Source organism: Bos grunniens, chromosome 27 (assembly GCF_055505025.1).
Source record: "Bos grunniens cultivar Pamir isolate PY7600 chromosome 27, Bosgru_T2T1.0, whole genome shotgun sequence".
NCBI lineage: Eukaryota > Metazoa > Chordata > Mammalia > Artiodactyla > Bovidae > Bos > Bos grunniens.
In genome coordinates, this window is record NC_141191.1 from 3111998 (window position 1) to 3256176 (window position 144179).

Sequence of the window (144179 nt, forward strand, 5' to 3'; positions counted from 1 at the left end):
TATATACAGAGGAATTTAGGAAATAAGGTTGATGTAATAGGGGAACTAACAAAATTCAGAAATGTAGAATAAGGTTCAAGTATCTTAAAGTGATGCCTCTATTGTCCAAATATTGCCATTGGTATGAAATAACTTGAAGAAGTAGTATGACTGTGAAATTGGAAATGAAATAAAGTCTTTCCTTTTTATAAGGTAAATATATTCAGAAAGGAAGGTATATTTAACAACATGAGGAGTGAGTTCCCGGGAAAAGTTAGATGTTCAGATTAAACACAAGATGGTGTCATAAAAATCATTCTAAGTTTAAAATGCGATTACTCAGCCAGTATGGGACCTACATTTACTCATGGCTTCCTTAGAGCAGGTTAAACTAACACTTGGGAAGTATGCAGTCTTGAGACATTTCAGTGTCCAACACAAGTAGTAGATAGATACGCTTCAACTAAGTCCCAGAAACTTAACCTGGATAACTATGCCGCTAAAGTATGGACAGTTTCAGAAATAAGAGTGAGTTTCATGAAGGAAGATGTCTAATTATTATTTATTATCAGGAGGAAAATCTCTTTTCTCATTCCTTATTTGAACTTGTGTTCAAGTTTATGTACCCACATGAAATGAGACACTATTTTATGTCTGAAACTGTTGGTTTCAAGAGCTAACTGGTGAACACAGATTTACAAATTTTACTTGTTAAATTATGTCATCCAGAATTATAGAGTAAGGACCTATAAAATTTTTCTTTCTTATAGAAGATGCTGGAAAATTTTGACAAAATCAACATTTTCAGGTTATCTGGAAAGTAACTAACCAAAGGCTTATATTCTGGGGAACAGTTTTTTTTTTCAAGGCTGACTGAATCTAAGTTTAAAAAAAGTGATTTTTTCACCATTTTAATGTTCTTTATTTCTATACCCTCCTCCAGCAACATGGTATACTTAAAAACAAGTTTCCTCTTAATAATGGTTAAAGCTAGAAATTTAGTTGATTTCTCTCTGGAACCTGTGGAGACTGAAAAGTAGTGGGATGACATAATCAAAGAACTGAAAGAAAATGCTAGTCAACAGAGAATTTTATGTCCAGCAGAAAAGCCTTTTAACACATGTATACCTGTGGCGGATTCATTTTGATATTTGGCAAAACTAATACAATTTGTAAAGTTTAAAAATAAAATAAAATTTTAAAAAAATGAAGGAAATATAAGAACATTCTTTATACAGGATCCAGGAAGATGCAGACATTACCTGTTAGAACCAAGAGAACTTGTCACTACAGGAAACACTGCAAACAGCCCTTCAGACAGAAATAGAGGGCACCAGACAGTGACTCAAATCCACACCAAGTGACAAAGAGCAGTTGTAAAAAGCTTGCATGGGTCAAAATGTTTTTCCTCTTTTCTGATTTAAAATACAACTGAACAAAACAGTAATTGTGAAACTGTCATGGTACGAATATGATATATAAGGATATAATTTGTGAGGCAATAGCCTCACAAAGGAAGGTAGAGGAAACATAAACCATTCTCCATGTAGGAGAATTTTTGTAAATCACTGAAACATATTTGGTATCCACCCAAAATGGACTGTTGGAAATTAAAATGCTAGGTGTAAACCCAGAGTGACCAGTTAAAAATTAACTAAAAATTATAAATTATAAAGGGAAACCAAGAATATTAAATTGGTATACTAGAAAAAAAAAACATTTAGCACACAAGTAGGCAGTAATAGAGAAAGAGGAGCCACAGGAATAGAGAAAAATGGAAAACAAACAGCAAAATGGCAACTGTAAACAATACCTTATCAGTGAATATATTAAATGCAAATGGGCTAAACACTGTATCAGAAGAGGTAAGCAGATGGATTGAAAAAAAATGACTCAGAAAACAAAAGAAGCTAAAGGCAAAGGAGAAAAGGAAAGATATACCCATCTGGATACAGAGTTCCAAAGAATAGCAAGGAGAGATAAGAAATCCTAAGTGATCAGTGCAAAGAAATAGAGGAAAATAATAGAATGAGAAAGACTAGAGATCTCTTTAAGAAAGAGATACCAAGGGAACATTTCATGCAAAGATGGGCACAGTTAAGGACAGAAATGGTATGGACCCAACAGAAGCAGAAGGTACTAAAAAGAGGTGGCAAGAATACACAGAAGAACTATACAGAAAAGATCTTAATGACCCAGATAACCATGATGGTGTGGTCACTCACCTAGAGCCAGACATCCTGGAATGTGAAGTCAAGTAGGCCTTAGGAAGCATCACAACAAACAAAGCTAGTGGAGGGGATGGAATTCCAGTTGAGCTATTTCAAATCCTAAAAGATGATGCTGTTAAAATGCCGCACTCAATATGCCAGCAAATTTGGAAAATTTGGCAGTGGCCACAGGACTGGAAAAGGTCTGTTTTCATTCTAATCCCAAAGAAAGGCAATGCCAAAGAATGTTCAAACTACTGCACAATTGCACTCATTTCACATGCTAGCAAAGTAATGCACAAAATTCTCCAAGTGAGGCTTCAACAGTATATGAACTGAGAACTTCCAGAGGTACAAGCAAGATTAAGAAAAGACAGAGGAACCAGAGATCAAGTTGCCAACATCTGCTGAATCATAGAAAAAAAGAGTTCCAGAAAAACATCTGCTTCTGCTTCATTGACTAAAGCCTTTGTGTGGGTCACATGTGGGAAATTCTTAAAAGAGTTGGGAATACCAGACCACCTTACCTGCCTTCTGAGAAACATGTATGCAGATCAAGAAGCAATAGCTAGAACCTGACATGGAACAGCAGAGTGTTTCCAAATTGGGAAAGGAGTACTTCAAGTCTGTACATCATCACCCTGCTTGTTTAACTTATTTGCAGAGTACATCATGCAAAATGCTGGGCTCAATGAAGCATAAGCTGGAATCAAGATTACCAGGAGAAATATCAACAATCTCAGATATGCAGATGATACCACCCTTATGGGAGAAAGCAAAGAAGAACTAAAGAGCCTCTTGATGAAGGTAAAAGAAGAGAATGAAAAAGCTTGCTTAAAGCTCAACATTCAAAAAACTAAGATCATGGCATTTGGTCTCATCACTTCATGGCAAATAGAGGGGAAAACAAATGAAACAGTGAGAGACTTTATTTTCTTAAGCTCCATAGTCACTGCAGATGGTGATTGCAGACACGAATTTCAAAGATGCTTGCTCCTTGGAAGAACAGCTATGACAAACCTAGACAGCATATTAAAAAGCAGACACATTACTTTGCTGACAAAGGTTCGTCTAGTCAAAGCTATGGTTTTTCTAGTAGTCATGTGTGGATGTGAGAGTTGGACCATAAAGAAGGCTGAGTGCTGAAGAATTGATGCTTTTGAACTATGGTGCTGGAGAAGGCTCTTGAGAGTTCCTTGGACTGCAAGGAGATCAAACCAGTCCATCCTAAAGGAAATCAGTCCTGAATATCCATTGGAAGGACTGATGCTGAAGCTGAACCTCCAATACCTTGGCCACCTGATGCAAAGAGGTGACTCATTAGAAAAGACCCCGATGCTGGAAAAGATTTAAGGCAGGAGGAGAAGGGGACGACAGAGGATGAGATGGTTGGATGGCATCACTGACTGGATGGACATGAATTTGAGCAAGCTCTGGGAGTTGGTGATTGACCAGGAAGCCTGGCATGCTGCATTCCATGGGGTCACGAAGACGTGAATGAGTGACTAAACAACAGCAACTATAATCTGTTTAAAAGATGCATATTTTAGATTCAAAAACACAGCTAGAAAGAGAGAATAAAGGTGTAAAATAAACTCCACAGATGGAAACTCCAGAAGAACTGGAAGTGGCCATGTTGGTACCAGCCACAGTAGACTGCAGTCCAAGACAAAACCTGACCCTGTAGAAAAGGATGGACATTTTATAAGGATAAAAGACTCAGTCTCTCAAGTGGAGATAACAATTATAAACACAAGCACTGCTGAGGGAAATTTATAGCTCCAAATAGCTCTATTAAAAAGACTTCCCTTGTGGCTTAGATGGTAAAGCATCTGCCTACAATGTGGGAGACCCAGGTTCGATCCCTGGGTTGGGAAGATCCTCTGGAGAAGGAAATGGCAACCCACTCTAGTATTCCTGTCTGGAAAATCCCATGGGTAGAGGAGCCTGGTGGGCTATAGTCCATGGGGTCACAAAGAGTCGGACATGACTGAGTGACTAAACTCAACTCAGAACTCGTCATTAACCTACTCTAGCACCTTAAGAACCTAGGAAAACAAAAACTGAAACCAAAATAAGAATAAGGAAGAGTTAGAAATGCAAATCCTCAGGCCCCAGCCCCAACCCAGAGGGTCAGAACCTCTCAGATGGGGCCCAGCAAAGCCTTCAGGTGCTTCTGCTCCGCAGTCCCACGTGAGAAGCCCTGCTTTAAAGGCCCAGTTTCGTTAGCTTCAGCAGTCATGGCATTATTTCACCTTATCACATGCTGTGCATTGGGAAGTGGTGGCTCAGAGTTTCTGCTTTATAACTGAGGAAGCCAAGGCTCTGGTTTTGTGATGTGCCTAGATGGATGAGCTGGGTTTTGGCTGACACTGGGTCTGCCGGTCCACTGTTCTGGGTGCTGTAAGTCAGGGTCTCAGAGATAGATGTAGAGCGATACTCGCTGAGTCTGGCAGACCCCAGCATTCACCAGAAGCCCCACGTTTTCTGTTAATTCTGTGTATGTTATTAGTTTTCGTCCAGTAAGTTTGTTTCCTAAGAAAAGGATTAGATAAGTGATATATCCATAGACACATAACCACTGAGTATTAAATCACTACATATGAGATATTGAATTTTGATTAGAAGCTGCAAATTATTCTAAATAATTCCCTACTTTTATTATTCCTTGTGATTGTCTGTATTAGCATAGCAGCTTAGTTGGTATAAAAGAATTCAGCACTCAGTTGCTTAAAAAATAGAAATTTCTTTTTCTCTCAGGACACATTGCCGATGAATGCTCTTCAGGCTGTAGGTTTCCTTCTCTGGTTCAAGGCAACTGCTCTGAAAAATCCTCAGCCACTCCCAGCTAGTAGAAAGAAAGAAGGGGCAAGACCTATATATGTATTCCTTTATCAGTGATCTAACCCAGGAGCGGTCGTCATATCCATCCTGCTCAAATTTCATTGACAGGAATTTTCATAGGGCCACAACCAGTTGCCAAATAGACCATGAGATGTGGTTTCCAGCAGGGGGTGTGTCCTGAGCTGAAACTCAGAAGTGGGTGGATGGTAGTGGAGATGTAGCCGTCTCTAACATGGTTTGCATGTCTTAGGTTCTAATTTTACTCTCAGAATTCTGAACATGTTCAAATGTTGTTTACTAAGTACATACACCTCTGAGAAATTTTCAGATAATTATAATAAATCTAGAGGACAGTATCAGAAGTATGAAAATCATTATTTCCAAACATTTTATGAAAGTGTGGATGAGGTTTAAAAGAGTATGTGTTTGACAGGATTAATTCTGGTTGAGAAAAAGAAGAAGAGGAAGGAAAGAAAGGATCAGAAAACAGATACATCTACACAGAAGCCACATAGAAGAGAGAAAAGATATTCCAACAAGGGAATTTGCACTAATATAATTTTAGTTTTAGACAAATAGCATTACATACATCATTATTTAACTTTGTGTGTGTTAGTTGTTCACTTGTGTCTGACTCTTTGTAACCCCATGGACTGTAGCCCGCCAGGCTTCCCTCTGTCCTTTGGACAGCAAGGAGATCAAACCAGTCAATCCTAAAGGAAATCAACCCTGAATATTCACTGGAAGGACTGGTGCTGAAGTTCTAATACTTTGGCCACCTGGTGTGAAGAGCCAACTCATTGGAAAAGACCCTGATGCTGGGAAAGATTGAAGGTAGGAGGAGAAGCAGGCAGCAGAGGATGAGATGATTGGATGGCATCACTGACTCAATGAACATGAGTTTGAACAAACTTCATGTAATAGGGAAGCCTGGCATGCTGAGGTTCATGGGGTTGCAAAGAGTTGGATTGACTTAGCGACTGAACAACAAGGCTCCTCTGTCTGTGGGATTCTCCAGGCAGGGATACTGGAGTGGGTTGCCATTTCCTTTGCCAGGGTATCTTCTCAACTCAGGGATCGAACAGTTCTCCGGCTTTGCAGGTGGATTCTTCACCGTCTGAACCACCAGGGAAGCCCCTGTGTAAGTTTATAACATTTCAAATACATGTCTGCAACAGCATTATTTTTTTTAATAACGTATTGAGAACACTAAAGCCAATTGAAGTGAACTGTTAAACCAGTCAAAATTTGTATATATAATCTGCCTCATTGTAAAGATATAGCAATAACTACCAAAATGAGATTATATAGGTAACACTGCATTGAATAAACATTTATTAAGCATTTACCACTTATAGAGTTCAGATTACTGAGACACTCCATTAAGATGTAGTTTGTTTAAAATCTCAATACTTAAGGTAGATAAAGAATGTACAAAATGCAAATCATGAATCCAGATAAGCAGTAAAAAATATGAGAAAAAAGGTTTAAAGCTCGAGCATTAAGCAAAGCTCCAGAAATGCTTCGTAAAAAAAATCAAGAACATAATTTAAATGAAGCATGGGCCCTGGTAGGGAAGCAGTGGACCTTCAGTTTGGAAAAGTATGTTGTATTTAGAAGAGTCTTGGCAATTTTTGTGTGAATAATACATATGCTATTTATTAAGCATTAGGGCATATGCGAGTTTTCAAGAAGCAGAGTAACATGAATAAGGTTGTGTTACAGGTTATCTTCAATGGAGAAATACTTATGGGAACTGTGCATGCCAAAATCATGTGCAGAGCAGTTGCAATTTTCCAAAGAAATACTAAGAAGCGCCTGACTGACATGAGAGCAGTAGACATGGGACGGTGGAGGTGGTTCTTAACGTGAGTCTTGGGGTGTGGATGGGGTGCTGATGGAACCACCGAGTTTCTCTTCCAAGGGATAGATGTGGTGGAGGGAAAGAAGACAGAGATTCAGGGCCAACAGCCTTTCATTGGAATGAGTCCATTAAACCATATGTGGCCGTCAAGAGAAACAATATGATTTTTGGAAGTGTTTGGAATATGAGTTTTGAAATATGACTTGGGGATGTGGTAAAATTTCACACCTTAATATCAGAAATGTGAAACTGGAGATGAGCAGACAGGTTGGAGATGGAGGTGGAAGCTAGCAAAGAAGTAACTGGTGAGTCCATGAGTGAGGAGGAAGCTGGATGGGGCGTGGGGTTCCCAGTAAAGGAGAGCTGACACAGAAAAGTTAGCAGCATCTTAGAGTGCGGAGGGGGCAGGTGGTAGTTTAGAAGAAGAATTACAGCAAAAGAGACAAAACGGGGATCCAAGACACAGAGGAGAGCCAGCACCCTGCAGTGTTAGAGAAGAAGCGAAAATCCTCTGAGAAAAAAAGGTGATCACAGTGGATGCCTCCAGTATTAAGGAGGCTGAAGACAGAGAAGAGGCTGTGATAATTACCACCTGCTGTTTGAAGAGAAGGGTCTCCCTGGAGATGTGTGGGTGGGACCCTGTTCATCATTCTCCCTTGCAAATGCTGGTGAAGCGGATTAGCCAAATGCAGATGGAACGTTTGAGAGTAAATCAATTCAAGAAAAAAAAATGTTATTTGAGGGAAAATCAGGATTGATGGCGGAGAAGGCAATGGCACCCCACTCCAGTACTCTTGCCCGGAAAATCCCATGGACGGAGGAGCCTGGTGGGCTGCAGTCCATGGGGTCGCTGGGAGTCGGACATGACTGAGCGACTTCACTTTCACTTTTCACTTTCATGCATTGGAGAAAGAAATGGCAACCCGCTCCAGTGTTCTTGCCTGGAGAATCCCAGGGATGGTGGAGCCTGATGGGCTGCTGTCTATGGGGTCGCACAGAGTCGGACACGACTGAAGCGACTTAGCAGCAGCAGTAGCAGCAGCAGGACTGATGGATGTAGCCTTCATTTTTTTTCCCTTTGAAATAGAGTATCTTAAATTAAAAAAAAATCTTAACAGAGAATGCTATATTCTCTTAAAAATATATTTTTTTAATATACTGGAAAGGCTGTTAGGTGGAAGATGCTAGACAGTGAGGACATCGGTCTGCAGATCCATGTCAGAAAAAGAGATAGCTGAGGCTCTGCATTACAAAAATGAAGAACAATTTGAGGATGAAAATTTAGAAGAAGGAGAGGAAGAAGAGAGGTCAGGTACGTGGAAGCAGCCAAGTGGAAATTCTTCAGCGTGCAGAGGCTGCAGACAATTAGTTAGCATCACTGCTTGTGTTGCTTCGACGGCTCTTTCTCACGCCCTGTCCTCCAGTCCGTGACATCACGCACCACTGCCCTGCCTGAAGTCAAGGGCTCACCTGCTTTCAGATTAGTGAAACACAGCACTCCATGGGATTGAGAGGTACATGATGTGAGCTATTTAAGAAGATGCTTGGGTCTTTAGGAGATCTTATGAATGTAAATTTTAAATGAACCTCTTGGATGTCAGATGCCTGGAAATGGGATTCTTTCCAGATGAGTTCACGTTCACTCAGATGGAGTTCAAGAACAAAGAGACTCAGTTAATGCTGTGGATTTCCACTGCTTGTTCTTGATAGACACTAGTGAATGCAACTGCAAGTTAGACTATGGGAAGTTAAGAATATCAGAATTCTGGGGAGGATGAAAAGATTGATAGCAAATGATCTAAAGGGCAGTGGGACCTGCTGTGGTGGTGAGAGACAGTTTTCTGCTCAAGGGAAACTTTCTTTTTTTTTGGTCTCTTTAAGGCTGTGAATTAAAAGACAACCTATTGGTTTAAAATTCATAAGCTATTGGCTACTTTCTACATGTTACCAAGGTGTTTTCCCGGTGTGAGTCCCAAATAATGAGCTCTATATAGAGAATATTATCAAAAGCCTCATTTTACTGATAAACAGCAATGATCCCGCAGGTTAAGCCACTCATCCCGTGTCACACCACCTCATAGTGACAAGGGCAGGACTCACTCTCTTCTTGTGAGAGCCTTACTTTGGGCTATAACATAAATGCGCTCCATTCTAAACCATGGAATCCAGTCTGTAAGTTCAAAAACTACATTAAAAGGTTAATTCACGTCTCACAATTGATACCTACTCCTCTTTACCGTAAATTGAATCAGTGGTTAATATCTTTACAAGTCTGTGTGTCGTAAAGAATTGCTATTTTGTTCTTCATGCTGTTCAATAAGATACTTCAGGAGATTAAAAGAATGAGGGTGGATGATACACAGTGACTTTTCATGGTTGTATTTTATGCATTTCCTTTAACACATTCCAAATAAAATTTTAAGCTTTGTTTGTGTGTAGTCTGCCTCGAAAACCAGCATGGAGGTTTGTGATAATAAAACATTTTCTTTGAAGTAGTTTGTCTTTACTTCCTTGTGAACTTCAGAGTATTTAGATTGTTTAGATTAAAAAAAAATCATTAAAATACAAAGAATGAACCATATTTTCTACTGAAAGCCTATAAAAACCCCCTGAGGAGATCTTTAAAAATTTGACAGATTAAATTTATTTGAATTCTGTTTAGTATTCATCATATTCACTCTTACACGGCAGCATAGCATAGATTAGGTTTCAAATCCCAGCCCTGCATATTAACTGTGTGATCTTGGGCAAGTTCCTTAACTTTCTACACTTCAGCTTCTTCATCTTAAATGGGGATGATAATTATACTTATTTCTAAGGGTTCCTATGAGAATTAAATGAGTTAATCAAAGCAAAACATTTGGAATAATGTCTGGTAATGAAAAGATAAATCGGTTGATCTAAACCTAACCAAAACTGACACAGACATCAAAATTACCAGTAAAATATAGTCAGTAAATATATTTGTACTCTATATGTCAAAAAATAGGTAGAGTCATGAAAAATATTCTTTAAACTCAGATAAAAAACAGATTGGTTGAGACTAATGGTAAATTAGGCATTTCAGTATGTGAATTTGGCAGATTCACCAATCTGCCACAGAAGATATGGCAGTGAAAACTATCTAAAATGGAACAGATGGTGAAAATGTAAGTGAGTGAAAATTCAAAATAGCCTCAGTAAAAAGTGAAACGATTTGAGTTGCTTAATACATGTGTTGTTGAAGTCTACAACAAAGAGAAGAGAGGAGAGGGCAGAAAGAGTATTTGCAAATATAAAGATCAGTTATTTTATAAATTAGATTAATGCAAAAGAAGCACAAAAAAAGTGTCAGAATCAAATTGATTAAAATATGAAATAAGAAAACACATAAGCTAAACTTGTCAAAATTAAAGACTGCCTTCAAAAAAACACTCTTAAGAGAATGATAAAGTGAGAAACAGACTTGCAAAAACCATATCTTCTATAGAAACTGTACCCAGGATATGTAACAGACTCTTATTTCAAAAGAGAAGAAAAGAAGGAAAGAGATAAGAGAAAGAAGATTGCACAGAACCCAATAGAATGTGCACAAAGTATGTAATCTGCAGACACTTCACTGAAGATGCTCAACATTTGTCAGAATTAGGGAAACAAGAATGAAGACCATCATGAGAATCCACTGCATTCCCACTATCTTGAGTATGTTTTATTTTTTTTAAGAAAAAAAAAGAAAGAAATGTGACCTCATTACGTGCTGGAAGGGTGTGGAGCCATAGAAACTCTCATACATTGCAAGTTTGAATGTAAAATGGTTCAGCCACTTTGGAAACTATTAGCTTCCTATAGGTACGAACATGGCTCACTCTGAGACCCAACAATCCCACAACTAGAAATTTATCTGAAAGAAATGAAAATGTGTCCACACAGAGACCTGTCATTTAATATGTAGAGCAGTTTCATTTATTGTACCTTGCTGCTGCTGCTGCGTCACTTCAGTCGTGTCCGACTCTGTGTGACCCCATAGATGGCAGCCCACCAGGCTCCCCCGTCCCTGGGATTCTCCAGGCAAGAACACTGGAGTGGGTTGCAATTTCCTTCTCCATTATTGTACCTTAGGAACAGCCAAATAATCTTAATTTGAATTAAATTTAAAATTTCATTTTGGAAGGTGACGTTTCAGAGAGTTGACAAATCCAAGAATTCTTTAAACATCCTCTATAATTTAGGTGTATTACAGGTTAATGTGAAGTAGTGACACCCAGTGGCCACTTAGTTAAAATGCAGAAATGCAGGGAAACAGCATGTAGATTTGAATGATTTTTATTTGGAACTGTGGTATAATTTCAAAGACAAATCAGACTCTTTCTATTGTTTATTTCATAGAATACTTTATTTATTATTCGTCTGTTACAGTTTTCTATTAACTGAACAAATTGCATACGCTTATTTTGTCTTTTATGTTTCATATTGACATTTCAGAATAGCTTCCTACAAAATCTAGCATACTCAGCCATTCAAAATTCTATTTTGTTTGATTCTGTTCTGTACAACTTCTCCCAAATAACTCTTTCTATCCCCACTGATCAAAATGAACTTCCTAGAACACTTTCTATTTGCCAGATTGTCAGGGCTGTTCACCTATGAAACACATGAGTTCTTAATCCAGCAGAGTTGATGAGCTGCCGCAGTCACATGACTTCATCTGCTTTCCCTGATTCTAGCTCCAGGGCACTAAAAGCAAGTAGAAACTCTGAACTGAATACATCCCCTTTGAACATTTGTTTTCAACTCTAGCTTTGAATAGATCCAGTTAGTACCTACAGAAACATTTTGTTTCACCTGTGCAATGAACATAGATGAAATTATTATCCACCATTCAGTTTCTCTCCAAAAAGAGAGAAACACTTTTCTATCTTTAACATTTGCATGACAGTATACTTTTGGAGATTTTTTTTTTTCTTCTCAGGTAGATAACAAGTTAGGAGAAGAAAGAGTTATTGTTACAGAATCCCGTTGATTCTTCTATAAGAAAATGTCACAGACTTACTCCCTAATGTCATGGGTCTGCTACAAAATATTCTGGCCATTATATAACTAAAACCTTGGAAATATGAAAGTAACCTACCAAAGGAGGTTAATCATTAGTCAGTATGAGTTGTAAACTATTGAACCCTTTGTAAATACACTAGCTAAAATGCTAACATGTTTTAACACTCAATAGAGACACTCATTTTTAAATAACTGGGTTTAATTAGATTAACTCTTTTGAAGTTGGGTTTTAACTGTGTAGGGTGAAATATATCTTTATCATCTTTAAGTAGACCTGGCAAGAATTATAAATAAATTCTAGGTATAAAATTTATGCTTTTAATGTTCTGGTAAAGTCGTTCCTTGTGTTATTCATATGTTACTGTGCAATGTGCATTTTGCATATAAGAAATTAAATAATAGAGGAAAGAAGAATTTAATAATCTGTTTTTACTAAGATGTTATTCCTTTTGATCATTTGAATTATGTTGCTTTAATATGCCTTTTTGGCTTTCTAGATCCATTTTAAAGATGACCAAATGCACATTGAACACAGTAGATCGTTTTTACAGAGGGCCTTAGTGGGACACTAACAGGCAGCGTGCCCCTTTCTCTGACCTCAACCGGGACTGTGGGGCGGGGCGGGGCTACTCCAGTTTTCAGACTGGTGTGCACATGTGCAAATGAACCCAAAGGCCTACTAAGTTCTCAAAGTTTGGTTTGGAGGTTACACATAAATGTTAGTGAGTAGATGAACTGGTATTATCCACAGATAATAAACAATAGCTAGAGTTGCTTTATGGAACACTTTAGGCTTAGTTACAAACACAGATGTGGGCTTAAGGGGGAATTTGTTGAAGCAAGTCTTGAACCGTTGCTTTATGTTTACTGTAAGTTTAGTGTTCATTTATAAGGATTTTCAGAAAATTGCTAACATAAAGTCATTATGTCAGCTTTAAGATCATGTAATATATACATTAAACATCCTAAAATCATCACATGGGCACGGGCCCTGCATCCAGTTCATCAGGACCTGACTCTGCTCTGACCAGCTCAGTGGGTGCCCCAGATTCAACAGACTCAACAAAGCACAAACTGGTAGGGCGCCTGTCCGGTCCCACTGAAGTCCTGACAGTCCTTTTAAGAATCAAGAAAGTCACTTGATGACCATGAACACTTTTCCCTGCATAAATCAGCCGACTTCTTGGTTTTAGTGAGCCTTTTTCTGTCTTCTCTGGCAAAACGCCTAACCTTAGTTTGGAAAGAATCGAAGAAATACTCTTCAGACAGTTCCAGCGTGGGGAGCTGGGTCTTACATGACTCTGACTAATTACACAGAGCCCGCCAGGCAAGTGGCTGACCTCCGCCCAGTACACAGGCACACAGACAAGCTTTCTGACCCAAGGCTGGAGGCACAGCAGGCTAGCAATGCCATCCATGGCAGAGGAAATGAATTTGCCTGCCCGATTTGCTGTTCCACTGCAATATCCCGCTAGGTCTGCTCAGCCAGTTCTTTCGTAAGCTGTGGTTTGAGGAATGCACACAGATGAGTATGTCTAAAAAGGGGGAAAAAATGAGGACACGTTTCCACTTTTCCCCTCATTTGGTCAAAGTGGAGTTTCTTTGACTTTTCAAAGGGGCGGATGTGTGTGCAGTTCTCCAGTTCTCAACACCACAACCACTGCACTCTCTAGTATGAGTTTAGCAGAGCTGTGTCACCCTTGTATTTGCACACTTACTGTGTCCAGTAAAGCATGACAGGAGTTTAATTTGCAGAGCTGTTGCGTTTCCAGGTAATGGGAGCTCTTCTTTCTGGTGCTATTTAAAAGATATCCATTTCATAAGAGCTGGTGGCCTGCCAGTGATCTTGGGAAAATTTTCTCCTGCTCTTGTTTGTGGGCCAGTTCCTTAGTTGCACACTGCTGTTATTTTTTACCGTGGAAATCTTCGACCTTTGCTCAAGGGTAAAAGGCAGCCTTGGGAAGGGAACTGGAGGAAATGAGCGCGCCCGTGCATTCCCCTCCTGCGACAGCCATGGCCTCCACTGTGGGGGCCCCCACTCTCCGCCCCCCACCCACGGAGGCCCTTTCCGCACACAGAGCGTGGGGCCAGCGGCTGGATCTCCTGACTTGGAAAACAGGCTGGATCTCCTGGGTTGGAAAACAGGCCCAACCCAGGCAGACAGGAAAGCTGCTGAACGAGAAGCAGTTCCTGACAACCCCAGTGTGCTTCCAGGGCACACTTTCCTTTCAGACACGGGGGGGCTCTAGGAAGAAGGGCGGTGCTGCTGGTGGGGAGGGAACAGGCCCCTCTCTTGCGGACGGAGTGGGCGCATTGTGGGACGAGGCTGAGGAGGGTGTTATGGTTAATCTGCCACTGTGCTTGGCTTGTTTGGACTAAAATCCCTTGTTGTCTTCTTTTTTTTTTTGTTAATAATCTTTTTTATTTTTATTTTTTAGCAACAAGGGAGCCTATGTTAGGATCAGAACCTTCACAAGAAACAGAAACAATTTAGTTTAATTCAATATTGTTATCTAAATGTTTTGTGGGAAGTTTCAAGCAGAATTCAAAACAAAGGGAATAATATTATTAACCTTCTAAGTACTCAGCATCCAGCTCTAATCATTATCAAGAGTTCATCAAACTTGTTTACATACCCAGCTCCATCACACACTTTTTCTTGTGAGTATTTCAAAACAAATCTTGTATTTACATTATACCATCACAACCACAAATATTTCAGTATGTAAAGCTAATAGATAAGAACTTTCTTTTTGGTGGAGCCACAATTCCATCATCTCAGCTAACACAATTCAAAGTAATTCCTTAGTATATACAGGAATAAAACTACCATATGACCCAGCAATCCCACTACTGGGCATACACCATGAGAAAACCATAATTGAAAAAGACACGTGCACCCCAATGTTCATCGCAGCACTGTTTACAATAGCCAGGACATGGAAGGAACCCAGATGTACATCAACAGGTGAATGGATAAAGAAGCTGTAGGTACATACAATGGAATTTGTGATACATTGGAATATCACTCAGCCATCAAAAGGAACAAATCTTAGTCAGTTCTAATCAGAAGGATGAATCTAGAGCCCGCCATACAGAGTGAAGCAAGTCAGAAAGAGGAAAAACAAATATATTAATGCATATATATGGAATCTAGAAAAACGGTACTGAGGAATCTGTTTGCAGGGCAGGAATAGAGACTCGGACACAGAGAACAGACCCACGGACACAGCAGGGGCAGGAGAGAGTGCTTCTGGGGTAAATTTGGCTCTGGGATGAACCGAGAGAGTAACAATGAAATACGTATACTACCATATGCAAAACAGATAGCCAGTTGGGAATGTGCTCTATAAAGCTCAAAGAGCTCAAAGCAGTGCTCTGTGACAACCCAGAGGGGTGGGATGGATGGGAGGTGAGAGGGGGGCTCAAGAGGGAGGGGACACACGCATACCTATGACTGACCCACACCGATGCATGGGAGAGACCAAAACAATAAATGTAAAGCAGTCCAAGTGAAAATAAATTTTTTAAAAAAGTAATTTCTTATTATCATTCAATACCCAGTCTGTGCTCAAATTTTCCAGATTATCTTAAAAATCTTTATTTCTATTTGGTTGTTTTGAATCAAGATACAAAGAAACCCACACCCTACACTCTTCTTAGTCCCCATTAATCTATTGTAGTTCCTACCCCCACCCACCTTTTTTTACACCATTTATTGAAGAAACCGTCTCTTCTTGTGTGATTGTACTTTGCTTAATGCCTGCGAGGTGGTGGTGGTTGGTTTCCCCCAGGCAGAGTCAACAAAGGCTGGGAGAGTTTCGCTGGAGGTGTGAATTACTCAAGAATTATGGGATTTGTTCCCTAACAAGACAGATATTTAGACTGTGACTAAAGAAAATTCCTCTGGGAATTAAAGATACCCCCTCCCCCCACCCAGTCCCACCATTAAAGATGTATGCCTTTAGGTGAAGCAATTAACCTCAGTATTCTCAGATGTAGAACAACAGGCTTAGAAAAGTGACTTCATCAATCCAACCCAGAGAGAAAAGGACAGCTGTTCTCACTAAATAAAAAAATACGCATTTTCACCTTTAAACTTATAATCCACTGTCCCAAATAAGTGACCTCCCCTTCCCCCAGACACAGTGGTATCCTCTATGAGGTAGAAGTATCACCCTGCCCTCCTTCTCCAGAGTCAGAGGCCTCAGAGAAATGCCCTGCTGCTGGACTCCAGGGCTTGGCCTGGCTGCAGAGCAGCTCTGGGCGGGCCCTGTGGGGCATCAGCTGCTGCGGCTCTGAGAGTCCTGAAAGGCGTGACGCTCCTGTTCCCCTGGGGCTGCACGGCTCTGCTGGAAAGCCCCATGCTCCTGGCTGTTCTGGCCGCCAAGACCTAATTAGGAGTTAAAAGTTCAGTGTAGCTAATAACTTGATCTGTGACCACCTCTCAGCCCCCATGGCAAGGCTTGCTCCCTAACACCTCCTCCTGCTCTCTGTTTTCCCCCGTGTTTTATTCCCATCAGAACAGGAAGTAAAAATACAGGATAAAATTTAATAAACTGGTGTTTGCACTCTGGCATCTTCATTTATATCTCCAGTCGTATTTCCTCTTTCACATGAGCAGCTAATCTCATTTGTCCCCGCCCTCCATGTCCCATTAAGTTTATCACACCAAGTTGATCGTATAATTTTCTGAGCATTATTCTTCTTTCCTTCTTACTTGCATGACACTGTGTTCAGATCTGTTTGGAATCATGGCCTTGTACCTTGGGTTCCGAGTCTGCGTCAGGACTGTTGGTTTATTAAGGTCATGTTATTTATCTTTGCTCTTGATACTTCTCTTGACACATCAGAGAGTAATGTGAGCAAAATTAGGTATATATCTCAGTTTTTGTGTGTTTTTATGTTTATCTCTAGCATTGTTGTTGTTCAGTTGCTCAGTTGTGTCCCACCCTTTGAGATTCCATCGACTGTAGCCCATAAGGTTTCCCTGTTCTTCACCATCTCCTGGAGCTTGCTCAAACTCGTGTCTGTTGAGTCCATGATGCCATCCACTCATTTAATGGCTGGATGTCTGTCGTCCCCTTCTCCTGCCCTCAATCTTTCCCAGCAACAGGGTCTTTTCTAATGAGTCAGCTCTTCGCATCAGGTGGCCAAAGTATTGGAGCTTCAGCTTCAGCATCAGTCCTTCCAGTGAATATTCAGGGTTGATTTCCTTTAGGATTGATTGGTTTGATTTCCTTGCAGTCCAAGAGACTCTCAAGAGTCTTCTCCAACACCACAGTTCAAAAGCATCAATTCTTTGGCGCTCAGCTTTCTTTATGGTCCAACTCTCATATCCATACATGAGTACTGGAAAATCCATAGCTTTGACTATATGGACCTTTATCGCCAAAGTAATGTCTCTGCTTTTTAATATGTTTTCTAGGTTGGTCATAGCTTTTCTTCCAAGGAGCAAACCTTTTGTAATTTCATGTCTTCAGTCACCATTTGCAGTGATTTTGGAGCCCCAGAAAATAAAGTCTGTCACTGTTTCTATTGTTTCCCCATCTATTTGCCATGAAGTGATGGGTCTGGATGCCATGATCTTCATTTTTTGAATGTTGAGTTTTAAGCCACTTTTTCATTCTCCTCTTTCACTTTCATCAAGAGGCTCGTTAATTCCTCTCTGCTTTCTGCCATAAGGGTGGTGTCATCTGCATATCTGAGGTTATTGATATATCTCCAGGCAATCTTGATTCCCGCTTGTGCTTCATTCAGCTCAGCATTTTGCATGAATGAGTTCCAAAATTTCGATCCAGTAAAAACACAGAAATAAGAATATGGTTGAGTACAGAAGTAACCAATATGAACTGAGCACAAAAAATCAAGTAGGCAACTAGAAAAATTATATTTGAGTCTATCCATCAGGCTTTAAATGTCAAAATAAAGTCTCTCTGGAAGCCCAGTAGTCAGTGTACTAATCTCTAGATTTCACCTAATAATAGAGCAACCCAACAAAGTACAAATTATTTCTTGCTGCAGTGAATAAAAAAAAAAAATAATGCCATGATCTTCCGAAGAATTTAGAAATTAGACCCCATTTATTTTGGGTATAGAGGAAATAATTATGGAAGATTAGCAAGGCAAGGCATGGTTTTTAATTTTTTCATCTGTTTCCTTACATTTTTTAATAAGCTGGGTTCTTATTGGTATTATTTACATACTTCTTTTATTTGTACTTAGAGGGGTCTTGACATATGTATACAGAGGTATAACTGATACTTTAATCAAGATGCAGAATATTTCTGTCCCTCCAGGGAGTCTTCTTAATGCTCTTTTGTAATTAACCTTTCTCTGCCCCCTGGGCCTTCATAACTACTAATCTGGTCACTGGTTTTGCAGTTCCTAGATGTTGTAAATGGGCTCAGACAGACTGTGTCTGACCCCCTCCATCAGTCCTTGTTGTAATCTTTCATATAATTCTGTTCATTTTCACTGTTGACTGTAGGCCACAATCTGATAATTTGCTCAGTAATTTGGACATTACATTTCCTCCCTCAGTATTTGACCCTTATGAGTAAAAAGCTATATGAACATTTGCAAACCATCTGTAGACAGTGTTTTTATTTTCCTTGGGTAGATATCTAGGAGTAGGGCTGCTAATTTAATACGAAGCCGCCAAGCTGATTTTGAGGGTGGTAAAGCATTTGTATGACTTAATGGGAAAGGACAGAGTTCTGGTTGCTCCACATCTGTACCAGCATTTGTGCTCTTAGTGTCCGCGTTGTTTTGTTCACTTTTTCTTGTTGTCGTTCTTAGCTCTTCTAGCAGGTGTGAAGTAGTATTTCATTTGTGGTTTTAGTTGGAATTTCCCTGTTGGATAAAGGTGTGGAGCATCTTTTTGTGTGCTTCTTTAGCTATTTCGGTTTTTGTTTGGTGACACATCTCTTCAAATGATATGCCCACCCCCCTTATTTATTTGATTTTGTGGTTCTCTTTTTTATTGGATTCTGATCATTCAGTTAGTATTTTTGAATTGATATTTAATTTGATATTGGTTTTAAAATAATTTCTCCCAGAGCATATTTGTCTATTTTCTTAACAGGATCTTTCAAAGACAGACAATGTAATTTTAAGTCTCATTTTTTCTTTTATGATATTTTATAATTTTTTTGTGTGTACTCTTTAAAAAATGTGTGTGTAACTCAAGATTGCAAAGAAATTCTCCTATGTTTTGACACAGATTTTTAAACTTTTAGGTATGTATGATCCATAAGATGATCTAGTTCAAGTTAGTCTTGTATAAGCTGTGAGGAAAGGGTTGTTGTTGTTTGTTGTTCAGTCACAAGTCATGTGTGACTCTTTGTGACACTATAGACCCCATAGACCAGGACAGGGAAGCCTCCACTGTCTCCCAGAGTTTGCTCAAATTCATGTCCATTGGATTGGTGATGCCATCCAACCATCTCATACTCTGCCGCCCCCTTCTCCTGTCCTCAATCTTGCCCACCATGAAGATCTTTTCCAGTGAGTCAGCTCTTTGTATCAGGTGGCCAAACTGCTGGAGCTTCAGAGAAAAGGGTGTTTTCAAATTTGATTATTTCATTTTTTATACCCACATCACTTATTGCAAAGACTGTCCTTTCTCTAATGAATTGCATTGGTAACATTGACCAAAAATGAACTGAATAAGAGTTTGCATATTTCTGTAATTTTGATTCTATTCCATTCATGTCTATCCAACACCAATACTCCATCTTGGTTAGTGTAGTGTTGTTATAGTACAGTCTTAAAATAGGCTATGTTGGCTCTTTCAGGATGTTTATTTTTCCATGTAAATTATATCATTTGTTTTTCATTTGCTCAAAATTTCAGCTGAATGTTTGACTAGGAGATGGGAAGTATAGACTAACTTGAGGATAACGGTCATATTAAAATAGTCTTCAGATCCATAAACAAAATGTATCTCTGAATTTATTTGTCTTATCTAATTTATCTCATTAATAATTTTCATCATATGAAACTCATATATTTACTTAGATTTATCCCTATGCATTTCATGTTTTTTGATTATATTGTGTCATTATTTCTTATATTCAATATCAAAGTATTTATTGCTAGTGAAGATAGAACAGTGGGGCTTTTTTCTCTTTGACTCTGCAACCTTGCTAAATTCAGTTATTGTTACAGTTTTAGGAGATATTTTGCATATTCCTTGGGATTTTCTATATTAACAAAAATAAGTTATTTCTGAAAAAGTCTATTTTATAATTTAAACAGTCTCAGTTTATTTTCTCCTTATCTACTGGCTGGAAAATCTGGTACAATTTGAATAGAAGTGATGAGAGTGGAAAACATTAAGATTCCCAGTTTGGGGGGAAAGCTTTCAGTTGTTCACTATTAATTATGATATTTACTATTGATTTTGTGTGCATACATTTATGAAATTGGATGACTTTCCTAAGATTTTTATATGAATGGATGTTGATTTTATTAAGAGACTTTTCAGCATTTGTTGAGGTGATTTTATTTTCTTAGATACAAGAATTAATTTGTATTAAATTTGCTAATAGAATGAAAAATAGCAATGTTGAAAAAAGCTCACCTTTATGGAATAAACCCCTAATTGGTCATGTATAATTTTAGTATATATATGGCTGGATTTGATTTGATAATATTTTGTTAAGGACATTTACATATATGATTATGAGTGAAATTATCTGAAGTTTTCTTTTTTTGTAGAATCTTTGTCTGGTTTTGATATAAGGGTAATTCTGGTCTCATAAATTAGTTGAGAGATACTCTATTCTCTTCTATTTTCTGGAAGAATTTAAATAAAATTGGTAGTATTTGCCTGTAAAGTAGTAGGTAGAATCAGCAGCTAAGCTACCTGGGACTGGAGTTTGCTTTGAAAGAAGGTTTTTCACTAAAACTTCATTTATTCACTGTATTTTGGGTTCTTTATTGTGTCTTTAGAGTAGTTTGAAGACTGTGAAGATTGTGTCTGTAGAGTAATTTGTTCATTTTTCCACGGTACTATCACTCTATGTACGTAGGGAATGTACTCGTGGCTTATCTTTAGGCTGATGCTGGTAGTTTGTAGTTCCCATCTTTTTTCTCTACTAGACTCACTCACTGTTAGTTTTGTTTTCTCTGTTGCTTTTCTGTCTCACTGAATTTTGCCCTTTTTGGCTTTCCTATCTAGTGTTACAATGTGGAAGCTTAGACTATTGTTTCAAGGCTTTTTTTTCTTTATAATCGTGATGGTTAATTTTATACGTCAATTTGACTGGATCCCAGGGTGACCAGATATTTGGATAAACATTGTTTCTGGATGTGTCTGTGAGAGTGTTTCCAGATGAAATTAGTGTTTTGTCTGTGGATCATAAAGTACCTCACCTCCCTGGTGTGGATTCAGTTCAGTTCAGTTGCTCAGTCATATCTGACTCTTTGCGACCCCATGAACTGCAGCACGCCAGGCTTCCCTGTCCATCACCAACTCCCAGAGCTTACTCAAACTCATGTCTGTCGAGTCAGTGATGCCATCCAGCCATCTCATCTTCTGTTGTCCCCTTCCCCTCCTGCCTTCAATCTTTCCCAGCAACAGGATCTTTTCTAATGAGTCAGCTCATCGCATCAGGTGGCCAAGGTTTTGGAGTTTCAGCTTCAGCATCAGTCCTTCTGATGAATATTTAAGACTGATTTCCTTTAGGATTGACTGGTTTGATTTCCTTGCAGTCCAAGGGATTCTCAAGAGTCTTCTCCAACACCACAGTTCAAAAGCATCAATTCTTCAGTGCTCAGCTTTCTTTACAGTACAACTCTCACAATCATACATGACTACTGGAAAAACTGTAACTTTGACTATATGGACCTTTGTTGGCAAAGCAGTATCTCTGCTTTTTAATATGCTGTCTAGGTTTGTCATAGCTTTTCTTCCAAGGAGCAAGTGTCTTTTAATTTCATGGCTGCACTCAGCATCCGCAGCGATTTTGGAGCCCCTAGTGTGGGGAGCATCTTCTAATCCAGGAAATGTCTAAATACAACAGAAAGACAGGAAAAGGAAGAGAACTCAGCCTTTTCTGCCCGATTTCTTGAGCGAGGACATTGAATTCCTCTTATACAACTTGCTTCTGGTTCTCAGGCCTCCCCTCTGGACTGAATCCCACCTCTGGCTTCATGGGGCTCCAGCTTGCAGAGAGCAGATTGTGGGAGTTCTCAGTCTCCACAATAGTGGGACTCAACTCGTTTTTATTAAATCTCTTCATATATATCCCTACTGGTTCTATTTAACCAGAGAACCTTGACTAATACAAACACTGAATGCTGTGAATTTCCCTCTAAGCACTGCTTTGGCTATGTCTTAAAAATTTTGATTCTTTGTGTTTTCCTTTTTATTCAATTTTATTCACTTAGAAGTATTTCCTAATATACCATGTACTGTTTAATTTACAGTGATATCCCAGATATTTTTCTGTAACTGGCTCCTAAATTCATTCCTTTTGGACAAAGACTATATATTATATGATTGCCTTTTTTTCCCCTATCCTGGTAAAAGTTCAATGTGCATGTGAGAAAAATGTGTACTATGCTCCTCTTCAGTGAGTTGTTATAAAAATGTCAATCAGTTGAAGTTGGTTAATAGGATCATTCAGACTGATTTTCTGCCTGCTTGTTTTATTAATTACTGAAAGATGTCTGTTGAATTATCCAACTTTAATTATAGATTTGTCTTTTTCTTTTTTTTTTTTTTTACTGGGTATTTTATTTTTATTTTTATTATTTTTTTTGACAGCTTTAATTTTTCAGCACTTTATTTTTTTTTATTTGATAAATTTAATGCCTTTTATTGCTATACCTCATTTTACTGTGCTTTGCTTTAGTGAGCTTTATAGATACATTTTTTTTTTTTCCTTGTTAATTTTCTGTTTAGTTGATCTATCCATAAGTGTGAGTGGGGTATTAAAGTCTCCCACTATTATTGTGTTATTGTTAATTTCTCCTTTCATACTTGTTAGGATTTGTCTTACATACTGCGGTGCTCCCATGTTGGGTGCATATATATTTATAATTGTTATATCTTCTTCTTGGATTGATCCTTTGATCATTATGTAGTGACCTTCTTTGTCTCTTTTCACAGCCTTTGTTTTAAAGTCTACTTTATCTGATACGAGTATTGTGACTCCTGCTTTCTTTTGGTCCCAATTTGCATGGAAAATCTTTTTCCAACCCTTCACTTTCAGTCTGTATGTGTCCCCTGTTTTGAGGTGGGTCTCATGTAGACAACATATTATAGGGGTCTTGTTTTTGTATCCATTCAGCCAGTCTTTGTCTTTTGGTTGGGGCATTCAACCCATTTACGTTTAAGGTAATTACTAATAAGTATGATCCCGTTGCCATTTACTTTATTGTTTTGGGTTCGAGTTTATACACCATTTTTGTGTTTCCTGTCTAGAGAATATCCTTTAGTATTTGTTGGAGAGCTGGTTTGGTGGTGCAGAATTCTCTCAGCTTTTGCTTGTCTGAAAAGCTTTTGATTTCTCCTTCATACTTGAATGAGATCCTTGCTGGGTACAATAATCTGGGCTGTAGGTTATTTTCTTTCATCATTTTAAGTATGTCTTGCCATTCCCTCCTGGCTTGAAGAGTTTCTATTGAAAGATCAGCTGTTATCCTTATGGGAATTCCCTTGTGTGTTATTTGTTGTTTTTCCCTTGCTGCTTTTAATATTTGTTCTTTGTGTTTGATCTTTGTTAATTTGATTAATATGTGTCTTGGGGTGTTTCTCCTTGGGTTTATCCTGTTTGGGACTCTCTGGGTTTCTTGGACTTGGGTGATTATTTCCTTCCCCAGTTTAGGGAAGTTTTCAACTATTATCTCCTCAAGTATTTTCTCATGGTCTTTCTTTTTGTCTTCTTCTTCTGGAACCCCTATGATTCGAATGTTGTAGCGTTTAATATTGTCCTGGAGGTCTCTGAGATTGTCCTCATTTCTTTTAATTCGTTTTTCTTTTATCCTCTCTGATTCATTTATTTCTACCATTCTATCTTCTAATTCACTAATCCTATCTTCTGCCTCTGTTATTCTACTATTTGTTGGCTCCAGAGTGTTTTTAATTTCATTTATTGCATTATTCATTATATATTGACTCTTTTTTATTTCTTCTAGGTCCTTGTTAAACCTTTCTTGCATCTTCTCAATCCTTGTCTCCAGGCTATTTATCTGTGATTCCATTTTAATTTCAAGATTTTGGATCAATTTCACTATCATTATTTGGAATTCTTTATCAGGTAGATTCCCTATCTCTTCCTCTTTTGTTTGGTTTGGTGGGCATTTATCCTGTTCCTTTATCTGCTGGGTATTTCTCTGTCTCTTCATCTTGTTTAAATTGCTGAGTTTGGGAGTCCTTTCTGTATTCTGGCAGTTTGTGGAGTTCTCTTTATTGTGGCGTTTCCTGGCTGTGTGTGGGTATGTAGAGGTGGCTTGTCAAGGTTTCCTGGTTAGGGAAGCTTGTGTCGGTGTTCTGGTGGGTGGAGCTGTATTTCTTCTCTTTGTTCAGTCGCGCTATGGGGAGGGAGGGAGGGATGCTGCAAACAAATGACACTGGCGTGCGCTCGCAGTGCCTCAGCCACACTGGGTCTGCCCCTGCTCACGGTGCGTGTAGCCTCCCTGCCCACACTGCTCAGGCTCTAGGTTGTTCCACCGGGAACAATCCGAGGCTGGCCCTGGGTTGCATACACCTCCCAGGTCCAAGCCGCTCAGGTTCAGGCACTCAGGTAGTCCTCAGAGGCGCAGACTCAGTTGGGGCTGCGTTTTGTGCTCTTCCCAGGTCCGAGCAGCTCAGGTGATGAGGTGTTTGGCGAGCGCCAATGCTGCGACTTATCGCCTCCCCGCCACTTGGTTATCTGGGTGTAAAACCGGCGCACCTTCTCAGGCAGATGTTGACCGTCCAGACCCCCAATAAGTTTTAGTTAGCAAAGAAGCCAGTTTTATAGATAATGTCTCTCTGGGGCTGCGATTGCCCCCTTGCGGCTCTGGCTGCCTGTCACCAGAGGGGGAAGGTTTGCAGCCGGCTACCTCTGTTTAGTCCTTTGTTCCGTGCGCGGGCTGGCGGTGTCTTAGGTTAGGGCTGGCTTTTCGCATGGTAGATATCCCACAGTCTGGTTTGCTAGCCCAAATTATTTCGCTCAGATAGTGCTCAGGGTATTCAGGCCAGATTCTTACTCTGAGCGATGCAGCCCGCGCCGCGCCTCCCTGCCCAGCCCCCGCTTGCAAATGGCGGATGCAGGCGTCTGCGCTGCTTCTCCGCCGGAGGAGTTACCATAGGGCTCGCAATCTGCGAGTTTTAATTGTTTATTTATTTTTTCTCCCTGTTATGTTGTCCTCTGTGCTTCCAAAGCTCAGCACGGATTCGGCAGTGAGAAGGTTTCCTGGTGTTTGGAAACTTCTCTCTTTTTAAGACTCCCTTCCCGGGACGGAACTCCGTCCCTCCCTCTTTTGTCTCTTTTATTGTCTTTAATATTTTTTCCTACCTCCTTTCGAGGAGTTGGGTTGCTTTTCTGGGTGCCTGATGTCCTCTGCCGGCATTCAGAAGTTGTTTTGTGGAATTTACTCAACGTTTAAATGCTCTTTTGATGAATTTGTGGGGGAGAAAGTGTTTTCCCCGTCCTACTCCTCCGCCATCTTGGCGCCTTCCCCCTGTCTTTTTCTACTTTCAGTTCTATTAGTTTTTGCTTTGATTATTAAATGCTGTGTTGTTTCATGCTTGCACCTTTAGGATTGCTGTGTCTCCTTATTTAGTTTTCTCTGTACCTCTGATAATTCCTTATTTGGAACTCTATTTTGTCTCGTATGAATGTAGCCACTCTAGCTGTCCTTTGATTAGTATTTACATGCAATGTTTTCCATACATTTATTTATAGCATGTCTACATGTTTAATGCAGTGTGAATGTCACAGATAGCACATAATTGGATATTAAATTGTCACTCAAACAAAAACCTAAAAAAAAAACCAACAACAACAACAAAAAACTTTGCTTTTTAATTAATTATAAATTGTCAAAGTGTATCAATGTAATTATTGATATGTTTGGATATAAATCTACCACTGCTTGTTGCTTTCAGTTCTTCTCATCTCTCTCCTTGTTTTGACTCTTTTTTCTTCTTTTCCACTGCCTCCTGTAGATATATACTTTCTCATGATTTTATTTCATCTTCACTTTGGAATTAAAGGCCAAGGAGTGATGATGGGCAGAAGACACGAGTCCTCAGAAGACAGAGGCTGGTGTTAGTAGTTGCCATTAGTCCCATCCTGCAGAAATCCTGATGGAGACAGTGGGTTTTCCCTAAGTTAGATAAGCTCTGATGCCAGTCACACCCCATCTGTGGGCATGGAGACCCCACCTGATATCTGCTCACAAGTGAAATTCAACAAATTCTCTTTATATTATTGGGGGGGAAAAGTCCTAAGTAAGATGTTAGAACTAGCTCAAGTAGCAACCACGGTATGAAGCTTCCTCAGATTACATTGTGAACACTGAGTTCTCGCTGTTCTCATGTTCACATCCAGCCTGCCCATCAGGCACTGGCACTGCCTGTGCTGTGTCAGGGAGCTGTCACAGAGGCAGTCTGACACCGTTAGCTACTGGTATTGCAGGCACACAGTATGTCCATGGTCAAGTACCGTTTCAGTTTAGTGATCATGAACAGAAGCAAGATCCATGAACAGATGTGAGATATATTAGCAAAAAAATTATAGTTGATCTTTTCTTCAGACTTTAAACCATCACGCAATAGGATCTGAAGTATTTATTTAAAACAAAATAGTTGTATGAACTTTACTAGGCACAGACTCTGTGCTACCCATAGAAAAGAATTAAATTGAGTACATAACTTTGAGAAATAATTAATCTTTTTGTCTTTCTCCTCTGCCTATAGACAGACAGGCAGACAAGTACATGATAGATGGATAGATAACTATCCATTAAAATGACTAGATGACTTCAGACTTATTGTGGAGGTTTAGTAGTTTAACTACTAATTCTGTAAGTATATTCAGTTCAGTTCAGTTCAGTCGCTCAGTCATGTTCGACTCTTTGTGACCCCATGAATTGCAGCACGCCAGGCCTCCCTGTCCGTCACCAACTCCCGGAGTTCACTCAGACTCACGTCCATCAAGTCAGTGATGCCATCCAGCCATCTCATCCTCTGTCGTCCCCTTCTCCTCCTGCCCCCAATCCCTCCCAGCATCAGAGTCTTTTCCAATGAGTCAACTCTTTGTGTGAGGTGGCCAAAGTACTGGAGTTTCAGCTTTAGCATCATTCCCTCCAAAGAAATCCTAGGGCTGATCTCCTTCAGAATGGACTGGTTGGATCTCCTTGCAGTCTAAGGGACTCTCAAGAGTCTTCTCCAACACCACAGTTCAAAAGGATCAATTCTTTGGCACTCAGCTTTCTTCACAGTCCAACTCTCACATCCATACATGACCACTGGAAAAACCATAGCCTTGAACTAGATGGACCTTTGTTGGCAAAGTAATGCCTCTGCTTTTGAATATGCTATCTAGGTTGGTCATAACTTTCCTTCCAAGGAGTAAGCGTCTTTTAATTTCATGGCTGCAGTCACCATCTGTAGTGATTTTGGAGCCCAGAAAAATAAAGTCTGACACTGTTTCCACTGTTTCCCCATCTATTTCCCATGAAGTGATGGGACCGGATGCCATGATCTTCATTTTCTGAATGTTGAGCTTTAAGCCAAGTTTTTCACTCTCCACTTTCACTTTCATCAAGAGGCTTTTGAGTTCCTCTTCACTTTCTGCCATAAGGGTGGTGTCATCTGCATATCTGAGGTGATTGATATTTCTCCCGGCAATCTTGATTCCAGCTTGTGTTTCTTCCAGTCCAGCGTTTCTCATGATGTACTCTGCATATAAATTAAATAAGCAGGGTGACAATATATAGCCTTGACGTACTCCTTTTCCTATTTGGAACCAGTCTGTTGTTTCATGTCCAGTTCTAACTGTTGCTTCCTGACCTGCATACAAATTTCTCAAGAAGCAGGTCAGGTGGTCTGGTATTCCCATCTCTTTCAGAATTTCCCACAGTTTATTGTGATCCACACAGTCAAAGGCTTTGGCATAGTCAATAAAGCAGAAATTTTTTCTGAAACTCTCTTGCTTTTTCCATGATCCAGCAGATGTTGGCAATTTGATCTCTGGTTCCTCTGCCTTTTCTAAAACCAGCTTGAACATCAGGAATTAGTGCTCCTTTAATGTAATCTGTTCATGAAACCTGATACAATATGTGCATATCTGTTAATTTTTTTTACTTTTATTTATTTGGCTGTGCAGATCTTCATTGCTGCGTGCAGAATCTAGCTCCCTAACCAGAGACTGAACCTGGGTCTGAACATTGGGAGTGCAGAGTCCTAACCACTGGACCCACAGGGACACCCTCGTAAGTGCAGATCTTGATTAGAAGAGTTAACGAGTACATACATTTATGAGAGTATCCAGAGAATGTGTGCAGAGTATGTAGATGAGCCATTATGCTTTCCTGTACACAGACCAGTACTAAACAATTGAATAGATAGAAAGTTCTCCATTTAATGAATTAGATGCTTTTTGATTACTGACGTTATACTGAAAATCAATCAAATATTATACTAATTTATGTGTAGAAAAACCTAATTTATATTGTTACATTTTACCATCAAGAAAGAGTGAAAAAGTAAGCATTAGGTAGAAAAAAGAGGAAACTATTGAAAAAGTGGCCCCTAACACATTATTTTCCTAGCATTAACACATGGGAAAAAATGGAAACTGGAAATAAAGTCCTCTATTTCTGGCAGAAGGCTGAAGACCATATCAGAAATACTCAAAAATGTCATGGATGATATACAAGTGAAGAAACCTAATCTAACTGAATTCCACATGGTTTTTCTTATTAATATATCATGGCGATGAAGTATGTGATTATATGACTATAATACTTCAGCCAAGATGAGAGTTTTAATAAGGTTTTAATACTTGCTTCAATTATTCATAAATGTCAGTGGTAAATGTCTCTTTTCTCTATGGAGCTCAATGTTTTTAATATCAAAACCACAATATTTTAAAGGTATTTCTCAAATGGATTAAAATGAAAAGAACATATAAATATAATTTGAGAACTAGAATAAAGACTTAATTTTGTAACATTAAATTGAAATTTAGAAATCTGTTTGGAACAAAGATACTAAACCTTTCACTGCCAGGGCTAAAGAAACACAGCATTCATGAAGCAGTGCAGAGCATTCTCTTATTGTGTGAAGAAGTATTTATTCATGGTGATAAAACTGATGGTTATCAGTGGACTCATTCTTTTTAATCTAGCGTCTATAGGATTTTGACACATACATACTTCTCTCATCAAGCGATAGACCAAGGAGACTATACTCAGATCCAATATGGAAGAATTGTTTAAAATATGATCATCACACTTTAAGGAAACTATTAGAGGCTCTCTACCAATAACCATAGACCAGATATTTTCAAACACATAGAGCAGAGGCTGTTCCCAGGTCCTAGGGATCAGTTCTGTTTCTCTTGCCGAGTTTCCCACAGGACACATACAGAGTAATTTCTCATCCTTGACCTGATGAGAAACTGGCAACCTTTATTGATTAACTAGCTGCCTTTCAAATGTGGTGTATATTGTTAGCAGAAGTTCTCATGTTGTTCAGTTGCTCAGTCATGTCAGACTCTTTGTGACCCATGGACTGCAGCATGCCAAGCTTCCCAGTCCTTTACTATCTCCCAGAGTTTGCTTAAACTCATGTCCATTGAGTCCATGGTGCCATCCAATCATCTCGTTAACATGAAGTCCAACAAAATGTCATTCACATTGGAGGCATATTCCAGCATGCTTAGCTTAAAGTTAGGTTTCCCTTTAACTTTACCAATTGGCAAGTCCGTAAATGTTTTCAACTTTGTCTCCCAAGAGATAACTCTTGTTGACAAGAATTTGTAAACAAACCTTTCTAAGCCCTCTTTAAAAAAACATGCTAATTATTGTTTGTCAGGTCAGTTTGACGGTCCTCAACTGTAGTGTAAATGGGATTATCCTGTAGGGTGTTCAGATAACACACTGCTCAGGTTTGCATATGGAGTCAGTCTGGCTGCTGTGTCCGTGAAGACAGTTTCACTCAGACATGGCTTCGCCCTCCACCGTGCAGCCATGCATTTAGGGAATGTGGCCCTAAAATACTCAGAATCTGACCCCTAAGAGCAGGTTTTCTGGTCCTGAGTCTGGCCTGTGATGGAGAGCGGAAGAGTCTGCAGTTCTGAGGCAGAACATGAAGGAGCCCGTGGCCTCTGCTGAGTGGAGGGAAAGTGTCTGACAGTCCTCGGGGAGTTGGGTAATGCCAGCCAGTGCCAGGAGTGGTGTTGACTGGCTTCAGCAGAGTCATCACACGTGGGGCCGACTCTGCAGCGGAAACTATGCCCTGCCTGAGCTGTGACAGCCCTCGCATCGGCCTTGCTGCCCACACCCGTGCCACCTCTGGAGGGTGCAGTGTCTCCTGGGCCTGCTGTCCCCTTCGCTTCACCTTCCCTTCCCTCCAGCTGTCATCACTCTGGGGCCCCGGGGCCAGTGGGCGGACGCTGCTACCTGCCGGGTACACTTGTTCTAACTACCAGCCCAAATTTGTGACCCTTCCACACAGAAGGTCTTCATCGCTGCTTGGACTTGGACCAGACTCTCAGGTGTCTTATGATCACTCTTTTCCTGTGTTTGACTTTGGAAACCTAGAGCAATGTCATGAACACTTTCTCCAAGTTTTCCTGGAACAAACGTATATCCAGTTACTAGGGAATTGTACACCTGGGAAAAAGTGCCTGGGCCTTTTAGGGATGTTAAATATTTGAAACAGGTTGATTGATTCCTGGCCATGCAAAGTCAAATTTGGGGATAACAGGGGCAGAGACAAATGAAGGTTGGTTCCCGGTTTGTGGACCTCGGCAGTCCCAGCAGGCATAAAGGCACGTTTTGTCCTAGTCCGACATGGGCGTGCATCCTTGTGATACTGTGACAAGCTGGGGATGACCTGTGCCATGTCCCAGCAAGAAGGGGCTCTGAGACGCATGAGGCCAAGAACATAACCAGAGGGACCCCACCATCCCCTCTTCTAGTCTGTGTCCTTTCCTTGGACAACTCCTGTTGCCCACGCTGCCTCAGTCAGGGTTCAGTTAGGAAAACAGAGAACACTAGGAATTTCAAGCAGAAGGACTGAACACAAGGGTTGGTTTTCAGAGGTGTTTGAAGGCTTGAAAACCTGAAAAAGAATGTCACTAAGGTAACCCATAACTTTTATGCACAGTACATAATGAGAAACGCTGGACTGGATGAAGCACAAGCTGGAATCAAGATTGCCAGGAGAAATATCAATAACCTCAGATATGCAGATGACACCACCCTTATGGCAGAAAGTGAAGAAGAACTAAAGAGCCTCTTGATGAAAGTGAAAGAGGAGAGTGAAAAAGTTGCCTTAAAACTCAACATTCAAAAAACTAAGATCATGGCATCTGGTCCCATCAATTCATGGGAAAGAGATGGGGAAACAGTGGAAACAGTGTCAGACTTTATTTTTGGGGTCTCCAAAATCACTGCAGATGGTGATTGCAGCCATGAAATTAAAAGACGCTTACTCCTTGGAAGGAAAGTTATGACCAACCTAGATAGCATATTCAAAAGCAAAGACATTACTTTGCCAACAAAGGTCTGTCTAGTCAAGGCTATGGTTTTTCCTGTAGTCATGTATGGATGTGAGAGTTGGACTGTCAAGAAAGCTGAGCACCGAAGAATTGATGCTTTTGAACTGTGGTGTTGGAAAAAACTCTTGAGAGTCCCTTGGACTGCAAGGAGATCCAACCAGTCCACCCTAAAGGAGATCAGTCCTGTGTTCATTGGAAGGGCTGATGTTGAAGCTAATACTCCAATACTTTGGCCACCTGATGCAAAGAGCTGACTTATTGGAAAAGACCCTGATGCTGGGAAGGATTGGGGGCAGGAGGAGAAGGGGACAACAGAGGATGATATGGCTGGATGGCATCACCGACTGGATGGGCATGAGTTTGAGTAGACTCAGGGAGTTGGTGATGGACAGGGAGGCCTGGCATGCTGTGATTCATGGGGTCACAAAGAGTCGAACACGACAGAGCAACTGAGCTGAACTGAACTTAAGGTAACCCAAAGTAGTTAAATGCAGGAAGACGCTTCTCTGTGGTTTGGGGAAGAGTTGGGACCAAGGAGGCCTCAGACAGGAAAGTCTTCTTCAGATGAGGCACCGCCTCCCGCGAGGGATGGAACCGGGTCTTCCCGCAGCTTCAGGAGCTCCGAGGAGCGAGGGGGGAGTCCGCGCCGCTGCACTCAGGTGCCCAGGTGCTGCAGGTCCAGGGCTCCGTGTGCCCCGGCCAAGTCCTGAGCCTCTGTACTGAGTTCAGTTCACTGTAGCTACTCTTGGAGCCATCGGCTTCTGCCGGGGTGATTCTGGAGAAACCCGGATGTGGGGAAGAGCGGCCCTTCCCCCACTCTCTGCCAGAGGACGCCTCCTGGAGCGTGGTGTGCAGAGTTCACGCTTCAGCAGCTCAGAGTAGGGCGGCCCTGCAGCTCAGGGGGGCAGGTGTATATCCATCAGTAGGCAACCAGAATTGTGCTTTGGATGGCACTCTGTGTATTGTGTGGAGGATGGTGGAAAGATCAGTCGTAGAGTTATTACAGTGATGAATCCAACTACCAGAGGAAAGTTAGTGGGGGAAATGTGCAAACTTGGGAATGTTTTTGATAAAATCATATGAGAAGTAATATTTTGGCAGGCAAGCTCTTAAACAGGCTAAGTGCAGGATAACAGATTGCATACATATTGCCTCTTGCAACCTATTAATGAAAGATGGTGATACTGAAGAATTGTCTTTGTCATTTTTACAATGAAGGAAATTTGAATCATCTCCCCACGGTGAAGCCAGCACATTACTGTTTGCTAACTAGGCTGGTTGATGGATTTCTCTGCATTAGGAATTCCTCAGCGGGCAGTGAGGAAAAGCACTGCTCATGGAGGATGAGCATGCAGTCCTGAGCTCACTCAGAGCTGAGCTGTGTCCAGCCTTGCATTCAGGCCTGTACACACATGCCGCCTCAGAGGAGTGGGCACCACTGACATGTTTTCACAAGGAATGGAAAGAATTTATCACAGAACATTCAGAACCTAAGAATGTGACTCAATAAGAGTAACTGAAATGCTTTGAGCCCTTATTATGTAGAATGCTTCATGCTAAGTACTTTAGGTACACTGTTTTATTTAATTCTCCCTCTTACACTCTAGCCGCTATGATTAGGCATAATTCAGACATCAGAGCGAAGCTCAGAAAGTTTCAGTAACTTGTCCATAATCACACATACTTTAAGCTTCAGAACCAGAACTTGAACCTGGATTGATGCCAATGTCATAGATCTAAGCACCACAAGACCTTCTGCAGACTGTTGCAAAAATCTACTCATACCTCCCTATACTCACACCATTGCGTACCCCATCTGACACTGACTCTGTGACTTGCATTGGCCTTTAGGATGATAATGCATGTCACAAAAGTAAAGACAAACAGTCCTGCCCAGTGGGGCCTGCCTCTTTACTTTGGAAGTACACAAAAAAGCCTTAAATAAAAGGTGCATCATTTGCATGTCTAAGAATTTATGCTAAGGAAAGAAACTAGGATTTCCAAGGTTATAATCATAAGGGGTTCATCCTTGTGTTTTTCCATTAGGGAAGTATCAGAAAACAAAACAAAGGCCAAACACAAAGGAACTGGTTGAACAAAACTTGCCAAATCTATACAACAAAATACTGTTTAATCATTAAACTTTTTGTGGTAGAAAGTATTTAATAAAATATAGTTATTTGCAATATTGCAATTCAATATTTGCATATTGAATAAAACATAGGTTTAAAAATAAAACAGTTTGTGCCCAAATATCAGATGTGTATTATATCCTGAAATTACCTTTCGAAGAGTTGTTTACCAGTTCCACTTAAAAACTTCTCACGTGTATGTTGCTCTGTGAATCACGTCATATTTTGAAGCACCCATGGGTAAGATGTTATAATGAACATTGAAAATTTAAATGCTTCTGGAAGTTAGGGGAGAGAAACACATGTGCACAAAATGCAAACACACACACACACACGCACACACACACACACAGAGTAACATAGATTTGGTAGATATTTCTGGTTGTATGTTGTTTTTCAGTCGCTCAGTCAGGTCCAACTCTTTGTGACCTCATGGACTGCAGCATGCCAGGCTTCCCTGTTCTTCACCATCTCTCGGAGTTTGCTCAAATTCACATCCATTGAGTCGGTGATGCAATCCAACCATCTCATCCTCTGTTGGCCCCTTCTCCTCCTGCCTTCAGTCTTTCCCAGTATCAGGGTCTTTTCCAATGAAGTCAGCTCTTTGCATCAGGTGGCCAAAGTATTGGAGCTTCAGCTTCAGCATCAATCCTTCCAATGAATATTTAGGGTTGATTTCCTTTAGGATTGACTGGTTTGATCTTGCAGTCCAAGGGACTCTCAAGAGTCTTCTCCAACACCACAGTTCTAAAGCATCAATTTTTTAGCCTTCTGAAGCCTTCTTTATGGTCTGACTCTCATATCCCTACATGACTACTGGAAAAACCATAGCTTTGACTATATGGTTGTAAGACCGTGGGTTAAATAGAACTTATTGCCATTGTAAACTGGACTTCTAAAGATCCCCTGAAGGAAGATGGATGACTGCAGTGTGGAGGTCTGGAGACCATGCACATCTGCAGTGGTGTGAGAGGAAGCAGGTGCTAATGTTGTATGAATAGAACCTTCTGAGTTGAGATACATTTTCCAGTGACAATATCTTATGCATTCAAAAAGTGATAGAGTTTTAAGATTTTAGATGGATGCAAAGGTGATGTATGCTAGAAGACAGTGTTAGGTGATTCAGAAAGTAGTTGTCAAAGTGATGAATGCATGAATATCAAAAATACATGTGGAGATTTTGAATAAAATAGTTCCATGAAACCTAAGAGTGGAAATATTTAATATTTATAAATTATTTGTTCTATATAATGTGACAAATTGTGTATGGGTAACTAAATTAAATATTGAATAATATCATGACAATTTCTGTTACATATACATGTAAATATTTATCTATATATTTATATAGGGGCTTTAGGATTGCCCTAGTGGCTCAGTGGGTAAAAATATCTGTCTGCAATGTAGGAGACCTAGGTTAGATCCCTGGTTTGGAAAGAGCCCCTGGAGAAGGTAATGGCTACCCACCCAGTATTATTGCCTGGAGAATCCCGTGGGCAGAGGAGCCTGGAGGGCTACAGTCTATGTGGTCACAAAGAGTCAGATGCGACTAAGCAACCAACACTTTCAGTTTCCTGTATATTTAAGTTCCCCATCATATTTTTAGGTAGATTTCCTTCTGAAGTGCACCTTGCCAGTAGTATTCAAGGTGGTCTTATTACTGGTATTCACAGTATGACATACTAAGTTATAATATACATGCATTATTATAAATATACACAAGCTCACAGGAAAAAATAGAAATTGAAATTTTTAGATTGGATATATTGAGTTAAAGTGGTTATCATACTAGAAATGGGATCATGGGAGTGTTTTATTCTCCTAGGCATTATTTGTGTGTGTGTGTGTGTGTGTGTGTGTGTGTGTGTGAGTTTTAGGATTTAATGGGAGGAGGAAGTGGAGGTGCTTATACTTTATCAACTTTTCTGTAATACTGTGTGTGCTAATCCAATTCAGTCTTGTCCAACTCTTTGTAACCCTATGGACTGTAGTGCACCAGGCTCCTCTGTCTGTAGGATTCTCCAGGCAGGAATATTGGAGGGTAGCCATGCCCTCCTCCAGGGTATTTTTCTGACCCAGGAATCGAACCTGTATCTCCTGAGGCTCCTGCATTGCTGGTGGATTCTTTACCCCTGAGCCACTGGGGAAGCGCCAATAAATACTGTATTAGTAAGTAAAAAATTTCCTTAGATATAATGAACATACGTAGTTGTGTCATAAAACTTGTATAGTGCTGTTATCTTCCACCTTTGAAGTGACTGGACAGATCATCAATGGGCCAGAGATTGCCTGGGCTGAGAGGAGATGGGAGGGCATCTCAATGGAGACGTGGCAGGAGCCCCAGCCCAAACATCGGGGGGACAAACTGTCCTCTCCCTGCTGTTTTAACTAGCCAGGGTTCTCCAGAGACACAGAGCTGATGGGAGGAGAAGTAGCAGGAGCTGTGTGTTCATCTAGAGAGATTTGTTTTAAGGAACTGCTCTTGCGATTGTGAGGTCAATGTCCAGAGTCATTCTGGAGACCCAGAGAAGAGTTATAGTTCAACTCCAAAGGCAGTCTGCTGGCAGAATTTCTTCTGGCTAAAGCTCAGCCTTTCTTCACTGAAGTCCTCAACCAGTTTTGAGTCCCACCCACATCATGGAAGGTATTCTACTGTACTCAAAATCTACTCATTTAAATGTTAATCACACTCAAAATACCCTACAGAAATATCCTGATTTCCCAGGTGGTACTAGTGGTAAAGAACACTCCTGCGAGTATAGGAGACACAAGAGATGTGGGTTCAATCCCTGGGTTGGAAAGATCCCCTGGAGTAGGAAGTACTCACCCACTCCAGTGTTCTTGCCTGGAAAATCCCATGGACAGAGGAGCCTGGCAGGTTACAGTCCATGGGGATGCAAGGAATTGGACACCTGCAGCCATGAAATTAAAAGACACTTACTCCTTGGAAGGAAAGTATGACCAACCTAGATAGCACATTCAAAAGCAGAGACATTACTTTGCCAACAAAGGTCCATCTAATCAGGGCTATGGTTTTTCCTGTGGTCATGTATGGATGTGAGAGTTGGACTGTGAAGAAGGCTGAGTGCCGAAGAATTGATGCTTTTGAACTGTGGTGTTGGAGAAGACTCTTGAGAGTCCCTTGGTCTGCAAGGAGATCCAACCAGTCCATTCTGAAGGAGATCAGCCCTGGGATTTCTTTGGAGGGAATGATGCTAAAGCTGAAACTCCAGTACTTTGGCCACCTCACACAAAGAGTTGACTCATTGGAAAAGACTCTGATGCTAGGAGGGATTGGGGGCAGGAGGAGAAGGGGATGACAGAGGATGAGCTGGCTGGATGGCATCACTGACTCGATGGACGTGAGTCTGAATGAACTCCGGGAGTTTGTGATGGACAGGGAGTCCTGGCATGCTGCGATTCATGGGGTCGCAAAGAGTCAGACATGACTGAGCGACTGAACTGAACTGAGCAACTAACAGTTTCGCTTTTTGCTTCAGACAACAGCAGCACACCTCCACCCTGTGTTTCCTCCACACTTTAGTGTGTTTTTTGTCTTTTCATGTTTGATGCTCAGATTTTCTGCTGACCAACCTCTAATTCAGTATTTCTCTTTTAGCTTTATCTAATCTGTTATTAAATATCTCACTGAGACCTTATTTTAAGTTATTGTTTTTCTGTCTTAGATTTCTATTTGGTTCTCCTTTTTTGGTTTGTTTTCAGTTCATTTCTGAAAGTTTCAATATTTTATTTCTTTAAATATGTTAAGCATGGGTGTAATGAAGTCTGATCACTTCAAGATATGGGTCTATTGTTTATTGCTATTGTCCACCATTTTATTTTTTAACTTTCAATGTTGTATAATTCCTTATATGCCTGGTTATTTTTTGGTTGCATGCTGTTCATTGTATGTGGAAGTTTTAGGGCTAACTTAAGGCATGGGAAAACATTATCCTTCTCAAAAAAGTATTTAAGTTTGCTTCTACGTGAAACAAAAGGACACGGGGTGGAGGCTCCTTAAGATTAGGGACTGCCATGGGGAGGACACTCAGGAGCTTGTTTACCATTGAATTAACGCGTCTCTTCACCTCCCTTTCTTATTTTAATCAGTTCTTGCCTGTCATTACAAGAATGCTTAGATTGCTCAGATAATTATCACCAATTATCTTAATAAATAATAGCAACATGAAATTTTGTATTGCGTATTTGTGGGTTAGAAGCTAATTTCTAAATGTAACCATATGGGACATGCATGCAAATAATTAATGCATTTTGATTACTTGTAATTTTGTATTAAAATGACTCACACATTTGAAGCATCCTTAAAAGGATATTTTCAATTAAATTTGGAGATAATGAAAACTTCTTCACATGGGTCAGCATTATTAATGTGTAATTTGCTGTAGCATCTCTCATAATATAGTATACCCTAACAGCTATTATTCAATGATAAACCGTGGCAACATAATTTTAGAATGCTGTTAAAGTGGTAAGTCGTTTTTTGCCTCTTAAGTGTTGATTGACAGTACTATTTTCTTATGCTCCAAGGTCAGTTACAATTTATCTTTTTTCTTTGCCAATAGTTGTAGAATTTAGTGACAGTAAGATGTCCTCTATAGATAGCAGAGGGTCTTTAAACTTATATAGTAGTAAGTTGAGGGTTACTTTGTAACATGAAAGTGATTAGATAGTATTAGAGCAACTTGGAAAGTAGTCTAAGAATCTACAGCTTCAAATATGCTTCGATGTTTCCATCTACTTCCAAGACTCCACCCAGATACTGTATGTACTTTTTACTAATCTTTGAAAAAACTAAGCCTCTATAATTCAGCCTTGGAGGTATAGCCATTATTTTGGTGACATTTCTACTTTTTCAACATACATCAGTGCTTGGTTTTGGCCATTAGTGCTACACTGCTGATAGGTCTTTCGGGACTTGGGGGTCAGTGTGATCAGGGTATCTAATGACCTCAGAGTCTTACACAATGACCACAAGCCCTTATATTCTTAATTGATCTGCCCTTGTTTATATACTCAAGCCAGTTTCCTTCCCGAGGTGATTGCCGCCAAGGGATCTTTGCTAATACTTTCTTCCAGCTCTGTGTGTGATATGACCTGAGGCTTGACTCTGCGTCTTTGTATTCAGCCATCTGCCAGAGATGGCAAAACAAAATGAGAACCTGATTGATTTGTCCCTGGTCAGTCAATTAAGAACTTTTTATATTGAATGCATTGCACAATATCAGTAAAACGAAAATGTAGGAGTGCTGATTAAATTTGTTCAGTTGCAGAATTTAGAGACCGGCCAGTCTGTTAATCCTTCACCAAACATTTATTTGCTAAATAGAATCTAGCAAGCATAGTGAATGGCTTCCTGCTGCCTGAGAAAAGAAACAAAATGTTTCATTCACTTATTATTAGACTGATGGGGAGCCTTTACTATTGGTAAACAGTGAGTAGGAGTTGGCAGATGGGAGTATTAGCAGAATGAGGTTTGTTTGAATTGATTTATAGTGGCGTAGGCATAAACAGATGTAAGCAGTTTAGCCGACAACAGTAAATCCCATGGAGGTCACAATAAAGCATCGATGTACTTAGCTGTAATTATGGCTGCCTGAAATAAATGTAGATACAGAAGCGCAACTTGGAAAGCTAGAATAACTTCCTGTGTCACCTGAAACACAGCATAATCCAGGATAAGAAAGCATCCCCGTGAAGAAACTGGTTTAAATATTGTTTAGAAAAATATAATCATTTATAATATCTTTGGTAATGATTGATGGGCTTCCCAGGTGGCCCTAGTGGTTGAAGAAGCTGCCTGCCAATGCAGGAGACAGTAAGACTCCATCCATGGGTTTGAAAGATCCCTTGGAGGAAGGCATAGCAACCCACTACAGTATTTGTGTCTGGAGAATCCCACGGACAGAGGAACCTGGCAGGCAATAGTCCAAAGGGTTGCAAAGAGTCGGACACAACTGAAGTGACCTAGCACAAATGCACAGTGATTGATAATAAAAGGTAAATAGCCCTCTTGCCAAAGAAAACTACTGGGCCCATGAAAGATTAGCCAGAAAAAAGACTATCATTTGATTGCCCAAATGCAGCAGATTCTGAGGTCTGTGAGGCAGTCTTCCATGTCTTATTTTTGACACAGAGTTAAGTATCCATCTCAAGTTTCAGGCCTCTGTGTGTGTCACAGATAAAGGCTGACTTTTCTGGGCTCCTGACATTTGACCTGCGTTAATGCTCGGTGCTGTGCAGATCAGCCTTAGGATCTCAGTGACTCAAAACACTGGGAGTTAAATTGGAATACATATGCAAACATATGTGGTTCTAAAGAAGGCTACAGATGAACTGGAAGTAAAATAGTTGTTTCAGAGGTGTGTACATGCATTCAAATGCCAGGGAAAATCTCTTCGTTGTTATCAAAATTATCCTGAGGCTGCATTTTGAACAAAAAGAAACTTGGTGTACTTTCTCTTGGGTTGGGTCTTCTTCCCAAACGTTCGACAAAAGACAACAAAAAGTCTGCAAAATATAGATGATTCTCCTAAAAGCACTGGGAGAGGGTGAGGGTGCTCTGTCTGCCTTTAGGTAACCGATGTCAGAGACAAAGGGATAGAACATGAGCAAGTAGAGATCTACTGATATTGCTTCACTGGAATGCTCTCAGGTAATCTAATGTGTGCATGCTCAGTCGTTCAGTCATGTCTGACTCTCTGTGACTTCATGGACTGCAGCCCACCAGCCTCCTCTCTCCATGGAATTTTCCCAGGCAAGGATACTGGGGTTGGTTACTATTTCCTCCTCCAAAAAATCTTCCCAACCCAGGGATCCAACCCACGTCTCCTGCATCTCCTGGATTGACAGGCAGATTCTTTACCACTGAGCCACCTGAGAAGCCCAGGTAACCTGATATCAGTCTGTATTTTCATCCAGTACAGATCTGTCTTCCCAGTGTCAGTGTGGTTGAACAGCCTTGGACTTCTGCATTGTTTCCTGCAAGATGACAACCATGCTTTGCCCTCTGGTTCATGAATCCTACATGGGCAGAATCGAGTATCATACATCTTTCTGAATGTTAAACAAAAATGTGTCTAGAGGAAAGAAATGTATTTTGGCAGAATAATCTCTGCCTACATTGCTTCTAATTTGCAAAATAATTGCTTAAATATATGGAAAGAACCACCAGCTCTGAAAATATGTCATTTCCATGTCTTTGAAAATGTTGGACTTTTTGGCTTGAAGGTCGTGAAAAGCTTAACTGGCAGGAGCTTCAGGGAAAGAGGAGGCTCTAGTGAGCCTCCAGAGTTGTCCTGGGGACGCCAGCGGCTGCTGTGACGCTGTGCCCAAAGTGGGCTGGCGGGTCTGATGCGCCGTCTTGTCTCCATGCAGTTCCGTTTGTCTTCACTGGTCTCTCCTGACCAGCGCTTTCCTGGCTTCCAGCACTCATGGTGGAAATAATTGATCTTGCGAATACCTGACAATCTAATCACCCAAGGAAAGAAAAGAATAACCTCTCTCAGATGCAGCCTCCCACCTCTAGGCTGAACAACAAAGCAAAAATGGGTTACGTTATAGGAATGTTAAGATCCTGTGAATGGGGCAAAATTTACATTAAAAAAAAAAAAAAAAGTGTTTTTCATGTTGGTGCGGCCTGGGGAGTTTTTTGTGGCACCAGCATCTGCACCTTGGAATCAGATATTAAGTGTGTGGTTAACAGCTATATCTGTACGCTCAGTTTGTAGCTGTCGGTGACCTGGAATGATTCAGTATGAATGTGTTTTCTTGCTTCTGCGTCTTCCTCAGCTCCAGATTTGGACTTTGTCAATTACAGCAGAGGATCACTGGGTTCTGGTCATCTTCCACCTGCCCTTCATGACTACTTCTGAGAAAAATTACAAATCTCATTTCTGGAGGGTTAATTGTTTATGTAACCATCCCTATTTTTGCTCCTCTCTATTTATTTTTGCAAAATATTTTACGTAGTATTTTCCCACAGTAATTCAGTCCAATTCAATGAACTTGCCACACTGTGTAGAACACTGGTGATGTTCTATCAAGTATTGTAGCTTTGGAGGAGGATAATTTCTGTCACCAGTGAATTTAAAGGCATTTATCAAGACAGACTTTTATGAGGTAGATGGTGATATTAAAACCTTGTATTGGTAGATTTAAAGTTATGAATTTTGATTAGAACAAAGTAATTCTTAATAAAAAGCTCTATCGAGGAGAGAGTCTGCTGGAATAGATGGATTTTTATGGAATGTGCTGTAAGGAAGTATACCTTGGACTTGGCCATGTAAAGATACTGTAGGTGGTAATCGCTCATGGACTAAACTATGGAGCAGTCTTGGTAAAAAGCCTAGGTTAATGGAAGGAATTGAAAAAGATGAAAATGAGTAGACGGCTAGGGTAGAATTATAGAGAACACTGAACATAACTCTTATGATCTTCATCCTTCAGGCTAGAGGAAGCCCACTGAATTTTATGAGCATAGAAATCTGTACTATAAAGTGTTTGCTGCTTCCAGAATATCTCTAAAGTATCAATGACTTACAGCAACAAGTGTTTATTAGTTGGACCTTCAGGTCACACATAACTCCTCTACTCACCTTGATTTGCAAATCCTGGCTCCAGAAGTCAGATCAGATCAGATCAGTCACTCACTCGTGTCCGACTCTTTGCGACCCCATGACTCGCAGCACACCAGGCCTCCCTGTCCATCACAAACTCCCGGAGTTCACTGAGACTGACGTCCATCGAGTCAGTGATGCCATCCAGCCAGCTCATCCTCTGTCGTCCCCTTCTCCTCCTGCCCCCAATCCCTCCCAGCATCAGAGTCTTTTCCAATGATTCAACTCTTTGCATGAGGTGGCCAAAGTACTGAAGTTTCAGCTTCAGCAGCATTCCTTCCAAAGAAATCCCAGGGCTGATCTCCTTCAGAATGGACTGGTTGGATCTCCTTGCAGTCCAAGGGACTCGAAAGAGTCTTCTCCAACACCACAGTTCAAAAGCATCAATTCTTCGGCGCTCAGCCTTCTTCACAGTCCAACTCTCACATCCATACATGACCACAGGAAAAACCATAGCCTTGACTAGATGAACCTTTGTTGGCAAAGTAATGTCTCTGCTTTTGAATATGCTATCTAGGTTGGTCATAACTTTCCTTCCAAGCAGTAAGCGTCTTTTAATTTCATGGCTGCAGTCACCATCTGTAGTGATTTTGGAGCCAGAAGTCAAGGCAGATTCATTTAGGTGATCAACAGCTACCTGCCTTTTTAACAGAGGGATCTAAAGAACAGGAGAGGTAAGAAAAACACACAGTACCTCTTAAGGCCTTAGTGGGAAACTCGAGTAAGCAGCTTCTGTCCACTTCCACTGACCAAAGCAAGTCATGTGGCAGAGTCCGATGCCAATGGGGTGGAAAACATTCTTTACTCTAGTCGGCATGATGCAGAGTCACATGTCAGAGGACATGCATGAGAGCCAGGGCGAGCATGAAGAACTGGGAACAGTAGCCCAGTCCCCGCATGCACTGTGTGTGGGGCAGCCTCAGGAACGTGTCTGACCCATTGGGTGGAGCAGAGCAGCACTGGGGAGCCAGTGACCATATTGCAGCTGAGAGTTATACTTTTTGAACAACTTCTTCAATTTATTTCAGTTCTTGAACTCAGGTTTTGTAATACCTTGTTATTCATTGTCAGTCATATCCTTGTCAAAATATATGAGGGACCTGAGACCTTCCCCTGCTGAGCACTCACTGTAGCGGAGTTTTGGGGGTGCTGGCAGAGGCGGGAGGCTGGCGGTGCAGAGGCAGGAACCTGATGCTAGGGCTCAGCCCGTGCCATCAGGCCCAGTGTGTATGTAGATGAACATGTATGCAAAATATCCATTAGGTCAAAAACTTAATAGTTTTCAGATTGTCTGTATTAAAAATTTGCTTGTTTTATTGGTTGTTAACAGAGTTGTGTAGATTGCCTTTTTTTCCCTTCTCTTTTAGTCTTTCAACTTTGCTTCACATATATTGAAGTTATGGTACAATATGTAGATACATTTTAAATTGTGATGTCTTCCTGGTGGGCTGATCTTCTTGTCCTGAAATGCACTCTTAATCTTCAGAAGCATTCCTTGCCTTCCAGTCTGATATTACTAACATACCCTTGCTTTGCTTTGTTTTGTTTAGGGTTCTTTTTAGGTCTATCTTTTTCATACTTTTATTTTCAGCATGCTGTGTCCTCATATTTAAGGCATGTTGCTTGTTAGTAGCATGTATTGACTTCTATATTGTATTCAACTTGATAATCTTTGTCTTTTAACTGGATAGTTGAACCATTGGCATTTAATATAGTTACTGGAATATTTGATTTCTAGTTATGATTTTAATTTTGCCTATTTATCTCACATATTTAAATTTTTCTTTTTCTGTCCTTTTGCATTAGTTTATTTCTTAATTTCCACTTTTCCTTTTATTAGCTCATTAGTGATGTGCAATATATTATGGATATTTATTTAAATCCTTAAAGTATAAGGCTGACGTTACTTTGGCCTCAATAGTCAGTCATAGTGTCCTGCTCTGTCTTCATCCTGACGTGGATACACCCTGGGATTCTCCTTCAGAGCCGCAGCGTTAGGAGCCCTCACGCACCCACCCGGCCACACCTGCTCGCAGACTTAGAGCTCCCAGCCTTCTGACGGTATCAGCTTCCCTGGACCCACTCAGCTCAGCTTGAGGATTGAGCACTTGCCTGAGACTGCCCCGCGGGGCACAGAGCTATAACGACGGGGCCTCGGAGCCCTTGCTGCCCGGGGACTCCCAACTCCAGTCCTACCTCTCCAGTCCAGGAGATTTCCAAGGCTCTGCAGACGTGTTTATTCTTAGAAGCCTCTCTCTGCAGAGCCTCAACTCGGCGAGAGGCTGGTGAGAACGGCGGGTCTCACAGTAAGCACGCGTCTGTATAGTTCTCATCTATGACTTGGGCACTTGAGAACTGGTTGCCCTAAGAGATATCACTGCTTTCCAAGAAGGTTTTTGTTTTTGTAGACTCTCTGGATTATCTGTTTGTTCTCAGCAGGCCTGTTATTTACCGTAAGCCAGAGCTCTGTGTCTGTGTTGTGTGCGTGCCTGTGTGCAGTTGTGTTACATCAGAATCCGTTCCAAATTTTTAATTCATAATGTGGCTTTCTCCTTGTTTTTCTTTCACTGAACAGACACATACATCATATACACATATAATACAAAAAAAAAAACACCTCACATATACATTATAATTATAAACTCAAAAGTGAAGAAGTTCAGTCACGTGTGACGCTGCAATCCCATGGACTGTAGCCTACCAGGCTCCTCAATCCATGGAATTTTCCAGGCAAGAGTACTGGAGTGGGTTGCCATTTCCTTCTCCAGCAGATCTTCCCGACTTGGGGATCGAACTTAGGTCTCCTGCATTAGGGCAGACGCTTTACCCTCTTAGCTATGAGGGAAGCCCATAAACTCAAAGCAACCGTGAATCATTGAGTACATAAATAAGACGTTGTGCATGAGAATACAGAATGAGTGGATGTGTTTTGTGGCTGTCAATTTTTCCTTCAACTTTAATGTTTGACTCCAATAATAACATATCAGGTGCTTGGTAGGTGTCCTAACGTCACCACTTTCCATGAGAGAAGGGATCAAAATTAAATGTTAATCACCAAAGTGATAAAAGTGACAATCTCTGAATTCTTTCCATAAGATCTGTGAGTTACTGTTATTGGAAAATCGATACTATGACCAAATATCCCGGTCACTGCATAGGGCTGAACTAAGAAGTGTGAGCTCTAAACATATCGTGGCCCTTCTCAGCTCCAATCCACTCCCTCTTCCTGTTTTTGCCATTCCACCTAAAGCTGTGCTCACTGTGCTCAGCCTGAGTCTGACTTTGTCCATGTTGACAACTGGGTGCTTTTCTGAAATGTACATTGGGAATGATAGATGGTTTTCATGCTTTGTTGGTACCCTAAGATCAAGCATTTGGTCCTTTTGGCCTGAATATTCTGAAGGTTATGACTCTTTGGCAGAAATTCTGGTAAAGAACCTGCATGCCAGTGCAGGAGATGTAGGAGAGGCAGGTTCAGTCCCTGGGTTGGGAAGATCCTGTGGAGGAGGGTAGGGCAACCCACTCTAGTGTTCTTGCCTGGGAAATCCCATGGACAGAGGAGCCCGGCGGGCTACAGTCCATGGGGTTGCAAAGAGTTGGATGTGACTGAAGTGACTGCAGCACACACGCACACGGGGGAATAGTGATGACGCCAGGAAAACATGACTCTGACAGCCTGGTCTTCACACGTGTCCGCGCGTCAGCCCACGGGGTGCCTGCCTCACCCGTTATAGTGCGTGTGCGACCCCGCGCTGCAGGGCTGCCAGGCACGCCTGCCCCTGCGAGACTGGCTTCCCCCTGGGGCATCCCTGGACTGCAGGATGCCTGTGGTACAGGATGGGTTTTGCTGTGGGAGCCACTGGGGAAAAGATGACCCTATTTACATGGGGATGGCGATGAAGAGATTTTTCATCTGCGAAAATATGCAATTTAAATACATATTTATCAAAAGAGATTGGGCACTAATGTGAAGGTCCTTAATAGTTAGATGAATATGTGTTCCACTCTTTAAATGTTGGCTTAAAGCAGAAAAGAATTGCTGAAGGAAATGATAGAGTAAGCCTGTTACACTTCTTTCTGGTCATATTTGGAAATGAAAATAAACCCAAATATGTATTCCTCAGTTGCCACATTTCAAACCAATTCAAATGTGTAAAGGAAAAAAAATATCCGAAACTATTTCATCATAATTTTAACAAACAAAAAAATTAAGAAAAGAGAGAGGATAAAGATATTAGGAAAGTTTTATGGTTGTTGGCTCATAAAAACATGTATAAAGTATTATGTTGATAGCAAATCTCAGAAACCCACTTCAAGGAATGTTGTTCTTGCTATTTTATTGTGATATAATAGGTCATATCATTACTTGCAGATTTCCTCTTTGTGATCACTAAAATAATAAAACAAGTTTTTGCTGAAAATTATAGTGTTTTGTAATGTCTTCTTTCTTTGTCTTTTGTGGTGTATGTTTTCCCTGAAAGAAGTATTGGAAGGGGTTTTAATGTTTACCAAAAGATACTGTTTCTTTTTCAATATCGTCTTTATTAGAGTGAAATGTATTTTATGGCATATCTTATTATTTCGTACAAATTACATTACAACTCTTCTTTCTTCTTGGAATGAATTTCCAGATCTGATTTGTAATAAATACAAGGAACAAGTTACGAGTGAAAACTGGACATCTGCTTCCTGCATGTTTCCTCCCGATGCAGATTTTAGAACAGAGAATCAGGAGACAGATTTCCTTGTTCAAACCCAGGGTCCACCACAACCTTCCTGTGCGACCAGAGGTGTGTTGTTTAGCCCACGTGCACGGCCTGCTCCCCGTGAGGGTTCAGATCATCACAGTGTAAGTCACAGAATTTTGTGGAGCGAGAGAAGTGAACGTATGCGGGGGCCCCTGGCACAGTGCCTGTGACGCTTTGCTCAGTGTCTGCTTTCGCTTTCGCCACTGCCCACAGGCTGATGTTGGGTTTCACAGGGAGAGCGTGCTGAGCCCACGGGCTGCGCTGGCAGCCGCAGGAAGGCCGGTTCAGACAGGCTTCAGTCGCTTTCTTCAAGGGAACCCGGTGGGTCTAGTGCACAGCCGCGTCCTCCTCTGTCATAACGGCGGGAACAGAAGACGCCTTTGGGACAGAGTGACCCTTCCCTCTGTCACGTCGCCACTGCGCATTGCCTGTGTCTGTGCTTTGCAAGGCTGCTATTTTCATAAAGATGGATTATTTATGTTTACAATTGATTTATCATAGTTATTTTTAAAGGAGTATTCTAAAAGCTCTCCTTTTTAACTCCTAATATGGTAAAGCTCAGTGTGTTTAACACACATAATACAAAGCTCTTTGGATCTTCAGTGACGTTTACTTCTGTGAGAGGCCCTGGGAGCAGGATGCGTGGGCCCTGTGGCTCTGTGACAGTCTGCCCGTGGGCAGCCCTTCTGTTACTGTAAAGTGTTCTGAGGTGTCCTCCAGGGTGTGCAGCCTGCTGGAGCATGTGTTTGGGGGTTTGGCAGAGGGCCTGTCTGTGCTTGATCTGTGGTCCCCAAAGGAGATGTGGATTCACCTCCACTTAGGTTCAGTTGTGGACACTTTTTTGTTGCTTCTGATACCAAATTAGGTATCAATGCAGAATGCCACACACAGAGCAGGCAGGCAAATGCAGGTATACCTTATTTCAATGATCTTTGCAGATATTTGTGTTTTTTTACAAATTTAAGTTTTGTGGCAACTCTGTGTTGTAAGAAGATGGTTAACCTTTTTATTAATAAAGTACTTTTAATTAGGGCATATGCATCGGTTAGACATAATGTTATTGTACACTTACTAGACTATAGTATAAACATAACTTTTTATGCACTGGGAAACCAAAAATTCACTTGACTTGCTTTATTGTGAGGATCTCAAATAAGTCTCCATGGTATGGTATGCCTGTGTGAAATTCCCTACCCCCTTATAATGCACTCTGCATTTATGGAATGCTGGCTGCAGAACACCACGTGGGTGGCAGGCTGTATGGGATGCTGGGGAGGCGGACGGGCTTGTGAGTTTCAGAAAGACTGAGAGATCAGTTCAGGTTCCACCCATAGATGCATCATCTGTCTCACCGCACACCATCTTGGTTTTACTGATAAGTGTCCATACCCTGTTTTTATGTTTGTACAAAGAGGAGTCTTGATAGAAAATAATGTCTGTTCCAACTGAAACAACTGAGTTACAATTCTGAGGGCAGAATTAAGTGGAAAAAAAAGAGCACATTTGAAGTTGTGAGAAAAATTGAATTAAGTATGTATGTGTGTGTGTGACTCTATTCTTCCCCCGCACGTAGCTTCATCTATACCATTCTTCTGGATTCCACATACATGTGTTAATGTGGGGTATCTGTTTTTCTCTTTCTGACTTACTTCATTCTGTATGACAGACTCTTGGTCCATCCACATATCTACAAATGACAGTTTCCTTCCTTTTTATGGCTATGTAACATGGCTTTGGGATTTGTACTACATCTTATTTATTCATCTGTCTCTTGTTGGGCATTTAGGGTGATTCCATGTCCTTGCTGTTGTAAATGGTGCTGCTGTGAACACTGGGGTACATGTGTTATGGGTGTATGTGCAGGAGTGGGATTATGGGTCATGTGGCAGCTTTATTTTTAGTTTTTTAGAGAATCTCCATACCGTTCTTCACAGTGGCTGTTTCAATTTATATTCCCACCAACATGTAAGAGGGCTCCCTTCTCTCCACGCCCTCTCCAGCATTTATTGTTTGTATATTTTTTTGATGATGGCTATTCTGATCAGTGTAAGGTGATACCTCATTGTAGTTTTGATTAGCATTTCTCTAATAATTAGTGATGTTGAGCATCTTTTCATGTGTCTCTTGGCCATCTGTATTTCTTCTTTGGATAAATGTCTGTTTAGGTCTTCTGCCCATTTTTTTTATTGGATTGGTTGATTTTTTTGATAGGGATTTTAGGATTGACATATATACAGTATCATGTGTAAAACAGATAGCTAGTGGGAACGTATTATACAGTGCAGGGAGGTCAGGTTGGTGCTCTGTGATGACCTAAAGTGGAATCCAGGGGAAGGTGAGAGGTTCAAGAGGGAGGGGTGTATGTACACATACAGCTGGCTCGTTTCATGGTACTGCAGAAACACACCATGGTAAAGCAATTAGACTCCAATTAAAAAGTATGTGTTAGAAATGTTCACTATGTTGGCACCTCATTGAGACCATTTTCTGAAGAGATGTGAATATCAAATATTCCCATGTGATTTTCTGACTGTTTCCAAAATTCCACCTTGAGTAAGTGTTGATGGCATATCTATTGTGCTTTGAGAGGTTCCTTGAAGAGCAGTCTCATGTCATTGAACAATTTTTTTCTCTAGACAGGATTTTTTCAAAATCTCCCAACAGATTTGTCTGCCGGCCACTTTAGAACTCTGGCTGTCATGGTGCTCAGTCAGGACAGGATTCAGCCTGTTTTTGACAACCTGCCTGTCCTACTCTGTCCCCTTCCATTTCCAGTCAGATTGCAATCGCTTCTCGTAAAGATGTGATGGATCACTCACATATTTAATTTTAAATTCATGCCATAAGAGTTGAAACTAAGTGTTAAAATCACAAGAAAAGCAAACATTTCATTATCAGTTCTCTTCTAGTCACAAATTCAATGATCAAATTATTTACTTATCTGTTACAGGCATTCCTAAAAGTATCTCCATCAGGTCTTTGAAGCACAACTCCTTTGCAGAAAAATTTTCATTTTAGTGTTCTCTTGTTTAGAAGGAGAAGGTATTTTGCATCCATATTGCTAAGTTAGTGCTCGCGTAAGACAGTGGAAATTACTGACTGATTGATCAAGAGAGTTTCATATGGATCCTGAGAGAGTTGTTCTCTTCAGTGCTAATCAACCAGAGGATGTTTACGAAACACTTCCTGTGAGAGAAGACATCACTGCTAGGGGAGCCATAAAGGAAATTGGGAGGCACATGACATAGCGTTTGACCTCCAAAGGCTTACCAAACTGTCACAGCCATAAGCCCCCAAACCATAAACTCATAAATATAACTAAAAATGAAAACACATAAATCAAGGAACAAAGAAAGGATAGCTAATATGTGCCAAAAATATCGACAGAAGTCATCCGTGAAGAAAAATATTAATAGTAAAAGTCAGGATGTTAGTAAATGTGGTTGTGTTGAGGGGTGAGGGGGGCAGCCAGTGGGCGCTGTCCATGGTATGCAAAGACTGTCCCACCAGCTGGTCCTTCCTTGTTATATCCCCATGTCATTCGGCTTCATCTTGATGGTAACTGTACATGTAACAGAAAGATGTGGTGAACTCAATTCCTGTGGCTTCTGAAGACAGCACAGATAGCAAATAAATGGCATTTTGGGGACTAATGGCCTTAAAGAGAGTTGACCTCAGCCTTAACATTCCTAATAGACACTTGTCTGAATAGCTTCCTTTTGCAAGCCTTATTTAAGTGATTTCAAACCCTTTTAAGCGAACAATGCAAAGAAATAGAGGAAAACAATAGAATGGGAAAGACTAGAAATTTCTTCAAGAAAATTAGAGATACCAAGGGAACATATCATGCATGCAAAGATAGGCATAATAAAGGACAGAAACAATATGGACCTAACAGAAGAAGAAATTAAGAAGAGGTGGCAAGAATACACAGAAGAACTATACAAAAAAGATCTTAATGATCCAGATAACCATGATGGTGTGATCACTTACCTAGGGTCAGACATCCTGGAATGTGAAGTCAAGTTGCCCTTAGGAAGCCTCACTACAAATAAAGCTAGTGGAGGTACTGGAATTCCAACGGAGTTATTTCAAATCCTAAAAGATGATTCTATGAAAGTGCTGCACTGAATATGCCAGCAAATTTGGAAAACTCAGCCACAGAACTGGAAAAGGTCAGTTTTCATTCCAATCCCAAAGAAGGGCAATGCCAAAGAGTGTTCAAACTACCACACAATTGCACTCCATTTGCATGCTAGCAAAGTAAAGCTAAAAATCCTTCAAGCTAGACTTCAACCCCATGACAGTGGGCCCAGTGGCCAGGACTGGATCATACTGACTGCTGGCCTGAATCTGTGCCCCTTCCCCTGAGGACCAGCCAGACCCCAGTCCTGAAGAAGTCCTCCTATCCGCCCACTGCAGCTGCCTGCTACCAGCTTCCACTGAGGCCCTCAGATACCAGTAGCCTTACCTTCCTCTGCCTCCACTGGGGCCCCGCGGACACCGGGAGCCCTGCTCTGCTGCACTGGGAACATGTTCCCACCCCTCTCTGCTGTGGCGTTGCCACAGCCCCCCAGCCTCTGGGTAAAGGGCCTTTGCCTGCTGTCTTTGACAGGTCTTGTTTTAATCCCTTAACATAGATGGGTCACATCACGTCTTCTGGCTTTATATCAACACCTCCACAAGGGTGTCTCCAGTGGCACCAATTCCTGATCTGTTTCCATGGAAACATGAGTGCTATGGAACTCCGTGCTGTCAATGTGCACCTCACGGGGGCAAGACCCAGCAGCGGGTGTGTCCTGTCAGGAAAGCAGCTGGCGGACCACCTCCTGGGTGTGAAGGGGGAGCCTCACCTTGGGGGGCTGCCGCTGACTTCTGGTTTAACGCTGGTGGGGTCGGGGGAGCCTTCCCCGAGCACGCACATCCCTGGTGCACGTCCTGTGGCAGCACAGCCTGACCCTGACCTTAGTCAACAGAGTCTCATTGTGATGGTTATTAGAAGAGCTGCCCTCCCTTGGGTGTCACTGACTGTCCCAATGGGGACAGTCAGTCTTGGGCTGTCATATGAACTAGAGTAACCATCAGATGAAAGAAAGGATAAGGCTGGACCAGGTCCCCTCCGAGCTGGCTTGTGAAATTAAAGAGCTCATCCTAGAGGATCTTTACATTTTGGATCGTAGATGGGATGGTTGCTTGGCAAAGCTTACCATTACAGGAGTGGGATCACCTGTCTTGAAGATTCAGTTCATAGCCACAGTAAAGAATCTGGACTCAAAAAATCCGGCAAAACCCTGGACAAGGTTGCCCATTTAGGCAGTGCCACCCGGTGGCTAAATGAGGAACCGCACCCGCGGGTTGATGAGATACGTTCTTGACAGGATGCTGATGGGGAGGCCTGATTTGGGGCCTGGGGACCACCCAAAGAGGAGAGGGGTCCTGGAGACTCCAGTAATTAGGTAAAAAAGTTACAAGATACATCCACGTTCCATAATGAGTTTGGGGAACAGTTTAATCCCATTTGTACGCAAATTCTCCTTTGAGGAGTGTTTTTCCAACTAATTATTAGCACTTGAGAGTTTCTTCCTATAAAGGCTGTTCTGACTATGCATACGACTTGACAATATGAGTTTAAAAAGCACAGTAAAAGGCATGCAACTTAATGACCAGATCCTGTCGTGTGAATTTTGTTGATAATTTTCAGTGCTGTACAAACTTTGTTTCTTGGTCAAAACTCACCTGCGGGTGATGTGTTACCCTTTTACACAGAACTACATTCAATGTGCTCGTATTTTCATATGAATTATTGCTCATGTATTTGTGAATGGTTTCTTGTAATATCCATGTCAGTTTTGCTATCAGGATTATCCTAGTCTCATACAACTAGTTGGGGAGTGCTGTTTTTTTCTGACGCATTTGACAACATTTGGTATTATTTTTAATATATATATTTTTGAAAGAACCTACCAAGGAAGCCATTTGAGTTTAGACTATTGTGAACAGGTTTCGTGACTATGATTTCAGTTTCTTTAATAGGTAGAGATATTCATATTTTTCTATTCCTTCTTGAATCACTTTTGATAAATTATTGTTTTTGAGGACATTACCCATTTCATCTAAATTTTCCTAATTTTTTGTCATAATTTTTATGGTGTCATCCTGCTGTTGTTTAAAGCTATGTGATTTCTGGAAGTCTGCTTTTTTATTTTCTGATGTTCATAATTTGTATTTTCTACTTGTCTTGATCAGGCTTCCTGGGACTTAATCAAGTTTACATATTTTCAGTACTTAATGAATTCTAAACTATTTTTTAAAATTTCTTTTTCCCATTGTATTGATCTCTGATTTTATGTTACTTTTTTCCTCCTGTGTTTTTGGACTTCAGTTCAGTCACAACCAAACTGAACTGTGTCCGACTGTTTGCGACCCCATGGACTGCAGCTCGTCAGGCTTCCCTGTCCAGCATCAACTCCTGATACTTGCTCAAACTCATGTCTGTCAATTTGGTGATGCCATCCCACCATATCATCCTGTCATCCCCTTCTCCTCCTGTCTTTTGGACTTAATTTGCTTATTTTTTAGGTTCTTCAGTTAGAAGCTTAGTTTGTTCATTTTACATCCCTCTTCTTAAGGAGGCATTTAAAGCTCTGTTTTGTTTCTTTTTTTTCTTCTAAACCTGCTTTACCTGCATCCCAGCATTTTCATAGGTTGTGTTTATTGTTGGGATCAAAATATTTTATATATCCTTATGAATTATTCTTTGGTTGGTGGGTTATTCTAAAGTTTATTGCTTCATTTCTTAATAAAACATTGTAATTTATTTCTAAAGTAATTCCCCATGATAAGAGATTATTCTTTGCGAATTCTGCATTTCAAAATTCATTGAGTTGTTAAATGACTCACTATAAAGTTAATATTCCATGAACCCTTGAAATAAAAATTCATTGTACAGTTGTTTGTAGTGTTCTGTAAAGTTCAAGAAGACCAAGTTGGTTGAAAGTATTGTATTTTTTATTTATCCCTTTTACCAGTTACTGGAACAGAAGTTTTTTTAACTCTCCAACTATTTTTGTGAATTTATCCATTTTTCTTTTTAGTTTTATAAATTTGTATTTATTTGAAGCACCATTTTAGGTGCATATGTATTTAGGACTTTTAACCCTATGATAACCTGATAATCACCTGTGAGATGATAGACTATTTGATTCTGAAAATGTCCGACTCTCTGCAACCCCAGGGACTGTAGCCCACCAGGCTCCTCCATTCATGGGATTCTCCAGGCAAGAGTACTGGAGTGGGTTGCCATTTCCTTCTCCAGGAGATCTTCCCAACCCAGGAATTGAACCCCAGTCTCCCGCATTGTAGGCAGCCGCTTTACCATCTGAGCCACCAGGGAGGTCTCTTAAAATGTAGTCTTCATGAAAAGTGAATTTCTAACCAGATTTAGTGCCAATAGTCCATGTTAGCAAGACACACCAATATAATTGACATTCTGATAAATATAAATGTAACTTTTATTAATAGTTATTATATGAACTGCCAGTATTGTTAAGTCTAATGCCACACCATACATCTGTATCTCTTCAAAGTGTGTTTCTCATAAACAGCTTATACATGTGTTTGGCTCTTTCATCCAGTCTGACAACACTGCCTTTCAACAGGACCTTTCTTTCTTCTCTGCTGATTGCATCTATGATAAGGTTGAAAGTTCGTCTTGACATGTTTTCTATTTATCCCATCCCTTCTCCATTTCTCTGCTTTTCTACTCCTGCCTTCTGTTGGTACCTTTTATCTCTCGGTTGACTTGTTTGCTCCCTGAGGTCTCCTGACTGTTACCCTCCAGTCGAAGCTGTGCCCTTGGAGCAGGGTGGCGGTGGGAGCAGGCGGGCGGGGAGCAGAGTCCTTCTGCAGTGAGCAGCCTCCCGTGTTTAGTACAGCAGGTGGCCCAGTCTCAGGGGGTTAAATTTGCCTTGTTTCTCCTCGTATGTCTGAGGTAGAGACACGAGTCTTCTGAACAACTCTGCCAAGAACAAAGGCAATTGTCAGCCGTGTTCCTCCCAATCTGAGCCAGACAGAAGATAGATTGAAAATAGAAAATAAATTGAACAGAGGCTCAAGGACGTGTGGGCAATCACAGAGGATGTGTACCATTTGTGTCTTTGGCGTCCCAGGAGAGGCAGGAGCGTGGGGAAGAAGAAAGATCTGAAGAAACAGTGGATTAAAATGTTTGAAATTTTGTAAAAGAAACAAATCCACAGATTCAAGAAGCTGAGTGAACTCAAACCAATAAAACTTAGTACATCCTTAGCAATACGCATCATGGTCAAACTTATGGAAAATAAAGACCGAGGAGAGATCTTGAAACCAGTAAGAGAGAAATGGCTTCTTACCCACCAGAGAAAACTGTGGGTGTGACTGTAGATTTTCTGTCAGGACCACGAGGCCATAGGAAGCAGCATAACATTTTTCATATACTTAAAAAAAGATTGTGATTCAGAAGTCTGTCCTGTGAAAATACTCTTCAGAAATGAAGAGAAACGAAGACATTCCCAGATGGAGGACGACTCAGCATTTTTTGACAGCAGACTTATCCTAAAAGAAGAGAGAACAACTGAAAGAATGAACAGAAAGTAAATATAAGAGTCTTCCATTCACATCTCAGTTCAGTTCAGTTCAGTCTTTCAGTCGTGTCCGACTCTTTGCGACCCCGAGAATCACAGCACGCCAGGCCTCCCTGTCCATCACCAACTCCCGGAGTTCACTCAGACTCATGTCCATCGAGTCAGTGATGCCATCCAGCCATCTCATCCTCTGTTGTCCCCTTTTCCTCCTGCCCCCAACCCCTCCCAGCATCAGAGTCTTTGCCAATGAGTCAACTCTTCGCATGAGGTGGCCAAAGCACTGGAGTTTCAGCTTTAGCATCATTCCTTCCAAAGAAATCCCAGGGCTGATCTCCTTCAGAATGGACTGGTTGGATCTCCTTGCAGTCCAAGGGACTCTCAAGAGTCTTCTCCAACACCACAGTTCAAAAGCATCAATTCTTCGGCGCTCAGCCTTCTTCACAGTCCAACTCTCACATCCATACATAACCACAGGAAAAACCATAGCCTTGACTAGATGGACCTTTGTTGGCAAAGTAATGTCTCTGCTTTTGAATATGCTATCTAGGTTGGTCATAATTTTCCTTCCAAGGAGTAAGCGTCTTTTAATTTCATGGCTGCAGTCACCATCTGCAGTGATTTTGGAGCCCAGAAAAATAAAGTCTGACACTGTTTCCACTGTTTCCCCATCTATTTCCCATGAAGTGATGGGACCGGATGCCATGATCTTTGTTTTCTGAATGTTGAATTATTTTTACTATTTGAAGCAAAAACAATAGTACTGACTATGTGATTCCTAATGTATATAGAGAAAATACTTAAGATAATTTTATTAAAATGAGGAAAGGAAAAGGGGAATAAAGAGAAATAATGTCTCTGTATTTTATTCACACTGGTGGAAAGTGACCTGATAGACAGTGATAAGTTTTGCGTGTATAATGTAACACTTGGAGCGACTACTGAAAAGCTATACAGGGACATAGATTCAAATACATCTCAGACAAATGAAAATGGAAATCTAGAAATGTGTTCAAGAAACCCAGAGGCAGGCAAGAATAGGAAAACAAAAAATAAGACAGAGAAAACAAACCCATGAGATAATGAAATCAAAATTTAAAGAAAATGCAAAAACGTTCTGCAGAAGACACTTTGAATAGGATGGGAATAAAGACAAGGCAGAGACTGAGAGGAAATATTTGCAAACCACATACAAGACAAAGGACTCCCATCTTGAATGTATAAACACTCCTCGAAAGCTCAGTGGGAAACAGCAAAATCCAAGCAGAAAAGCGGCAGCAAGCATGTTGTACTGAAGAGGATGGATGCACGGCAGACGCGCAGCTGAGGCGACACTCACTGTGAGCAGCTGGTAGGAAGCACGCAGACCAGGGCAAGGATGCCGCCACTGCGCGCCTGCTGCGACGTGCAGGGTAACGCCAGCGCAAGAGCACGTGTGGTGAGGAGGCGCGGAAAGGAGACCTGCCGCGCTTCGCAGGCACCGACGTGAAACGGTAGGGCAACCATGGAAGATCCACGTCCAGTTTCTTAAAAATAATAAATATGCACTTCCCTTAGGGCCGGGCTTCCCTGATAGCTCAGTTGGTCAAGAATCTGCCTGCAGGACTGGAGACCTGGGTTCAATCCCTGGGTTGGGAAGATGCCCTGGAGAAGGGAAAGGCTACCCACTCCAGTATTCTGGCCTGGAGAATTCCATGGCCTGTATAGTCCATGGGGTTGCAAAGAGTCTGGCATGACTGAGTGGCTTTCACTTTCACATGGGACCAGGCCATTGCCCTCTCCGGTGTGTGTCCCAGAGAAATGAAAACCACTGTCCACAGGAAAATCTCAAAGCGGTTTGAACAGCCAAAATGTCAAAAATAGGTGAACGGTTAATAAGACGGTCTTAGGTTCGCACCATGGAATGCCACTTGGCGATAAACAAACTGCTGCTAAGTCGCTTCAGTCGTGTCCGACTCTGTGCGACCCCACAGACGGCAGCCCACCAGGCTCCGCCGTCCCTGGGGTTCTCCAGGCAAGAACACTGGAGTGGGTTGCCTTCTCCGAAACAAACTGCTACAAGGTACTGTCTGGTGGATCTCAGGGCATTAAGCTTAGTGTAAGGTGAAAGGTCACGCACTCAGTGATGTCATTCAGAGCACATTCTTGAAGTAACAGAATTATGGAGATGGAGAAAACTGAGTGGTTTCTAGGATTTGGAGGTGCTGAGGAAGAAGGCCTGAAGGGACAGCAGGAGAGGAATCTTGCGGACATGTAATAGTTCTGTACATTGAGTGCATTGGTGGCTCACGCATGTGATGAAATCACGAAACTCTGCACACGTGTTGTGCCCAGTCACCTCCCTAGTGTGGATAACGTATGTACTGCTGGAGGGACATCATCTGGAGTGTGCAGAGCACACACTCCACTGTCTGTAAACTCCCTGTGAATCTATTATTGTTTCTAAGTTAAAAAGTTAAAGGATTGTTTTTAAAATACATTAAAAAAAAAACACTTTCAGCTATCCAACTGACTTTTTTACACAACCCCCAAATTGTGGCACCTTTGATAAAACAAATCATGTGTTATTAAATATCCATTTAATTTGACCATTGTATGACTAATTCAACCAATCCTAAAGGAAATCATCCCTGAATTTTCACTGAAAGGATTGTTGCTGGAGCGCCAGTACTTTGGCCACCTGTTGCGAAGAGCTGACTCATTGGAAAAGACTCGGATGCTAGGAAAGATGGAAGGGAGGAGGAGAAGGGGGCAACAGAGGATGAGATGGTTGGATGGTATCACTGACTCAATGGACATGTATTTGATCATATTCTGGGAGATAGTGAAGGACAGGGAAGCTTAGCATGCTGCAGTCCATGGGGTTGCAAAGAGTCAGAAATGACTTAGTGACTGAGTAACAGCAATATGGTTAATTCATTTGGATATTTTCTGGCTTTTCATTTATATCAACTTCATGGAAAATGTCTGGTAATAGATTACTTACACCAATTTACAAAAGTGAAACTAAAGCACGGAGAATTGAAGGAAATAGGGAAACAGTGTGAAGAGACCCCGTCAGGAGGCAATGGGATGGATAGGAGGCCGGTGATTTGCTGGAGCATAATTTATTCAGAGCATCCCTGTGTATTGTTGGCATTTAGGAGAAACGGTGGAAACAGGAAAGAGTCATGTGCATATACAAAGTTTGAAAACTGGAGAAATGATTTGGGATTAGATATTAGAAAACCTAACATACCAATCTAAAACCCTGGGGTGCGTCCTGATGAGAATGCACTGGCTGGGAGCTCTCTACCAAGCAAAGCTGGGCTGGCGTGCACCTGTGATGGTAGTTCTGTGTTGGGGCAGGAGGTGCCCCTGTGGGAAGACACCCCTCTGCTCCAGAGTCAGGGGTGGGCGTGACAGAGCTTCAGCAGGTGCAGCAAGGAGCACTGAGATCTGAAATCATCCACATAGAATAAGAATTAATGTTTTCTCTCCATGCAGAGGAGTTCTCTAAATGCTGGGTAATCCGTCTTGACACTGAAGAGCCAAGAAGAACTGGAGGGAATGAAATGGACCACAGCCAGTCAGCCCCATGGGAGCCCACAAAACTGCTCTCTCTGCCATGATTCCTTTGTTCTCAGAGTCCTGAAACATAGGATGCAGAAATAAGGGAAATGGAAAACGAATGCGCCCTGGATTCAGCTGACGCCATCATCAGTGGATGGCAGCCCGCATTCTCAGGGTAGAACACCACCCGACCAGCAACACCTGCACGCCTGCCTGTGGGCGGTGTGACCGTCAGCCCGCCGGGGAGGCCGGTGAACAGTTAGCATGTTCCCATGTGCCCGCTTCCTATAGAAAAGGAAGTGCAGGCGCCTTCATATAAGTTAAATTGCTAGAATCTGTCATTGTCCTTGGGGACAACCTGCTGTTAGTTCTGCTAAACACTGGATGTCACTGTTGCCGTTTTATAGTGAAAGGTAATTTTTTGAAAAAGAGCTTCCTAATCAATATTCTCAGAGTAGCTATAGAAACTATAATTTATATTTTATATTTTTCAACAAAAAGAGAGATGTGTCCCCTTTAGAAAGGCTGGTTTCTTTCTAGGACTTACCGCTCTTGAAAACCAGACCAAGACATGCCACGTTCTCTGAACCTGCTACAGCTGACATGCATGCCCTTGCCGGCCATCAAGTCCCCTACCGGGCCACAAGGCGCCTGCATGACGAGAGCCCGTGCGACGAGGCCAGCTGCCGTCTGTGGAACCTGATGCCACGCGATGCTCTGTTCTTTGTTATTCAGTCACTCAGTTGCGTCAGACTCTTTGCAACCTCATGAACCTCAGCATGCCAGGCTTCCTTATCCTTCACCATCTCCTGGAGTTCTTGCCTTGAGAACCTCCTGAACAGAATGAAAAGGCTCTGTTCCTGGTTGAGCACAAATTAACCCTACAGTCATCGTCCACTGCTTCTAGAATCACAGCGTGCCATCCCCAGAATAAATGATGGGAGCTAATTGCCTGTCCCTTCACATCAACTGAGAAAATAAGCTTGTGTCACGTTACCGTAGAGACAGAAATCCAGCTGACTGGTGGAGGCAGCAGCTTACTCTGTTTTCTCAGATTTGGAGTGGACACTGGTGCAGACTTCTCACACAGAATCAAGCTATCTGGACAGGTCAGCATTTCAGCATTACTCACTGTGTTTGTTCATCAGCTTTCACACAGCAGAGTGCATTTGTGAGGTAAACTCTGGTTACCCAAGAGTCGCCTGCCACACAGATTACTTGATTTTTAAAATACAGTTTTCATGAAAAGCAATGCTGTAACCACATTTAGTGAAAATTTTCTGTGTTAACGAGACATATCAATATAATTGGCATTTAATAAATTTAACTTTTAGTAATAGTTCTATAAACTAATGGGTTTTTAAGCATAATGCCACAACATTCATTTTGTTAAAACTATGAAGAATCACATGAATCATTATTTAATAATTTGGAAAACATCTCAGTGTCTCTTAGTATGTGAGGATCATACTGTTGGCTCCACTTATAATGGAGAAGCATGTTTCTTCGCTATTTTCTCTTTTTTTAAAAGCAGCTATGTACTTGACATCAAATGCATATGTAAGACTGTCTCTTGTTAGTCATTTATTATCAAGAAGGTAAGAAACTCATGCCTAAGTGGTTCCAACACCAAGCTATACGTTGGTGAGCAGGATGTTTCAGACCAAATTCCTCTAAAGATTTTGAGACAAAACACACCCATTTTTAAAGGTAGAGTGGGTGAGTCTTCAAAATAGTGGCATAGATACCAGCTTTGATGGATAAGAGACAGACCTTCACAAAACATTAACTGGAAAACACAGAAAACCCAAAGCAGTGAGAACAAAAATACAGGAATAAGAATTTGTAACTTTTCTAAGACTACAGGAACTGATTTTATCTCTGGAATTTAGAAAAAGTAGTTAAAGACTGAAGATAAGGGAAAGAGGGAAGCTTGTTCGTTTTTGTATATCTTATCATAGGAATACAGGTGAATAATAAATATAGCATTAATGTATGAATGCCTAGATGGTTAAATACATACCTTTCCTTTTCTTGAAGTGAACTATACATTTTTTAATGCCAAAATATGAAATCAGTTATTTTTTTATATCTGATAAAAGTGGGGTAATGATTGATGCGACAGTTAACCAAGATGGCTTAGTTCTTTATCATCAGCAATCACTAATTATTTAGTAGCTGTTGACTACAATAAACCTGCAGAATTTAAATAGAAGACTTAGGTTCATACTAAAGAAGCAAGAATTTCATTTGGGTTCACAAATAAATAAGAACTTTGAACAAAATACATTGATTTTTTAAAAATCTGCCTGTGATAAATAATTCCCACAAAGTCTTTATTATGCAAAATGGAATCCAACCATAGAACTATGTTACTTTCCTACATACCACACAGGAAAAATCTTTAAAAAAATTTTTAAATAATAGATTTGGACTTAAGATAATGCAAAAGCTATTAAAATTTGATGTGAATTTTCTTTCATAATAAATGAATCTCCTTCACAATAAGGCAAGTACCAATTGTTAGGAGAATAAAACACTTCTAATTAAACGGGAGTATTTTACATCTATAAGTATGAAAATGAGTCATGCATATTGAATTGAGTAAAGCTTAAGTGCACATTATACTAGGTTAAGCTGTAAAATTATCATCTAAAAATGTTAATTTATTTTAATAAATTCTTAAAATTTTCACATTCAAATGTAAAGTCCTTCTGTTTTCTTTTTTTAACCAGTTTTATATTTTAAGGTAATGAAGAGCTCTGTACCTATGAAACAAAGGGAAATTTCATTGTTATTTCTTACAAAATGTTGTTATAACTGATTTTCATGAATAAACATTTATGTGATGCAGAATTTGAGTGAAGGAAAAAATCCCCATTTAGTCACAAGCATTTTTTATAGCAAATTGCTTTTTAGTCTTCAAAATCTTTTACTAGAGTCAGTATAAAATCCCACAAAAAACTTTTTCCTGAGTTTGTTTTTATTTACATCTTGTACCTGGTTTGCTACTGAGAACTTTAATGAGAAAGGAAATTAAAATAAAAAGCAAAATAAAATAAAATAAAATAAAAAGCTAAATTAGAGGAAAATTTAACAGAATCTCTAGATGATAATGGAAAATAATTCTTTCATTTTATTAACAATTAATGGGCTTCCCCAGTGGCTCAGCAATAAAGAATCTGCCTGCAAGGTAGGAGACCCAGGTTCAATCCCTGGGTCAGGAAGATGCCCTGGAGGAGGGCATGGCAGTCCTCTCCAGTATTCTTACCTGGAGAATCCCCTGGACAGAAGAATCTGGTGGGCTACAGTCCTTGATGTCACAAAGAGTCAGACACGACTGAGTGAGTGAGCACGCACGCATGCATCCTCATGTTTCTGTCTCTGTCAAAGACAGTTTAAAATTATTGGTTGGTTTAAATCAGGCTCCCAACAAGGATCACGTATTTTGCTTGGGGCTGTGTCTGCCATACACAGGCACTGGTGCTTAATGTCTAAACTTGATGAAGACATCGAGTCAGCCATTTTTTTTAGAATATCCCTCATTCTGTTACATTGGCTGACATCCTGCTGGTATATTTTAAACTTGTTTTTTATATCATATTTCCTAGTTAAGACATCCGCTTTTTAAATACTTAATTCAGATTTTTAGGTGGCGATTAGCAGGAGGCTCCAACTGGCCCACCTTTAGATATGCTCCATGTGACTCACTGGTCCAGGTGTTGAGAACACTGTCACTCAGTGTGGAGACAGGGGGTCCCAAAGACTATACTGCGCTTTCATCTTATAACCATTCCTACTGTTTGCCTTTTAACCACCACATGTTTATCTTAATTTTGAAATGAAAAATATAAAATATTTACAGTTAAATATTTTTCTGCCTACTGGATTTCTTGTCCAAGTTCTTACCAAGCAGCTTGTGAGCAAAACAGGATCCAAACGACTGCTTTAATATTCAAACCTGATTATATTTTTAAGTGCAGGTTATATTTTCATTAATAAGGCACATTTATTTTATTTATATTGCTATTTCTCAACAAAAATCTGAAATTGAGTGCATGGCACAGTGCAGAGGGCTTGCTGGAGGGGTGTGGAAACTGTTGGGATTTCAACTGTTGGAAAAGGCTGGGACTTTCTCTAGCCTAGTTGTTTGTATAATGCGGATACCCTGATCCATGCTGAGTATGAGATTTTTAAGTGCCTTATGCTCAACAAACATAAGTTCCTCTCTCTCTTTGTGCTGAACAACTGTGTCTGGCCAAGCTTGGTAAGGGAACCTGGAGATCTGTCAAGGTACGATTTCTTCTGCCAGGACTCACATGATTCAGTGATTCTCCAAATAAAATTAGTCAAAACTGCTTGTTTTTCCTGACACCATTTCATGTGGCTTTATCCAGCCCACCCCAACCCATTGCAAAACTAGAGGTCTCATTTCTAGACGCATACAACACTCCCACATCATTCATTCCTCCCACATCTAGGGATATTCCACTCCCAGCCACATTTTATAATGAGCAAAAGAGAGAGAGAAAGGAGTTTCTATGGGAGCTGGTTCTAGCTATAATATTGAGGAACATAAATACAGAATAAAACTTTTCTCAAAAACCCCATGGAAAAGGGCTGAAAACCGGGTCTACCTTAGTTCCATGCACCGGTCTCTTTCAAATGGACATCAGGGCCCTGCAAGTAAAATTACTCTATTAGCTTCTCTCTCAGCCCAGAGGCTGTTGTCTGTACACCTAGAAAATAGTCAGAAAATGGAATGAAATCAAAGTGGAAACAGAAGTGGGCTGCCATTCTGGGTGATGGTGATCCCATTTTCCTTGAAAATGGTGCACATCCCGGATGGGACAGAATTTCCTTGAGCAGGACAGACAAGACGTAAGGAAGCATCTAGAACATGGGATTTCCTCGTCTCACTTTAACCTCAGTACCTGATCTGCTGGTGTTCAAATAATCACAAATGGAATAAAACTTCATGGTGGTGAACAGAGAAGGGAGCTGTGACCTCCCAGCCAGTGTCAAAGACGCAGTTTCATGGTTCACAGCTCCGGGGGGAGAGGAGCAAAGCCTTCTGACTCAGGAAATGTGGAGCGTGGCATCCCGAGGGCAGATGTCCCAGTGAAATATTGGGGTATGTGGCTTCTAATGTGAATATTACTAGGATTTTGACTGTTCGGCTCCAAATGGCATTGGTTTCAATGTGTTTTGATATCCATTTATGCAAGCTTTTTGTCATGATTACATTAGAAGATTCTATCTGTTACAAAAGAAACTTAGGGAAATAGCAGTAGAAATGAAAAAAACAAAACTTTTTAAGGACTCTGAGGCAGTAAAATGGGCCACATCAGTTGGAATGTATTTCATGTAGAAAAATAATTTAAAATTCTGAATGATCCTTTCAGGTTGCACAGCAATCAAAGTGGGATAGAATTCCAAGTGGCCGTGTTTTCAGAAGAACACCTTGTCATCTAGGTGCCTGTAAATCCCCTTCCTCTTAATGCTGAAAGCCTGCATTGATATCTCCTTTACATCTGAGGGTTTAGCACTTTGAGTGCTTCTGCACTGGGAGGAAACCTCCTAATAGTGAATATGGCAACCTTTTTGTAAGAAATTTTTTTTTTTTTTGCATTTCACACAAGCCACTTGGGATCAAGGAAAACTCCTCTCTGATTATAACTGGTGATAATTATGTAGACAGGCTGCGGTGGTCACTTGACGCAGCGTGTCTTGCTTAATCAGGATGGAGGAGACACGTGCTCTCCTGTCGGGTTCAGCAGCAGGCGTTTCAATATCATCATGTACTTGTGCTGCCAGAGCCCGGTCTGGTGAGGCAGTCCTGCGGCCTCTAGCAGTGAGAGAGAACCTGAGCACTCCTGCCCTGTGCACACGCCACGGTCCCTCCTGTCTCCCGTGGTGCCTTCACACTTTGAACAGGAGCTGCCCTGGGAGGAGTGGGCTAAGATGTGCACACATCTTCCCCACAGAACTCTGAGTGAGGCACCCACATGCCTAAAAATTTGAACCAGTTTTTAAAAAGTGAGTAAAAACTAAAAATAAAAATTAAAACAATGTTCTAAAATAATAGTTGCCTCTACTGAGAATACCACTTGGGACTTTTCACATAAAACCTTCAGTCTAACCATTTAGTTTGTCCCAGTGGAATTCTGTTGATGTGAAGCCCTATCAACCCATCTGGGAGCTGTGCCTGCTTAGAGCTTCTTCAAGGTCTACAGCTACCATCTCAGCAAAAGCTGGAATTTATTTTCTCTGAGCTGATTTATTTTATACTTCCTAATTTGAATGGAAATTGTGAAAAAAAAAAAAGAGAGAGAGAGAGAGAGAGAGATTTAGAAGTCCTGGAAAAAGCTGAATGGATGTTAATGGAAAATATAAAGAAAATTCCCAAGTACCACGTGACTGTGAGGGAGATGGGTTTGGTTTTCCTGTTTGATGCTGGGACCTATGTGATGAGCCAGCATTTGCCATGGAGACAGGTGTGAAGCACTGAAGGTGCAGAGGGCAGTATGGCAGGTGGAGGTCGGGGGAAAGGCAGGAGGGGAGATAACAGGAGAACAGCCACCCCCTCCCTCCCCACCCCTCCCGCCTCCACCAGGGACCCTGCCTTCAGAACTGCAGCTGCAGGGTCAGGCCCACCCTAGAGGCCGGTTGCATGCCTTCTGGCCCGAGTCTGGACTGCAAGCCCCGCTGTTGGCACTGAGAGACTAGCTCCACATTTCTCAAACATGCGCTGGGGCCATGGCTCTCTGCCGCAGGGCTTCATGAAGAAGACAGTGTTGTCCAGGATCAGTCCTTGAAGAAGGAGACAGAAAGAAGGCAGAGCACAGAGGAGGTGAGCGGGGAGCGAGAAGGTCTCAGGGCACAGGACTGCTTGGACGGGCTGTGCGTGTGCTGAGACGGACGGTGTGTGGTGCCACGTGGCCAGATGAGCTGGATGGCTGGGATCAGAAAGAGAACCTGGAGTTTGTTCAAGTGAAGCCAAGGCTGGGAAGGAGTTAACCACAATGCATCGAGAATCTAGAGACATCAGGAAGACGGAACCTGACCTCAGTGTCTGTGCCCAGAGAAGAGCGACACAGAATTGACAACTGCCCAGGATGGGCCTGGAAAAGAGGTCACAAGAGGCTCGTGGGTGCTGGTGATGGAGTGGGGTAGCGAGTTTTAAGTGAGCGCTCTTCCCGTGTGAAGGGAGAACACACCTGGCAAATCTCAGCATGTCCCTGTTTCGGCAGTGGGAGCAGCCCCCACCAAGCAGGGGGATCCGGAGGGCAGACGCTGAGCTAGAGGAGGCAGGCTCTCGCAGCATTGGGCTCAATGCCAGGGTGGACGCTGGTCCATGCATCATCTCTGAAATACACTTAGTTCCTCTTCCTGCTCAGATAACTTTAGTGGCCCTGAGTTGTCGATGCAGAGCAATATTTTCAGAAGGAGAGATAGTGCTCATCAATTCCCAGGTACATTTTCCCTGAATCCGCTGCCTCAGGTCCCTATTTCAGATGATCTGTGGCTTGTGGGAGATCCCACATGGACAGGGGATTCTCTTCTAGAGAAAAGTGTAAGTTGCCCGAGTTGTATTTCTTCAGGTTCCTGGAAAGACTTGTCTTAACTCACTTGTGTATGGAAGTGAACAACAATAAAAAAGTTCTGAAGGGAATACACTTCTAAACAGAAGTTGGAAGGACACCCCGTTTTATTAACAAATGAAATAGCATTTACCTTTTCCATTTGTTATGTGAAATGTCTCTCCCCTATGGGATGGTGGACAGGTAGTGGGAGAGGACGAGTCAGATGCTCATATTAGGTGCCAATTTGCAAGTAAGAGACAGAAGTCATGTTAGAAGAGTTTAAACAGTAAAGTGTATTTGAAATGAATAGGGTGGTGAAGTGACATTCTTTTATCAAACTAAAACTTGAGGACCTTATTCAGTGACCTTAAGCAAATGGGCCTGGACTGCATCATCTTTGATTTTTAATGTAATTTTAGTTGTTAAGGTCACTTAACCACTTCGAGCCTGATAATCCCTATCACCTCATCAGTAAAAGGAGTTAATAATACAAAACTGGAACATCATATTGGTGATGAATGTGACAATGTGCAAAAATATTTTGTAGGTTCTCAAATATCAGGCTTCCCTGGCAGCTCAGATGGTAAAGAACCTGCCTGCAATGCAGGAGACCTGGATTCAATCTCTGGGTCAAGATCTCTTGGAGAAGGGAATAGCAATCCATGCCAGTATTCTTGCTTGGGGAATTCCATGGACAGAGGAGCCTGGTGGCTATAGTCCGTCGGGCCACAAAAAGTCGGACATGATTGAATTACCAACACTTTCACTTTTCACTACTTCTGAAATATCAGTTGCTTTTCTTGATAACCTTTCTGGTTGTAGGACACTATAGAGAAGTTTTAAGAAACATAAAATGAAAAGAATAGAAAACCCTAGTCTTTGATATGTTGAGATAACAGGGAAGAAAAACCCCAGCAAATGTTGTAATGTTTCTAAATAAAGACAAGAGAAGAAACTCAGCATGGCCCTAGAAAACCTTTCCAAAGGGTGTCACGAGACCCGGCCCACGCTCTCAGGCACATGAAGTCATCTGTGTACTGACGGTTATTTGTAGCAGTGTTGCATTACCCGTGAGATAATGTAGGTGGCAGGACGTGCTGTCCGTTTCCACAGGGTGCACATGTTGCTGTGTTTCATCGCTTCCAGTTCCACTGGTATTAATCTCCTTAGTTTACAGTGTGTATTTCAAAAGCAATGGGGATACCGTTGTCCCTTTCTCTACATCACAGTGAAATTCCATGCTTTACTTAAATATGGTTTAAGTCTATGTTCCTTTCCAACTGGTTTCTTTCATGTTCTCTTCGTATTTGTAACTTCAGTCCCATCTGCTGAAAAATCGTATTTTCACAAAACACTGTACCAAAGGTCAGCTATTTTACATCCACTTTTTTTATTAAGAATGCTATTTTGACTAAAAAATATCACCCATATCATTATCATTTTTTAAATTTTTTGCCGCATAAAGGAGTAGATGACATAAAAGTTTAATCATAGAAACACACAAAAGAATTGTCAAATGAGAAGGAAATGAGAGCTGAAAGTGGTTTACTGGCATTTTAGCTAGTTGAAAACAGACATTTTCTACAATAGATTTGAATATAGGTTGTCTGTGACTGTGTCACTTCAATGTAATCTGCCAAGTTTAAGTGTAATCTTACATTTTCTTTCTAAGAAAATGGCTCATGACCATGTGAAATTGAAAAGTGTGCACTAGAAATACACTTTTGGATGTGGTCAGTGGATCATGTGCAAAACCGTGGGCCCGAGGGCATTACCAAGAGAGCATGTGTGGATGGAGGGGATAGGAGGTGTGACACACGTCCAGCTGCTTCGTTAGTTACACATAGTTAAAGTCCCTTCAGCTCACTGCTGTGGGACAGTGTCACAGGTAATGTATCCATTCTTCTGTTGACAGGCATTTTGATTCCTTCCAGCATGTTCAGAGACGATTCGGGTAAAGGCATCCTTGCACACGTAACCTGGTGCCCACAAATGCATACCGTAAACGCACATGTATAGTCACACATACACTAGTTTCTCCAGGAGGGAAACGCAGGGTCACAGGATATGATTGCAGTAACCTCACGATAACAGGCAGAGATTCTGTTCGTGAGTCGGTTTCGGTTTCTGTTATGAAACCTAAAAGGAAAGTATGAAAACCTGGGTATTGTAACTAAAGTGGGGGTGAATTTGGCAGCATCATCAACTCAGGGTCCTTTGTGGTCTACCTGAACCCCAGTCTGGATGGACATTTGCGTGTTTCACAGAAAACACAGGAAGTGGTCGAAGGTGCCCTCCCGGATTTCGTGTGTCTGATACACGGCCTGCCTGCTGTAGCACTGTATCCTAAACATACATGACACATGTTGTTGTGTTATGCCTGGGAGTCCTACTGTGCCACCACGGGAAGTCCTCTTAGTTTCCGCTCCTTCGATGTTCCACACCCAGACTCGCGTGACCCGACGGCGGTGGTCTTCTCCCTCTCTCAGCAGTACATCTCTGCACGGGCCAGAAACTGCAGCTTGGTTTTGAGGACAGCTGGTGACAGTAGGCCTTCTCGCTGTCACCACTTTCAGGGGAGCTGGTTCTGATGGTCACCACTGGTATTTGCTGTCGGAAGTCTCAGAAGGTCCTCCTTAGCCTAGGAAGATGTTAGATTCCATTTGTCATCTTTCAGCTGAAAATATTTTCTGTAGTCAGCTATGTATGTTTGATAACTGGAATATTTAGAAGCATATTTTTATAATTTCAAAACATATGAAACTTTTCCAGGATTTTTTTTAAGAAACTAGTTTAATTGCTGCTGCAGCAGCAGCAGTAGCAGCAGTTTAATTGCTGATAATTAAGTAAGTGGATTGCTCCCTTTGTCTAAGTCGAAACAGTTGTTCAGTTGCTCAGCCATGTTCAATTTTTGTGACCCCATGGGCTGCATCATGTCAGTTTTCGCTATCCTTCACCATCTCCTGGAGTCTGCTCAAATCATGTCTGTTGAAGCGTGATGCCATCCAACCATCTTATCCTCTGTTGTCCCCTTCTCCTCCTGCCTTCAATCTTTCCCAGCATCATGGTCTTTTCCAGTGAGTCGGCTCTTTGCATCAGGTGGCCAATATATTGGAGCTTCAGTATCAGTCCTGCCAGTGAATGTTCAAGGTTGATTTCCTTTAGATTGACTGGCTTGATCTCCTTGCAGTCCAAGGGACTCTCAAGAGTCTTCTCCAACACCACAGTTCAAAAGCGTCGATTCTTCAGTGCACAGCCTTCTTTATGGTCCAACTCTCACATCTGTACATGACCACTGGGAAAACCATAGCTTTGACTAGATGGACCTTTGTGGGCAAAGTAATGTCTCTGCTTTTGAATATGCCGTCTAAGTTTGTCATAGCTTTTCCTTCAGGGAGCAAGCATCTTTTAACTTCATGTCTGCAGTCACTGTCTGCAGTGATTTTGGAGCCCAGGAAAATAAAGTCTGTCACTGTTTCAGTTGTTTCCCCATCTGTGAAAGTTGAGTTTTAAGCCAGCTGTTTAACTCTCCTCTTTCACTTTCATCAAGAGGCTCTTTAGTTGCTCTTCACTTTCTGTCTTAAGGGTGGTGTTATCTGCATATCTGAGGTTATTGATATTTCTCCTTGCAATCTTGATGCCAGCTTATGCTTCATCCAGCCCAGCATTTCGTATGATGTATTCTGCATATAATTTAAATGCACAGGGTGACAATATACAGCCTTGACACATTCCTTTCCCAATTTGAATCAGTCCATTGTTCCATGTCCAGTTCTAACTGTTGCTTCTTGACCTACATACAGGTTTCTCAGGAGGGAGGTAAGGTGATCTGGTATTCCCACCTCTCTAAGAATATTCCACAGTTTGTTGTGATCCACATAGCTAAGGCTTTAGAGTAGTCAATGAAGCAGAAGTATATGTAGTCTAAATAGGGATCTGGTTAAAAGAAAAATAGAATTATGGAAAAAGGAATTGATTACATAAGCTCATAAAATATTATCCCAGAACTAGAAAGTAAGAGACTATTTCAGTAGCATTCTGATTTGAGGCTTGTTTGTCTTTATCTTTCCTAGATGTGGGGCCATGTTTATAGGTCAAATCTGTATCACCTGCATCCACAGTTAGTGCTTAGGAAAGTCAGTAACACTCCTGAAGTTAAGAGGAACCAGAAACATTATTTTATAATGATTGGAGATTACTTTTATTTAAGTCAAATATTTACTGTGTTAAATGCTAGCAACATGATACGCCGTTTAACCCCCAACAATAATTTCTTTCAAAAGGCCAGTGTTTCATAGAAGTAAATGAATAGAGAAAAGAGATTTGAGACCTACTATGAATATATTCTCTTAATTATTTTTGGAGCCATTTTAGGACAAGATTAAACTGATGATTATCACTGTATAACTACTATAACTATAAATCTGGAGAAGCATGCTTCCAAAAATAATTAATACTTTTATTGTTTAGCTATTTCCTCCTTCCTATGTTTCTGGAGAAACATTAAGTGTGTAACTGACTCTTTTAAGGAAAGAGAAAGTGTTCTTCTCACTGCAAGTTCTATAAGCAAAAACTAATCCCACAGGTAAACTTAGTAATGATATGTAGCTAAGGTCAGGAAATTATTAAACCCAGGGCTAATATCAAGGAAGACACACAATAATATGAGAAATACCGCTTCTAATATCATTTCAGAGGGGCTAACTTGAATGCATTCTGTTTCCAAAGAATAATGTTTTCCTTGAGTTCCCAGTAAACTATGATTCCCAGGATGAGATACTGTTCCTTGTTTTAGAAAAATACACATTATTTTTAGGTTGAAAGTAATAAAAAAATTAATATTTCCTCTGTTACTCTCCATGTGCTCTTCAAGCTGCTGTGAAAAGAGGGGAAAAGGAGAAATCAATATGAGAATTTTAACTGATGGATTTTGTAAAACTTAAAGCTCATGTTTCTGAAAAGTCAATTTGGTCCATAATTTTTCAGTTATATAACATCTGGTGGTGGTCTTCTTTCAAACACAGGAAGGTAACTAAGTCCCGAGGAAAGACGGCCCTTCTTCATTTTCTCCCTCATCACCACCGCACCGATCCTTCCCTTAGGAGACGGTGCGGTTGTGGAGTTGTGTACTCAGGAAATGCTGGAAAGAAGCAGCAGCCCTGGCATCTGGGTGGGGAGGTAGCATGGTATGCTGGTTTAAATATTAGTGAATTGATTTAAATTACCTTGAGGACTGCACTTGCCTGCTCTAAAATTGAGACCTGGAAGTAGTAGGCATCATGTGCAGCCATAATTAAGAGGCAGCTTGTAGCACCAGTAGCCTGATTTGCACCTGGGTACCACCTCTCCAGCTCCTTCCTTCATAGGATAAGTAGAGATGTACCTGTGTTGTAGACCTGACAAGCAGTCTGGATTCTCTCTCACCATGTTCTGGAACACCACCATCACATAAATATATCTTTATAAGCACAGCTTTGGTCTGATTTGTCATGTGGTTAGAAGATACCAAATTTCACCGCTTTGTGGTCTGGCATCAACACGTTCAGAAACAGGTGCCTGTGCTGAGGGCTTCTATTCCCACAGTTCTCTTATTAAATTTCCTCCTGTGAATACTGTGATCGTCTTTGGCAGGAATCAATAAAAGGTCTCAAGAAGAAACTGGCTAGAAAAATGAAAATAGAGATCACAGCCCAAGTGCCCTTCTGGATTCAAGCCAGGGGTGGGATCTGTTTGGGCAGTGTTCTGCTTCTGACGGTGGCATCCTGCCCCGCCTGAGGGGAACCGCCCTGCTGACTCGTCCCATTATGATGCTTGACCAGGCCCTCCAGGTGCCGGAGCGACCCACTTTTTATGTGTCAGCTCAGATGTCAGTTTCTGTACGAAACCACATTCAGGCCACAGTTCAGTTCAGTGGCTCAGTCGTGTCTGACTCTTCGCGACCCCATGAATCGCAGCACGCCAGGCATTCCTGTCCATCACCAACTCCCGGAGTTCACTCAGACTCACGTCCATCGAGTCAGTGATGCCATCCAGCCATCTCATCCTCTGTCATCCCCTTCTCCTCTTGCCCCCAATCCCTCCCAGCATCAGAGTCTTTTCCAATGAGTCAACTCTTCACATGAGGTGGCCAAAGTACTGAAGTTTCAGCTTCAGCATCATTCCCTCCAAAGAAATCCTAGGGCTGATCTCCTTCAGAATGGACTGGTTGGATCTCCTTGCAGTCCAAGGGACTCTCAAGAGTCTTCTCCAACACCACACTTCAAAAGCATCAATTCTTCGGTGCTCAGCCTTCTTCACAGTCCAACTCTCACAACCATACATGACCACTGGAAAAACCATAGCCTTGACTAGACAGACCTTTGTTGGCAAAGTAATGTCTCTGCTTTTGAATATGCTATCTAGGTTGGTCATAACTTTCCTTCCAAGGAGTAAGCATCTTTTAATTTCATGGCTGCAGTCACCATCTGTAGTGATTTTGGAGCCCCAAAAAATAAAGTCTGTCATTGTTTCCACTGTTTCCCCATCTATTTCCCATGAAGTGATGGGACCGGATACCATAATCTTTGTTTTCTGAATGTTGAGCTTTAAGCCAAGTTTTTCACTCTCCACTTTCACTTTCATCAAGAGGCTTTTGAGTTCCTCTTCACTTTCTGCCATAAGGGTGGTGTCATCTGCATATCTGAGGTGATTGATATTTCTCCCGGCAATCTTGATTCCAGCTTGTGTTTCTTCCAGTCCAGCGTTTCTCATGATGTACTCTGCATATAAATTAAATAAGCAGGGTGACAATATACAGCCTTGACGAACTCCTTTTCCTATTTGCAACCAGTCTGTTGTTCCATGTCCAGTTCTAACTATTGCTTCCTGACCTGCATACAGGTTTCTCAAGAGGCAGGTCAGGTGGTCTGGTATTCTCATCTCTTTCAGAATTTTACACAGTTTATTGTGATCCACACAGTCAAAGGCTTTGGCATGGTCAGTAAAGCATAAATAGATGTTTTTCTGGAACTCTCTTGCTTTTTCCATGATCCAGCGGATGTTGGCAATTTGATCTCTGGTTCCTCTGCCTTTTCTAAAACCAGCTTGAACACCAGGAAGTTCACAGTTCATGTATTGCTGAAGCCTGGCTTGGAGAATTTTGAGCATATTTTACTAGCGTGTGAGATGAGTGCAATTGTGCGGTAGTTTGAGCATTCTTTGGCATTGCCTTTCTTTGGGATTGGAATGAAAACTGACCTCTTCCAGTCCTGTGGCCACTGCTGAGTTTTCCAAATTTGCTGGCATATTGAGTGCAGCACTTTCACGGCATCATCTTTCAGGATTTGAAATAGCTGAACTGGAATTCCATCACCTCCACTAGCTTTGTTCGTAGTGATGCTTTCTAAGGCCCACTTGACTTCACATTCCAGGATGTCTGGCTCTAGGTCAGTGATCACACCATCATGATTATCTGGGTCATGAAGATCTTTCTTGTACAGTTCTTCTGTGTATTCTTGCCACCTCTTCTTAATATCTTCTGCTTCTGTTAGTCCATACCATTTCTGTCCTTTATCGAGCCCATCTTTGCATGAAATGTTCCCTTGGTATCTCTAATTTTCTTGAAGAGATCTCTAGTCTTTCCCATTCTGTTGTTTTCCTCTATTTATTTGCACTGATCGCTGAGAAAGACTTTCTTATCTCTTCTTGCTATTCTTTGGAACTCTGCATTCAGATGCTTCTATCTTTCCTTTTCTCCTTTCCTTTTCACTTCTCTTCTTTTCACAGCTATTTGTAAGGCCTCCCCAGATCGCCATTTTGCTTTTTTGCATTTCTTTCCCATGGGGATGGTCTTGATCCCTGTCTCCTGTACAATGTCACGAACCTCAGTCCATAGTTCATCAGGCACTCTATCTATCAGATCTAGGCCCTTAAATCTATTTCTCACTTCCACTGTATAATAATAAGGGATTTGAGGTCATACCTGAATGGTCTAGTGATTTTCCCTGCTTTCTTCAATTTGAGTCTGAATTTGGCAATAAGGAGTTCATGATTTGAGCCACAGTCAGCTCCTGGTCTTGTTTTTGTTGACTGTATAGAGCTTCTCCATCTTTGGCTGCAAAGAATATAATCAATATGATTTCGGTGTTGACCATCTGGTGATGTCCATGTATAGAGTCTTCTCTTGTGTTGTTGGAAGAGGGTGTTTGTTATGACCAGTGCGTTTTCTTGGCAAAACTCTATTATTCTTTGCTCTGCTTCATTCTGTATTCCAAGGCCAAATTTTCCTGTTACTCCAGGTGTTTCTTGACTTCCTACTTTTGCATTCCAGTCCCCTATAATGAAAAAGACATCTTTTTTGGTTGTTAGTTCTAAAAGGTCTTTTAGGTCTTCATAGAACCATTCAACTTCAACTTCTTCAGCATTACTGGTTGGGGCATAGACTTGGATTACTGTGATATTGAATGGTGTGCCTTGGAAATAAACAGAGATCATTCTGTCGTTTTTGAGATTGCATCCAAGTACTGCATTTCAGACTCTTTTGTTTACCATGATGGCTACTCCATTTCTTCTGAGGGATTCCTGCCCACAGTAGTAGATATAATGGTCATCTGAGTTAAATTCACCCATTCCAGTCCATTTTAGTTCACTGATTCCTAGAATGTCTACATTCACTCTTGCCATCTCTTGTTTGACCACTTCCAGTTTGCCTTGATTCATGGACCTGACATTTCAGGTTCCTATGCAATATTGCTCTTTACATCATCGGACCTTGCTTCTATCAGGCCATAGTACTACTGATTAAATAAAAGTCTGCAAAGCACTTTAGAGTTCTATCCAAGTGATAAAGTTATTGTGATATTTAAATAATGAGTCAAACCACTTTTACAATGTGACATACTATATGGAAATAAACAGCAGTGGGATTACAGCTCTTCATTAGGATTCCTGCTGAGCTGTCACTCAGAATCTTGTGGTTTCTGAAGAGAATACTGTTTTTAACATACAATCAATTTTCTTGTGTTTTGACAGACAAAATCAATAGCTACCAACTGTTTTGCAGAGCAAAAACTGACAAGCCACTGACTCTCTGTATAGACTCTCTTGGTTCAAAATATTATATTTAATCCCATGTTTTATAAATTCCCACTTTATATATTTTCCCCATAGTAACCAATATGAATTACAGAGAACAAAATCTAACTCTGCATTTGTCAGACACACACAAAAGAAAGCCCCATGCTGTCTAGCCAGCCAAGAACACTGGGGTGGGTAGCCATTTCCTCCGCCAGAGGATCTTCCCTACCCAGGGTTGGAACCTGTGTCTCCTGCATTGCTGGCAGATGCTTTACCGTCTGAGCCACCAGGGAAGGCCTAGCTATGATGGCCTATGATAAATCTACAATTCCGCAGCATGGTTTGGGTCCTTACAAACTTTGATTACATTTTCATATTTTAAGAATTCAGCTTAGGATTCTTATCCTGTTTGTATGGCTGAAAAATTATATTTGTAAGCAATTAAAATACTTCATTTTCTTAGTGCACCTAAAAGACATCTAAGATTATTTAGGAAAATAATTATATATATAATGAATCAGAAGTTATCAATAGTCACAGCTATGAGTGGTGTGTACACTTATACCCTGTGATTTGAACAGAATGAAAATTATAGGTGCACACTAGGCCACTAGTTGACTAGGTCACCCTAGTCTGCTTTCTAGTTTTTCAGATGGTTAAAAGATTTTGTCTAAAACTACAAGATTACCTTGCTAATTTTTTATGCTTTATTTCTGGGTGGTGTTGGAGAAGACTCTTAAGAGTTCCTTGGACTGCAAGGAGATCCAACCAGTCCATTCTGAAGGAGATCAGCCCTGGGATTTCTTTGGAAGGAATGATGCTGAAGCTGAAACTCCAGTACTTTGGCCACCTCATGTGAAGAGTTGACTCATTGGAAAAGACTCTGATGCTGGGAGGGATTGGGGGCAGGAGGAGAAGGGGACGACAGAGGATGAGATGGCTGGATGGCATCACTGACTCAATGGACGTGAGTCTCAGTGCACTCCAGGAGTTGGTGATGGACAGGGAGGCCTGGTGTGCTGCAATTCATGGGGTCGCAAAGAGTCGGACACGACTGAGTTACTGATCTGATCTGATCTGATGGTTATCAAAGATAAACTGGCTAAAAACATTTATTTTTAAGAAAATTTTGAAAAACTTTAAAAATGAAATAGCATTTATTGCAAATTGTACTAGCAAAAATGACCATTATTAAAAATTAATGATATACAAAGGCCATTTCCATTTTCTTATCATCATAAATTTAGCTTCTTTTCAAAGTACCTAAATGTTAAACATGCCTGAGAAGGCAAGTTGATTTTGGTTCAGTATTAAAATTAATTCATTCTGCTTTGCATTGACATTTTAAATACACATCCTCTGTTTGTAACGAGATGGTTCCATAAATACTATAATTCATTATAACAGCAGACTTACTTAATTTTCTGTTTCCCCACATATGTCAATAGTTAGTGTTTGAAAAAATTAGCCTTAGCAAACATCACAAAGTCTTGATTCAGTTCTGGAATTTCTGTGTGAAACAACAAAGCCATCAGAATGTTGCCAAGGTCATTAATGGCATGATGAGCTTAAAACTGTACCAGGATAGAGCATTAGAACTAAACCAACTCATTCCCTGAAACCCATCAATTCATTCCCATCTCCCAGTGATTTATATTGTGTCAGGAAGGTGGTTCAGTATGTATTCCACAGAATGTTTGGAGTCACACACTGTATGCCTGAGTCTGACACTGGTCCTGATCCACATGAATAGTTAACTCTGCTAGTGATGACCAGCTCTGTATCCAAGACCACATTTGTATTCTTCATGTGTTCTTGAAGCAGAAAGAAGGCTTTTCTGAGAATTCTTCCTTGCAAGAAACAAGTTTGTTTTTTTTTAATTTTTTCTGTTAATATTTTACTCTGCATTTTATCCATATGACTTTATAAAACATAATGTATAATAAACCATATGAATCAATTCAAATTATAAAGACTGCATATATCAAATTTAAATTTGAAATACCCTATACTAAATAAACTATTATAGTATTTATTACTTACAGTAAATACTCTTTTAAAAGTGCTTTTGGGCATAATCAACCTGTTGTTTTGACAATCTTTAGTAAAACTAAAAATGTACTAAATGTATGAAATGAGCCTACAAAATTTTCATTATTTCCAGGTGGTCCATTATGAAATGACATTTTTTTCCTGAATAATAAGGACCTTTTGAGGAAGAAAAAAATATGAATTCCTGCATCCACAGTATAATTGTATTGTTCATTGAAAATGCTTTTCTGACAAATTGTGGTTATGTAATGTAAACACATAACTAACACTTTACTCTAAATAACTTTCTAATCATCAAGTACCACATGACACAGGCATTTTCCTTCTCTATGAAACTTCAATAAAATGGTGCTTTCAGTCTAAGATTTCAAATTTGCAATTCCAAATGAAAAATAATGGCTTCTTTAAAAATATTATTTTTATTTTTCCATGTGATCTCTACCCAAACTTTGTGCCTGCACTCTTCACAATACAAAGCTTATGTTTTAAGTTACATGATGGGGGATAATCTGTAAATAAGAAAAGATACTAGTATTAATAGTTAGCACAAAAGCATGTCTGTGTTCTCAGATGAGTTTTTAAAATTTTATCCATCCTTAATTAATACTCCACAACAGTAAAAATCTGTTAGAAATACTATTGAATAAACGCTTTGTCTATTCAAAGCATCAACCTTAAAATGGTTTTCCTTACAAAGGTTCAGGATTTTGACCCAGCTTCTGGGTCTGACCCAGCTTCTGTCATTTCTCCAGAATTCTTCAGGCCATGCTTACAAGTAGAAAGTAGACTTTAGGAAGACCTTAGAAGGGCCAGGGCCTTATGAAGTGATAATGATAATGATGTCACTAAGAGGGACAGGAAGTAAAACAGCTGCCACAGGCTGGTTTCTCAGCTCCCCAAGATCAGGAAGTCTGCATACTTGTATCTTTGTTTTCTTTTCTTTTGCTTTTATTATGCGTCAGCCTATCCCTAAGGGCTGAAACGTCAGGTTTCTAAGAGTGTTTCTATGGACTCTTTCTCTAATGAGAACTGAATGTGGACTTCTCTGCCAGCGAGCATTAGAACAGTTTTTACTAGAAGCCATTCTTTCCTCATCTCTAAGATGGAGATCACTCTGCCAACCTTTTAGGAATGATAGCAACAGCCAGACTAACATTGTAAAGTCAGTCCCCTCATATCTAGAGTCTGGAACTCCCTAGGCAACCCCGTGAGAACTGCATGAACAACAATCCTGCAAAACCAGCAGAACTGTTCTGTAGGAAATGGCCCAGAACATGCATTTCCTCTGGTCTTAAAAGGAAAAGGTGGCTGTTCTCATCAGCTTCTAGGAGTTTCCGCAAAGATTGGATGGGAAGGACCCTTGTTGACCTCTGCAGGAGGAAGACTGAAGATTTCTAGGTTTACAACCCAAATTGTCATCCTTTCTAAACACCTGGAAGGCATGCCCAATCCCTGTGGAGATCTCTGGGTTTTTTCAGTCTCGCTCAGAGTTATATCAGGTGTCCACCCTGGATGTAGTCGTGGGGTTCTTATGGAAATAAAAAGTGTTTTGTCATGTTGGGTAGAAACAAGCAGCAATGGCTCTGTAGTTACAGAAGTAGATAGCTGCAGGTGGATCTTTGTGGTATGTGAAGCATGTTCCTGGAGATACTGAATTCAGACTCTCCCTGTCTCTGCAGCATGAAACCCTCCACTGCTTAGGAGACTGAGACTCTATAGGAACACTGAGAAATCCAGAGGAGATCCCCCAACAGATCCTTGAATCATCATCATCATCATCATCATCGTCTTCATCAACCATCATGATGATTATCATCCGCATAATCATTATCCTCCTCATCCTCCAGCCCTGGGATCCCTGCAGCAATTGTGACCAACTTTGCTCCCATAACTCTTCAACTTTCCTTTCCCTTCTTCTTCCCTTGGAATAATTTCCATTTGCCCTGCCCCAGCCTTTGTTGTTGTTCAGTCGCTCAGTCATGTCATATACTCTTTGCAAGTCTGACCCATGAATTGCAGCATTCCAAGCTTCCCTGTCCTTCACTGTCTTCTGGACTTTGCTCAAACTCATGTTTGAGTCAGTGATGCCATCCAACCATCTCATCCTTCATTGCCCCCTTCTCTTTCTCTCCTCTATCTTTCCCAGCATTAGGGTCTGTTTTCCAATGAATTTTTCATCAAATGTCCAAAGTATTGGAGCTTCAGCTTCAGCATCAGTCCTTCTGATCAGTATTCAGGGTTGATTTCCTTTAGGACTGACTGGTTTGATCACTTTGCAGTCCAAGGGACTCTCAAGAGTTTTCTCCAGCACCAGAATGCAAAAGCATCAGTTCTTTGGCACTCAGCCTTCTTTATTGTCCAACTCTCACATAACTACTGGAAAATCCATAGTTTTGACTAGATGTGCCTTTGTGGGCAAAGTGATGTCTCTGCTTTTTGAATATGCTGTCTAGGTTTATCATAGCTTTTCTTTCAAGGAGCCAAGAATCTTTGAATTTCATGGCTGTGTCACTGTCTGCAGTGATTTTGGAGCCCAGGAAACTAAAGTCTCCCACTGTTTCCACTGTTTCCCCTTCTGTTTTCCATGAAGTGATGAGACCAGATGCCATGATCTTGTTTTTTGAATGTTGAGTTTTAAGCCAGCTTTTTCACTCTCCTCCTTCACCCTTTTAGTTTCTCTTCACTTTCTGCCATTAGAGTGGTGTTGTCTAAATTTCCGAGTCCACAGTCCATCCTGTTTTCTGCAGTTCCGACTCCTTCCTTACCATATCCTGTTTTTGTGTTGTTTATTATCTGCTTGGATCTATCTAACTTTGGATCTATCTAACTTGGATCTATCTAACTTCGGATCACGATTTGCTGGCAATGAGCAGAACTATAGATATCATTCAGTGTTCATTATAGAAACCAAATTGGAGACACAAAGTCATGCAGTTAGTTGGTAGTAGTCTACCTAACAGTTCACACCTCCATATTTGGTTTCACGGCTTGGGGTTCTGAAAAAGTGCTTTGTTTTTTATTTTGAAAGAAGTCTTCCATTGCTAGAGCCTCAAAACTACTAACTGTATTCATCTCATTGTACAAATAAAAGCATGAACCTGGGAGAGGCTGGCGTTCCCTCAGCATCGTAAAGCCAGTGTGTGAGAGTCAGATGAGTCCCTAGATCTACTGACATGAAGCGCAGCCCACAGGGCAGGGCCCCGACCTTCATCTCAGGGAAACCGTCCCGGGGCCAAGGGAGTATGTGCATCATGGCTCTAAGAAGACAGCCCCATAGAGGCTGCTCTAGCCCAGAGGAAAGGCATCATGAAAAATAAACTAATGTTGGCCTTACCTAGACGGATCTGCACCAACACTGAACACAGTACCAAGTGGACAGCTTCGGGTTTCTGTGCCTTTACACGTCTGGCACGTATGCACACACTTTTGAAAGAATACCACAGAATGGTAGCCTCTCATGGGTAGTTGAACCTCCTCATGTTCACTTTGAAATTCCAGGAATTAGTTATGCCATCTTGGGTTTATTAATGCTAGAATGTAGACTAACTTGACCAAATTGTAACATACACGAAATAGTAAATATTAGTGCTATGGTTTGTCCATTCAGTGTAATTACTGTCAACTTCTAGGTTTGGGTAACTATTCAAATTAACAGAAACACTGAATTTTGTAGCTTTTGCTCAGAACTGGGAATGTTCTTTATGTTTATAGTTACTTTAGGGGATGAGGTTTATAATTCATATGTGAAGACCCTCTAACCAATTTGGCTAAAGTACTTTGACCCTGAAATTTCATTAGTCTATTAAAGTACCTTGAAATAGCTATTCCTTTTTTATTTCTCCTGAAAGTATGGTAGTTTTTACCCTGTTAATCATTAATTATAGTTTTGTATAATGGATACATATTTTGTATAATGTATAATACATGCAGTGATATCATCTTTGCACGTGTGAACACAGTACATGGCTAACACTCTTTTCTCCTTACACCGAGGGATGGCATTCCGTTTTTGGAGTTATTCTTGATGTCAAGTGAAGGAGACTGCTGGGTCGTGTGAGTCAGGTGCACTGCTGCAGACCTGTCATCTCTGGTCTGGTGTCGCTCTCCTTTTACTTCCTCCACTGCTAGAGGCTAGATTCTGTGTGGTCTGCCAGAACTAGTCACCTTGCGGAATAGCACACAAATGTATGTGCGTGTGGTTCAGACAGCAGGGACTCAGATGTGACCTGTGAGTGCCTATGTGCCTGGCCCTGCCAGCTGTCAGCCAGGGGGAGGCAGGAGGCCCCCGGCCCTGGCCTTCCGACCAGGCTCTTCCCTCTGCACACAGGTGCCCGTGGCTTCCTTGGCTTTGTCTGGCCTCTGAGAGCCCAGGGACGTCCAGGTGCACGTGCCAGTCCCTGTGTTGAGCAGGTGACTTCTGCACTTCCTCTTTTCTGGGGCAGCAGTAGACGGAAGAGGAAGCAGCCCAGTCTGAAGCCAGGCATTATTTCCATCAAATGTTGCACCCAGAGCAAACTTCATGGCCTGACCAAGTTTAAGAGCCCCCAGCTTTAAGCTAACTCTTACAAAGGCAGTCTGTGGTCAACATTTCTGTCCAAAGTCTCATTTCCTTCATATTTAGAAAATTCCAACAGAACAGTAAGAAACAGATATTTTAAAAATACAGCCCACCATGGTGGTCAAAACACTGGATGGGCTAAGTCAAAGAAGAATACAGTCTCTGAATGTGCAGTTAGCTATTGAAACAGGGCTCAGCTCTCCAGTATTAGACACTGACGGGTGCTTAGTCATCTGCAGATTAAAGCCAGCACGTGCTGATTCTGCAGACTGGTAAAGAGGGCTCAACTTGGAGCAAACCAACACACCAAAGCAGAGTTGTCCATTAGAAGAAAAGTCAGAGTACTGGAAAGTGTTGGAAAGAGTTGGAGAAAGTGGAGTGACTAGCAAGGCATACATTGCTGGTGAAAATGTAGCCTGAGATGCTGGAGTATTGTCAGGCAGTAAGTGTTGGGCTGAAGTAGGCCATTCAGTTATGGTCTGGCTTATGGATTCAGGAGATGTGACTGCAGGCACCTACAGAGCTTGTAGAGGAAGCTTCATAGCAGCTTTATTCATAATAACACATGTAGGAAAAACCAACAAAATTTCCAACAAAAGGAGAATAAATAATTCAATTTTTATGTATCTCCACACCATATGCTACAAATAAAGATTAAACTACTGATACACAAAATAATTCCAAAGCATTGTGTTGATCATAATATCATACAGGGTGAATGAGGAGATGATACAATTTTTATGACCATCAAAAACAGGTAAAAGGAAGTTGAATGTCAGAGGTCACAATAGTGGTTGATTCCCTTGAAGTGGGGAGATTGCAGACCAAGAGAATCATGTTGTTGTTGAGTCATTTGTCCGACTCTTTGTGACCCCTTGGACTGCAGCATGCCAGGCTTCCCTGTCCTTTGCTATCTCCCAGAGTTTGCTCAAACTCATGTCCATTGAGTTGGTGATGCCATCCAACCATCTTATCCTCTGTCATCCCCTTCTCCTCCTGCCTTCAGTCTTTCCCAGCATCAAGGTTTTTTCCAATGAGTCAGCTCTTTACATCAGGTGGCCAACATATTGGAGCTTCAGCTTCAGCATCAGTCCTTCCAATGAGCATTCAGGGTTGATTTCCTTTAGGATTGACTGGTTTGATCTCCTTGCTGCCCAAGGGACTCTTAAGAGTCTTCTCCAGCACTACAGTTCAAAAGCATCAATTCTTTGGTGTTCAGCCTTCTTTATAGTCCAATTCTCACATCCGTACATGACTACTGGAAAAACCATAACTTTGACTATACTGACCTTTGTCGGCAAAGTAATGCTTTTTACTATGCTGTCTAGATTTGTCATAGCTTTTCTTCCAAGAAGCAAGGGTCTTTTAATTTAGTGGCTGAAGTCATCATCCACAGTGATTTTGGAGCCCATGAAAATAAAGTCTCTCACTGTTTCCATTGTTTTCCCCATCTATTTTCCATGAAGTGATGGGACCGGATGCCATGATCTTCAGTTTTTGAATGTTGAGTTTTCAGCCAGCTTTTTCACTCTTCTCTTTCACCTTCAATAAGAGGCTCTTCCTCTTCACTTTCTGCCATAAGTGTGGCATCATCTGCATATCTGAGATTGTTGATATTTCTCCCAGCAATCTTGATTCCAGCTTGTGATTCATGGAGCCTGGCATTTCGTTATGATGTCCTCTGCATATAAGTTAAATAAGCAAGGTGACAGTGTACAGCCTTGACTTACTTCTTTCCCAATTTTGAAGCAGTCCATTGTTCCATGTCCAGTTCTAAGTATTCCTTTTTGACCTGCATACAGGTTTCTCAGCAGGCAGGTAAGGTGGTCTGTTATTCCCAACTCATTAAGAATACTCCACAGTTTGTGTGATCCACACAGTTGAAGATAATTGTGAGAGGAATGTATATAATGCTGGAAAGTTCTAGATCTTGATCTATGTGATGACTTCACAGGTAAACACATATGCAAAAACTCATCAAGATGCACACCTAAAATAAGTGCATCTTTTACATGTTGCTGTGTATTGCTCTGCAGTTAAAACATTAAAAAGAACTAAGTCTCCTTCCTTTCATCTGGTGAGATTTTGAACGAGCTACCCTCTAAACACAAATTCTTTCTTTTTTATTTGTTTTTAGGGTAATTGCTTTACAGAATTGTGTTGGTTTCTGCCAAACATCAACTTGAATCAGCCATAGGTATACATATGTCCCCTCTCTCTTGAGCTCCCTTCCCGTTCCCTCCCCAACTCCCCCGCCCCCAACCAGTTGTTACAGAGCCCAGGTTTGAGTTCCCTGAGTAATACAGCAAACTCCCATTGGCTATCTATTTTACATATGTTAACCCAAATTCTTTTGTCTGTATATGATTGTTGGCTTTTTCTGTATTCCTCCAGTTACTTTTCCAATACCCGCAGTAAAAACCTCCTTCCTTGAAAATAAGGTTTTGACCTCTGAGTAGCTCATAGTGGACATTTCCCAGTTGTGGCTAGAATTTGTTTCTCTTTAGTTCTGATTACTTGTTTGCATAGAAGTACAGCCTCCATCCTGGGCTCAAAGCTCTGTCCCTCTGTGATTGTCTGGAGCCCCTGTTGTTGAGGCTGAGTGCCTCCTGATTATGCTCATCTGCTAAGATCCTCCTCTGTGAGCCTGAATCCTAGGTCCCACTGCTGTCACCCACCCAGCTGTTTAGACATCTGGTTACTAAGTCTGCTTGAGCATAAACACCCCAGGCATGGACTTCCCTGGCAGTCCAGAGGTTGAGACTCTGAGCTTCTACTGCAAGGAGTGTTTAAGTTTGATCCCTGATCAAGGAACTGATATCCCACATGCTGCACAGTGTGGCCAACCTCCCCCTCAAAACCCCCCCAAACAAGCAAAATCCACCCAGGTCACTTGGTGTTAATAGCCAACTCCTATACATAGTTCTGAATCCTTCCTGTGTTTACTTAGAACATCTCTATTCATTTATGGATTATTCCTTAATGTTTAATTCCATGTTTCTGCAGACAGTTGTCATCTCTTGCCTCAGCTGGCTGAAGCTCTGTGTCCTTATGTCAGGACACATGTGTTTGTGCGGTGCCTTATAGGATCAAACAGGAAGTTTAAATAAGAAAACAAAACATGACTCCTATTTGGGTGGCTTTGACAGAGAATGGAGCAAATCACATTCCTCAAAAAAAAATTAAATATAGATAGAGCATGTATGAAATATTTAGCCCCTGAGTTATATGTTATTCTTTCCCTGACAATTATATCATAAAAAACTTTTATTAACAACTTTAATATAAAAAATGTGCCATAAGATATGCAGGATCCCAAAATAATAGCTTGTGCCAAACCATTTTTCATCTTTAGATCGCACAAACATTTTAGATTCCATTATTATTTACCTCATTTATTTTTATGAGGTGTTTGAGCTAGTCACATTAATGTTGAAATTTGACCTTTGAAATTTAGTGTGGTGCTCATAAACTTTACATGAATAAAACATAGTTTGTTACTTTTCAGCTTTGAAGTTGAGTGGGGAGTAAAGAAATACATGAAATGAGACAGTATAAACTTGTTTTTGATGGATCCTCCTGATTTCTGTGATGCATAATTTTTCAGAATTTTGAAATAAGCTTCAAGCCCTGTCAAATAAGAGATCAGAACCTAATGAAAAGATGTGGCATAGACACATGGAAGGGATGATTAGTAATGGCAAACATACTAACGGAGTGAATGGCACTGTGATTTGTTGCAGAAATAAGCGTGGCCGGTGATGTCAGAAAAGCCTTCAGAGAGGCAGTCGTCACGTCTATGGTTTTAGGTAAAGCAGGGAACACGTCCAGGTGTGGAGAAGGTGTCTCTGTGATCATCGATATGGCTGTGGGAATAAGCAGGGGTTTTGTGAACGAGGAGCACAGTTTGTTAGGCAAGAGGAAATCAGTGCAGAAGGAGAGGAGACACATTTGAGAGCCAGGTTGAGACTAGATTGTGGAAACTGCTGGGAAACAGAAAACATTTCTCATGAGAAAGTGGGAAGTGGAACCTCATCACACTTATTTAGCAGGAGGTCAACCTTGTGAAAATATTTTACATTAGAGCAACTCTAGTTTTCACTTTTGGATAAGTATGCATCCAAGAGAAATTATAATGGAAAGGCAGCATCAGTAAACTGCCTCCCCACCGTTGAGTGGCTTTTGAAGTAGTCTGCTCACGAGGCAGTGACTGTCTGGACCAAGATGGTGACTGACAGTAGAATTAAGAATGGACTGAGAGATACTTAGAAAGGAAGTGTGTTAGGTTTTGAAGCTCTCTGCATTAGATGTGGGTGTAGGGGAAGAACGTGTTTGAGTGACAGCTCAGGAGGAGGTGCTCGCGTCCTGAGTGGGTGCTTTCATCCTCCCATGGCTGATGGAGGTGGCCTGGGTCAGGGATGAGCAGACTGGGGGATGGTGCCCAGTGTCCAGCTCAAGCACAGCACTGGCAAGAACCTTGGTCCAGGGCTCTGGACACTGAACATTATTGCCCAGTGATGGACTTGATGAGTGGACCCTGCTGGAAACTCTGAGCTAACCCCTGCCTCCTTCCACTTGCTGTAGGACACTCATTGATGCAAAACTGAGCTCGGAGTGCCTGGATGGGTAATGCATCCTAAAGGAATAAATAAATGAGCCCTGCCTGCATATCTTGTCTTCATCCTCAGATTGACTTGTATTGTCTCATCAGTATTACTTTCTGCTCACCATTAGCCATATTAAAATGATCATAACATGTAATTTCGCAGTTTCTCTTGATGCCTGTGACCTGATTCCTCTTGAGATGTACTTACCTAATTGTATTTTACTTTAAGCTGGGTGAGAAATGTTTCTAGAACTCATTTGGTATAGTACATGGAACAGCTTTAATTGCAAAATCATACAGTTTCATCTTGTGGCTCAGATGATAAAGAATCTGCCTGCAATTTGGGAGATCTGGACTCAATCCAGGGTTGGGAAGATCCCCTGGAGAAGGAAATGATGACATACCCTATTATTCTTGCCTGGAGAATTCCACGGACAGAGAAGCCTGGTGGGCTACAGTCCATGGGGTCACAGAGTTGGACATGACGGAACGACTAACAACCCATCTATCGATACAAAGAGTTTGAGAGACCTAATGTCTGTATTTCAGGGACCATGTAGACACATTTTTTTTTCTGTACATAAACCTTTAAGAAAATTAGTTTTTCTAAGATTTATTACATGTCAAATGTCAATGTAAGGGAGATTTTGTATACATTTGTTTACAATGTTTTACCAAAAGAAAAAAATCTATTAGTTTTTGGAGCCACAGGGCAGTAAGAAACCACAGGCAAATACTGCAGGCTACTCATCTTAGTTTGATGGGGATACTGTCTGAGACTGTTCCATTTCTTTGCAGAAGTGAAAAAAAATCCACCTAGTTATGCTTGAGGAAACCTGCCAGAGGGAATTCCTACTACTGTGTGCATTTCTCATACAAGTCAGCAGGGAGTGAGTGGGTGAAAGCCGGTCTTCAGCACCAACCATTAATTTTGAGAAACACCAGCTGACAAACCCCTTTTGCTTTTGGTTATTTTTAGAGCATGTCTAAAACTTTCTCTAAATTTCTTGAGTACAAAAAATACAAGCAGCAGTCCCTAAATGAATTAAGTTGGAACCGGGAAGTATCAGCTTAGACATATCATACCAATTTCAGGTGGTAAAGGATAATTTTTTTCCCAATCAACTGAGGTGTTAATAAATTGCTTGCTTATCATTTTGGTCTGTGAGCACATTATACCAAGCTCTTCCCTCCAAAATCACCACATGAAAGATAATAGTCTACCTGATATTGATGTGAACATTTATTTTTAAGCAATATTTTCCTGTGAGTTAGCCACTTACACCTCCCTCTATACTGAAATATGCCCTGGGTTCATCTGTGGTCAGTGTGTTCTGGGGAATGAGCTCTGACATAACATCATGTCAGAACAGTGTTAATTTTGTTCCCCAGAGATACCTTTCTTGGAGAGACAGTGCTATCCTGGAATGTTACAATGGCTGCCTTGGTTGTTCCCACTGCATATTATGAGACTATATTTAAACTGTTTTTTCTTTCCCTCCAGCACATTTCCCTGCCGGACAACCCGCCCCCACAAACACTAAGGATATTCAATCACAAATATTCTGAACAATTATTTTTACTTTCTTTTAACAGAGTAAGCTCTTTAATGTACATTACCAAGAATAGTTTAACAAGTTTTTGTCTATTTACACAGATAAAACATGAATGTACTTTCATTATAAAAATTCACATGAGAAAGAAAGTCTACAGAGCATAAGGGACAGTCTCCCTTCACTGTCTCAGAATTCTCTCTGGGGTCATCACAGTTCCTTCCCTGTGGGAATCATAGTCGTCTCCCATGTCTGTTCTACCTAAAACTTACAGTGATGCAATTTTTGAGATGTTACAACCATTGTATTAATTTAATTTTACAAGTTGTTCCTTATGTTTGCCTGGAATTGTAAATTATATTACAGATTCCACGCCCTCCAATCACAATATTTTGAATGATTAGAAATTGACTGAAGGGTTAATTATGCACAAGTTGATGATGCATTTCTTAAGTGTTCTTAGTCACAGTTTTTCAGTCTTTAAAATGGGGGTTAGTAAAAATATATATCTCCTGAGATTGCTGTGAAGGACCAAATAAATAATAGATTGGAACATTTGTTCTTATGTATGAAGACTCATGAAATTAATTACATGTTATTTCCATGCAAACTGGGAAATTCATGTTTAGGAATGAACTGAACAGCACAGACATCTTATGTTTGTGTAAAAGTCTTTTGTACAGCAGTTTTTCAAGTAACTACCCTGTGATCCATGATCTTCTTGGGGACGTTATTATTTATGCCAGAGTCAGAGGAGGGATTAATTGATCAAAGTAAAATGAAATAAAAAGCATAAGAAATTAACACCTGCTAAATTCAAAGGGAAAATGTCAGCTTCTGAGTCATGTAATTGCAATGACTCTCTCAAGCAGAAAAAAAATTACAGGATCAGACTCTGAATTTCAGTCAGTGCCGAAAAAATTCTGATTAACATTTCGTCATTGATTTTCTCAACGAAGGTTGGTGTGTTTTTCACCAGTACCACTGACTTAAGTTTTTCCCGTTCTGTATCAGTCCTATTTAGATTTTGCAGGTCAGTATTATGCAGGTGGTAATTGCAGCCATGAAATTAAAAGACGCTTACTCCTTGGAAGGAAAGTTATGACCAACCTACATAGCATATTCAAAAGCAGGGACATTACTTTGCCAACAAAGGTCCGTCTAGTTAAGGCTATGGTGTTTCCAGTGGTCATGTATGGATGTGAGAGTTGGACTGTGAAGAAAGCTGAGCACCGAAGAATTGATGATCTTGAACTGTGGTGTTGGAGAAGACTTTTGAGAGTCCCTTGTAGGAGATCCAACCAGTCCATTCTAAAGGAGATCAGTCCTGGGTGTTCTTTGGAAGGATTGATGCTAAAGCTGAAACTCCAATACTTTGGCCACCTCATGCGAAGAGTTGACTCATGGGAAAAGACCCTGATGCTGGGAGGGATTGGGGGCAGGAGGAGAAGGGGATGGCAGAGGATGAGATGACTGGATGGCATCACTGACTTGATGGACATGAGTTTGAGTGATCTCTGGGAGTTGGTGATGGACAGGGAGGCCTGGCGTGCTGTAATTCATGGGGTTCCAAAGAGTCAGACATGACTGAGTGACTGAACTGAACTGAACTGAACTGATTATGCAGATTACATCCAATGAAAAGCTTCTTTACTTCCTAAATAAACATGGTGGTATAAAGTAGCTTTCTGAAATTACACTCTTCTAAATCATTTTCCCATTATGAGAAGGTATCATCCCAGGGCTTGAGAACAGTTTTAGTGTTTTGTATCCACTAAATAGTCCACTCACACCAACCTCTTCTTTTTTTATTATTTTATTTTATGTATTTTTTAATTTATTTATTTTAGTTTGAGGCTAATTACTTTACAATATTGTAGTGGTTTTTGCCATACATTAATCAACTGGAATTCAGGCTTCTCACTGACCTCAGAAACTATGAAATGCCTTGAAAAGAACAGATTTTCCGCACATGAACTGTGTACTCTTGATGAATCCTGTTATTGTGAGCAAGCACTGACCATGTAGTTTGCATTGGGATTCAGAAAATATGACATTTTCTATCATTCGTCACTAAGGATGTTTTTTAGGAAGGAAACACTGTGGCCCATGCATGTAACTTGTCTGTGGGAGATAAGAAGTAGTCACTTTAACCCCAGGTTCCTAACAAGATGTTTGCAGGATGCGTAATCCAGGCAGGAAGAAATGAGGCCTTTGATCTCACACTCAAGACATTGAAAACGTCAGGTGTGGAGCAGCGACCCCCAGTTCTCGGGGTGCCTCCCTCACTCCCCTCTTCCACCCGAGACCCACAAAGTTTGGGTGGCAGTGTCGGTCCAACCTCAGGCATGTTCCCTGCGGGCAGACCCACTGCTCCTCTTTCCCCTAAACTGCTCTGCCCAACGGGGAAGCACCCTGCGAGAAGGCGGGGCGGCCCCTCTGAGACCAAAGTGCTGGGGGACGCAGCACTGGTCCTGCGGTCAGCAGTGGTGGTGGTGGGCTTCACTAGGATCATGCGAGCCTCTGCTGGGAGGAAGGCTCTGTCTCCTCCCCTGAGCCCTGGTCCAGGGGTGTCTCCCCCGCTGGCCACAGCAAACCTTCCAGCAGGATGGCAGGGCCCTCTGCAGGGGTGCTCTGAGAGTGTTAGGTGTGTTCTCTGCCCCTCTTTGTTCACCTGACTGCAGCAAGGGGTCCCTGAGATGGGGTTCGGTGCACTCCCTTAGCATCCCAAAGCTATGGGATGAAAACCTGTCCAGGCTTAATAAAGGCTATCGTTCTTTCTGCCATTGCTGTCAGCCTCCTGCCCGGCAGCAGTGCTTGAAAAATGGGAAATTACCTAACCTAGAACTTTATTTAATCATCCAGCCTCCTCAGGTAAAAGCCTCTTTCTCTTGCAATAACAACATAATTTGCGGGGAACCAGCAAAGGCCTTTCAAGGCTTTATTTTTATGGGTAATGTTATGTGTGCTTACAGAAGGTCTTAATACGCAGGTGCTTATACTGAAGTGCGTACTGCTGAACACTATCAGCAGCTGGCATCCTGAAGCATGTAATCCCCCATCTAGTTATTACCCACGTCACCTCTGCCGGGATTGACATACGCTGCACGTCAGAGACTTCCAGACTTTGTATATCCTCCATCCAGGAGAATTACAAATAATACCACCAAAACTAAGAGTTCTGATTCAGAGTATTAATCCTTTACTTCACCGAATAAAAGCCTACACATCCCCACCAGCTACAACCATATCATGCGTTTATTAGTTCAACAAATATTTATCAAGAACGACTATTATCTACTCACTAGGACTCTTGCCTGGCAAATCCCATGGACAGAGGAGCCTGGTGGGCTGCAGTCCATGGGCTTGCTAGGAGTCGGACACCACTGAGCGACTTCACTTTCACTTTTATGCATTGGAGAAGGAAATGGCAACCCACTCCAGTGTTCTTGCCTGGAGAATCCCAGGGACGGGGGAGCCTGGTGGGCTGCCATCTATGGGGTCGCACAGAGTCGGACACGACTGAAGTGACTTAGCAGCAGTAGCAGCAGGAGGAATATAGGGATGGGCAGAGGAGTGAAGTCTCTGTCACAAGGAGCAAACAATGCCCTGAAATACCCTCACACTATGAGGCAAGGAAGGGTAGAGACAGCATTTAACTGGGGACATTTTGTCTATATGAAAACGGTTCCATAGCAGCCCTGGGTTCGTCCTTTCCCTGAGACAGGTTTTTAGAGAATAGGCTATTCGTGAACCTTCCTCTGGGGACCTTCAAGTGTTTGAAGCAAACAAAACAAAACAAACAACCCTGCCACCACGAAGCATGATATCCTTGTGAAGGCAGGCAACTCATGGATTATTCTCATTGGCACATCTTAAAATGTATACGCATATTGTTATGCTTTGTATTACTATGTATTTTTTAACCATATATCAAATGCCTTGTGTTTCTTTACAATTCAATGGTCTAAGTTTTTCCTAGTTTACATTTAAAAAATATTTCTTTTTAATTGAATGATAATTGGTTTACAGTGTTGTGTTGGTTTCTGCCATACATCATCAATCAGCCGTAGGTATGCACATGCCCACCTGCCGAACCTCCCTCCCATCTCCCACCCCATCCCACCCCTCTAGGTCATCACAGAGCACTGAGTTTGAGCTCCATCTATCATGCAGATGAATGAATAAAGAAGCTGTGGTACATATATACAGTGGAATATCACTCAACTATAAAAAAACACATTTGAGTCAGTTCTAATGAAGTGGATGAACCTAGAGCCTATTATACAGAGTGAAGTAAGTCAGAAAGAGAAAGACAAATATGGTATATTAATGCATATATATGAAATCTGGCTTGCATGTTTTTTCCTCCATACTCAGGGAACATATTGAACATGAATTATCCAGACATTAACTTCACAGACTTGAATCACTAGATGAGAGGATGAAGCCATCTAGTTTGTGACTTTGTGAGGGTTTTGAGGCTTGCCTACAAGACAGGCATCAGCGGCTTGCCTGTTTAGTGTATCAGAAGCGTAGGATGGTGCTGAAATTTACTTTAGTGATAAGACGTCTCAGGATACGCATTTCAGATGAAATGTAGTTACCAGTATAAATATTTTAATGTCATTAATTTTATCCTGTAAGTTTGTATTTGTAGAGTTAAAAACAAATAGCCAAAAGCTGTGTTTTCTCTCCAAATTTGACTACTTCCAATTCACCTTATTAAACCCCAAAGGCCAACTATCACATAAATTCCAAACCCACAGACATTATAAACCAGGTCCCAGCCGTGCTGAGTTCTGGAGAGCCACGCCCTGACTATGCTGCTCAGTGCCCCACCCGAGAAACCCCACCACCGTCACAGTTGTTAGCTTCGTCTTCACACTCAAGTCCAGTTCCATGTGTGTTTGTGGTTCAGTTCAGTTCAGTTACTCAGCCATGTCTGACTCTTTGTGACCCCATGGACCACAGCACGCCAGGCGGAAGCTGTCCATCACCATCACCAACTCCCGGAGTTTACCCAAACTCATGTCCATTGAGTCAGTGATGCCATCCAACCATCTAATCCTCTGTTGTCCCCTTCTGCTCCTGCCTTCAATCTTTCCCAGCATCAGGGTCTTTTCCAATGAGTCCGTTCTTCCCATCAGGTGGCCAAAGTATTGGAGTTTCAGCTTCAGCATCAGTCCTTTCAATGAATATTCAGGATTGATTTCCTTTATGATTGACTGGTTGGATCTCCTTGCAGTCCAAGGGACTCTCGAGAGTCTTCTCCAACACCACAGTTCTTCAGTGCTCAGCTTTTTTTATAGTCCAACTCTCACATCCATACACGACTACTGGAAAAAAGCTACATAACTTTGACTAGACGGACCTTTGTTGGCAAAGTAATGTCTCTGCTTTTTAATATGCTGTCTAGGTTGGTCATATTTTTTCTTCCAATGAGCAAGCTTCTTTTAATTTCATGGCTGCAGTCACCATCTGCTGTGGTTTTGGAGCCCTCTGCTCCAAAGACACCATCTGCAGTGCTTGTGGTTAGATCCAGTATTTATCTCCGTGACAGTGACCCCTCACCCCCGCTCTTTCCCACAGACATAAGATGTCTGCAGGAACTTGTATGAATGTTGCCTCATTGTATTATTCTGTCAGCTCTGTGAGCTCATCAGCTTCAGAATTATGTAAAAGTTAGATCAACGACTCTGACTAGATACAAGAATGAAGAAACTATGAGCCTGCTTGTGGTTACACTTAGGGCCCCCCAGATGATCCACAGGGCTATCCCCATCTCGGTACCTCTGGCTGAGTCACACATAGTCACGTTTGGGTGTAGGACAGAGTGCACAGGGTCTGGGTTCCTTTGGGGGCCAGACGTGTGGATTTGTGTGAGTGTGTGGAGAAGGCAAATGTGTTCATTATTACAGAAATAACATCAAGCCAGTAGTTTCTAGGTTGGATCTGGGGTCTTGGATTGATTCTGAACTGACATGCAGGGTATTTGGGGTGATGGACTCATCCTCTGCCTTGACTGTGGCTGTGTAAGTTACACATTTATCAAAACTCCTCTAATTATACACTGAACCTTGGTGAATTTTTGCTCACCAATTATACCCTCATAACTGCTATTTTAGAAGATAAAGATAATCATTTATAAGGGAGTTTAGCTACATGCAGACATTAATGAAAGATGAGGTGAACTGTCTTCCTAGAACCACCACCACCATCTTTCTGGTTCACACTGAACAGAATCAATTCAACAGCTATTTACAGGATCTGGAAATTTCCCTAAGAACACAAGTAGATAAACGGAGATAAAGTAGTACATAAGTAGTAGAACATAAGTAGATGAATGGAGAAACATTTGTTTATGAAACTCTCCCAAATTTTGGTGAAAAGAGAAAGATAAGGTGGTATTTGAGCCACAGCCCACCTGCAGTCCCATCCCCGATCCCAGGTCGCTGTGACCGAAGCTCTGCTCTGGTGAGCAGGGCAGGGCCGGTCCCGCTTCCTTCAGGGCAGAGATTCCACCTTGGAAGAGTGAGCGAAGAGAACCCAGTCCCCTTCGCTGCGGCCTGGTCGGAGACCGCAGGCCTCTCTCTGTGCACAGGCTGTCCTGTCCTTGCAGAGACGTACGTCCACCTGCTGCCTCGGCACAGCCTTCCCCAGAATCAGAGACAACCGGAGCTCGTGCCTGGGGGCCTCGTGGGCCACAGGGGCAGGGAGCACAGGCAGGCTTGTGACGGCACGGGGCCCGGTGGGGGCCCTGCGTGTGGAGAGTCTCGGCTGCGTTCTGAGGAGGGGAGGCGGCAGCTGAGAAGCCAGGTCACCGCTCGGCCCGCCCTCGCCGGGCCTGGAGACTGTGAGGCGGAGAAGTTCGCTCTGCCAGCCCGGCCCCACACATCCCAATCCCACCGCCACAGGGGATCGTCTCAGGTGACCAGGTCTGAGATCGTGTTCCTCGTGTGTGTTTGTCTGCAGTAATTTGATTACAGTTCCTCCAGGAGGCAGAAATGACGCTGGAGATCTTAGGGCTGAGCATTTAAGAGGAAATGTTGTAAAGCCAGCAGCAAAACGCAGAAGGAGACAGCTGAGGAGGGCCCTTCTGGAGATGGGACAGGTCTCAGAGCCGCTCAACCTCCACCCGTGCAGAGACGCCCACGTTGAATCAGGCAGGACTGTGTGGAGCGCATGCCTAGGCTGCTGCCAGAAACACAGCTCAGTCCGCTCGTGACGCCGTGTGCTCCCTGGTGGCAAGGAGCTCAGGCCCGGGCCCCTGCCCTGACAGTGGCGTTGGGGGCTGCACACCATGGGGTGGACTCACCTGGTCCAGCCAATCTTTAGACAAGCAAGCCAAAAACAGCAAAATAAGCCTTGGAATATCAGGGACATCAATAACTAGAATTGTTCCAATATATTATCTAAAATGTCCAGTTTTTAATACAAATGACAAAGAATTAATAATAAAATAAAAAGTTACAAGGACATGCAAAGAAGCAGGATAGGGTGACCCATCCACAAGAAATAAAGCAGGCCCTGGAAATGGCTGTGGAGGAGTCTGGAAAGGCTAACATTTCCTTTTGTTTTTTCTTGGTTTTTCCATCTTTCTGCTCATATTGCCCATCTTTTCTTGCATTCTGGCTACTTCTTCTGCTGGCTCGCTTGGCTTATCACTCATACTTCTTTCAGATTCTCAGACTGATAACTCAAGCACTGCTGCCACCTCTCATTCTGATGTTCGCTTCGTCTTTCTGAATGGTGTGGTGTGCCTGGTAGGTCTTGTGATATAGTCTTAATAAGGGCCATGATGAGCTGGATCAAAAGAACTGCTGGAAACAGTCCTTTAGGGATGTGTTGGTGTGGTGGGGGAGGGAAAGTCTGTGATGAGGTCTGTCTCAGCCTTTTTATAATCTAATTTATTTATTTTTAATTGGAGAATAATTTCTTTATAATAATGTGTTGGTTTCTGCCATATTTCAACATGAATCAACCATAGGTATACATATGTCTATTCCCTCTTAGACTTCCCACCCCATCCCACCCCTAGGTTGTTGCAGAGCACCAATTTGAGCTCCCTGTGTCATAGAGCAAATTTCCACTGGCTATTTTACATATGGAAACGTGTATGTTTCAATGGCACTCTCTCAATTCATCCCACCCTCTCCTTCCCTCACTGAGTCCAGAAATCTGTTCTTTATGTCTCTGTCTCCATTTTTTATTCTAGTTCAGTTGCTCAGTCATGTCCAACTCTTTGTGACCTCATGGACCACAGCACACCAGGCTTCCCTATTCTTCACTGTCTCCCGGAGCTTGCTCAAACTCATGTCCATTGAGTTGATGATGCCATCCAACCATCTCATCCTCTGTCACCCCCTTCTCCTCCTGACTTCACTATTTCCTACCAACAGAGTCTTTTCCAGTGAGTCAGCTCTTTGCATCAGGTGGTCAAAGTACTGGAGCTTCAGCTTCAGCATCAGTTCTTCCAGTGAATGTTCAGGGTTGATTTCCTTTATTGATTGACTGGTTTGACCTCCTTGCTGTCCAAGGGACTCTCAAGAGTCTTCTCCAATGCCACAGCTTAAAAGCATCAGTTCTTTGGCACTCAGCTTTCTTTATGGTCCAACTCTCACATCCGTATGTGACTACTGGAAAAACCATAGCTTTGACTAGATGGACCTTTTTTGGCAAAGTAATGTCTCTGCTGTTTAATACACTGTCTAGATTTGTCATAGCTTTTCTTCCAAGGGCAAGTGTCTTTTAATTTCATGGTTGCAGTCACTGTCTGCAGTGATTTTGGAGCCACCCAAAAATAAAGTCTTTCACTGTTTCCATTGTTTGCCCATCTATTTGCATGAAGTAATTGGACCAGATGTCATGATTTTAGTTATTTGAATGTTGAGATTTAAGCCAGCTTTTTCATTCCCTTCTTTCACCTTTATCAAGAGGCACTTTACTTCATCTTTGCTTTCTGCCATAAGGGTGGTGTCATCTGCATATCTGAGTTTGTTGATATTTCTCCTGGCTATCTTGATTTGTGCTTCATCCAGCCTTGCATCTCACATGATGTACTCTGCATATAAGTTAAATAATCACAGTGACAATATACAGCCTTGACATACTCCATTCCCAATCTTGAACCAGTCTGTTGTTCCATATCTGGTTCTAACTGTTGCTTTTTAATTTGCAAACAAGTTTCTCAGGAGGCCAGTGAGGTGGTCTGGTATTCCCATCTCTGTAAGAATTTTCCACAGTTTGTTGTGATCCATACAGTCAAAGGCTTTAGCATAGTCAATGAAGCAGAAGTAGATGTTTTTCTGGAATCCCCTTGCTTTTTGTGATCTGACATATGTTGGCAATTTACTCTCTTCTTCCTCTGCCTTTTCTAATCCAACTTGATCATCTGGAAATTCTCAGTTCATGTACTATTGAAGCATAGCTTGAAGAATTTTGATCATTACCTTGCTAGCATGTGAAATAAGTGCAATATCTGGTAGTTTGACCACTCTTTGGCATTGCCTTTCTTTGGGACTGGAATGAAAACTGATCTTTTTCAGTTCTGTGGCCACTGCTGTGTTTTCCAAATTTGCTGGCACATTGAGTGCAGCACTTTCATAGCATCATCTTTAAAGATTTGAAATATCCCAGCTGTAATTCCATCACCCACCTCCACTAGCTTTGTTCCTAGTGTCACTTCCTAATGCCTACTTGACATCGCACTCCAAGATGTCTGGCTCTAGGTGAGTGATCACACCTTCATGATTATCCTGGTCATTAAGATCTTTTTTGCATAGTTCTTATGTGTATTCTTGCCACATCTTCTTAATATCTTCTGCTTCTGTTAGGTCCATACCATTTATGTCCTTTATTGTGCCCATTTTGCATGAAATGTTCCCTTTGTATCTCTAATTTTCTTGAAGAAATCACTAGTGTTTTCCATTCTTTTGTTTTCCTTTATTTCTTTGCATTGGTCACTGAGGAAGCCTTTCTTATCTCTCCTTGCTATTCTTTGGAACTCTGCATTCAGATGGGCATACCTTTCCTTTTCTCCTTTGCCTTTAACTTCTCTTCTCTTCATAGCTATTTGTAAGGCCTCCTCAGACAACCATTTTGCCCTGTTGCATTTCTTTTTCTTGGGGATGGTCTTGATCCATGCCTCCTGTACAATGTCATGAACCTCTGTCCAAAGTTCTTCAGGAACTCTGTCTATCACATCTAATCCCTTAAGTATATTTGTCGCTTCCACTGTATAACCACAAGGGATTTGATTTTGGTCATATCTGAATAGCCTAGTGGTTTCCCTTATTTTCTTCAAATTAAGTCTGAATTTGGCAATAAGGAGTTCATGATCTGAGCCACAGTTGGCTCCCAGTCTTGTTTTAACTGACTGTATAGATTTTCTCCATCTTTTGCTGCAAAGAATATAATCATTCTGATTTTGGTATTGACCATCTGGTGATGTCCACGTGTAGAGTCTTCTTTTATATTGTTGGAAGAGGGTGTTTTCTGTGACTAGTGCATTCTCTTGGCAAAACTCTGTTAGTCTTTACCCTGCTTCATTTTGTACTCCAAGGTCAAATTTGCCTGTTACTCCAGGTGTCTCTTGACTTTCTCCTTTTGCATTCCAGCCCCCATGATGAAAAGCACATATTTTGGGGTGTTAATTCTGGAAGGTCTTGTACGTATTCATAAAACCATTCAACCCACTTCTTTGGCATTAGTAGTTGGGACATAGGCTTGGATTACTGTGATACTGAATAATTTGCCTTGGAAAATGAACCGAGATCATTCCGTCATTTTTGAGATTGCACCCAAGTACAGTATTTTGGACTCTTTTGTTGACTATGAGGGCTACTCCATTACTTCTTAGGGATTCTTGCTCACAGTAGTAGATATAATGGTCATCTAATTTACATTTACCCATTCCAGTCCATTTTAGTTCACTGATTCCTAAAATGTTGGTGTTCACTCTTGCCATTTCCTGTTTGACCATGTCGAGTTTAGCTTAATTCATGGACCTAAGATTACAGGTTCCTATGTAATATTGTTCTTTACAGAATCAGACTTTACTTTCACCACGAGGCACATCCACAACTGGACGTTATTTCTGCTTTGCCTCAGCCTCTTCTTTTTTTTTTTTTTGGTGATTCGTTTCACAGATGATATTTTACATGTTTCAATGCCATTCTCCCATATTATGCTGCCCTCGCCCTCTCCCACAGAGTCCTAAAGACTGTCTATACATCTGTGTCTCTTTTGCTGTCTTGCCTACAGTGTTATCATTACCTTCTTTCTAAATTCCATATATATGCATTAGTATACTGTATTGGTGTTTTTCTTTCTGGCTTACTTAACTCTGTAGAATAGGCTCCAGTTTCACCCACCTCATTAGAACAGATTCAAATGTATTCTTTTTAATGGCTGAGTAATATTCCATTGTGTATATGTACCACAGCTTTCTTATCCATTCATGTGCTGATGGACATCTAGGTTGCTTCCATGTCCTGGCTATTATAAACAGTGCTGCGATGAACATTGGGGTGCATGTGTCTCTTTCAATTCTGGTTTCCTCAGTGTGTATGCCCAGCAGTGGGATTGCTGGGTCACAAGGCAGTTCTATTTCCAGTTTTTTAAGGAATCTCCACACTGTTCTCCATAGTGACTGTACTAGTCTGCATTCCCATCAACAGTGGAAGGGGGTTCCCTTTTCTCCACACCCTCTCCAGCATTTATTGCTTGTAGACTTTTCAATACCAGCCATTCTGACTGGCATGAAACGGAACCTCATTGTGGTTTTGATTTGCATTTCTCTGATAATGAGTGATATTGAGCATCTTTTCATGTGTTTGTTAGCCATCTGTATGTCTTCTTTGGAGAAATGTCTGTTTAGTTCTTTGGCCCATTTTTTGATTGGATTGTTTATTTTTCTGGAATTGAGCTGCAGGTGTTGCTTGTATGTTTTTGAGATTAATTCTTTGTCCGTTGCTTCAACTGCTATTATTTTCTCTCATTCTGAAGGCTGTCTTTTCACCTTGCTTATAGTTTCCTTTGTTGTGTAGAAGCTTTTAATTTTAATTAGTTCCCATTTGTTTATTTTTGCTTTTATTTCCAATATTCTGGGAGGTAGGTAATAGAGGATCCTGCTGTGGTTTATGTCAGAGAGTGTTTTGCCTATGTTTTCCTCTAGGAGTTTTATAGTTTCTGGTCTTATGTTTAGATCTTTAATCCATTTTTTGTTTATTTTTGTGTATGGTGTTAGAAACTGTTCTAGTTTCAGTCTTTTACAAGTGGTTGACCAGTTGTCCCAGCACCACTTGTTAAAGAGATTGTCTTTTCTCCATTGTATATTCTTGCCTCCTTTGTCAAAGATAAGGTGTCCATAGGTGCGTGGATTATCTCTGGGCTTTCTATTTTGTTCCATTGATCTATATTTCTGTCTTTGTGCCAGTACCATACTGTCTTGATGACTGTGGCTTTGTAGTAGAGACTGAAGTTAGGCAGGTTGATTCCCCCAGTTCCATTCTTCTTTCTCAAGATTGCTTTGGCTATTTGAGGTTTTTTGTTTTTGCATACAAATTGTGAAATTATTTGTTCTAGTTCTCTGAAAAATACCGTTGGTAGCTTGATAGGGATTGCATTGAATCTATAGATTGCTTTGAGTAGTATACTCATTTTCACTATATTGATTCTTCCCATCCATGAATGCGGTATATTTCTCCATCTATTAGTGTCCTCTTTGATTTCTTTCACCAGTGTTTTATAGTTTTCTATATGTAGGTCTTTTGTTTCTTTGGGTAGATATATTTCTAAGCATTTTATTCTTTTCATTGCAATGGTGAATGGAATTGTTTCCTTAATTTTTCTTTCTATTTTCTCATTGTTAGTGTATAGGAATGCAAGGGATTTCTTTGTGTTGATTTTATATCCTAACTTTACTATATTCATTGATTAGCTCTAGTAATTTTCTGGTGGAGTCTTTAGGGTTTTCTATGTAGAGGATCATGTCATCTGCAAAAGTGAAAGTTTTACTTCTTCTTTTCCAATCTGGATTCCTTTTGTTTCTTTTTCTGCTCTGATTGCTGTGGCCAAAACTTCCAAAACTATGTTGAATAGTAGTGGTGAGAGTGGGCACCCTTGTCTTGTTCCTGACTTTAGGGGAAATGTTTTCAATTTTTCACCATTGAGGATAATGTTTGCTGTGGGTTTGTCATATATAGCTTTTAATGTATTGAGGTATGTTCCTTCTATTCCTGCTTTCTGGAGAGTTTTTATCATAAATGAATGTTGGATTTTGTCAAAGGCTTTCTCTGCATCTATTGAGATAATCACATGGTTTTTTTTTTTTTCAATTTGTTAATGTGGTGTATTACATTGATTGATTTGTTGATACTGAAAAATCCTTGTGTCCCTGGGATAAAGCCCACTTGGTCATGGTGTATGATCTTTTTAATGTGTTTTTGGATTCTGATCGCTAGAATTTTGTTAAGGCTTTTTGCATCTATGTTCATCAGTGATATTGGCCTGTAGTTTTCTTTTTTTGTGGCATCTTTGTCAGGTTTTGGTATTAAGGTGATGGTGGCCTCATAGAATGAGTTTGGAAGTTTACCTTCCTCTGCAATTTTCTGGAACAGTTTGAGCAGGATAGGTGTTAGCTCTTCTCTAAATTTTTGGTAGAATTCAGCTGTGAAGCCGTCTTGTCCTGAGCTTTTGTTTGCTGGAAGATTTTTGATTACAGTTTCAATTTCCATGCTTGTGATGGGTCTGTTAAGATTTTCTATTTCTTCCTGGTTAAGTTTTGGAAAGTTGAACTTTTCTAAGAATTTGTCCATATCTTCCAAGTTGTCCATTTTATTTGCATATAGTTGCTGATAATCAGAGAAGGCAATGGCACCCCACTCCAGTACTCTTGCCTGGAAAATCCCATGGACAGAGGAGCCTGGTAGGCTGAAATCCATGGGGTTGCTAAGAGTCGGGCAGGACTGAGCGACTTCACTTTCACTTTTCACTTTCATGCATTGGAGAAGGAAATGGTCCAGTATTCTTGCCTGGAGAATCCCAGGAACAGGGGAGCCTGGTGGGCTGCCGTCTATGGGGTCGCACAGAGTTGGACACGACTGAAGTGACTTAGCAGCAGCAGCAGCAGCAGCAGCAGCAGCTGATAATAGTCTCTTATGATCCTTTGTATTTCTGTGTTGTCTGTTGTGAGCTCTCCATTTTCATTTCTAATTTTGTTGATTTGATTTTTCTCCCTTTGTTTCTTGATGAGTCTGGCTAATGGTTTGTCAATTTTATTTATCTTCTCAAAGAACCAGCTTTTGGTTTTGTTGATTTTTGCTATGGTCTCTTTTGTTTGTTTTGCATTTATTTCTTCCCTAATTTTTAAGATTTCTTTCCTTCTACTAACCCTGGGGTTCTTCATTTCTTTCTTTTAGTTGCTTTAGGTGTAGAGTGAAGTTATTTATTTGACTTTTTTCTTGTTTCTTGAGGTAAGCCTGTATTCCTATGAACCTTCCCCTTAGTACTGCTTTTACAGTGTCCCATAGGTTTTTGCTTGTTGTGTTTTCATTTTCATTCATTTCTATGCATTTTTTGATTTCTTCTGTGATTTGTTGGTTATTCAGCAGTGTGTTGTTCAGCCTCCATATTTTGGGATTTTTAATAGTTTTCTCCTGTAGCTGAGATCTAATCTTACTGCATTGTGGTCAGAAAAGATGCTTGGAATGATTTCCTTTTTTTTTTTTTAATTTACCAAGGCTAGATTTAAGGCCCAGGATGTGATCTATCCTGGAGAAGGTTCCATGTGCACTTGAGAAAAAGGTGAAATTCATTGTTTTTGGGTGAAATGTCCTATAGATATCAATTAGGTCGAACTGGTCTATTGTACTATTTAAAGTTTGTGTTTCCTTGTTAATTTTCTGTTTAGTTGATCTATCCATGGGTGTGAGTGGGATATTATAATCTCCCACTATTATTGTGTTATTGTTAATTTCCCATTTCATACTTGTTAGCATTTGTCTTACATATTGCGGTGCTCTTATGTTGGGTACATATATATATTTATGATTGTTATATCTTCTTCTTGGATTGATCCTTTGATCATTATGTAGTGTCCATCTTTGTCTCTTTTCACAGCCTTTGTTTTAAAGTCTATTTTATCTGATATGAGTATTGTTACTCGTGCTTTCTTTTGGTCTCTATTTGCATGGAATATCTTTTTCCAGCCCTTCACTTTCTGTCTGTATGTGTCCCTTGTTTTGAGGTGGGCCTCTTGTAGACAACATATATGGGGGTCTTGTTTTTGTATCCATTCAGCCAGTCTTTGTCTTTTGGTTGGGGCATTCAACCCATTTATATTTAAGGTAATCATTGGTAAGTATGATCCTGTTGCCATTTACTTTATTGTTTTGGGTTAGAGTTTATACAACCTTTTTGTGTTTCCTGTCTAGAGAAGATCCTTTAGCATTTGTTGGAGAGCTGTTTTGGTGGTGCTGAATTCTCTGAGCTTTTGCTAGTCTGTAAAGCTTTTGATTTTTCCTTCATATTTGAATGAGATCCTTCCTGGGTATAGTAATCTGGTCTGTAGGTTATTTTCTTTCATCACTTTAAGTATGTCCTGTCATTCTCTTCTGGCCTGAAGAGTTTCTGTTGAAGGATCAGCTGTTATCCTTATGGGAATCCCCTTGTGTGTTATTTGTTGTTTTTCTCTTGCAGCTTTTAATATTTGTTCTTTGTGTTCGATCTTTGTTAATTTGATTAATATGTGTCTTGGGGTGTTTCACCTTGGGTTTATTCTGTTTTGGACTCTCCGGGTTTCTTGAACTTGGGTGATTATTTCTTTCCCCATTTTAGGGAAGTTTTCAACTATTATCTCCTCAAGTATTTTCTCATGGTCTTTCTTTTTGTCTTCTTCTGGGACTCCTATGATTTGAATGTTGGGGCGTTTAATATTATCCCAGAGGTCTCTGAGGTTGTCCTCATTTCTTTTAATTATTTTTTATTTTTTCCTCTCTGTTTCATTCATTTCCACCATTCTATCTTCTACCTCACTTACCCTGTCTTCTGTCTCTGTTATTCTACTGTTGGTTCCCTCCATAGTGTTTTTGATCTCATTTATTGCATTATTCATTATATATTGACTCTTTTTTATTTCTTCTAGGTCCTTGTTAAACCTTTCTTGCATCTTCTCGATCCTTGTCTCCAGGCTGTTTATCTGTATCTCCAATTTGTTCTCAAGATTTTGGATCATTTTCACTATCATTATTTGGAATACTTTATATATCAGGGAATCAGGTAGATTCCCTATCTCTTCCTCTTTTGTTTGGTTTGGTGGGCATTTATCCTGTTCCTTTATCTGCTGGATATTTCTCTGCCTTTTCATTTTGTTTATATTGCTGTGTTTGCGGTGGCCTTTCTGTATTCTGTATTCTGGCAGTTGGTTGCTCCTCTTGTGGAGGTTCCTCGCTGTGGGTGGGGTTGGACGGGTGACTTTTCAAGGTTTTCTGGTTAGAGAAGCTTGTGTCGGTGTTCTGGTGGGTGGAGCTGGATTTCTTCTTTCAGGAGTGCAATGAAGTGTCCAGTAATGTATTGAGATGTCAATGGGTTTGCTTTGACTTTGGTCAGCCTGTATATTGAGGCTCAGGGTTATGTTCCCGTGTTGCTGGAGAATTTGCATGGTATGTCTTGCTCTGGAGCTTGTTGGCCCTTGGGTGGTGCTTGGTTTCAGTGTAGGTATGGAGGTGTTTGATGAACTCCTGTTGATTATTGTTCCCTGGAGTGAGGAGTTCTCTGGTGTTCTCAGGATTTGGACTTAAGCCTTCTGCCTCTGGTTTTCAGTCTTATTCTTACAGTAGCCTCAAGACTTCTCCATCTATACAGCACCAATGATAAAACATCTAGGTTAAAGATGAAAAGTTTCTCCATAGTGAGGGACATCCAGAGAGGTTCACAGAGTTACATGGAGAAGAGAAGATGGAGGAGGGAGATAGAGGTGGCCAGGAGGAGAAGGGGAGAATCAAAAGGGGCAAGAGCAAGCTAGCCAGTAATTACTTCCGATGTGCTCTCCACAGTCTGGATCCTTCAGAGATGTTCATGGAGTTACACAGAGAAGAGAAGAGGGAGGAAGGAGGCAGAAGTGGCCAGGAGGATAAAAGGGGAAATCTAAAGGAGAGAGACAGATCCAGCCAGTAATCAGTTCCCTAAGTATTCTCCACAGCCCAGAACACACAGAGATTCACTGGGTTGGGTAGAGAAGAAAAGGGGGAGGGGGGAGATAGAGGCAACCTGGTGGAGAAAAAGGAGAGTCAAAAGGGGGAGAGAGCAATCAGGCCAGTGATCTCACTCCCAAGTAAAAATGGGTACTGAAAATTGGATTCTTAAAGGTACAAAGTTGATAACAAATACCAAAAAACAAAGATTAAAAATCTTGAGTAGAGGTTAGATTCTCAAAACTACAATATTAAAAACAAAAACAAAAACAAACAAAACAAAACCAAACCACAAAGTCACAGAAATTATAATATATATATATATATATATATATGAAGTTTGCTTTAAAAATAGGGTCTTTATATCTTTTTTTTTTGCAAGGTAATAGTAGGTTGTAAAAATGAAAATTAAAGGAGTAATGTGGACTTAAATATAACAAAAAATAAAATATAAAAAATTTTTTTTATTTAAAAAATGATGATAGTAAAAATATATCTAAGACTTCTCTGGAGCTGTTGCAGACAGTGTGGGGTCAGTTCATTTTCAGATAGTTCCTTGGTCCAGCTTGTACTTCTCATGGTCTATAGACCCCTTCCTATGTAGTTGGTGCTAACTACAGGGTTTTAATCTATTGCTCTTGTCACTCCCAAAGTAGTTCCTTCTGTTTATTTTAGCTTCATCTATTTGCTGGTCTCTTCAGTGTCTAATTTCTGCCCTGACACAAGGAGTGCAGTGGTGGTCAGTTTTTTTTAGGCTCGCTTGTTCAGTCGTGCTTTGGGGAGGTAGGAACACTGCAAACAAATATCACTGGTGTGTGTTCATAGTGATTCAGCCACGCTGGATTTGCCCCTGCTCGTGGTGTGTGTGCTTTCCCAGTCTACACTGCTCAGACTCTAGGTTGCTCTGCTGGGAACTGTCTGATGCGGGCCCTGGTTTGCATGCACTTTCCAGGTATAGGCTTCTCAGGTTCAAGTTCTCAGGTACTCCACAAAGGCACAGACTTGGTTGTGCCTGCGTTTGGCACCTGTCCCAGGTCTGAGCACCTCAGGTGACCAGGTCCTTGGCGAGCGTAGTCACCCCCAGTTTAAGGCTGTGACTTATCCCCTCCCCCGTCCCAGCAGCTCGGTTTTCTGGGTGTACAATGGGCACATCTTCTCAGGTGTGCTGTGTGTCTTTTCTGGGAAGCTGATCTCTGACAGCAACACTCCTGGTGGATGTCGTCCATCCAGAATCCCAAGAAGTCTTGGTTAACAATGAAATCTGCTTGCAGTTTGGTATAGGATGCCTCTCTGGGGCCACAATTGCCCACTTCTGGCTCTGGCTGCCCTTGCCTGCCTGTCTCCAGTGGGGGATGGGCTGGTCCTCAGCCATCTAGCTCTGCTCAGTCCTTTGTTCTATGAGCATGCCTGGCGGTAGTTAGGGCTTTTTGTGGGATCATGGGATAGCCGGATAGGTATCCCACAGTCTGGGTTGCTGTCTCAAGCTAGTTCCCTCAGATTGCCCTCAGGGCATTCAGGCCCGGTCCTTATCCTAAGCAATGCCACCCGCTCCTCCATGTCCCTCCCCCGCTTGCTAGTGGGGGATGTGAGCGTCTGAGTTGTTGCACCACTGGGAGTTGCTGTTAGGCACGTAATCTGTGGGTTTTAATTATTTATTTATTTTTCCTCCCAGTTATATTGCCCTCTGAGATTCCAAGGCTTGCCATAGACCCGCCAGAGAGAGTGTTCCCTGGTGTTTGGGAACTTCTCTCATTTTTAAGACTCCCTTCCCAGGACAGATCTCTGTTCCTATCTCTTTTGTCTCTCTTTTTATCTTTTATATTTTGTCCTACCTACTTTTGAAGACAATGGGCTGCTTTTCTGGGTGCCTGATGACCTCTGCCAGCATTCAGAAGTTGTTCTGTGGAATTTGCTCAGTGCTCAAATGTTCTTTCGATGAATTTGTGGGGGAGAAAGTGGTCTCTCCATCCTATTTCTCTGCCATCTTCTCAACCTCTTCATTCCATCTATTCTCTGCTCTTTTCCAGTAGCATATTGGGCACTTACTGACCCAGGGAGTTCATCTTTCAGTTTCATGTCTTTTTGCTTTTTCCTACTGTTCATGGGGTTCTTATGGCAAGAATACTGAAGTGGTTTGCCATTCCCTTCTCCAGTGGGCCACATTTTGTCAGAACTCTCCACCATGACTCATCTGTCTTGGGTGGCTCTACACGGCATCTCATAGTTTCATTGAGTTAAGACAAGGCTGTGACCCATGTGATAAGTTTGGTTAGTTTTCTGTGATCATGGTTTTCATCCTGTCTACCCTCTGATGGATAAGGATAAGAGGCTTGTGGAAGCTTCCTGATAGGAGGGACTGGCTGTAGTGGGCTTGGCCATGCTCTGTAAATCTTTAATCCAATTTTCTGCAGATCAGTGATGCTGTGTTCCCTCTCTATAGTTTGGCCTGACGCTAAACTATGGTGGGGTAATAGCTTTAATGGTGACCTCCTTCAGAAGAACTTATGCCAGCATGTTTCCCTAGACTGTTGTATTCAGTGCCCCGACCCTGCGGCAGGCCTCCATCAGAGACGCCTGGACAGTTACAGGCAAATCTGGCTCAGTCTCTTGTGGGGTCACTGCTCCTTTCTCTTGGGTCCTGGTACACACAAAATTTTGTTGTGCCCTCCAGCAGTCTCTGTTTCCCCAGTCCTGTGTAAGTTCTGCAATCAAATCCCACTGGTCTTCCATGTCAAATTCTCTGGGGGTTCTCAGTCCCTTTGCTGTATCCCCAGGTTGGGAAATCTGTTGTGGAGCCTACACTTTCACAACAGTGTGAGAACTTCTCTGGTATAATTGTTCTCCAGTTTGAGAGTCGTCTGCTCTGCAGCTCTATGGTGGGGATAATGGAAACCTCCTCCAAGAGGACTTAGGCCACACGCTACATCTCCCAGGACTGCTGCTGCCAGAGCCCCTGTCCCTGCAGCAGTCTACTGCTGACCCATGCCTCCACAGGAAACCCTCAGAGAGTCACAGGCAGGTCTGGCTCAGTCTCTTGTGGAGGTCACTGCTTCTTTCCCTGGTTTTGCACAAGGTTTAGTTTGCACCCTCCAAGCATCTCTGGTAGGTATGAGATTTGAATTTAAACATATCTCCATTACTGCCCTCCAAATAGGTTCATCAGTACCATCTTTCTAGATTCCAGATGCATATGTCGATCAGTTCAGTTCAGTTCAGTTCAGTCGCTCAATCGTGTCCGACTCTTTGTGACCCCATGAATTGCAGCACGCCAGGCCTCCCTGTCCATCACCAACTCCCGGAGTTCACTCAGACTCATGAGATGCATCCAGCCATCTCATCTTCTGTCGTCCCCTTCTCCTCCTGCCCCCAATGCCTCCCAGCATCAGGGTCTTTTCCAATGAGTCAACTCTTCACATGAGGTGGCCAAAGTATTGGAGTTTCAGCTTTAGCATCAGTCCTTCCAAAGAACACCCAGGACTGATCTCCTTTAGAATGGACTGGTTGGATCTCCTTGCAGTCCAAGGGACTCTCAAGAGTCTTCCTCCAACACCACAGTTCAAAAGCATCAATTCTTTGGCTCTCAGCTTTCTTCACAGTCCAACTCTCACATCCATACATGACCACTGGAAAAACTATAGCCTTGACTAGACGGACCTTTGTTGGCAAAGTAATATCTCTGCTTTTTAATATGTTATCCAGGTTGGTCATGACTTTCCTTCCAAAGAGTAAGCGTCTTTTAATTTCATGGCTGCAGTCACCATCTACAGTGATTTTGGGGCCCCAGAAAATAAAGTCTGACACTGTTTCCACTGTTTCCCCATCTATTTCCCATAAAGTGATGGGACCAGATGCCATGATCTTCGTTTTCTGAATGTTGAGCTTTAAGCCAACTTTTCCACTCTCCTCTTTCACTTTCATCAAGAGGCTTTTTAGTTCCTCTTTACTTTCTGCCATAAGGGTGGTGTCATTTGTATATCTGAGGTTATTGATATTTCTCCCGGCAATCTTGATTCCAACTTGTGCTTCTTCCAGCCCAGCATTTCTCATGATGTACTCTGCATATGTTAATATATGATACTTATTTTTCTCTTTCTAACTTTCTTCACTCAGTATAATAAGTTCTAGGTTTATCCACCTCATTAAAACTGACTTAAATGTACTCTGTTTTATGGCTGAATAATACTGCATCAGATATATGTACCACAACTTCTTTATCCATTCATTTGTCGATGGGCATCTAGGTTGCTTCCATGTCCTTGATATTGTAAAACAGTTCTGTGATGAACACTGTGGTACATGTGTTTTTTTCAATTATGGTTTTCTCAGGATATATGCCCAGTATGTTAGAGAATCTGCCTGTGATGCAAGAGACCTGAGTTCGATCCCTGGGTCTGGAAAATCCCCTGGAAAAGGGAATGGTTACTCATTCCAGTCTTCTTGCCTGGAAAATTCCATGGACAGAGGAGGCTGTTGGGCTACAGTCCACAGGATCACAAAGAGTTGGATACAACTGAGCGACTTAACACTTTCACTTTCATAGTAGTTTTATTCCTAGTGTTTTAAGGAATCTCCACACTGTTCTCCTTAGTGGCTGTACCAATTTGCATTCCCACCAAGAGTGCAAGAGGTCCCCTTTTCTCCACATTCTCTCCAGCATTTGTTTATAGATTTTTTGATGATGGCCATTCTGACCCGTGTGAGGAGATACCTCATTGTAGTTTTGATTTGCATCTCTTTAGTAATGAAGCCATGTTGAGCATCTTTTCATGTGTTTATTAGTCATCTGTATGTCTTCTTTGGAAAAATGTCTGTTTAGGTCTTCTGCCTACTTTTTGATTGGGTTGCTTGTTTTCTGGTGTTGAGCTTGTGTGAGCTGCTTGTATGTTTTGGAGATTAATATTTGTCAGTTTGTTCATTTGGTATTTTTCTCCCATTCTGAGGGGTGTCTTTTCACCTTGTTTATAGTTTCCTTCCTCTCTGCATTTTGGGCTCCCCTGGTAGCTGATAAAGAATCTGCCTGCAATGCAGGAGACCCTGGTTTGGTTCCTGGGTTGGGAAGATCCCCTGGAAAAGGGTAGGCTACCCACTCCAGTATTCTTGCCTGGAGAATCCCCATGGACAATGGAGCCTGGTGGGCTACAGTCCATGGGGTTGCAGAGAGTTGGGCACGACTGAGTGACTAAGCACAGCATTTTAGCAAGCTGACCCTCTAGACTGCGAACTTCACACATATTTCTCAGTTTCACCTCTTAGGTGGGACAGGATGGCTGGTGGGAGCTACAGCTGGTTATTTTTCTTCCCCAGGTCAGATAGGTGTTGATCAAATCCCAGCCGTCTAGGCTCAGATTAGCTAGTTTCTCCAGAGGGCAGTCTTGTTATAAACAGAATTCTCTGGTGTGTTTTAAGATGACTCCTCTACCTCTCCATAAGTGAATTTTTACTGTGAAACCCTCCTCAGGCTCCTGGAGCTACAACTCACAAAGGTGGGCCCCCTGGAGTGCCCTGAGACTTGCCCGTGCTGGACCACATGGCCCACAGCCATGGTTCCCACAACGAGTTCAGTTCACATTCCTGCTCCAGGAAGCTGGGGTTTTCAGAACTTGCCTGGTGGTCTCAGCATCAGCACCATTGATTGCCCTGTGATTTAGTTTGCTTGAGGATTGAAGAAGAGTTGTTGATTTTTCAGCTTGTTTGGCGTTTTCTTTGCTGTCGGGATGTTTACTGCCACCCTGTCTGTGTGCAGAACTGCTATCTGGAAGTCCAGAGGCAGCATGTTAAGGTCCATAAATAGCTGCATGAGGGCCTATGTGGTCAGTGCCAGGAACTCATGTGCATTAGGAAGGTGCTCTGTTCATGGGAGAGACTCAGAGCACCTAGAGGAAGGTCTGTCACCACTCAGATCTGCACACCTGGATGGGTCATCTTTTACATCCTCACTCTGTCCTTCACCTCATGGTCCAAGATGTCTCGAGAGCATCGTCTTTGCCACTAGAAGTTAGGAAGGTGGGGTGCAGCCCTCCTTCTTAGGATGCTGTGTTGACATTTCCATTTTCCTTCCATTGTGCATACACAGGCTTGTCACAGCTGCAGGTGGACTTTGGTGGCAGGTCCTGATCTGGCTGGCTATGTGCTCAGTCAACATTGGGTTCTGACAGAAGCCCAGGAAGGTGAGGGGAGGGGAACTCGTCATGAGAGTCAGTCAGTAGTCTCGGGGCAGAATCTGATTTTTTAATGGGAATTCACATCTTTCTCAGCTGGCTCTGAAAGAGTCAGTTCCGAGGCAGGTTGATAGGAAGTCCAGGGTCCCCAAGGAGGAGAGAGGGGTCTGGGGCTCTCTAGGAGGAGATAGGGGTCTACAATTCTCAAGGAGGAGGAAAGGACAAACTGTTTTGTTTTGTTTTTTCCCTCTACATTCGTTAGTCTTAGTCACATAAAACGATTTTTTTTTCTTTAAGCCTGGAAGTGATGATTACACAACAGACAAATCAGTTTGAACTCTGTACTAGGGATTATATAACAACAATGTATCCTGCTTGAGGACAGTTTCTCCTTTCTGAAAGCTTTCTGGCTAATCCTGTTATCTCAAAATGAAAATTATGGGAATGGGTCTAGTAAGATATTTACAACCTGGAGACATTCTTTTGATTTGCTATAATAACTAATTAAAAAAGTATATAACTCCCTTGCTAACACTAGCGAGGGCGGCGCTCTCCATCCCCCTTCTGATGTCTACGTCAGAAGCTCCTTTATATACTTTAATAAAACTCTGCTATACAAAAGCTCTTGAGTGATCAAGCCTGGTGCCTGGCCTCGAAGTTAAATCTTCTTCGGAAATCATGAACCCAACACTGTTCACCATAAGCTATCATCTTGGGGCTCATCCAGGGTCTTTAGAACTAGGGAAGAACATTCAGAGTTGCGGCCTCTTTGCTTTCTCAGTATACACATTTTCTGCTTTACTAACTCTATAGTGTGCTTGTGTGAATGGATTACACACCCTGCGCGAAAGGAGGGTTGAGCCCTGCTGTAAAGTTTTGCAGTGCCTCATAATGACTGAAGGCAGCCCCAAAAGGGAGCCTTGTCGGGGCCTGCCAATGCCGACCTGCCAATGCTGACCTGCCAATGCCTACCTGCCAACGCCTAGAGACACCCAATGTCCCTGTGAAGGGAGCGGCCAGAGATGGGCGAAGCGTATGGACCAAACTTTCCTTTCTTGGTGACTTTTTCCTGTTCTCTTTGGCCATTTCGTAATTGTGTGGGGAATTAGAACTACTAAGATAATCTGTCGTATCATAGACGTTCAAGGGACTTGTGATCCATGCTGTTACTATGTACTTTTACTTAGACCCCATGTATGGAAGAGCTTAGCCTTGCTACACTAGTCAAGCTGTGCTAGAAATTTACTAGGAGCAGGTACAGAGCAAGGTGGAGCCCTAGCTCCAGAGCATGTTCAGGAACTAGGTGGAACTCTAGCTCCAGGAATATCTCTCAGGCTAGAGGTCACTTTCTTGGCTGCCTGCCTCAGGGTCCAGCGACCTGAAAGAGAGTCTTTGTCATGGCTGTGCCTCTGATCTATGTGGACAGAAGCACTGCTGGTGGCCATGAGGTTTCTGAGGACACAGATTGGGAACTGCAGGATCTGGTCAGATTGGAAGTACAGTGGACTTCTTCCTTGGGTAGCACTAGCTCTTAGTGGACCAGAGGAGGCTCTCTGGTGGCTTTTGTCTCAACTCCTTAGATACTTTTTTGTGAAATCTGTGGAAATGAACTGGAAGGATTGGCCCTACTAGCTTGAGGACAAAAATCACTTTTTCCTCTCTGGCCAACCCTCCACCACCTCTTTTGCTATACTGGTGTGGTGACACTCAGAAGGGACATCTTGGTTGCTGTTTATCTCTTTATGATTCATGGCTTCTCCTGCAGTCAGGACTGTACTCAGGAATGTGCATGGGCACATGTAAGATGGATGCTTCCCCTAGGAGTCCTAGCTTGGGAAATACTCCATAAAGCTTCTCTGCTCCACCCTGGGTGGCATCAGAGAAAAGGACAAATCTAACAAAGATCTTGGTGGTATGGAACTAAGTCAGTCTGGGATGCCATCAGGTCTACGCCTGGTGCATCTCCACCCTGCCTCAGTAGTAGAACCAGGAGGGATGAATAAGGTGCCTGCATCGGTAAGGGACAGACTAAGTCTGACCAGAGAAGGAAAGCTTCGGTGGAGAGTCTGTCTCTACCCCCATCTAGAGCAGGGAGGGACGCTTCTGGTGGAAAGAAGCTATGGCTGTACTGCTTTTTTCTCTCTTACAGATGGGAGTTAGCTGTTCCAGAACCACTCCTTTACAATGTATTTAAAAAACTGGGACACGGTTGATCCCCAGAGTTTAAAAAAGACACGCCTGACCTTCTTCTGTGATACTGAATGGCCACAGTATCCTTTGGAAGACAGGGAACACTGGCCTGTTGAAGGATCTCAATCATTACTGTTTTACAACTAGATTTGTTCTGTAGAAAATGAGGGAAATGGGTAGAAGTTATATGTGTTTGCTCTATCTCTCTGTGAGACATGCCAGATTTATGTCATAAGGGTGCAGATTTGGGTGTGAAACCGTCAGCTCCCTCCTGTTCTCTTACTTTGCCCCTGTATCTGGGGCTCCCAACTGAACAGGCTGAAGATCAGGGCACCCTTCCAGCAGGGGTTGCCTCAGTCTAGGTAGAAATTCAAACAGTCCCAATTGTTGTCGAGACTATTTAGAGGATTCAAAAGGTACATAGAAGGCTTTACAGGACTAACTTTACTTTGTGAGCTTACTTGGAGAGATGTCATGTATGTCTTGGGACAGACGCAGATTCCTGACTTGAGAGCTCAAGTTTTGGGGGAAACTACTACTTTTGGAGATGAATGGCTCAAGTGTGAGACAAGGGGAACTAGAGAACATGAAATAACCGTCTTCCCTACTGGAAGCCAAGCAGTTCCCGTAACAGCCACTTTGTTGGATGTATTCTTGAAGGACTCAAGCGAGCACGCAAGAAGATTTTAAGCTAAGTCGGATGACATAGAACAGGGAGAGAAGGAAACACCTGGTAAATTCCTAGATATACTATGGGAGGTTCTCCAAAGTTTACTGACTTTGATCCTGAAACTGCAGAGGGAGAAATGATCTTAAAAGATAGATTTCTTACTCAGTTGGCTCCAGATATCTGCTGTAAATTACGGAAACAAGTGTTTGAACCAAATCAGTTTTTTAAAAAGTGTTACAGCTGGCTCAGATGGTATATTATGGTAGAGAATAGGAGGAGGAAAAAAAGAACCAGGCAAAAGACTGAAGCCCCAACAATGGCTGTTAGACCTGATTTGAAACAGTCAGAGGAAAAATGCCCAGAGGGACCCAGGTGAAAAGGGACAGACTTGTTATTACTGTGAGAAGGGGGACATCTCAAGCAGGAGTGCCCTCAGGCATCTAAGCCACCCCCAGCTCTGTGTCTGGCCCTCAAAGGACCACACTGGAGGAGAGACTGCCCTCCGAGGTATAGGCCCCAGAGGTCGGACTCTCAAGACAATGGGGACTGAAGGTGCCTGGGGGTCCCCAAGCAAGCCCCCTTCCTAATTACACCGGGTATTAGTAACTATGGGGGCCAATCAGTCGATTTTCCTTTGGACCCTGGGGCAACTTTCTCTGTGCTCATGGAAGCCCCTGGCCTGCTTTCCTCCTGATCCACTACAGTAATGCGGCTGTCAGGACGAGCCAAACGCTATTATGTCAGTCATCCTTTAAGCTGCAGCTGGGACTCTGTGCTATTTTCTCGAGTTTCTAATTGTGCTGGGAGTCTCCCTCACCCCTTCTGGGGAGAGATATACCGAACAAGGTCCAGGGCTCTGTTTTCATAAATATGGAACCTGCTGTTTTAACTGAACAAAATGTAAATCCTAAAGTGTGGGCTGATGGAAAAACTGTGGGTTGAGCACAAAATACTGTTCCTGTTGTTGGCAAGCTCAATGACCCTCACCTATTTCCATATCAAAATCAGTATCCGTTAAAGCCTGAGGTATTAAGGAAGGGTTAAAACCCATCATTGAAAATTTAAAGGATCAGGGCTATTAATTCTCTTTAACAGTCCATACCACACTCCTATTTTGGGTGCGAAAAAAGTCAAATGATAAATGGAGACTTGTTTAAGATATGCAAATAATAAGTGCCTAATCCTTATACCTTGTCTGAAATTCCTAAATGAGCCAAATATGACTTTAAGACAATTGAGAGAATTATTGGACATTATAGGCTACTGCCACATTTGGATTCTGGGTTATGGGGAACTTGCCCGGCCTTTATATAAACTTATAACTGGAATTCAGCAGGCCCAAACCAACAAGCTGGTTTGGTCCCCCAGAAACTCAAAAGGCTTTTAAGCCTCTTTCAAACTGCTCTCTTACACGCTCCTCCTTTGAGCTTGCCCACAGGATCAGAGTTCAGTTTGTTATTGAAAAAAGGCTATGGCCACATTGCTTAAGGGTAATTGCTATTATTGTTTTGCTAATGACTAAAGCTTGTAAGTTTACTATTGGACAAAAGCTTACTGTAAGTGGGATCTTAAAGTCTGAAGTTCAGAGCAACAATGGCTCCGTCTAAGTTGCTGTAACTCAAGGGGTGTCAAAAGCTTTAGGAATAGAATATCACTTACACTGTTCCTGGAGACCCCAATTTTCAGAAAAGGTTAAAAAGGCTAATGACATTATTAAAAGACACCTGTCTAAGTTAACTCAGGAAACACAAGACAGTTGGTTTAAAGTTTTACCCAAAGCTTTAATGCAGGCTTGAGCTGCCCCTAAGAAGGGAGTGTCTCTATGACAGACTGTTTTTGTGCACAGGTATTGTCATAGATCCTGAAGCCTTAGAATTAACTATGTGACTCAGCTTTCAGCTTTTCAACCTCCTCATCAATTGAAGGCTTCACAGGGTGGGTTTCTCCGCTTCAAGGAAAGAACTTTCTTCAGCTCTGTGAATACCTTCACCAACAACAATTGTACGTGACGCCTCATCTAGCAATCCTATGATGGACTGATGTAACTATGGACATAATGTAACTTTTAATTTTGATTATGTTTTAACTTGGTTTAATAACTATTTTACCTTACATCTGTAACTGCATAATGGGGTTTGTTTCTTAATCATCTGAAATCTTTCAGGTTACAAATGGTTGTCTAGGCTCCTACAAGTGCCACAGCTTCCTCCAACTATTACTTGGAGTCCCTGGATCAGAGATGCTTAATATGAGGGTTAGGAGAATAAGTTGCCTCAACAATTTAGGGACAGTGCCCCATCACAGCAGGAAGTAGTTTTAGGATGAAAACGACACCCCTTTCCCTTGGCAACATAATTCTCCTAAAAGAAAAGGGGAGAATAAGAGAGTAAATTCCTAGGCAGGTTGATAGGAAGTCCAGGGTCCCCGAGGAAGAGAAAGGGGTCTGGAATTCTCAAGGAGGAGAAAAGGACAAACTTTTTTTTTTTTTTTTTAAGCCTGAAACACAACAAACAACTCAGTTTGAACTTTGCACTAGGGATTATATAGCAACAATGTATCCTGCTTGAGGACAGTTTCTCTTTTCTGAAAACCTTCTGGCTAATCCTGTTATCTTAAAATGCAAATTATGGGAGTGGGTCTAGTAAGATCTTTACAACCTTGAGACATTCTTTTGATTTATTATAATAACTAATTTGAAAAAGCATATAATTCCCTTGCTAAAGACTAGCGAGGGGGGCACTTTCTGTCCCCTTTCTGATCTCTATGTAGAAGCTCTCTCTGCCCCTTTTCACTTTAATAAAACTCTGCTATACAAAAGCTCTTGAGTGATCAAGCCTGGTCCCTGGTCCCAAAGCTAGGTCTTCTTCGGAGATCGTGAATCTGACACTGTACTGTAAGCTGCCAGCCCCTTGGTTGACCTGGCACCGGGCAGTCTGCACCGGCTCCTAGATGCCTCCCACTACCCCTCAGCCCAGCATCTGCTCCTGGGATGAAAGAAACTCTTCTCTTCTTTTGGAGATCTGGGATTTTGCAAGCCTAGGGTGTCTGCTTTGGAGGACTGTCAGTCATTCACTCTCTGAGATTTATCTATTAATAAATCAGGGTTGTATTTTACCATCTGACTCCTGACTGTAGCAGTTCATATGATATTCTCTTCAGTGGATGAACTGGATGGTGTAACTGTCCCAGCAAAGTATCAACAACATTTGTAAATCAGTTGCCTATTTCTTAAATGTTGACAGAAGTTGACACCTACCATCTCAGGTGCACTGGACAGGAAATATGATGTGAAAGATCTTAGATGAAAATTGTGATGTGAGCCTAAGAAAACAGCTTGTGAGCAGAGGAGGAAAGGAGACACTGGAAGCGGGAAGGCAGAAGAGGGAGAAGAAGATGAAGGGAACTTGCAAAGTGTGAAAGCATGAGACTTGTGGCCAGGATGAAAATTAGCACCCTGAGAGAAATGTTAGCCGGGAACAACTTCCTCTTTGTTGTTCAGTCCCCAAGTCATGACTCTTTGTGACCTCATGGACTGCAGCACTCCAGGCTTCCCTGTCCTTCACTATCTCCCCGAGTTTGCTCAAACTCATGTCCATTGAGTCAGTGATTCCATCCAACCATCTCATCCTCTGTCACTCCCTTCTCCTCCTGCCTTTAATCTTTCCCAGCATCAGAGTCTTTTACAGCGAGTAAGCTGTTCTCATCAGGTGGCCAAAGTATTGAGCTTCAGCTTCCATATCAGTCCTTTCAATGAATGTTCATGGTTGATTTCCTTTAGGATTGAATAGTTTGATCTCCTTGCAGTCCAAGGAATTCTCAAGAGTCTTCTCGAGCACCACATTTCAAAAGCATCAGTTCTTTGGTGCTCGCTCTTCTTTATGGTCTAACCCTCACATCCACCTGGGCTTTATGGTCCAAGTCTGTTGGGTTCTTTATGGTCCAGTTCTCACATCACCAGGGGCTTCCCTGATGGCTCAAATGGTGAGGAAACCGCCAGCGATGCAGGAGACCCGGGTTCAACCCTTGAGTCGGGAAGATTCCCTGGAGAAACAAAGGGCAACCTATTCCTGTATTCTTGCCTAGAGAATTACATGGACAGAACCTGGTGGGCTAATAGTCCATGGGGTTGCAAAGAGTTGGACATGACTGAGTGACTACAGAGGATGTGGAAAAAAGGGAACCCTCTTACACTGTTTGTGGGAATGCAAACTAGTACAGCCACTATGGAGAACAGTGTGGAGATTCCTTAAAAAACTGGAAATAGAACTGTCTTATGATCCAGCAATCCCACTGCTGGGCATACACACTGAGGAAACCAGAATTGAAAGAGACACGTGTACCCCAATGTTCATCGCAGCACTGTTTATAATAGCCAGGACACGGAAGCAACCTAGATGTCCATCATCAGATGAATGGATAAGAAAGCTGTGGTACATATACACAATGGAGTATTACTCAGCCATTAAAAAGAATACATTTGAATCAGTTCTAATGAGGTGGATGAAACTGGAGCCTATTATACAGAGTGAAGTAAGCCAGAAAGAAAAACACCAATACAGTATACAACCGCATATATATGGAACTTAGAAAGATGGTAACGATAACCCTGTATGCAAGATAGCAAAAGAGACACAGATATATAGAACAGTCTTTTGGACTTTGTGGGAGAGGGAGAGGGTGGGATAATTTGGGAGAATGGCATTGACACATGTATAATATCCTATAAGAAATGAATCACCAGTCCAGGTTTGATACAGGATGCTTGGGGCTGGTGCACTGGGCTGACCCAGAGGGATGGTATGGGGGGGGGAAGTGGGAGGGGGGTTCAGGATGGGGAACATGTGTATACCTGTGGCGGATTCATGTTGATGTATGGCAAAACCAATACAATATTGTAAAGTAATTAGCCTCCAATTAAAATCAATGAATTAAAAAAATGAATTATTGTTATTATTCTCACATCTGTACATGATACTGGAAAAATCATAGCTTTGACTGTATGGATGTTTGTCAGCAATATGATGTCTCTCTTTTTTTAATATGTTGTCTAGATTTGTCATAACTTTTCAAGGAGCAGGTGTCTTTTAATTTCATGGCTGCAGTCACCATCCACTGTGATAATGGAGTCCATGAAAAGAAAGTCTGTCATTGTTTCCACTGTTTCCCCAAATCTATTTGCCATGGAATGATGGGAATGGATGTCATAATCTTAGTTTTTTGAATGTTGAGTTTTAAACCAGCTTTTTCACTCTCCTCTTTCACCCTCATCAAGAGGCTCTTTAGTTCCTCTTCTCTTTCTACCATTAGAGTAGTATCATCTGTATATCTGAGCTTGTGGATATTTCGCCTAGTAATCTTGATTCCAGCTTGTGAGTCATCCAGCCTAGCATTTTGCATAATGTACTCTGCATATAATTTAAATAAGCAGGATGACAATATACAGTCCTGACATACTCCTGTCCCAATTTGAAACCAGTCCATTTTTCGATGTCTGGTTCTAACTGTTGCTTCTTGACCTGTATACAGGTTTTTCAGGAGGCAGGTAAGGTAGTCTGGTATTCCCATCTCTTTAAGAATTTTCTGCAGTTTGTTGTGATCCACACAGTAAAAGGCTTTAGTATAGTCAATGAAGCAGAAGTAGATGTTTCTTTGGAATTCCCTTGCTTTTTGTATGATCCAGCAGATGGTGCCAATTTGATCTCTGGTTCCTCAATTTTTTCTTAAACTGATTTCAAACTGACAAATCTGAGCCAGGTTTCAGGCCACACTTTTTCTCTTTAGAAGCCAATGTAAACGTGACTTTAAGGGCACTAGCATACAAAACTTTTTTTTTTTTTTTAATTTACCTTTTTAACCATTAAAATATTAAAACTGTGGGAGAAAAACATTCATTATTATTATCACAAAGAAAGAAATCCACTTGGGTTTCACATAATATTTGGTTGCTTGAAGTCTGCACCAATGTTTCCAACTAGAAAAGACAAAATTGGAAAATCACCAAGACTGGATATAAATTAAAACAAACAAACAAACAAAAAAACATCACAGTACATTTCCAAAGAAGGATGATGAAAAATCCAACTTGCTGGGTGTAGTCACATTGTCTTTTCTTCATGCCTTTAATCCAGTTAATTGCCTTCGTTGATTTTAGGGTCTTCTCTCTGCCAGATTTGAAAGTGGAAGATGGAGTGGGTTTTGTTCAAAGAATTTTGCCTGCAATTATATGTGTGTGTGTGTGTGTGTGTGTGAATTTAAACGTTAATCTGTTTTCAGTGAGATTTTAAACAGGCCTTTGAAATATTTATAGATTTACTCAAGTGTTTAAAAAATTCAAAAAATATGCACTTGACTGCACTGAAAGCCTGTCCAGGTGTTACAGGTTCAGCGGTGAGCTATGGATGCAGGCAGGTCACTGTGTAAAATCTTCTATGCTGTGGGGGAGGCAGGTACTAGAACAGATAATTAGACACGAATTGCTTACTTACTGAATAACGCTGTATTGTGTACATATTCCCAGGCATATACAAATGCACTGCATGCAAACCCCACAGCAACAGGAGCTCTGACTGGCCTCCATCTGGTGATTGACAGGCGAGTGAGGAAAGCCCAGGTCTCCAGGCCAGGTGTGGGCGGAGGTGAGGCTGCTGCCTGCAGACAGGGAGGGGCTCCCCGTTCTCTCCGATTTTAATGAACACGTACCTTCAGATGCTTTTTCACTCCCAGACCTGTCTGTTCTTTCACAATCGCCATAAACAATATCAAGCATAATTACTCTAAGCTATTTTCAGAATAGGACCTTATTTTGTTAAATATGTGAATATCTTGGAGAGAATCTTGCAGAATGGAATCTGGGTAGAAAACAGATTTCCAATATCTGTTTGGTTCGAGATTGCACTCCCTTGTGTGTGTGAATGTGTGTACTCACAGTACTCAACTGTCTGGTTTAAAATGATCTATGCGTTTATCAGTTTATTCTGCTAAGCAATGAAAAGTGGATGAAGAAGACACTAGTGGAATCAATCGCTTTTTGAGAAGCATCTGGTGAACTTATCTGCCTCTTGAATACAGAGGCCACATTCTTCTGCATGCAAACCATTTGTGATTGTATATTGATGCGACAATGCCAGCATAAGTCAGCAGTCATTTTAAAGACTTTGAGGTTAGAAGTTAAAAAAAAAAAAAATCAATAGGCATTACTGTACATCATCTTTATCCAACAGTAGGAAAAAATCAAGTTAAATGTTGTATATATGATATAGATTAATTGGAACAATAGTTAATTGACAGAGCCTTTTGATCCATACTTTGTTCATGGAAGTTTGGTTTAAGAGAAAGAAGTAGAACCTCACATTTAGAGTGAGCCAAAATTTCAACAATCACTTGAGAGGTGGATTATGTGGGCCAAAGATAAAGGGTGGTGGAACGCTTACTTCTGACAGTGTCTTCACTCAGGCCACTCTAACAGAACGCCATAGACAAGAGCCTTGACACTCACGGTTGCTGGTCTCAGTCTGGAGGCTGAAGTCTGAGCTGGGGAGCCAGCCTCATTCTTGCTGAGGACCCTCTTGCTGGTTCACAGTGGGCTGTCTTCTTGCTGTGCCTTCATGTGGTGGGGAGGGGGCTGCCAGGTCCTCCTGAGAGCACAGAGTCCATGCATGGGGTTCCTTGACCTAATCACCCGAAGCCGCAGCACCAAATACCATCACGCCACAGTTAAGTTACAGCATATCGACTCTGGGTACACAGGCATTCAGCCCACTGTGGACAGTTGGAGCAGGACAGCCCCATTTTATGCTGACAAGTATTTTCCCAGACTTAACCCAAAATATGGAGAAAAGGAGTATTTCTGAACATCTATGTAGCTGGCAGGCTTCTTCTGTAGTCTGTGACAACTGTTTCTCAGTGTAAACAATATTTAATAAATGTCTTTCTACCCAGACAAAAAGAAAAGTTTTCAGCAAACTCCGGGATACAGTGAAGGACAGGGAAGCCTGGTGTGCTGTAGTCCATTAGGTCACAGAGAGTCAGAGGAGACTGAGCGACTGAACCACAATGCAGACATTAGGTAGATATTAATAAGTATATTATATGTGAGGTAATCCACCAAAATGGATAGATTTTATGTTAATTATAGAATGAATTCTTATACTATTTTATGAATAGACAATACAGATCATGGGAACCCATGTAGTCAATGTAAGATGAAATAAGAATGATAAGGATGATTTTATTTAATAGATAAATAATAATAATAAATAACTCACTAAATAAATACATAATTTATTATTAATAATAATAAATCACCATTTTAAAGAATAAGTGGTTCCTCTGAATGTGAATAAGAGGTATGTGTTCAGTATGCACAAATTAGCTGCTGCATTTGTGTGCTTTTCTGTGTGTGCGTGTGTGTGTGTTTTTTTGCAGAGAGTGGGGGGCACTTCCCAGGTGGCACTAGTGGTAAAGAACCTGCCTGCCAATGCAGGAGATGTAAGAAGATGCAGGTTTGATCCCTGGGTCAGGAAGATCCCTTGGAGGAGGGCATGGCACCCCACTCCAGTATTCTTGCATGGAGAATCCCATGGACAGAGGAGCCTGGGTGCTATAGTCCATGGAGTGGCAAAGAGTCGAACACGACTGAAGCCACGTAGCACGTAAGCACACTGTGTGTTTTTAAGAGAGAGAGAGACAGTCACAGAGACAGAGGTGAAGAGAGACAATGACAAAATGGAAAGACTTCCCTGGTGACCCAGTGGTTGAGACTTTACCTTCCAGTGCAGGCGGTGTGGGCTCCATCCCTGGTCAGGGAACTAAGATCCCACATGCCTTGTAGCCCGAAAACCAAAGCATAAAACAGAAGCAGTATTGTAAAAAATTCAAGAAAGACTTGAAAAGTGGATGGTCCACATTAAAAAAAAATCTTAAAAGAAAAAGAAGAAAAACTTCAGTTCTGCTTAAAGGACACAAAGTCGGTGGTAGAGGTTGTTCTGGATTCATGCTGCCAGCCAGTCCTCGCAAACCAAATACCAACACTTAACTGTGAATCACAAGGGCAGTTAAACGTGAAAGGAGTCAAAAATGCTGGAGACAGAAATCATTTATAGAGAGAAAAGGCACGAACAACGGACAGCAAGACTTTAAGCTACCAAGAAAAAAAATTATAATGTAGCATATCCACAAATGTCAGACATTTAAAACATCACATTATTTTGGATAATAGGGGGAAAATGGCTGATATTTCCTTGAAAGGAGTGACAGAGGGTCATGTGCAATTTATTTATTATTTTTCTAGTACCCAGCAAGTTTCTTGGATCATGTTCATGCCTAAAATACATTGACTTAATAAACGAACCTCCTGTTACTACTGTAATGGTTACGCACTTTCCTCCTTGGCATTTTTCACTATAGAAATATCTACTCAGAGTAGCTCTTAACAAACTACTGTGTTTCAAATGAGAAGAACCCCTCCTATAAATAGATGGACTATAAGTGGACTCCGGCACATGGACTATTTTCTCTTTCTCCTTTTTATTGAATTAGGTCCTTATGGAGGAGACCATGGCCATGGCATTGCATAGGTCCGGTCAGTCGTGGGCGCGCCTCCCGTGGCACAGTGCACACACGCCCTCGGCAGGCCACAGACCTGAAACTAGCGTGTGGGCAGACGGGAAGGAGGGCCTGTCCTCTGAGATCACTAGGCAGAGTGACAGAGATCTGTTCCCACCTATATTTGGCCACAGTGTGGAAACTGATCTGCATAAAGAGTGAACAAGCCCAACACATTAGAATTTATGAAGAGTTTAATTAAGAGAGCAAGAGAGAGATGCCCTAGATTATTCTGTGATTTTCTTGATCAAAAGCATGGCCTGCACCCAGAATCACCTCCTAGTTCCCAGTTACATAAACCAGTAAGCTCCATTTTTACTTTATCTGGTTCGAGTTACCTTTTTATCTTTCAGTCAGTTGCCACCTTAACAGTCCTAATTGCTGTGAGGCAATCCTCCGTGGGTTCCTTATGTTCTGCACCATTGAAGTGAGGCACTGGCAGCTCTTAATTCCAGATTGTCTTTGTAGAGATGTTTGTGGAGTGAATTGTGCTAGAAGAGAGAGATAGGCGCTCCCTTCAGAACAAAGAGCAGGCATACTCCCTGCCCACTTTAGAAGATTCCAGTCCCCAGGGTCGTGTTTCTCCTCCGAAGGGCGGCTGACTGCATGTGTAGGTGTCACCTAGACACTCCCTGTCTCCCTGGGAACTAGGGCACAGAGAGGTCAGAAACACTGACCCCCTGCCCCGTTCTGAGCTCTGAGTAATACCTCATCCTTTTTTTAAAAATTTATTTTAATTGGAGGCTAATTACTTTACAATATTGTATTGGTTTTGCCATACCTCATCCTTTATCTCTGACCCAGGATTTCATGTCTTCCGCCAGGATCCGTGAAACTGTCAAGAGCATTTGTCTCATCAGCTCGCAAGTTAGATGAAGTCACAGACCTTCATGGTCCTTGACACTGAAGTGTCCTCCCAGGCAGGAGGTAGAGCCAAGTTTATTGTGGAGAGGAAAGGATCACATGCATTTTGAAGAAGTGCAATAAATACATAATTTTAGATTGAAAAATAGATGATGTTTTCTAATATAAAGGATAAATGTATTATTGGCTGACACATGAGGATAAAAAATTAGTGCTATGTAGGTTTAATGACTTGTGGATATATATATATAATTTAAAGAGGCTATGTCATTGTTTAGGACATGAGATGTTTAAAGCTTATCAAAATAATTTTTTAAATTTTGAGATAGGAACATTTGGACTTTCCAGAAAAGAAACTTGGAAATGATGAACTCACTAGTGATGAGAATTTCATGTTCCTCGAGCAGTACTGAGTGTCTAAACTTGGCTAAAATTAACTTGATTATGTAATTTACTTGATTATGCTAACTTATATCACACATTTCAATCACTTATTTAGCAAATGGTAATATATTCAAGCAATATATCCAGTCCTGTTATTGGCAATAAGGAGATCATTAAAAAGGTTGACAATACCCCGCCAGTCCTGCACCAACTAAGGTTGAATACCTGCTGTCCAGGGGGGAACGCATGAGTGTGTGTGTGTATATATGTGTATGTGCATGTAGTTGATTTCTGTATCCATAGTTGACCTGGTTTCAGTTGAAAGACAAGGGCACCTTTGACACAGAAGCTGAAATACACTTTCTCTAATATTAAAGAGCATTGATCCATGATATCTGTGACCACACTTTGTCAGTGCCACAGCAGCTCCTGGGTGATACTGAATGATAATTTTTGGACACTGGGAGAACAAGGCCACAATTTTTTTGTGTGTTCAGTTCAGTCGCTCAGTTGTGTCTGACTCTTTGTGACCCCATGGACTGCAGCACATCAGGCCTCCCGGTCCATCAGCAACTCCCAGAGCTTACTCAAACTCATGTGCATTGAGTCGGTGATGCCATCCAACCATCTCATCCTCTGTCATCCCTTTCTCCTCCCACCTTCAATCTTTTCCAGCATCAAGGTCTTTTCGAATGAGTTAGTTCTTCACATCAGGTGGCCAAAGAATTGGAGTTTCAGTTTCAGCATCAGTTCCTCCAATGAATATTCAGGACTGATTTCCTTTAGGATTGACTGGTGGGATCTCCTTTCAGTCCAAGGGACTCTCAAGAGTCTTCTCCAACACCACAGTTCAAAAGCATTGCCAGTTCAGGTTTGAAGTATCATCCTGCATGATACAGGATGCTTGGGGCCGGTGCACTGGGATGACTCAGAGGGATGGTATGGGGAGGGAGGTGGGAGGAGGGTTCAGGATGGGGAACACGTGTACACCTGTGGCGGATTCATATCAATGTATGGCAAAACCAATATTGTAAAGTAATTAGCCTCCAATTAAAATAAATTAATTTAAAAAAAAGCATCAGTTCTTTGGCGCTCAGCTTTCTTTATAGTCCAACTCTTAGATCCATATGTGACTACCGGAAAAACCATAACTTTGACTAGATAGACTTTTTTTTATTATTATTATTATTTTGTGTATTTTCTACTATATAACAGCTATTGACATAACACGTTTTTAATCAGATCTTCATCACTAACATTTCCCACCACATGGCTAATTCTAGTCAAACAGCAGAATGGTGCAGGAAGCCCTGAGTCCAGTGTCTGCTGGTTCTGTGGTGTGGATGCTCCCACAGTGGCCAGTTTCAGGCTATCTTCGTGACCCCACTGACCTGGCAGCTGGCACGAGGCTGTGCAGCAGCAGGTCTGTGTGTCTTTCCCACCAGACAGACAGTGCCCTTGGTGGTCTCCAGAGCACAGGGAACCATAGAGTGATTAGGAGGAGGCGTTTTCCCCCTCCTCGTTTAAAAATGACTTGTTTGATCTTATGTTTATGTAACATTCTTCTCAAGATTGACTGTGCTTATCAATGAGCTCAGCAAACTCCCCAAAAGTTAACAGCTCACCACTGCTCTTGCCTTCAGGAGCTTGGCTTCTCCTGGGAAGAGCTAAGAATGGATCAAAAACAACAACAACCCACTGATTTTTAAAAATGTGTATTTAGAGTGGATACAGAAGACATGAACAGGACAGGGTGCTGGGTATCCACTGTGCATGGTGACTGAGCAAAGCCTCCGGTGGGGAGGTTGATCCAAGCTCCTGGCTGGAGAGTAAGGAGCAGAAAGGGGGCTGTGCCCAGGAGCGGGGGTAGCAGATGAGGAATGGTCAGATGTGTCTGGCGATGCGGGGCTCCGAGCATCTGCGGCGTGGCTGAAGTTCAGGAGTGAGAGGCGAGGAGGAGCCCAGCTGTAGGAGGCAGGGGCGCGTCGCTCGGAGGAGGGCGCGTCGCTCGGAGGAGGACGGTCCGAGCGGCAGTGACCGCGACGTTCCGCCTCTCAGAGCTCCAGCTCCCGTCGCAGCTGCTTTCACCTGTACTAGCGCGCCTGCTCATCACGGGAGTTTTAGGAGATTATGGTGTTGTTGACCGAGTTACACAGATGAAAACATCGAGCCCCAGTCATTTCAGCTAACCCCTCAGTCACACAGCTGGGACGGGGTGGTGTCAGATCTCAGAGGCCCGCGGCCCCAGCTCACAGCTCTCCTGCGGGCTGACTGGGGTGTGTGCCGCGTGCTCAGCATGGGGGGACGGATAACCTGGGCAGACAGCGTGCTGACTGACGCGCACGGAGGGCCCCCTGGGCTGCGGGGAAGCTGGACTAGGGGGCCGGTAGAAGATGGTCAGGCAGACGTGCAGCCCTGAGCCTCCGAGTGCCTTCGGCCACGTGTGTCTTGAGAAAGACTCGCCTAAGCTGAAATATGTGCATGAGCAAACCAAACCTGAAGGCTTAGAAGCAGAGGGGAGGTTAAAGGAAAGTTACTTTAGATTAATGGAGGATCAGGTCTGAGAGAAAAATAGGCCCCACAGCACACTGTGTCTCAGACGCGCGAGGGTTGCACTTGGTGGCTGTCCTTGGTCTTTCTACTAAATCAGTTTCGTGTGAGAGTCGGGACCACATATGGGAGGGAGGCCGCTCTGCATGGAGGCCCAGGAGAGTAAGTCCTTGCTTAGAAAGGACTTGTGATCCAGAAAGTTCCTGCAGATGTCCAGGACTATTCAGCATGACAAGTACCTGAAACTGGCGGTGTTGAAGAACAGGTAGGTGTCTGTTTGTGTGGAAGAAATCGGGCTGGGCAATTCAGTCATAAAGCAAAGCTCTGGAAAAAGGTGAAGATGTGTAAAAGACTGTCATTGTGTTTGGGAGCCCCTCAAGGTAGTCCAGGTGAAGGGGCAGGTTGGAAAACTCCAGGTGTTCACAGAAGCTGTGGGGATAAATTCCATATGTGTGGAATTAGTTTATCCTCGGATAGTAAGATTTAGTAAATAAGATTTAGCAAGTAAAAATACCAGATACTGAGTTAAATGAAAATTTCAGATTAAATAACTTTTTTTTTCAGTATTTCTGTGTCCCATGAAATACTTGTGAGATCCTTAAAGCTAGAAATGTATTTGACATTAGTGGAAATTGACCATTGATTGGGTGTCCTTTATTTCATCTGATGAAGAGAGGATTCTTCTGTCAGATGAAGAGAACGTTACTGTGAGGAGTCGGATAGAAAAGGGAGGAGTGGGGAGGAGAGGAGGAAAAAGGAAAGGGTGGGAAGAACTTTGGGGGCAGGGAGTTGAGTTCCTGCCTGTGTTCTAGAAGGGCAGCCCTGTTCGAAATGAGGAGGAGGCCAGAGAGGAGGAGAGAACACAGAGTGTTGCCATGGAAATGGGGACAGAGCCCATCTCAGATGAGGGACTGGCCAGCAGTGGGTGGGGCCACAGGGAGAGGAGACCAGAGGAAGACAAAGTGTGGTTTAGGACTTGGCACATGGGACTACCGTCACCTTAAGGAGAAGAGCTAGTGTGGGCAGACAAAGTGGTTGAAGGAAGACTTAAGATCAGCAAGTAATTTCATGAGCTCCGGACTGGCCTTCCAGGAAGCACAGAAGCCCATGGGGCCAGCAGGTCAGCAGTGGGCAGCAGGCAGTGGGCAGGTGATTTGTTGCCTCTGGTTTGGGAAGAACCCAACCGAGGTCATGAGGGAAGGACTAGAGCTGATAGGATATGTGGACAGAGGAGCTTAGTTCATTTGTGTTAATATTAATACAGTATTAATTGTATTAGTTAATACAATTAATAATTAATCATAATTATTATTCTGCACTGGAGAAGACTCTTGAGAGTCCCTTGGACAGCAAGGAGAGCCAGCCAGTCAATCCTAAAGGAAATCAACCTTGAATATTCATTGGAAAAGTTGATGCTGAAGCTGAAGCTCCAATACTTTGGCCACCTGATGCAAAGAACTGACTCCTTAGAAAAGACCCTGATGCTGGAAAAAGATTGAAGGAAGGAGAGGAGAAGGGGATGACAGAGGATGAGATAGATGGTTGGATGGCATCATCGACTCAGTGGACATGAGTTTAAGTACACTGTGGGAGATAGTAAAGGACAGTGAAGCCTGGCATGCTGCAGTCCACGGGGTCTCAAAAAAACCACGACTGAGTGACTGAACAACAACATTAATATTAATAAGTAGCCCCTGGGGGACAAGTGTTGTTTCTGCAAAAATATACAGTGAAATGAGCTGGGTGGGAGTCTCCTCAGTCAGTTTAATCATTCATTTATTTGGGGGGTAGGGAAAAATCCAAAATAACTGTGTATAGCAACATAGAGAGATTTTTTGTGTGTGTGTGGCTGAAATTCAAAGCGAATTTCTTTTTTTAAAAAATCCAGAAAAATAAATTGTGGACAATGATAAATCATCTGAAGCAAGGCTGAACCGAATTAACCTTGTTCATAACAGTCGCTCTTCAGAGATGTTAACTTTTTCAGCCTTTTTTACTAAAAGAAAGGAAATTTTCAAGTAGATATGATCTTTTAAAAAAAATAAAAAGAAATCTCATTGAAAGGTGAATGTATAACAATGTAAATGCTCAGAAGTTTTACATTTGAAGAGGTTCTTTATTTCTGCTGTACAGGTTTCATAAGATGAATGGTCTTAAAAGGTGAACCCAAAAAACGGCAATGCCTTCATTGTGCCAATTAGGTCAAGCTGACTCTTCTCTTTGTGCGTTCATAGTATGTGTTAGAAAGTGAACTGCTCCTTCCTCTTTGCTTCAGCTAAGGGAGTTTGACATACGGAGGGGTGGCAGATACATGTTCTATCTGTTCAGATCTGGACGGACCCACTGGCTTCAGAGGAAACAGCCCCTTCCGACTCAGGAGGACACTCTGCACGGTGGACGCTCTGACCCTGAGCACTGGGGGCTCCTCCCTGGATGGAGGCTGCCATACCAGGGGTGACTGCTCAGCCCCTCAGTACCCCGTCATTTTCCTGAGGGGGCACACTGGGTCTCACTCCTTTCACAGGCAGGCAGGTGGAGAGAAGAGGTTTGGATCCTGCCAGGACACATGTCAGGGGTGCGGCTCTGCAGGTGGCATTCCCTTCCTTCTGTCTGCTTTCGTGTTAATTGGGGAGGTCTTCATTCTGTCTTGAGGATGAGGTGAGCTGGTCTGTAATCATCCTCATACTTACCGGAGTATTTTGGAATTAAGGAATTACCTGTGGTGGCTGAGACAGCAGAGAAGGTGGAGTGCTCCCCTCTGAGAGGCAGCATTTGGTCTGAGAACATGCGTGGTGCAGGGAGAGCCCCGTGGGGAGATGTTGGCAGAGCCCCATGGGGAGATGTTGGCATGTGGTTACTGTCTCACCTCTGCCCTCAGGGCCATGCAGGTGGGGCGCGTCACAGCCCAGTGTGGTGTGAAGGATGGAGGGCTCTGAGGGAGTCACCCTGCTGGGGTCCCCGCTAGGGGTCCCCATGGCAGTGCTCACAAGCGTGGCGTGCCTGCTGCATGCCGCAGGCTCCCTGGGCTGCATGGAAGGGGAGGCAGTTGTCTGGAAAGAGGGGGAGACTCAGCTCCCCAGGGAGGGGGACCCTCTTACAGGAGTCGTGCTTCAGCAGAGAGCCGGGTTCTCTTCGTGGGAGACTTTTCATGATGTCCTAACATGATGTCCTAAGAAGGATCTTCCTGACCCGGGGATCGAACCCACATTCCTTGTGTCTCCTGCACTAGCAGGTGGATTCTTTACCACCAGTGCCACCTGGGAAGCCCTAGTTGCTGAACGAATATGATCAATAAGCAGGAATCTCAAGTAAATGGAGTAGGGAGACCAGAAGGGGGCTCCCTCTTGCCTGCAAGAATAGCAGAGCCCAAAAGGAAGACGGACTTGCTTCTTTCTGGACCAGTAAAAAGACACAGACTCTTTATTCCTGGCAGCCCTCCTGCCTGCCTGCCTTTCCCCTCTATAAAAGCCCCTGCCCCCTTCCTGTGCAGGGCTTGCACAAGCCTCCTGTGACTGCACATCCCCAAATCAATTTCTCTGTGGATCCCAAGATCATCATTGCTGGAGAAATGGCTGCTTGTTTTAGGTCAGTATTACTTCGGCTTGGGGTCAGAATCTCTACTCTGTTAGGAGACGTGAGCTCTAAATGTGATCTATCAATTCAGAAATATCTGTAACTCCTCCTTTAGACAAAAGAAAGCCGATGCTTTGCAACCAGCAGCAGGGATTCGTATGTTTTTCCCCGGCTTTGGAGATCAGTAATTTTTCCAGTGTTGAGAAACCAGTAGAGTAGCAGACCCAGAGAGTACGGAATGGCATCTGAGGTCCATACCTGAGTTTAGGGCATTCAGGTTTTGGGGAATGGACTTGGTCCTCCAGCCTGGAAGTAACTTCAGTAGCTGTTTAACTTGCCTCTGGGGAAACTAACAGCATGCTAAGGAGGCACAGTGTGGCAGACTGTGGCTGTGTCCAAAGCCAGCTGTAAATCCAAGGGCGGTTTCCTCCAGGAAACAGTTCCATCTCGAACAATTTAGCAGATTAAAAACTTGTACCCAAAGAAACCTGTGTGTTTTCCGGTCTACTTGTTGTTTTCAGTTGCTCAGTCATGTCTAACTCTTTAAGACTCCACGAACTGCAGCAGGCCAGACTTCCCTGTCCTTTACCATCTCCTGGAGTTTGCTCAAACTCATGTCCATTGAGGCAGTGATGCCATCCAACCATCTCATCCTCTGTCACCCCCTTCTCCCCCTGCCTTCAGTCTTTCTCAGCATCAGGGTCTTCTCTATAGTCTACTTAGGTTTTATAAATCGAGAGTTTTCTTCCAAAAAACTTCTGTTTTCTAGATTTTTATTTTAAAAAATTAAGGGACTCAGATTGCACTGCGAACCATATATCCACAAGGTACGAGAAAGCTTCAGCCACAAATAGGCTGTCCCACTGGACACGCTGTGCACTTCTCACTTCATCTGGGAACCCGTGGTCCCCACTGTTTACACACTTTTTATTATTACTTGTTAAAAACCCTTTGATAGAAAAATCATCTGATAACTTGAAAAAGGCAGTACTGGCCCTGAATCCTTGATTTTTTTTTTTTTTTTTTTTAAATTGAATAGACTATTTTAACTTTGTAGTGATAGAAATGAACTTACAATGTGGAGATGTAAATAATTTCCAAATAATGGAGAAGATAACTGAATGGTGATGTTTAATTGTCCTGTTTCTCATTAACCAGTTTCATATCTAACACAAAAATCATATCCTAATCTTCCTTTATTAACTGGTCCCTACATACACCTACTCCAAAACAGTTTTCAAATTAATTTGGACACCTTACTGGTTCACACATTAATTAATGAGTCTAATCATGGGTTTATCTTATATTTGTATAAAATTACGATTCTGTTGTTTTGCAAGTTAAATGAGACAGTGTCTCTTTATCAAATTATGATTTTTTTAATGAGTGTTCCAGAAAGCCTTAAAAAAATAATCATCTAGAGCCTGAGTGTTGACCAGTCAGGCTGGACGTTATTATTGGCTACAGCACTGTGACCTTTCTTAGTGAAGGTAGTGGGGCAGGTTGCTCAAAATTATATTTTAGCAACATTTCAAAATCGATTCATTACTAGGAAAAAGGAAGCACTAGTTGCCCTGAAGACTAAGACTCCAGAACAGAAGAGTTATAGATTGTGGTTTATATTGGAGCAGTATTCGTTGGTCATATCGTGAAATGAAGGGACCCTACTATGGAGAGTGATGCAGTGGTGAAATCACCTAGGGGTTCAGTTAGCACCCCACTAATTTCATGTGGCCCCCATGCCCCCCAGACTACATACATTTTAAGCAAATCAGTGGATTTTGCTATGTAATATGGTGAGTATATCTGAAGCAGAGTGATAATTTTTCAAAACATTTAGTAAAAAAAAACCCTTTGCAAATAGTTTCTCAGTTTAGTGGGAAATTACAAGATAAAACAATCATGGAGTTAAGAGTATGTACATTAATAGACTGGGGAATTAGCTGCTGCTTATGAACAGATACAAAGGCAATAACAAACAATTATTAAGTATGAAAAAGTTAATTAAGATGCAAATATTATGCTCTGCTATGTATTAGTAAATAGAAAGGAATTTAAGAAAACAACCAAGGAATTAAAATATGATTATATATTTTAATTAAGTGTTAGTTCATTACAGAATGTTAATACGGATTATATACAAATATTTGGGGAAAAGTCAGCCACTGATGATGGATTAAAAGTTAAGACTGTAAAACTCTACCAAAAAAAAAAGATATTTCAATATATAGTTAAAAATATTTAAAGTCAGCTATCAGGCTCTTGAAATTTAATATTAAAATTAATTACCCTATAATAACATGAATAATTAGCAACAATAATTAAGATTCTTTGTGTTTCACTTCCATTTTCAGGGGAAATATTTTCCCATTTCAATAATTCACAGATTCACAGAATTTTAGAGCTGGAAAAGAAAATCCAGCTTAAGGCTAGAGTTCTGGGGGCGCCTTGCCCTTTCCCCGTGAATCTGCCTGTACGGCCATGACTCTGGACACGGTGTCACCATGGTGATGTGAGGGCCACCTGTGCATCTTCCACTGCTCGGCGCTGGCTTGTGGGGGGCTGGCGAGGCTCCAGCACAGACCACTAAACCAGGGTGGGCGGCCAGGCCACCTGCAAGAGTGAGAACAGGGAGCAGGCCAAGAGTACGAGGCTCCCTCACCAGCTCCTGTCCACGCGGCAGGAAGAGGGAGTCGGGAGAGATGGTGGACCCTGCTCAGGAGGGAAGCAAGGTGGTGGTGTGTGGCTCTGCTGTAAACCTGCAAAGTGTAGGCAGGGGATGCCACGTCCCTGATCAATCAGATCGGCTCTTGGCTCAGAGGGAGAATTAGTGACGGGGGGAGTGGGCCAGTGCACGCTTGGTGTTTATCAAGGGAGAGGCAGGAATATGGGAAAAGGGCATGACAAATACCATCAGCAATGTGGTAGCCACAGGGGTCTTGATGTGGCTCATTACGGGATTCAGCATGGCCTTAAACACGTACAATATATTTAATCTGCTAAATGATCCTATAGAACTCAGTTGTAAGTATTTTTGTCACATTTTTGGTATTTGTTCATTAATGTGTTCAAAAATATTTCCTGAGTTCTTATTGTGCCCCAGATGTGCAGTTATTAAGATTAAGCCACATATACTATTCTGGAGAATTTTGCTACTCAACTGCCATTCTATTGTGATTTATAAGAAATGCATATATTTTGTCAACATCCACATTTCCTGGCTCACAGCTCCCCAAATCCTTGAAATTTCCTGAACAATAAGAGCAATGAAACTTATTCAGAAATAATGGGACTTATTCAGCAATAAGGACTGATGCTGAAGCTGAAGCTCCAATACTTTGGCCACCTGATGCAAAGAACTGACTCATTGGAAAAGACCCTGATGCTGGGAAAGATTGAAGGCAGGAGGAGAAGGGAATGACAGAGGATGAGATGGTTGGATGGCATCACCGACTCAACGGGCATGAGTTTGAGTAAACTCCAGGAGTTGGTGATGGACAGGGAGGCCTGGTGTGCTGCAGTCCATGGGGTTGCAAAGGGTCAGATATAACTGAGCAACTGAACTGAACTGAAGAACAATGGGAGCATGTTTGGCCCCTTGTCCTGCATTCCTGAAAAAGCTTGTCCTACTCAACTGTGGGAACCAGGAAAAGCCACTGTGAGATTAGAGGTTGGGACTTATAGTCCCACCTGCTGCCCTGAGGAGCAAAGGGGGCTGGGGGTGAGTTGTTGCCACCGGTCCTTGATTAGCCAGTGACCGTAAAGGATCCTCCGTAAAACGCACAAAAACAACTTTTTGGCCTGTTTCTTGGTGAGCTCTGAGGTAAGGAGATGAGATTGCTCCTTGTGCCACCCAGCCATGGCCCAGGTTTCAGAACGGACACTCCTTTGTTGGGGACCTTGCCATGTGTATCTCTTCCTCTGGTTGTTGATTCATGTACTTTAGTATCCTTTTATAAGTAACTGTTCATCTAGTGAGTACAGTTTTTCTAAGTTTTGTTAGTGGCTTTAGAAATGAATAGAATCCAAGAAAGGGAGCCTCTGGCTTACCACCAGGTGTTCAGAGTGCAGGAGACAACCTGGATTGCGACCCTGAGTTGGAGGGGGTCGCAGGGACGTCCAGCTTGTAGCTGGCCCATCAGAAGGGTAGGTGTTAATGTCTGAAGTGGACTGAGCCCCTTCCCCCAGGGCCCCGCCGCTGACCCCAGGTGGAGAGCCTAGGGATGGGGTGGGATCTCGACACCAGCTGGCATCAGAGGGCTGATTGTCAGTGCAGGGACACCCCCCCACCCACACACACACATTGGAACTTGGTCCAGGAACCCAATTCCTGCACAGTGACACACAGACAACCTGCAACAAGAAAGAACAGAAAAGATCCAGCCTCTGGGGAGACAGAGGCAAAGACAAGAGTCAACCCGTCATTGTTCTTTTGTGGAAGTTCAGAAACAAGCTAGTTCTGGCTGCTAGTTCTAGAAACACCAAATGGAAATTATTGCTCTTAATTTGTTCTCTGTGTACTTCCTTTATCCCCCTGGACTGACCTCCACTCTTTACCCTGCCCAGAGCTCAGGACTACGTTTTCTGGCCTGAATCAGCAGGGCTGCCAGGCCCTCGGCTGTGTGCAAGGGGAGGCGCCCACAGGTAGGACTCAGGAAGCTGCTGAGGGTGGACAGAGGGCCTCTCAGAAAGCTGACCTCCTCCTGGACCCCACAGCTGGCTCCCACCCCTGCTGTTCCCCACCCAGTGGGAGAGGACACCTTTCTTTTGCTAACCTGGATCTTTTTTTTTTTTTACCATCTCTTACTGGTTTTTCTTGCCTGTAGGGGCTGATTCATGTTGGTATATGGCAGAAACCAATAAGATATTGTAAAGCAATTACCCTCCAATTAAAATAAATAAATTAATCTGTTACACTTGCCACTTCCAGGGTGGTTCCCAGTGGGACCTAATTAAACTTAAAAGCTTTTGCAAAATGAAGGAAATTATAAGCAAGATGAAAAAATAACCTTCAGAATGGGAGAAAATAATTGCAAACAAAACAACTGACATAGAATTAATCTACAAAATATACAAGCAGTTCATGCAAACTCAATACTAGAAAAACAGCCCAATCAGAAGGCCCAAACAGATATTTCTCCAAAGAAGACACGCAGATGGGTAATAAACACATGAAAAGATGCTCAATATCACTCATTATTAGAGAAATGCAAATCAAAACAACAATATCTGTCACCTTACACTGGTCTAAATGGCCATCATCAAAAAGTCTACAAACTAAATTCTGGAGATGGTGTGGAGAAAAGAGAACCCTCTTGCACTATTGGTGGGAATGCAAATTGATACAGCCACTATGGAGAACAGTATGGATTCCTTAAAAAACTAGGACTAAAACTACCATATGACCCAGCAATCCCACTACTGGGCACATACCTTGAGGAAACCAGAACTGAAAAATACACATGTACCCCAGTGTTCATTGCAGCACTATTTACAATAGCTGGGATGTGGAAGCAACTTAGATGTCCATCAGCAGATGAATGGATAAAGAAGTTGTGGTACACATATACAGTGGAATATTACTCAGCCACAAAAAGAATGGATTTGAGTCAGTTCTGATGATGAACCTAGAGCCTATTATACAGAGTAAAGTAAGTCAGAAATGGAAAGACAAATATCGTATATTAACACATACATATGGAATCTAGAAAGATAGTACAGACAGTCCTATATGCAGGGAAGCAAAGCAGACCCAGACATAAAGGACAGACTTTTGGACAGAATTGGAGGGGGAAAGGGTGGCATGATTTGAGAAAACAGCACTGAAACACATACATTACCATATGTAAGACACTGAGAATTTGATATATGGCACAGGGCACCCAAAGCCAGTGCTCTGTGACAACCTGGGGGAAAGGGATGGGGAGAGAGGCGGGAGGGGAGCTCAGGAGGGAGGAGGCACATGTATGCCAATGGCCAATTCATGCTGACATGAGGCAAAACCATCACAATACTGTAATTATCCTCCAATTAAAATAAATCAATTAATGTTAAAAATAAATAAACTAATTAAAAAAGTAAAGCTCCTCAATTACTGTGTTTCAAGATGTAATCTTTTCCCCCCTGGGACTCTTACTTAGGATTTCCACAAGTTCTTTATGGAATTTTGCTTTTCCTCTGTCCACCTACCAATCCTAAATTGCATAAGCTATTCTCTTAGTTCAGCTTTTGTTACATAACTGCACCAAAACCTGTGTTTCGTTGGGGTAACTGTGTGTGTCATATTGCTTAGGTTGGCTTCTCATCTTACAGATTTAAATTTACACTGTTCAAACCTAGGGCATGAGTGCATTTATGATTTCCCACAAATACCTATATTTGAAGTTATACTGAAGATACAGAGGAATGAACTTGTAACAAACACTTTCTCATGTAACAACTATAAAGTCTGAACTAAATAAAAAAATAAGCTGAAGAAATTAATGCTTGTTCCAGAAATCTGAACTCAACAAGTGTCCTTTAACAATGCATGTAGCCACAAGGTCATGTTCTAACTAATAACAGTTTCCATTTCTCATACTCTTCTCTTCTCAAGACCCAGCTTTCTAAGCCTGAAATCTCCCATAGCATTTCTTGTAGTGTAGTCTGGTAGCAGTGAATTCTCTGAGGTGATGAATTCCTGAACACTGTGAATGGTGTGTTGTCATGATTCTGTTATATTAATCTGAAAAAAGTGTTGATGTTTTGGTTTTGTAGTTGTTCAGTCGCTGAGTCACATCCTTTGTGACCCCATAGACTGCAGCACACCAGGCTTCCCTGTCCTTCACTATCTCCCAGAGTTTGCTCAAACTCATATCCATTGAGTCAGTGATGCCATCCAACCATCTCATACTTTATTGTCAACCATCTCATCCTCTGTCGTCTGCTTCTCCTCCTGCCCTTGATCTTTCCCAGCATCAGGGTCTTTTCTAATGAGTCAGTTCTTCACATCAGGTGGCCAAAGGATTGGAGCTTCAGCTTCAGCATCAGTCCTTCCAATGAATATTCAAGGTTGATTTCCATTAGGAATGACTGGTTGCATCTCCTTGCTGTCCAAAGGTCTCAAGGGTCTTCTCCAGCACCACAGTTTGGGTTTTAGCATTCTGAAAACACTAGGGAGATCAAGACACCATTGTGATCTTTAGCTCCATAGCTTACATTTTTCACATGATGATTTCAAGTATATAGAGATCAATTTCTAAGTTTAGATATAGGACAAATGGCTTTTTTGCTGGGTTGGGTTGAGTTGGTTTTTATATCCACTTGTTTTGCCTAATTTAAGTGTTTCGCCACATACAGATATGGAAAGGAAATTAGCCCTGTCCTTTGTCTTAAAATAAGAAATTCCATTGATTGATATTGAATAATCCTTGAATCCCTGGGATAAAGCCCACTTGGTCATGATGTATGATCTTTTTAATATGTTGTTGGATTCTGTTTGCTAGAATTTTGTTAAGGATTTTTGCATCTATGTTCATCAGTGATATTGGCCTGTAGTTTTCTTTTTATGTGGCATCTTTCTCAGGATTTGGTATTAGGGTGATGGTGGCCTCATAGAATGATTTTAGAAGTTTACCTTCCTCTGCAATTTTCTGGAAGAGTTTGAGTAGGATAGGTGTTGCTGCTGCTGCTGCTGCTAAGTCACTTCAGTCGTTTCCAACTCTGTGTGACCCCATAGACGGCAGCCCACCAGGCTTCCCGTCCCTGGGATTGATAGGTGTTAGCTCTTCTTTAATTTTTTAGTAGAATTCAGCCCGTCTGGCCCTGGGCTTTTGTGTGTTGGAAGATTTCGGATTACAGTTTCAATTTCTGTGCTTATGATGGGTCTGTTAAGATTTTCTATTTCTTCCTGGTTCAGTTTTGGAAAGTTGTACTTTTCTAAGAATTTGTCCATTTCTTCCAAGTTGTCCATTTTATTGGCATATAGTTGCTGATAATAGTCTCTTGTGATCCTTTGTATTTCTGTGTTGTCTGTTGTGATCTCTCCATTTTCATTTCTAATTTCATTGATTTGATTTTTCTCCCTTTGTTTCTTGATGACTCTGGCTAATGGTTTGTCAATTTTATTTATCTTCTCCAAGAACCAGCTTTTGGCTTTGTTGATTTTTGCTATGGTCTCTTGTTTCTTTTGCATTTATTTCTGCCCTAATTTTTAAGATTTCTTCCCTTCTACTAACCCTGGGGTTCTTCATTTCTTCCTTTTCTAGTTGCTTTAGGTGTAGAGTGAGGTTATTTATTTGACTTTTTTCTTGTTTCTTGAGGTAAGCTGTATTGCTATGAACTTTCCCCTTAGCACTGCTTTTACAGTGTCCCGTAGGTTTTGGGTTGTTGTGTTTTCATTTTCATTCATTTCTATGTATATTTTCATTTCTTTTTTGATTTCTTCTGTGATTTGTTGGTTATTCAGCAGTGTGTTGTTCAGCCTCCATATGTTGACATTTTAAATAGTTTTTCTCCTGTAATTGAGATCTAATCATACTGCATTGTGGTCAGAAAAGATGCTTGGAATGATCTAAGTTTTTTTGAATTTACCAAGGCTAGATTTAAGGCCCAGGATGTGATCTATCCTGGAGAAGGGTCTGTGTGCACTTGAGAAAAAGGTGAAATTCACTGTTTTGGGGTGAAATGTCCTATAGATATCAATTAGGTCTAACTGGTCTATTGTATCATTTGAAGTTCATGTTTCTTTGTTAATTTTCCATTTAGTTGATCTATCCATAGGTGTGAGTGGGGTATTAAAGTCTCCCACTATTATTGTGTTATTATTAATTTCCCCTTTCATACGTGTTAGCATTTGTTTTACATATTGCAGTGCTCCTATGTTGGGTGCATAAGTATTTATAGTTGTTATATCTTCTTGGATTGATCCTGGCAAGGGCGGGATGATATGGGACAATGGCATTGAAACATGTAGATTATCACACATGAAATGAATTGCCAGTCCAGGTTCAATGCATGATACAGGGTGCTCAGGGCTGGTACACTGGGATGACCCAGAGGGATGGGGTGGGGAGGGAGGTGGGAGGGGGGTTCAGGATAAGGAACACATGTACACCCATGGTGGATTCATGTCAATGAATGGCAAAACCAATACAATATTGTAAAGTAAAATAAATAAATAAATAAAACTGAGATTAAAAAAGAAGAAGAAGAAATTCCACCACCATGTAATAAATGAGTTAGGCAGAATTCAACTGGATTTTTAAAAATTTTATGTTTTGTAATTCTCACATTCAGTTGAAAAATTAGGTTCCAACTTATGAAGTAGCACACAGAAGATATGATTTTCACTGTAGGGTATTTTTCTGCGAGTCCACAGCCCTGTGGTCCTGTTTTTCCTAGCCTCCCTGAGGAACAATTGAGGAGGAGATGGCAGGTAGGGAGTTGTGAGCAGTGGACCAGATGGTCAGCTTAGGACCGTTAGATGAAAATTTATGTTTGATTTTAGTCTCGTAGCAGAAGACTGTGGGCACATTTACAGGAATGATTGTGCCCTCCTGGCTGTTGGGTCATAGCCTGGTTTCCATCATCCATGGGGGTCTCTGTGGGACTCTGTGGCCCCCAGTAGGTGTCCAACTCCTCATCCTTTTGGGGGGAACAGAACAGCAGGAACTGTTTACAGGCAGAAACCTGCTTGAGAAAATGACCTGCTGTTCGAAGTGTTTCAGACTTCCCTCTGAGCCCCAGTGAATGTTGACCCAAACCAGTCAGAAGTGAAACCCCCATTCCCATCTTTAAAATAAAACCCAGGGCATCTGAACATCCTTAGTTGCTGTACAAACAAGGTAAGCTTTTTAGTTCTGAACTTTCATAATTACCTTGTTCAAATGCAGTTTTGGCTTATTGCTATTTTGTTACATCCATGAATCTTACCATTAGGATAAAATTACATTTGAAAGGCCATGGTACATATACAAGCAGTGCCTGTGTTTATTTCCTGACCGTGCAGAACAGGGTGATCAGAGTGGAGCTAGCTCAGGTCACAGCACAAGCACCCATCTCCAGGTGTGTTTCCTTCTTGTCTTTCCACCTTCATAGGTTCATCCATCTGGACTCCTTAACTACTTTTCAAGCTCTTCAATAAAAATGCAGTACTTGAATGCAATCTCATAAATGACAGAATGGCCTCTGTTCATTTCCAAGGCAAACCATTCAATATCACAGTAATCCAAGTCTATGCCCCAACCAGTAATGCTGAAGAAGCTGAAGTTGAACGGTTCTATGAAGACCTACAAGACCTTCTAGAACTAACAACCCAAAAAGATGTCCTTATCATTATAGGGGACAAGAATGCAAAAGTAGGAAGTCAAGAGATACCTGGAGTAAGAGGCAAATTTGGCCTAGGAGTACAGAATGAAGCAGGGCAAAGGCTAATAGAGTTTTGCCAAGAGAACACACTGGTCATAGCAAACACCCTCTTCCAACAACACAAGAGAAGACTCTACACATGGTCATCACCAGAAGGTCAACACTGAAATCAGATTGATTATTTTTGTTGCAGCCAAAGATGGAGACGCTCTATACAGTCAGCAAAAACAGGATGGGGAGCTGACTGTGGCTCAGATCATGAACTCCTTATTGCCAAATTGAGACTTAAATTGAAGAAAGTGGGGAAAACCACTAGACCATTCAGGTATGACCTAAATCAAATCCCTTATGACTATACAGTGGAAGGGAGAAATAGATTCAAGGGACTAGATCTGACAGACAGAGTGACAGATAGATGAACTATGGACGGAGGTTTGTGACATTGTACAGTAGACAGGGATCAAGACCATCCCCAAGAAAAAGAAATGTAAAAAAGCAAAATGGCTGTCTGAGACCTTACATACAGCTGTGAAAAGAAGAGAAGCAAAAAGCAAAGGAAAAAAGGAAAGATATATTCATTTGAATGCAGAGTTCCAAAGAATAGCAAGGAGAGATAAGAAAGCCTTCCTCAGTGATCAATGCAAAGAAATGGAGGAAAACAATAGAATGGGAAAGACTAGAGATCTCTTCAAGAAAATTAGAGATATGAAGGGAATATTTAATGCAAAGATGGGCTCAATAAAGGACAGAGAGGGTATGGACCTAACAGAAGCAGAAGATATGAAGAAGAGATGGCAAGAATACACAGAAGAACTGTACAAAAAAGATCTTCACCACCCAGATAATCATGATGGTGTGATCTCTTACCTAGAGCCAGACATCCTGGAAAGCAAAGTCAAGTGGGCCTTAGGAATCATCACTATGAACAAAGCTAGTGGAGGTAATGGAATTCTAGCTGAGCTATTTCAAATCTTAAAAAATGATGCTGTGAAAGTGCTGCACTCAATATGCCAGCAAATTTGGAAAACTCAGCAGTGGCCACAGGACTGGAAAAGGTCAATTTTCATTCCAATCCCAAAGAAAGGCAATGCCAAAGAATGCTCAAACTACCACACAATTGCACTAATCTCACACGCTAGTACATTAATGCTCAAAATTCTCCAAGCCAGACTTCAACAATATGTGAGCCATGAACTTCCAGATGTTCAAGCTGGTTTTAGAAAAGGCAGAGGAACCAGAGATCAAATTGCCAACATCTGCTGGATCATGGAAAGAGCAAGAGAGTTCCAGAAAAACATCTATTTCTGCTTTATTGACTATGCCAAAGCCTTTGACTGTGTGAATCAAAACAAACTGTGGAAAATTCTGAAAGAGATGGGAACATCAGACCACCTGACCTGCCTCTTGAGAAATCTGTATGCAGGTCAGGAAGCAACAGTTAGAACTGGATATGGAACAACAGACTGGTTCCAAATAGGAAAAGGAGTATGTCAAGGCTGTATATTGTCACCTTGCTTATTTAACTTATATGCAAATTACATCATGGGGAACGCTGGGCTGGATGAAGCACAAGCTGGAATCAAGATTGCCAGGAGAAATATCAATAACCTCAGATATGCAGATGACACCACACTTATGGCAGAAAATGAAGAAGAACTAAAGAGCCTCTTGATGAAAGTGAAAGAAGAGAGTGAGAAAGTTGGCTTAAAACTCAACATTCAGGAAACTAAGATCATGGCATCTGGTTCCATCACTTCATGGCAAATAGATGGGGAATCAGTGGAAACAGTGGAAGACTTTATTTTTTATGCTCCAAAATCACTGCAGATGGTGACTGCAGCCATGAAATTAAAAGACGTTTGCTCCTTGGAAGAAAAGCTTTGACCAACCTA